The sequence below is a fragment of the Polypterus senegalus genome, chromosome 7, assembly GCF_016835505.1.
Source record: "Polypterus senegalus isolate Bchr_013 chromosome 7, ASM1683550v1, whole genome shotgun sequence".
NCBI classification, from domain to species: Eukaryota; Metazoa; Chordata; class Cladistia; order Polypteriformes; family Polypteridae; genus Polypterus; species Polypterus senegalus.
Window position 1 is genome coordinate 160,310,967 of NC_053160.1, and position 144,179 is coordinate 160,455,145.

The 144,179-nt window shown below is 40.0% G+C and overlaps 1 protein-coding gene across 4 annotated transcripts; it reads left to right on the forward strand.

The window, feature by feature from the left end:
• Positions 1-3,135: 3,135 nt before the first annotated feature.
• On the forward strand, positions 3,136-75,714 carry zmp:0000001301 (rab9 effector protein with kelch motifs). 4 transcript variants are annotated; one of them, XM_039759436.1, is made up of 19 exons: positions 3,136-3,279; positions 3,393-3,463; positions 6,801-6,873; positions 9,709-9,751; positions 14,342-14,420; positions 19,920-20,008; positions 23,839-23,985; positions 24,803-24,854; positions 31,339-31,439; positions 40,818-40,903; positions 44,088-44,169; positions 47,775-47,860; positions 49,491-49,578; positions 51,947-51,995; positions 57,564-57,651; positions 58,250-58,350; positions 61,697-61,781; positions 67,872-67,976; positions 75,263-75,714. In XM_039759436.1, exons 2-19 carry the CDS (start codon positions 3,402-3,404, stop codon positions 75,365-75,367), a joined length of 1,521 nt encoding a protein of 506 aa, XP_039615370.1. In that variant the 5' UTR covers positions 3,136-3,279; positions 3,393-3,401; the 3' UTR covers positions 75,368-75,714. The 4 variants fall into 4 exon arrangements, with proteins under 4 accessions (XP_039615370.1, XP_039615371.1, XP_039615372.1 ...); XM_039759437.1 differs by having other exon boundaries at positions 3,136-3,240; XM_039759438.1 differs by having other exon boundaries at positions 3,136-3,234.
• Positions 75,715-144,179: the final 68,465 nt, after the last annotated feature.

The window sequence follows — 144,179 nt, forward strand, 5'->3', positions numbered from 1 at the left end:
ATAATAATTGTCTTAATCTTTAAAAAAAATCAGAACATTGTTCAAAAATAAGACTCTACATAACCAAAAAAATAAACATAAGTTAAAAACTGAACTCAGTAGGCTTTTTTATAATGAAATAGAATTGTATCTACTAAATTAACTGTTGTATTGAATTATTCAACAGTTGGGTGGTTTTAACAAATAAATTAGTTTTGTTCTTATTTATAACACAAAATTTTAATGAAAATAAACATCATTTAGATGTCACTCCATCTGGCAGTTTTAATGCCATTTGAACTGAACAGCAGACCACTGTTCCATGCTTGCAGATCTACTACATGAATACTGTCCATGCTGAAGTTGGCAAATTCTTGCGATGATTTGCGACCAGTCAAAGAATAAACTGTTCCTTGCCCTTTGTCAGTATGTCATTGTACTTTTTGATGAGACTCATTCCTCTTTCAGCTGTGTCATTCACTACTGGAATGCGTGCTGCCAGTTCACAAAATTCGTTGAAGAATCTGTCCATTGTTCTGGTGGTTTCTTGAGAAATGACAGAGAACTTTCTTTGTCATTTTCCATATGGATATCAAGGAAGGATATTGATCTTTCTGTTACCAGATCCTTCAGCTTCAACTGTTCAGAGTCACTCATCAGCTTAAGATGCCAAGGAATAGTCTGATAACGGTGGCTGTAGAAGACTTTGCACCATCTTTCCCTTTGTTTCTGCTGAGACTCTGTCAGGGAAAAGGGCTGAAATAGAAACCCCTACTTTCTACTAGAAGGTTCTTGAAACTCCTACAAACTACTGGAAAAGTTCTGGAAAATTCCACTTTCTACTAGAGTGTTCTGAGAACTCCACCTTAGTACAAGAATACTACATGTACTTCAGAATAGGGGTCTCACGTATAAACGGTTCGTATGCAAAACAAACTGTTGCATACACCCGTGTCCACGCTCACATCAAGATGTATAAAAACTAAACTTGGCGTAAAGCCACTCACATCTCCACAGCAGCCTCAGACCATGCATAAGTACATTTTGCTCTGTTCTGCAAACAGTTGGCACCCAGCGTCAAAGCAGTGCTACAGATCCTGTGAAGTTTCCCTTTCTTTTTCATGCTTAACATCAATGACGCAGACTTAATCAAATACACCAAAATTAACTGCATATCATTTACAAATGTAAGGTACATAATTGTAATCAGTAAGAACAATATAATGGTGCATGGAATGGCCAGACTATTCCAACTACCATGGCTGCTTTAGTGTTGTTAGAAGACATCACAAATGGAACAATTAGAAGAGAGTGCACATTTAGATATCATACAGATTTCTTGTCCCAAGATGATGATTTTCAAGAGCTATCCTCATGGAGCCGTGTGCTGTTAGAATAACAGGATGCATAGCTGATATCATTTCTATGATGACATGCATTAAAGTACACTGAAAAAAGTATAACATTGATGTTGGTCATTCAATGTAAATTTTCTCTTTCAAGCAACTTAAGATTAGTCATTTAGTGTTGTAGCTTGAAATATATTGTTTCAGATCTCAATCAAAGTAAAAAAAATTGTTTGTACCAAATTAAGTTATGGTGGAGGGAATAAACGTAAAAATCCTATTTCATTTAACTTAATATGTTAGGTTGTTCACATGCTGTGTTTGGGGGCCGTTTATATATTCTTTCGGTCGAACTTTCAAGTTTGATGTCTTTCCAACTGCCAAAAAAGAAGAACAACTTAAAAAATAGATTTACTTCAGTAAAAAAAACAAGTGAATTGCACCCAATAATGCTAAATGATTTGCCTCAACTTAAAAATTGTGGGGTCAATAAGCTAAAAAGAATTATTTTGGTTCAGATTGAAAATATTAAGTGTGAATCATTACATTTTTTTTTCAGTGTATGTATATTGCATTTTACAGATAAATTGTTAACGTCATTTAAATAATATATACTGTTAATATTTAAACATGTGGGGGTGCGGTGGCATGGCGGAAGTGCTGCTGCCTTGCAGTAAGGGGATCACATCCTGGCTGTCCCCTGTTTAGACTTTGTATAATTTCCTGGTGGGATTTCTTTGCATGCTTTGGTTTCCTTCCAAAAGCATGCAAGTTAGGAGATTTGGTGATGCTAAATTGACGCTACTAGTGTATTTGTCCACTAGTGTATTTGGCTCCAGCAGACACCCGTGACCCTGTAATTTGGATATAGCGGGTTAGATAATGGATGGATGGACTATTCAAACAGAAACATAATTTATATTTTTATGTAGCTAATATTTTTGACATCATTTTTTTGGTTTAAATTTGAACAATTAATAAATAACTCACTTTACCTATCCCTACATGAATTTTGACTTAATTCGTGCTTTTGTTTCATTTAAGATGCATCTCTCATAAACTAAAAATGTCAAGAAGGATTTTTTTCTCTTTTTACACAAGCAAAACAAATTAAATACCTGCCATGAACAAACAGACACTCTGTTCATTTAGTAAAGATGTAACTCTAATGAATGTTAATTTGCAATTAGAGCTTAGTTGTTGTGACAACTGCGTTCAGAAATTTTTAACTTTAAAACCTCAAAGCCTGAACTTTGGGCTGAACTCAAACTTCACGAATGGTATGCATAACTGGGCTTAAACTGTTAAACTTTAAAAAGCTTGAAGTCCAAACCTGATCAGTTCTCGTGACAAAGGTGTGCAAGCTGTCTACAAAATTTCTTGAGAGTCTGTCCATTTGTTCTCGGTGGTTCTCTTAACGTAATAAACACAAAGAAACGCACATCTGTGCGTAGACAATACATCCTTCCAAAAACGTTCAAAGCATGTTTTATGGGTAACAGAACGTGATTGTCAGTTGAAAATCGAAGTCAATATAACGAAAAGGCTCTTTTTGTAATATGCATAACACCGCAACCTGACATCCAATGCGCGAGCTCCGTCTTCCTAAACTGTCCTATTTAGTTGAGGACAGTACGCAATGGAAATCCATCCTGCTTCCTCGCACCTGTTTACACCCGGAAATAAAAAAAAAAGCCATTCATTAATGCAAGGCACCAAAGTTGAGTCCGAGTTTCCTAGCAACCAGGGTCGCGATCAAAAGCTGAATGAGCAGGAAAGGCGAACGCGCAGGGCAGTAAGGTGCGTGAGAGCGGGCGGCTGCTCACCTGCGGGATCAACTTATTGCAGTCGTCACAGGAGTCCGCTTTAGGTGTTGAACAAGTGCGCTACAAACTTTGCAGAATTTAAAGTTGAGGTGATTTTTCTTTACAGCATTTACATTCTGAAATATAGGGTAGGTTACTCAGTGATAACATCATGAATGCTGTTTCTTTTTAACTGTAATTACAATATTTGTACATCGTTGCTGTATGACGGAGTTGTTAGCCAGTATGATTTTTCTTCCAGAAAAAAAGAATGGCTTTGGCAAGTGGACATTGGGTAGACAAAACCATCAAGGGTGAACCACCAAGTCCAAGGTAACATTTTATTGCAAGCATATTTAACTGATAAAATATTCGATTAATGTAAAATATGAGCGTGATATATTAAATACAAGTGTTTATTAAACTAAAAATCATTATTTTCATTTGATATATATATTCGGGGTGACAGGGTGTGGCAGTGGATAGCGTTCTGATCTAGCTGGTCCCTGTAGCTATCTAGTTTGCAGGAGCTCCCCCTGGCTACGCTGGGGTTTTCTCTCTGGTATCTTTTGAGAAAGTCACCTTAAATGTGGGCATGTTAGTTTAACTGGCAACTCCATATTCCACGTGTATGAGCGAGTATGGATCCATGAATTGGTGTGCCCTTCTAGGCACTGGTGCCCCACCCTATGTTGGTCTGTGTCTTGTTTAAAATGCTTTCTGGATGAGCAGCAGCTACTCATAACCCTGAATTGGATAAGCTACTGTAAATAAATATTTTCTAAAATTCATGATGCAGCAAGTTGTAGCAGTGTTAAGTTCTGCTGATCGCTTCCGAAATGTGGGTATGAACCCCCAGGCCAGTGATGTCAGATTGGACTTTGTATGTTCTCCTATATGTCTCCGCAGGTTTATCTCAGGGTTTACTGATTTTCCTTTATTATCCCCAAAAATGCTATTTGGTGACATTATTATATTGGTCTGGATTTTTTAAGGGTGGGTGTACATCACTGTGCTTCAGGATTGTGTTACATGTCCTACAGTTTATTATTGTTGGGGTTGTGTCATTGATCCATATTCTGATCACTTTACCTTTTGTTATCAATGCAGGCTGTAAACAATGCTTTGTTTCAAAATCATTTATAATTTATCAACATGCTTCTTTTTTGTGATGCTCCTCACATACACTCTTGAAAAAGGTTCCAAAATGATTGCTCAGAGTGATGCTATATGGAGGCCATATTTACTTCTCAAAATAACCCTCCAACAGGTTGTTTGAGAAAGTTCTAGAAAGAACCATTATGTGATTAGATATGTAACAGATTACAAAATTGAGTAGATAACAGATTTATGAAATCCTACAGGGTTACTGATTTTAAAATGACTCGGGCTAGATACAATAACACAGGATGGATTCCGGTCTTCTTTCTCTGTTAGTATCCTGTTAGTTATCTAATGTACATTAAACACATGTGTTTTGCTCACATATTAAGAACCTTTTCAAAGCCCAAAGAACAAACTTCACAGGACAAGAACCCGTTCAAGCAAAGATTCCACAAGATACCTCACAATGTAGTACAGTGGCGTTACAGGATCATTATTTTTAAAAGTGTAGGTCCCCCTCATTGAAATCCCAGGAGGTGAGTTGAGGTCCGCATTCCCAGTAGTCAAAGCCAGTCGAGCCAAATAAGAATTCGTTCAGGTCAAGTGGCTAACTGCGCTTCTGACTAAGGGGGCGTCTCCTCTTCACTTTTGACCATGTAAATCGTCTCTTCTTAACGGATGTATTCTATTTGGGGTTCACAATGAGCAAACTTCTCACTCTACAGGAAAATTGACAACGTGAGCTCCAAAGTGCAACATTCAAACAAATGTCGAATGTTATGTTAACTTCACCACGGTAAAATGTGCAGGATTTTTGAGGCAATATCTTGTGTGATGCATGCGTGTCTGAGGATCACCTTGCAAGCGCTCATCAGGTATGCAGTACCACCCCAGGGCGAGAGGGGGTGCTGTCACTGACTGCCTTGTCTATTCCCTCTGTGACACAAAGAAGGCAACCCAGAAAGATGACTGAAAACACCCCCATTGCTTCCTCAAGTCCCACCCCTTGCAGTCTGAAACATATAAAAAGAGCCCATCCCTGGAAGCCATGGTCTCGCTTCAACCCAAACTCGCAGCAGGACAGAGGTCCCAGTTAGACAAAGCAGATGAATATCTCAAGTTTATTTTACATCAGCTTTTGTGTTTGAGAAAAATGTTAAATGGGGAGACCAGGTTGGCACCCCAACTATTTTTGGGACTCTGCAATTTCACTTGTTCACCACAATTGATAATTGATATTTTGCAGCTCATCCAACTTAAAACACAGATGCCTTATCTTCCTACGTTACTGTACATTTATTTGGTGTGGTCAGATCCCCATTACATTATGATTTCCAAGTTCACTGATGTTTTTGTTTCAGTTTAGTCTCAGAATTAATTTTTTTGCCCAAGTTTCAGAGACATGCATTTAGGTTGATTTGCAAGTATATGTTAACCCAATTTTTTATGGACAGTCTGGCATATTGTGTAGAGCTGGTTACTGAATTGTACCTGTTACTGCCAGTGCAGTTGAAAATTCAGAGCCCCATGAAAATCAGATTTCCTTGTTCTCTGTGTGCATGTGTAGAACTTTCAACATTATCAGCGTGTGCAGCACACCGAAACACGTGCAGGTAATATGAACGAGAAGGAGGATTGAGCGGACACACAAGTATTATGCATCAAGAGTTTTGTGAGTGGACATGGATGGACACTAAGTTTAAAGGCAACTGTCATCCTTCTAATTCAATTCTAGTCTGTGGGTAGCAAAGCAGGAAGCAAACCTGTGCAGGGTGGCAGTCCATAACACAGTTGATTGCAGAAGTCAAATAGAGTAGAAGTTGCTTGAAGCCCAAAATATTTTGCGTACATAATGATATCATACTTTGTAATATATGTAATGCCCTGTATGAATGGTATGCCTTTTAGCATCTCCAACTCTCTGGCCTCACATTACCCCAATCAGCAAAAAGTAGGTTTTGAAAATGGACTGATGGATACAGATTTTTATATTTCACCCACCTTTGCATAGTTCATTTGTACCAAGGACTGTAGGGCCAGTAAGTGCGTATACTACATAATATGTTGCTGCTACTCGATAAATGGAATACTAAGTAAAAAAAAAATCAGAAATAGCATCAATCTAGATTTCGCACTAAATCAACTGAATGAATAGAAGCCCAGTCCTCTTCAAAGAAGCTTTCTGCTTGTCTATGGATAGCTGGCTTGACGTACTCTCCATTTAAAGACTCAATCTTTAAGTTCTGTACTGTTCGTGCTGCTGGGAGGGATCCAGTCAACATGACTGGCTTCTTGCAGGTGATTAATGTGACCGCCTCTCCTGAGCCTAGGTGTAGCACCTTTTAGGAAAGGTTACAAGTTTCCTCCACAAGTCTGTTGTAAATTTATTATAATGCAACTGAAGATACACAGCAAAAATTCAATTAAGAAAAACAATCTCCCTGCACAATTCACCTATTAATCAAGTTATTTATAATGATGACAAAAGGAGCAAAGATTATAGTATGTTGCTCGTAAGACACAGTACTATGTCCTGCCTTTAAAATTCTTGAATCTCTTTCCTCAGGTATGGGCAAGCAATAGCAGTGGCTGGAAATATAGTGTTCTTCTTTGGAGGCATTTCTAACAAAGATTCACTTGTGAGTATACCTGTAAACATTTGTAAACTTCTTAGTTACGTATGTGACCATAGCAAATCAGCAGATCTGAAGCACATGGAGTAAAGCTTTATGGATTCTGAGAGTCTTATGGTGCACATAATAAACCTAAGGCTGACATCAGTACCAACAGCCCCCTTCCCTTTTGGCAGTGAAAGGTTGAAAAGTTTTCTTGGATGGTGGGTGGTGCACAAGCTTTTTAATAACACTGGAAAGCAAATTACTTCTAAAGTTTTCTTCCTGAAAATGTTTGGTGATTATAATGACAGAGTCAAGTGGAATACAAATCTAATATTAGACTGAAATATCACATAGGAATTTGAAGGAACATTAAATTAACTTTTATTGAATACTAGCTGTGTAAGCCCATGCTGTAAAAACCCGGGCTCCTTGAAGTTATTGAAATCGTCAGAAAAAGAATTGAACAGCAGAGTCGGCTGTTTCGTTTCACAGACGTGTTTGCCCCCCTTGTCTCATTTGTCTTTCCTCAGTGGTTTCACTTTGGCGATGGAGTCGCTTTCTTTCAGCTTCATGCTGTAGCCTCGTATTTCTTTCTTCTTCTGACTCGTTAATTTGGGGCCGCCTTGCCGGCTCTTTGGGCTTCATGCTGTAGTCTCGCACTTCTCAGCTACCTCACACTTCCAGGCCAGACAGACACACACTTCCACATGTAGACGTTTATATATAAGATACTGTGTTTAACCATGTAATGATGCTGGTACATTGCAATAATTAAATTAAACTAAAAACGTTTAGCGGCTAATTTTTGTTTGTATTCTGCATCTGACACTTCTTGTTTCAGTGTCCAACAATAGTCAGCCAGCATTGATGGATTCCATTTGCCCTGATGCCTTTTTTTAAACTTTGCAATGTCCTGATGAAACTTTGCACCATATTCATCATTGACTGCGCTAAGGTTAGCTGGTGCAGCAAAGAACAAAAAAGTCTGGGAAAGGTTTGGGCACCATGGCTAACCCTGTATAATTGAATGAAAGCAAAAATGCAAAAGAAGAACATGAGAAAGTCATTTCAGGCAGGAGGTAACAAGTGGACTGCCTCAAAATGGTGGTGTATCCAGTCTTGTAAAGCCCAGGCAGGAAGGGGTGGGTGCAGGAGGGCAGTTAGCGGAAGTGACTTCAGAGATGGTGAGGTTGTCAGTCTTCAGTCCTGCAGAGAGAGGAAGAGAAAAGTAATTACATAACAGCGCCACCCCCTGGTTTGGCAGGTAATTGCTATTAAGCCCTTAAGCTGTCTCCTATGTGCATGTAGGTAAAACAGGAAAGAGTCCAAGTGTGAAATCAGGAAATGAATCCTTAATGGCATGTTGCACTTCATGGTTTTGCATGCTTGAAACATGTTGCAAACCAAATGAACATAATTTGATACTCTGTGGTTGCCAAGACAATTCTTAAAACCTCCTTGAATGCCTTCTATTTAGTTTTCTCTTGCCCCACTAACAGATCTGATCTGATTTGTGGACCCACTAAAATGCATCAGTTATTTGTGGAAACATCTGCCTCAAATATCGAAATCCATCACCTACCATGCTCATCCCTCTTACAAAATTTTTCATCAGTCCATATTTTATATGAAGAGAAGACAGAAATATCTTTTTTTGGGTTGACAAGTGGTTTATGTGCCACACTTCTATGCCCTGGAGCAGCCATTTCCTTTACTGTAATGAGACTCTTTGTAGTGGCTGACCTATTTAGTACTTGGTACGTTCACGTTGCATTTTTAGTAGCAGTACAACTACGTTTAGAATGCCACTAATATCCCAGTTGTACTTGTACTGTATATGTATACTTATAATATAGGTGGAAATCACAGAAATAAGCAGTTGCAATAAAATGGCAAGGTATAGGAAAATGTAAAGGTGATTTTTGTGATCAGCAGGCCAAAATCCATAAAATACACCTTAATGTGTTCAGGATGTAAAATATTTGTTGTCCAGTATAATCTCACATTGACTAAATGGCTAAAGAGCAGCTATTTCACATTCACGGTTTAAGCAATTAATTGTAAGACTCTAACTGATCATGTCACCTCCTACTTGACACACGCTGTGAGTTGAGTTAATTTCCTATCAACAAAGTGCCACGTGTCCAAGCAACTGGGATACTTTAATGAGAAACACAGCACATTCAGCTTTATGAGCTTCCAAAGGAATTTTAGCATGCTGCAACATGAAATGACCTGCAGTGATTATATCTTTGTGTGCACATCAGTAAAAAGAAAAGAAATCCATCTTAAGATATAATGATCAATTTGTTTTTATAGCACCTTGTTAATCAATATATTAGAAACATCTACTTTGAGGGTATCATCAATAAAGAAATGCAAGTAATTGTAAGAGACAGCAGTTAGTGAATTTTTATAGTACCCTTTAGCCAATAACTTCCCGAATGTTGTGTCATAACAGATATATTCAAATATGCACAGCCAGCTACTAAACTGATTTGAATTATTGATTTTGTAAATTTATATCCAACTCTTTAGCCACCCTTTCTGTGGCTGCAAAAAATTAAAGAGACAGGTGCAAATTGTAAGTTTTGGTAACCATTTCCAGAGTGAGATCCCCTACATATAATTCCCCTGACTGCCTACATTTATGACCATTTAAGCAGTTGCTATTGATTTAAATACTTTATGTGTTGGCAGCTTTCCTAGAATACACTGCCTGAGCAAACAACGATACCTTTTGTAAACTGACCCCATGCAGTCGTGGCAAACTGTTGTATGTGCCGTGACATGCAAATACCTACCCACTCCTTCTCTCCCAGCTTCTCTTAATTTTAATTTTGTTTGTTCTTCCAGGACGGACAGCCAAGGTACTTTAATGATTTTTACATACTAACAGGTAAATGTTCTGAAATATTTTAATACATTATGAAATCAGTAGTAGAATAAAGATCTTTAGCAACTTATTACAATATTTTACATATTCGGGCACTGTGCAAGCAGCAGCCTTTTTACAGATGCTCCGTATTTCAATTAAACTAAATATTACCTATTTTACAGTGCCTTTCAAGTCTATCTATCTATCTATCTATCTATCTATCTATCTATCTATCTATCTATCTATCTATCTATCTATCTATCTATCTATCTATCTATCTAGTGCCTTTCTATCTATCTATCTATCTATCTATCTATCTATCTATCTATCTATCTATCTATCAATTTATTATATAGTGTCTTTTCATATCTATCTATCTATCTATCTATCTATCTATCTATCTATCTATCTATCTATCTATCTATCTATCTATAAGTCTGTCTGTCTGTCTGTTTCTTACTAGGTGGCATAGTGTCACAACTGTCAGTGCTGTTGCATCACAGATGAAAGGCTCTGGGTCTGACTCCAGCCTACTTTCTGTCTTTGTTGAGTTTGTTCTTTGTCTCCATGTGGATGTACATTTTTCTCCTGGTATTCTCGCTTCTGCACACATCTCAGAAATGGCATATTAGGTTACCAAACTCTGGAGCTTTATAGTGTGGGTGATTGTTGCCCAGTGTTAGACTGACAGCAAATACTACTGTGATATGTTTTGGCTTTTATAACCCTTTAATGGAATGAGAAAGTTCAGAAAACAGATTAAAAAACAGATGATTGGTTTTAATGAAAATAAAATAAATTGTTAGAATATTAAATTATGATCATGTAAGATAATGTGAAGTGCCTTGAGCATGGGAAAGGTGCTATATAAATAAAATGTATTATTATTATTATTATTATTATTATTATAATATGATATTCTCAAACCTTCTTAATCTAGTTTAGCATAAGGGGAGATAATTTCTGTTGGAGGTGGGAGCAGAACCTTTCTTGTAACTTGTAACTGTAGACACTTTAATCCTTTTCTTTGCTAAAACTGCCCGCTCTGATGAAACAGCTTTTTACTTAGCAACTAAGAACTGTACCTTGTCCATTAATGTTTTGTGTTTGTTTAAGAATTTCCGGTTTATTTTGAAAACTAGTTTAAGCAGGAAGTGTAAAAAGCTCTTAGGTATTGTAAGTGTAAAGTATTGCTTAAATATATACACCCAATGAGCACATTATTGGGACCCCTATGCTATTACTGGGTAGGACCTCCTTTTGCTCTCAGAACTGCCTCATGTTGGAAACAATCCTTTATGATTCTGGTCCATGTTGCAAATTCTGCAGAACTGTCAGCTGCACATTCATGTTCCTCATTCTTCAACATCCCACAGGTGTTCTACTGTATTCAGATTTGGTGACTGAGTACGCTGAAATCAATGTTTATAAATCTACTTTGAGACAACTTCTGCTTTGTGACCTAGTGCGTTATCACACTAGAAATAGCCAATAGAAGATGAGTAAAGTGTGGCCATGAAGGGATGCACATGGTCAGCAACAATACTCAAATGGGCCGTCACGTATTCAAGCAATGGCTGATTGGTATTAACAGGCCCAATCGGCCTGGATTGTTGACACAAAGAATGTTGGCATTCATGTTGTTGGCACCAGATTCTGACTCTACCATCGGTGTGCCTCAGCAGAAACTGAGATTCATCAGACCAGCCTACATTTTTCCAGTCTTCATCTGTTTTGGTGAGCATGTGCCCACTGCATACACAGATTTCTGTTCTTGGTTGACAGGAATAGAACCCGACGTGTTCTTTTGCTGTTGTAGCCCATTTGCGTCAAGGTTCAGCATGTTGTTTATTCTGAGATGCATTTCTGTTCATGGCCGTTGTACAGAGTGCTTATCTGGGTTACTGTAGCCTTTCTGTCTGCTTGAACCAGTTTTGCCATTCTGCTCCAGCCTCTCTCATCAACAAGGTGTTTCCATCCACTTCACTGCTGCTCACTGGATGGATTTTGTTTCTGCAACATTCTGAGTATACTCCAGAGACAGCTGTGTGTGAAAATCCTAGGAGATTAACTATTACAGAAATACAGGGCATCCTCGGGTTACAACACAGTTCTGTTCCTACAACAGTGATGTAACCTGAATTTTGGTGTAAGTCGAAACACACCCTAGCCTAAGTCATTTACCTATGCTAACACATTTGCAAAATCATAATCTAGAACATAAACACACAACTAAGCCACAGAAAAAGGAAAATGATATAAATATACTGTACTGTGTACACTGTACTGTAGTAACAGAAAAAATGAGTGTAAAAAAAAGTCTCTATTTATTTAAAGTTTTTATGGGAGTGAGCGTTGTAAACTCGAAACGTCATATGTCGAGATGTTGTAACCCGAGGACCCCCTGTACTCAAACCAGCCCATCTGGCAACAACAATGAGGTCACGGTCGAAATCACTGAGATCATATGTTTCCCCACTCTGGTGTTTGATGTGAACATCAACTAAAGCTCCTGACCTGTATCTGCATGATTTTATGCATTATGCCACTGCCACATAATTGACTGATTAGGTAATTGCATGGATAAGCTGGTGTACATGTGTTCCTAATAATTTGCTTAGTGAGTGTGTATTTTTATTGATAGGAGATGAGAGTCAATTTAATTCAAATGTACAATTCAGAACTGCTACCATAACATATGTATAATCTCATAAGCTGTTTCTAATTTTTACAGTACAAGCCTGCTGCATTATTGCCTCCCATTTATTTAGACAACAAAAAAGGGAAATATTTATGAATGCTATTTATAAACATAAATAGCATTTTTAGTCTGCATTTAATAATAATAATACATTTTATTTATATAACAAAATAATCTCTTTTAAGATCATTGCCAAGCTCAGGAAACTGTGTCTGAGAACTTTGTTGTACAACTGGGTCTTTAACCTCCTTATAAGCAGACTCCAGGTGTTTGAGTGAATGGCTTCACCTCATCATCCCTCAGTGTCAGCACAGGGGCTCCACATGGCTGTGTTCTGAGTCCTCTGCTGTACTCTCTTTGTTAGATGTTAGGCGTAATATATCTAACAACAATGAGTAGACTTACTTGGATGAAGTGCAGCATCTGCCACACTGCTGTCAGAAAAACAGTCTACTACTGAATGTGAGCGAGACAGAGGAGCTGATTGTGGACTTCGGCAGAGGCACTACAACCTGTTCAGTATTAACAACACTCAGGTAGAGAGTGTGGACAGTTTCAGATGCCCCATACCAACATCACAGATGACCTAACTTGGTCCATACAGACCAACACTTAAAGGCACAATAACATCTTTACCACCTCAGATGCCTCTGGAATGTCAGGTTTACCTCCCAGTTAGTAAATAACTTCTGCACATCCACCATTGAAAGTATTCTAACAGTAAGTATTACTGCCTGTTTCGGGAACAGTAAGGCTCTTCAGAGAGTAATGCAATCAGCTGAACGCATCACATGGGTGTACGTAGCCGAACTTCAAGGACATTACACCAAACAATGTTGGATCAAGGCAATAAAAATCATCAATGATACCAGCCATCTCAACAATAGCCTCTTTTCTGTAATGTGTTCTTGTAAACGCCATCCCTGGTTCAGGTCAGAAGGACTAAGGAGGGTTTTTTTTTTGCCACAGTTCATCCACATCCCAAATAAAGAAAAATGTCTACTGTAGAACTATTTAATGCTCAATTGTTAACTCTCTTACAATAAGTTACTTAAGTTATGAAGTTATTTATTATTTATGATATATTCATATTTGTATTAATGATTTTTGATATTTGTAAAGTCATATATTATTGCTATCATCGTTTTATGTCCTTCTTAAAGGCACAGTCTTTGGAACTGAGCAACTACGCATTTCACTGCACATTGTACTGTATGTGTAATTTGTATGTGAGAAATCACATTTGATCTGATATGACACTGTCCAAGAGCAGCAGGTGCAAGACTGAAACTAACCCTAGATGGGATGCTAGTCCATTGCAAAGCCCACTTTGCACACACTGACACACTCACAAGGTAACAAATTTAGAGTCAACAATTAATGTAATTTGCGAAGCTGAGAGGCATGGGAGGAAAACCAGTGTACCCAGAAGACATTCCACAAACACCTGGCGAGAACAAGGCATGCATGAAAGGGATTCAGACCAGGACAGTAGGACCAGAAGACTGTGCCACTGTGCTGCCAGTGCCATCATCTACATCTTTCGGCTGCTCCTGTTAGGGGTTGCCACAGCGGATCATCTTTTTTCATATTCTCCTGTCCTCTGCATCTTGCTCTATCACACCCATCACCTGCATGTCCACATTAATATCAACCTTCTCTTCGGCCTTCCTCGTTTTCTGTTGCCTGGCAGCTCTGTCCTTAGCATCATCTTCCAATATATCCAGCTTCTCTCCTTTGCACATGTCGAAACCAACACAATCTTGTCATTTTGTGTTTTGTAATTTACTCATGAACAGTTACTAGTATATTTAAAAATTACATATGTCACTACTGTCAGTTGGTTAAGGTTTCTGACAAATATCTTTATTATTTTTTACATGTATATGCATGTAATTTTAATTTTTTAGTTACTCCCTCTGAGCTACACTGGGAATCAATGCCTCAGAATGGACAAATTCCATCTCCAAGGGAAGGACACTCCCTTTGGTAAGACATTTCATGACATGTGTGTATTATTTTATTGCTCGTTACTGATTGCAAAAACATTTATGGCTAAAATAAGTCACAGCAACACAGAGATTAGCGGTGCTGCCTCATGAGACAATTGCAGGCAACTCTGTCAATGGGCTGGCTCACTTTTGATCTGTGAATAGTTTTACAACAAATAATTAACTAGTATGCTTCTGTTTTATAAATTTAACCATCACAGCATGATACTGCCTTTCTAACAATAGTTTACCGAACAGATAAATGCGTTTGCATGTTGTCAGCATATGACTGGATGACTTGACATGTGGATCATGTGACAAGACTAAAATGCTTTTTCCATGAACATTTTTGATATTGTTTGCTGTTGTTCTGCATTGATCCCTGTACACTTTGATTCAAACATAAACATTGTTAACTTCATTCTGCATGAAAACATGAGATTAAAGATTTTTCTCTGCTGTCAATACAAACCACATATGACCAGTAGGGGGTGTTGTAGCACCCAAAAACAACCACACTACCCAATTCCCGGGTTCAAATAAAACAGGTTTATTAACCAAAGTACCTCACAACAAGGTTCTTATATGTTGGATCTCGACAAATATTCTCTTCTCCTCTCTCTTATTCTTGCATTCCTCCCAGACGAATGTTGTCCAGCTTCTCGCCTAACTCTGACTTGCCTGGATGAAATAGAGTGGCTTCATTTATCTTAGTCTCTGTAGTACTTCTGATGTTAGTGCATAGCCCGATTGAAGCACTTTACGGTCGAGTGGAAGTCCCTGATAGTAGTGATTACAAATTTTCACAGCACATCTGGCAGTACTCCTGGAACCCAATAAGGCTGCTCCAGTTCCCAGTATGCACAGTGGGTGTCCATACAGGTAGTGTCACCCAGAGATGCTGCCATCTAACATTTTGGGGGGGGCATGTAGCCCTAACCAGTTGTCTCCCCTGGTTCTTCTATCACACTGGCCTCACGGTATTGTTCCTCATCTAACCATGCTGGGATGCCAGCATATCCAGTTCAAAATTGACATCTTCTGCCATCTTCCTGGATAAGGTAGGAAACACTCTGTCATTCCTCTTGAGCTTCCAATGGGCTGGCCTCCTGTCCAGGTGAGAAACCTTGCCCCATTCTGCCTGGGACGCCCACCAAGGTTGTTCATCATTTATATAAAACTAGCCAACCCGCGGCGTAGCATACGCCGCATAATCAGGCCGCTTTTTAAATGATTTTTAAGCACAGAGGAAAAAATAAACATTTGAAAAATCCGTAATTTAATAAACCACCAAGAAAAGTAACATTGCAACAATGTACGCTACGAACCAACATACAATTGTCCGTGACTGAAAACCGGAGGAGCACCGTCGCGCTTTCTCCTTCCAAAGCAAAGGACGGGGTTGAACGGCGCTCGTTCAGTATGCACTGCCCGCTAATGTGCCCGCCCCCAACTCCCTACCTGAGTCGCTTTCGTCTGTGTACAGTCCACACGCACCTGTGAGTCACATTGACTGTTGATTTTCCAAACACCGCCTCAGTCGGTTTCCACGTTGATTTTTCATTGTTCTTTGCGGTTCCGGCTGCTTTTTTATATATAATCCACCAAGTCACCCGACCATGGGGGCTTTACAAAGGGCAGGGGCGTAATCAGTGCGGCGTATGACCCGCGCGTACTGGGAATTTCGTTCGTGGGGAACAATTGGAAGCCACGGTCTCCATCACGAATGGGGTTCAACGGCTTCCCCGCGCCGGGTAGACACACGTTGATCCATTCAGTGTAGCGCGCGTGCAGTACCGGACATACAAGTGCATCACAGACCTGTTAATGCTCAATCTCACGTGGCTGAAAGCCACTTGTCCCTCTAAGAATTTGGACGCCGACCACTGTTGGGTCGTGTAACTATTTAGCAGGCGGGAGTCTCGTTCGTTTTCGGAAATAACCAGCCAAATCGCTCCACCAACTAAGAACTGCCATGCACCACCACCCACAGAATTGAGAAAGAGCTATCAATCTGTCAAACCTGTCCGTGTCTGGGCCGGGTGAGGTTTCCTGTGTTGAGTCAAATGAAGCGAAAGGCTCCTCACCTGGTGGTGCCCTTCCGTCAATTCCTTTAAAGTTTCAGCTTTGTAACCATACTCCTCCCTGAACCCAAAGACTTTGGTTACCCGGTTGGCTGCCCGGCGGGTCATGGGAATGACGCTGCTGGATCGCCTGTTGCGGGGCCTGCATTGGTGAAGCAGGTGAGACGGTAATGAAACAGAGGCACAGGGCTTATTGTTTTTTAAAGACTGCTTCCTTCATTGGGTTTTAACCAATGCACGGAACGAACCAACACACAATCGTCCAGGCGGTGCTCAGGGTGGAACAGGAGGAGAGGAGGACATCCACTCCACTCCCTCCGTCATGCTAGTCTGCTGGTTTCTCGTTCAGTATACACTGCCTGCTCATGTGCCCACCTCCAACTCGTCACTCGAGTCGTTGTCGTCTTCGTACAGTCCAGATGCACCTGTGACTCACGTAGACTTTTCATTGCTCTGTGCGGTTTTGGCTGCCTTTCAATATATAATCCACCAAGACACCCGACCACGGTGGGAGGGGGGTGTGTACAAAGTGCAGGAGTATCTAAGAAGACGCATGTTTGTCGTGGATGCGAATTGCTGTACAGTATGTAGCGTGTAAAACAGTTTGCTATAGTGCACGCGGTCGTGCGTCGTAACCGAAAACTGCTCACTTCATTGTGTTTTAACCTCAGTTGTAAAGGAACGTTTTAAGAATCCAATGGGATACCCTTCGCAAACAGTTTTACATGCCGCATATGGCGATTCACCTCCGCGAGAAACATGCCTCTATTAACAGTCAACGTGGGTCGGAGCTGCATGTGACCTCTACGACAGACGAATATAAATGACGCCGGTTTTTCTGTGTCGTCGCATCCGAGTTGGTGGGCGTGGCTCTGTGAGTTGTCGTCGTATCCAATGGTCTTGGAGTTGGTGGGCGTGGCTCCTTCCTGCGTGCGCCATAGGTGTCTCACTTGTCAGCGGCTTAGTGAATCTACGCCCCTTCAGGCGTGCTTTCCATGGTCATCTTGCCTTAGTGAATTATATATATAGATTTGAAAAATATATCATTTTTGGGTGATATATTCCTTTACCTAAGCTTCTTTTAGTGGTTCAAGACTTTACCGTTTTTACTTCTGCATTGACAGGATAATATCATGGAAAATTCTCTAGCTGCTGATCATTTAACTTTTGTGTTTTTCGTCTATTTACTGCACATCAAAAGGGCCATGTAGAAACCCTGTCTTCATATGGAAAAAACAATCTCCTGGGAATTTTAACCTTTTTTAATATTCTCAGTTCAGAAAGAATAACAGGAGATTGATCCTCTTAAGGCAGAGGTCAATAGTGGGACAGCCATATTTACAAGGAGATTACAAATGAACAGCCAAATGTCAAGATCTAAATCCTAGATTTGCAATGCTGTAGAGAAGATAAATTCTTTGAAACAATAGACACACTGCTGAGACTTTGAATTATTATTTTATTTAGCATCTTGCTAATTAAGCATTGCATCCTGTGTGCCAAAGAATTTGTGTGGTCATTCATTGCAAGACAGAGTCAGATTTGCTTTCTTTTCACTTCTGAACAGAATTGTCAGGATGAGTGAATGTTCATTTTTCTGCCAGTGAGGTGAAATTTGACAAGCCGTTAAAGTGGGGATCATTGGACTGAGAGATGTGCATATGTTTACGATACCACAGCAAACATCAGTTTAAAAAAATAAGGAAACCTTTTGCCAAAAGGCTAAACCATGAATGTTCTCAAAAGGAGAATTGCCATTAGTTCAGTCAGTCAGTCATTTTCCAACCCACTATATCCTAACACAGGGTCACGGGGGTCTGCTGGAGCCAATCCCAGCCAGCACAGAGCGCTAGGCAGGAACAAACCCCGGGAAGGGCGCCAGCCCACTGCAGGACACATACACCCACATATCAAGCACACACTAGGGACAATTTAGGATCACCAATGCAACTAACCTGCATCTCTTTGGACTATGGGAGAAAACTGATGTAGACACGGGGAGAACATGCAAACTCCACACAGGGAGGACCCGGTAAGTGAACCCAGGCCTCCTTACTATTAACTTAGTACTGTTTATACGAGTAAGAACTTCGCTCTTTTTATGTGACCATGCTTCTACTACCACTTGTACTTCTACTATTTATTCCTTTATCACCCACTTCATAGTGTTGTGGTTGGACAGAGGGGCGTTTTCAGCAGTAGACTGAGTAGCATCAAGTGCTCCACTGAACATCACAGGAAATCCTTCCTCCCCACAGCCATCAGACTCTATAACTCCTCTTCCGGTCACTCACCCACACTTTTAAGTTATTACCCTTTTTCTTTATTGGATATCCAGGTACATTTTTTCAAGTACTTGAAATGTGCAACATACTATCTGTTCTTGTGCAATAAATTGTCTGCTCTTCACATGAGAATAACCTTATTTGTTCTCAAAATGTGCAATATTAACTTAAGATGCAACACTCTGTACTTTGGTTTGATACTTACATTTATTATATCTTATTTATATTTATATGATTACTTTATATTTGCTCTTAGTGTAACATGTCCCTTGTATGTTATTAAGTTGTAACATAAGTAATTTCCTTTGGGATTAATAAAGTCTTTCTGATTCTGATTTATAATATACAAAAAACAAAAAGTGCCATAGTGTTTATGTTTGATTTGAACAAGAGGGCCAAAGACGGTTCTAGGGCAGAAGTGGGTACATAAAGACAGAGGATTAGGAGCAGTGGCATCCTATTCTGTTCAGTGCCTGCATGGACTGGATGTTGGGCAGGGTTGTGTGCTCCAGCGGCTACGGGGCATCTGTTGGTGAATAGAGATTTTGCCGATGATGCTGTGATCTTTGCAGAATCAATGGAAGCTCTGTTTGGGGCTCTTGAAAGACTGAGTGAGGAGTCTGAGTGTCTGGGCCTGCGAGTGTCCTAATAAAAACCAAGATCCAGGCCTTTAATGACCTCTTGGGCACAGCATTCGGGAGTGTGTCTTTCTGCGGAGAGAATTTCAACCATGTTGAGAGGTTTACTTGCTATGGCAGTGACATTCATCTCTTTTGAGTCTTCCTATGAAGTCACTAGAAGGACTGGGAAAGCATGGCAGGTTAGGAGGTCGCTGAAAAGAGGTGTGAGGTGCTCCCACCATCTCTATAAAAGGACAAAGGTCCAAGTCTTTAGAGTTCTGATGCTTCCTGTTTTTATATATGGTTGTGAGACATGGACATGGACATGGCTCTAGTGGGTGTTTGGTGTGTGGGTGTGTGTGTGGTAATCCTGCAATGTATCGGTGCCCTGTCCAGGATTTGTTTGTGGATTGCACCCTGTGCTAGCTGAGATAGGCTCTGACCTGCAATCCTGGTCTGGATTAATGGGTTAGAACATAACATAACATGTTTTTGTGTTGATCTGCAGTCTAATTCGTGGGAAGCTGTTCCTGTTCGGTGGTTGTTCCAGCACACAAGCTGAAGAATGCATTCCTGGAGTTTACTGCTTTGACATTAGTAAGTTGTGCTATTTATTAAATGAAGAGATAGTCAATTAATATGAATGATTACTGCTTAAAATTCATTTGAAAAAGATGGTCCTGGAAGAGGAGAATAAAGCTGTTGGAGCATGTCCCACCATTTGTTGAACTGAGCAGATGAAGTATTTTAGTTTTAAAGTTACATATCTTTAAAAGAAAACAAATCAACTCTATCTGAAAGCATTATTATTTTTTGATTGATCAGGGCTTCAATTAAGTCTTGCATTCTGTACACCTTTGTTAATGCATTCCACATGTTGGCTGTTTTGTTGATGGTGGTTCCCCTGATAAACATTTTATTTATTTATTTATTTATTATTTGTTTTATTTATTTATTATTTATTTATTTAAGTATGACTTTTATACCATCACTAATAATTGAATCATTTGTTTAATTTTTGCACCTTTTTCCTTGTCTTTTTTATGGACCTACCACTGAAAAGGGGGAATTCCTTTGCCATACAATTCTATTTCAACATTAGGTTTTTTTATTTTGTTCTTACCTTTGCTTGTATTTGTGCCATTTGCGTTGTCATTCTGATTACTTATGATTTTGTCCTCTCATCGTTAAAACAACTCCAACATCATCAAGGGCCAGCCCTCAGAGTTTGCAACCTTTGGCTAACAATGGCAATTTAAAAAGTCATCCCTATCCAAGTCTGCAGAGTTAAAAACTATTTTTTGCTTTCAAAAATGTTTTATTGTGAAGTGTTTTTTAGTTTTTAACTCGAGTAAACTTTCTGACCTTAATTTTGATAGATAGATAGATAGATAGATAGATAGATAGATAGATAGATAGATAGATAGATAGATAGATAGATACTTTATTAATCCCAAGGGGAAATTCACACATTTAGTCTCTTGTTTTGGTAAAAATGTGGACGATTTTCTGGTTTTGACCTTTGTTTTTGATATCAGTTATACCTTTTCTCCCACTTACTCCAAATATCTCTTTTGCTAATACACCAGCATAACAGTCACTAGTATGACATCACAAGTGAGGCATGATTCCGGGAATGCTGGGAAAGATGGAGATGACTGACCCAGATGACTCGAAATGACAGTACCCTTAAAAAACAAAACTGGTGTCATGGTGAAGTGATAAATATTTTCAGTTTTGTAAAGAAGCTTCTTAGAGTCTGAAAAGTCCCAATTAGACCTTTAGAACATTGAAATCCATGCAGTAATTGAAAGAAAAATAATTGTTAAACCCTGCTGATCATTGCACCAGGATGTATGTGATGTGGACTGTTATACCAGCATGATAATAACGTCATGCGTCGCACATTCTTAGCTGTTTTGCCTAGCAACCTCCCAAGCAACCAAGAAAACACAAGGCACAAAAAAGTGGTGTACACAATGAAAATTAAATGGCACTGCAGGAGAATGTGATTTATTTTTAACATAGCTGAACATAGTTAAAAGTGTATTTAATATAAGCATGAATGTGGCCACTGGATTCCTTGACCTCAAACCCCACCTCACACCAAAACAGTTTTAATTATTTTATGAGGTGAAGTAAAACCTATAAAAAATTTGAAACAAAAGTAAGATCATACTTAATATGATGCTGTGCATACAGCATTTTAAGACATGTTTCTAGTGTTTTTTCCCCTCCTTAATCCCAAATTCCACAGTCATTTAGCTGAACTGGATCAAAGTGAAGTTGCATGGTGGAGTTGTGAACAGCATTGTCACCCTAAACACTGATTGATTTGTCCTTGGGATCCCCTACCTTAATCCTTTAGCCCCTCTGAAAGCCTAAAATTCAAAGGTGTGAGGATTCAAGAAATAAAATTTTGATATTGCCGTAAATCACTTATTGCCCAATACCAGGTTTGTGAGAAAGTTTTGTAGAAGCCGTCATTTGAACTTTTCAAAGGCTGAGAGGGAAGGCAGTTTCACCAACAAGATGGGGAAAAAGGAAGAAGAGCACAACATTTATCAAACCTCAGAAGGATTTAAAAAATAGTTTAAATAGGAGGCTCTTGCAGGTGTTCATTTCTGCCTTGGATTTCGATTATCCTTATACAGACAGTGTTCACATTGCAGGAAAAAGAACTGCTCTACCCTCATAATGGTAAGCTTCTGCCTTCTGTGCTGCTAATTGACTTAAGCTGCAGCACTGGTCAGTGGCATGGTGGTGAACTCGTTCATGGGCACATAATTACCTTGGGGCAGCACAGTGGTTCAGTACTAGCACAGCTGCCTTGCATCCCACGGAGTCTGCATGTTCTCCTCATGTCTGTATGGGTTTCCTCAGGTGCAATGGTTTCCTCCAGCTGTCTAAAGATGTGCAGATAATGTGGATTGGTAGCACTAAATTGGCCCTAGTGTGTGTTCACCCTGCGTTAGACTGGCGTCCTATCCAGGGTTGGTTCCTGTCTTGCACACCTTGCTAGCCAGGATGGACTCCAAAATGACCCTGGTCTGGATTAAGTGGGTTAGGAAATAACATGACATGACAGTAACCATAATCATTATGATGGAACACTGCAGCTTTTTTACATTGCACACACAATGTCTTAAGTGTGTATGTCACATTAAAAGTAATGCATGATAGGGGGCTCTGATTACAACAGGGTATTTCACACACTGCTCATGTGTATGCATCCAGGGTAAGCTTTAGCGTTATAATATATCTGGCCCCAATAAAAATTGCCCCTGAACTAGAATGTCTTGATTCATTAATAATGGGGGATTGGACAGAAAATATATTCATTTAAAAAAACTTTACAATTACAGTTACTGGTGTGACTTTTCTCAAAGGTCCTCCAGTTTTCCTTGCACATTCCAAAGATGTGGATATTAGGTTATTAGAGATTCTAAATGGGTCCTGTGTGATTTTGCTACCTGAACAGACACCGGCCCAATGCATCCATGAACTGGATTAAGGCTTGAGCATGGAATGTTATATAATGTTGACAGAAGGGTAACATCATTTTTTTGCATTTTGAATTGCTGGGATTTTGTGGGACATTGAAAATTGCCCATCAATGGACATGATCGAAGTGTTTAAAATTGTGAAACAAGTTATTACAGCAGATCCCAATTATTACTGTAGGATCAATTCTGCAAGGAGAACATGGGGATAGGGCATGAAGTTTATTTTCATGCAAAGAACCATAGACACATGGAATAAATTAACAATTTGTATGGTGGAGAGTAGAATTTTGGGGACCATCACACCTAAACTTGATGTTATTTTGGACTACCTAGGTTAATAGAATGGACAAGTTTGTTGGGCTGAATGGCCTGTTCTTATCACAATTCTTCTAATGTTCTAATCAGTGATACCTCATAAAACTGCACCCAGAATGAGCATTTCAAAATGTTGGTCTTATGATATGACATCTCTTGTAGTTTGCAATAACTTACCACTGCTCATTTCATGTCTTTCTTTTAGATAATAGCCATTTATGTTTAGCTGCTAAGAACATGATAAAACGATCCATGCCAATCCTTTAAGAATAATGATAATGACACACTTTCTCATGAAAAGCATGGTTCTTTGACATGAACCCCTGAAGGTCCTCATTTGTTTACCTGGGTTGTTATAGAAACCTTGTTCCAAATGCACATAATAAGAGAATATGTGCAAGGAATATTTCGAATTGATGAATATTGCACCATGATGTCAAATTGTGAATTTTCCCTTGGGATTAATACAGTATCTATCTATCTATCTATCTATCTATCTATCTATCTATCTATCTATCTATCTATCTATCTATCTATCTATCTATCTATCTATCTAATTACATTGTATTGGGGCAAATAACTGATTTCACTTTTTCATTTTTCCAGGTACATTAATGTGGGAGAAGTTAAAGACAAGTGGAATGGCCCCAAAGACCCTGAAGCACAGTTCAGCTGCAGTTGGGGAAAATATCTACATTTTTGGAGGAGTTGCCAATGGCACTGTGTGCGATAATCTCCTTGTATTTAACACAGGCCAGTAACTATAGATTTCCTATAAATTAGCTGAATGTCAAGGATACAGTGTGTCATGAGAGGAATTCCTTTTTTCTTTCTTAACCTGCTCATTTAAATGTTAAGGCAGCATAGTAAGGGAATGCTGTGGCTCTTGCCACTGGCTCACTGCACTCATAATTAGTGGATGGATTTGGATTTGCGTAGGGCGTGCATTTGTGTGCTTCTCTTTCAAAGATAGTACCCTGTATGGGTCTGATTCCTGCCCTGTATTTATTTAAGATGCTCAGACAGACTTAAAGTTAGGCCACGTTAATAAGAAACCAGCAAGTCCAGAAAAATGGAAGGATGTCAAGGTCTCTACTCTATAGCTCAACATCATCCTTTATCTTTTTCTTTTCATGATAATCACAATTTAAAATGAGCTGATGTGTTTTAAACTTGTGGTTACACTATGGCATATAATTTGTTGTACAAATACTGATCATGCTTTTTATTCACATATGACTCAGGCGCCGCCGCGAGTGGCAGCCTTTCCAGTAGCTCTGTGTATGACTTTATTTTTCTACCTTTTTCTCCATTTTACTGATCACCCCTATCACTTTCTTTTATGTGGACCCGTTCCCTGGACACTTTTTACTACTTGTGAATTTCCCCTTGGGATTAATAAAGTATCTATCTATCTATCTATCTATCTATCTATCTATCTATCTATCTATCTATCTATCTATCTATCTATCTATCTATTGATACACTGTGACTTGAAGTATTTTTTGATAATAAGTAAAGGTACATAACAGTTAAATTAAGGCTGAATGTGTTTTTATTTATTTTTTAGTGGCAATGATGTGGACACCAGTCCAAGTAACTGGCTGTAGGCCATCTGCAAGGTAAGCTTAGCAGAGATGCCAGCTGTTGATCTCTTATTTCATTTACAAGCTCTTTTACAAGGACACTTTATTGGGTTATGTCTAACTGGCATGTTGCCACTGTGTTCCCCCACGGACAAGTTTCCAAGCATTCTTCCAAAGCCATCGCATATAATTCAATATAAAAGTGCTGAAGGCTGTGAGTATCAAAGCGTAAAGTAAATATGTGTTTCTTGAAAGGAAATAGCCAATGTTATCGCATGTACATCCCTCTGTCTGCCTCTCTGTCTTTGCTCATTGTATCTCTGGGACCATCCCCATAGGAATCTTCTTCTTCTTTTGGCTGCTCCCGTTAGGGGTCGCCACAGTGGATCATCTTCTTCCATATCTTTCTGTCCTCTGCAACATGTTCTGTTACACCCATCACCTGCATGTCCTCTCTCACCACATCCATAAAATCAAAAATGAGATCTTCTTCAGATATTTTTGGTTTCTCCTAGACAACAATGAGATCAGAAAGAAATACAAGGGAGACATGTACTTTTGTCTCTTGCTTCTCAGATTTTTCTTCTGAGACAAAACTCCCCGGTAGTCACCCAGGTGTGTCCTCTTGAGTTTTAGCAGAGATGTCAGCAGAGAAACACAATGGGCTCAGATCTTCCAAGTAGCGTCTTGACATTTTTTTTTTTACAATTTGAAAATTATTTGCATTGTGTACTCAGTAATATGTGGTGAAATGCATGGACAGTTGTTTGTGGTAATGAAACACAAAACTGTAGTCCTTGTGTCTGAATAATACTACTAGTTGCTCTGATTTATAGTGGTTAAGACTTTGAGCTTTATACCCTTAGGCCATCGGTTCAGATCCCACTACTGATACCTCTGTGTGACCCTGAGCAAGTCACTTCACCTGCCTGTGCTCCAATTGGAAAAACAAAGGAAATGTAACCATATAGTAGTCATGTAGTCATATCTCAAATGTTGTAAGACACCTTAGATAAAGACATCAGTCTAATATTAAGTAAAAATAAGAAGCCTTGAAAGTGACTAAAAATAGATCCTACTCTAATATGCCACGCTTTTCAAACCAAATTCTCAATTTTGACTTCTTTTACCTAAGTTGTATCTCCTGTCTCCTAAGGAATTTTAGGAGAAACATCTGTGGCAAAGGTTATTTATTCTTAAATGAAGCATAACTGAAAATCTCTTATATGTCATCAATGACTGAGCTGTAAAAGCAGTAAAAGTTCCTATGGATTGGGCCTGTTGTTTTTTTGAAACAAGCTGCATTTGCTTATGTTGCAGTCATAGATCTGATTATTATTCTATGCCTCAATTTACACAAAATAATCCTTAATGAACTTAAATTTAAAAGAATGAAAGTGTTATAATGTGACACTGATGATACAAAAATTAGTACTGGTTTAACTGGTATTTGAAACACAACCCAGGAACTACCAACTGACATGGTGGGCTGATTGTTGCATTGGGAAGCGTGGGTTAATTAGATATAACAGGTTACACTGTTGTTGGGATCATTTCTGCGCTATGAGTGGCTTTACACCAAATCATATTTGACTAGCAGGCCTTAAAATATATAAAACTGTCTTCTTCTTTAAAAGCACTAACTGTAAATGCACTTTATGCATTAACACAAATTATGTTAAAAACACAGTGAAACATAATGGATGTCAATGATTACCATAATCAAATCATGATAATATGAAGTCATTAACATTAAATTTAATATATAGCTGGCTGACGAAGGAAAACAAAAACTCACTTTGGGGGCAGGCAGCCATTTATACAGATGAAATGTTTATTTCAGATTTTGGAACGTTAACAATCATGGCAGCACAGATTTCCATTTTAATGTACATTTTCTACAGCACATGCTTTATGATTTAATTAGCAGACATAAACTTGAAACCAATGAAACAGAAGCAGTAGCTCAAAGCCTGTGACAGAAGAGGTAGGGCCAAGCAAAGATGAAGCACACATCGTTGCCATTCCTCTCACTCTATTGCAATTTACACCAACCATTCTTTGATCTCATCCCTATATATATAAAATCCAACATCTGTCTGTCTGCCTGCCTGTACTTAACGGATTTAGATCGAGGGGGCGACCACCCTGGAGGCCTCAGGTAAAGAGCTGGGAAGCTCATCCCTGTAGGGACCCGGGGTTACCACCAGAGGGACCCCAATACCAGGAAGACCCTAGACCTCAGCACTTCCGCCACACCCGGAAGTGCTGGGGGGAAGAGAAAACGGGGACACCCAGAGTGCTTTCAAGGAGACAGCCAGCACTTCCGCCTTCCTCCCAACTCTGGCTCGTCTACTGGAAGGAGGCGGCCTCTTTTATTATTACCCGGATGGCCCCAGGTGCCCTCTGACGTCACTTCCTGGTGTGGCGGAAGTGTCAGGAAAGCACCTGGAAGTACTCCGGGTCTTCTTGGAATTACTTCCGGCAGCACTTCCTGGTGTGGCGGAAGTTCTGCCATCTAGGATTCCCCAACTGTCCGAGCGCCCCCTGGCGGTGGCCACGTCCTCTCACGGGCATCCCAGCTCCGTCCTTGTGGCCCCCAAATAGACCCGGGCGGCTGCCCTCTCGTGGCCGAGGAGAAGTATTGTCCAAGTTGGGGACTGTCCAGGCATCTCGGCCGGGCAGTGTCCCCGCTCATCTGTGGCACTATCTATCTATCTATCTATCTATCTATCTATCTATCTATCTATCTATCTATTGCATACTAGGGATATGAGGAAAAACTGTTTAAACATTTAGCTGATTTAAGGTTGGAAACCATCTGGGGAATTTTTGAAAACAGAACTTTACAGAACTTAAACTCCTACTGCCTGCCCCCAATCACAATGTGCTTTACAGTGAAAACAAGATTTCAAAATAGCCTCCGAAAAACTGCTGGTTTATTCTATAAAATCAAATTTGCACAACTGGATCAGATCAAGTTGTATAAAAAGGTGTCCGCTGACTGTCCGAGGTAAAACTGGTTTTGGGTTTCATCGCTGGTCCATTTAATTTTGCACACTTCAGTGGCGTGCATGATCAGGACTTATACAGTAAGTGTTCCTAGCAGTTGTATTTTTATAGAACAGGGATGGATGGAACAGTGTGGTTATGGTCAAGCTGCAAAGCAGAGAGGAAAGCGTACTTCAGTGAAGCTGTAATGTAGCATGGGCATACTAAGAAAAGAAGTTATCGAGCTTTCTCAGATTCAAGAAATAATATGGCTTTTACAATCATATTTTTTATCATATATAACAGTTGTCAATGTCAGCATGTTCTTAACCAGTATTAGCACTGATGACCTTTCTGCTTATAGACACACAGAACGATATATCATGTCATTGTTGTGGGGGGAGATGCAGCCATCCCTGCTAACACAGTGTGCAAGGCAAGAATGAACCCTGGACAGGGTGCCAGTCCATTGCAGAGCGAACAGACACACACACAGACACCAAACGCACACTTGGACCAATTTAGTGTCAGCAATCCACCTAACCTATATGTCTTTGGAGAGTGGGAGGAAACCAGATCACCCAGAGGAAATCCACATAGACATAGGAATAACATGTCAAACTCCTCACAGGGATGACCCGGGATGTGTACCTGGGACTCCTTACGGCATGTTCAATATTTCAATTTTTGTAAAAGAAAATCACAGTTTTAAAAAACACTGCATTTAAACCTGAAGGGTTGTGGTCTTAAAAATTCTTAAAAGTTAAAATGTTCCTATGGAGTGTGACTTTCTGAAATGTACACAACCAGGAGCTAATGAGTACTTTTTGTTTTGCTATAATACTTTCTTTTTTTTTACTAGTGAGTAATCTGAATCCACACTTTCATATTTTAGTGACTTAATGTGATTAGAGTCACTGCTGTTTTAGACGTGCTTCACTGGCATGGAGGAGTATCCCTCCATTTCAGAACATGGAGATTTCCTCAAGAAAAGAATAATCAGCATTTATAAGTACAGTCTTTTCCTGATGGATCAGTCACTTCTTGCCATTTGTTGTTTGGGGGGTGAGCACGCATATAAGTTAACTAATGCTGTATCAGTCATATTCTGCATTGTATTAGTAGGACATATCTACTGTAGTTGAACAAAATTCACTCTGTTTGCTGTTCAAATTCCTATTTAACTTTATTACCCTTTTCACATGTTGAAGTGAAATGGCTACAAACAAAAAAGTTGAAAATAGTATTATCAGCTGTTTAATAGCCTACCACATGTTTGCTGTTGCACTGAGCGAGTGAGAACTCATAAAAAGAGGGCAAACATGGGAAAAGAGAAGCACACAGGAGAATTCATGCTGCACATTTGAAACCCCTACCTTTGAACGTCTAAGCACCAATTTCCTACATAAGCATAAAACATAAAATAAACTGCTGAGCCTTTCTGTCATGTTAGCAAACCTTCTAGAGGCACAATGTAGGCCATGTGTCCTCTCAGTGCTCAACAGAATACACTAAAAAGATAAACATTAAATCTGTCAGTTTTCAGTTGCTGTAATTTGACACTTAGTTCAGGTTTCTGTTTAAACATTTGCACATTGCTGATTCTTTATACAAAACATTTATCAATTTCCTTGGGCTTTAACATCTCTGCTGCATATCCCCGTCTGACTGGGAGATATCGTTTGGATGTCTACCTGTAACCCTAGAGACCTTATTTTCTACATTGAATATTCTGCATGTAAGAATCAGTTAGGCATTCCTAATGTACTCATCCCTCAGGTCTCTATGTGAGGAGGCCATGTTGCCATGGAGCGGTAATAAGAGTCTAAGGATTGCTGAAGCCTGTGAAAGTAAATCTGCTGCCCATCTGTCACCTGCAGTGAGCCTCTTCACGCAACAAGCAACCAGCTCCTGACATACCTTTCTATATCTGTGTAAAAAAAAAGATTCTGTACTTAGCAATCACTTTTGGGTGATGAAACCCTGAACAATTTATTTAATAGGGAACAATAAAAATTCACAGTGTGCTTTAATAGTAGTCGTGTGGGTGATGACTGCACGCTTGGTGGTCCCTTGATCACAGACCACAAAATTATTCATCCATAAGTCCATCCATTTTGAACCTGTTCTAATGATGGTAGTAACAAAGATGGGCAGCAACACTGGGGGGAGAAGGCAGAAACCAGCCAATTTAGCTTCTCCAATTAACCCAACACATATATTTTTGGAATGAGACAAGAAAACAGGATTGCCCCTACGTATATCACTCATTTTATAACATTAATATGCAGTGCAAGAATAGTTGATGCCTACCCATGTTTACTACAACTGTAAGTGTTCAGTATTTACACAATATAGATATTTCATTTGTAAATATGAACCCTAACCCTAATTTAAAATATCTTTTTGCCAGTACATACTAATAATAAGAGAGAGTTTGATCATATTTCTTAATAAATGAAATGATTCACTTTACAGTTTACAATTAACATATTATATTATTTCTCAATGTGAGCAGATGGAGATATATTATAATATAAAATTAGATCATTTGTTATATTCATGTCAGGATTATTTCCATTCGTTTTCTTAACCCACTTACCCAGGGCTGGGTTGCAGAGAAGCTGGAGCCTATGTCAGCACACAGCAAAAAATGAAATCTAAGCAAGTGAAAAGGAAAAGTATTCATTTCATGACATTAAATCTTTTTTTCCTTATCGTAAGAATTACTGACTTATCAAAAAATTTGTATTGATGATGTTTTAACTTACTTTAAGAAATCTTGTCAAGTAAATTGTGCTTACCTCATTGGCAGATATTTTTGCTAAATAAAAGCCAAACAACTCCATTTAAAGTTTTTTTTGTCTAATTTTTGTCAATGCATTTTTTGCAGTGCAGACATGGAGCAGCCCAGAGCAGCTTCAACACCTGGATAGGGTGCCAGTCCACCATAGGGCATTGTGTACGCACGCACACACACACACACACACATTAGGGACAATTTTACAATGCCAGTTCACCTAACATGCATGTCTTTGGACTGTGGGAGGAAACTGAAGCAAGACCCAGACAAGGAAAACCTGAAGTGTGAATCCTGACATCTGCACTGCAAGGTAGCAGTGCTAACACTGTGCCACCATACTGCTCATGTCAGGATTATATCATTTATATATACAGTAAATCAAACAAAAAAAAAGTGTTTTTCAAATCTGCACTTATAATTTATTCAATTTAGAAAGACAGCTTAAAACGAAAGTGCTCAACCAAGGGGATTTCATTTTGTTAACCACTGACTAATAAAACAGAATGCTGATTTTTTTATGGGTGAAAATGTTAATAGCAATATACAGTACTTGGGTAGATTAAAATAATAATAATTTATTAGGAGAACTAAACATGGCCACATGCTTGTTTTCTGTATATAGCAAAAAAAGTAAAAGATTTAATATAGGGCTTACCAAGAAAGGTGCAATATATCATTATGCAATAAAACCTGACAAATGATTGTTTGATTACTTCTCTTTTTCAGGTTCAGTCACACCTGCGCTTTAGTTGGAGAGCAGATCTATGTGTTTGGTGGATGCTATTCTGAGGACATCTTTTACAATGATGTCCACATCCTGGAGACAGGTATTTGTAAATTTAGTATAGTACAGCATGTTAATGGGGTGCATTCATTAAAGCATTTTGGAAACAATGGAAATACAGTACTCATCAGGAACTGGGAATAGTCTTGTGAAGTTGTAAATTCACGTTCTGAAAAAGCCAAGTGGTGTTCTACATTTTTATGATGTATTTGTTTGAAACTGTTAATGTTTCTCCTCAAATGTTCATCACAGTTTCACATATTTTGGGATTTGCACCCATAATTCTGTTAAAATAACTTGCGGCCACTAGAGGGCATACCAGTGCCCCAAACCCAACACACAACTACAAATAAACAAATGCAAATGTTTTGTATTGTCAGAAACCCAGTCCTGGCTTTAAACAAAGTTCTTGTATTTAACCACCAAAATGTTCCTTGTAGATTTTTCTTTCTCAGACTGCTGCAAAGGGTTCCAACACCTGACAGTACAACACAGCATGGCATTTTTTTCAGTTCAATATTTACTTGGATCTCCTCCCATCCAGAGGAATGCTGTCTGTCTCCTTTCCTGACTCCAGCTCTCTGACCAAGTCTATGGCTTTCTTTTGACTCCTGTCCTGGGAGTACTTCTGATGCTTCATCTATTACCTCTTTAAAACACTTCTGGGTCAGGCTGGAAAAGGACAGTTTGTATCATCACTATCCAAGAGCTCCCCCAGCAGTCCCCCACAGAACCCAAAAGAAATTGCCCCTGGTTCCATAACTCTCATGCTGCCCCATAATGGGGTTTGCAAGATGGGATGCTGCTACCCAATGTACATGGGAACACTCTGCCCATAGCAGGCAGCCCCCCATTGTGCTGTATTTCCCATTTCCCAATTTCATCCTGGGTGTCGTTCAATGGCTGCTAGGGTGCCAGCCCTGATGTAGCCACTGTAATGTTCTTCAACATCTCTGTCCTGACACAGAAAGGAGATGCTGTCCCTCACTCGCTGACCGTTCGTTATCAAGGCCTCCTGGAAAAGTAAGGTAGAGGGCCCCATACTGGCTGGGACTCTGGTTCATTCCTCAAAAACTGTGTTAGTTCTAGAATTATGATGTTAATTGTCAACTCTTAATTGGGCCAGATATTAAGGACACAGATTGTGTATGTCCTGTAATAGGCTGCTGTGCTGTCAGGAAAGGATCTGTAGCTCAAGATCATGGATTGGACAGATCATGTTTAGATGATAGGTAGATGGACACTTTTTGTTAGTTTGGACAATCTATATACTTTTAATGTTATGATCGCTCATTCTTAATGGTTTGATAAGCACTATCTATATATATAATTCACTAAGGCAAGACACCCATGGAAAGAACGCCGGAAGGGGCGTGGATTCACTAAGCCACCAACAAGTAAGACGCCCATGGCGCATGCAGGAACTCCCACCAACTCTAAGACCATTGGATACGATGACAACTCACAGAACCCAGAACCACGCCCACCAACTCGGACGCGATGACACAGGAAAAATGTCGTTATTTATGTTCGTCTGTCACTTCTGAGCCACGTTGACTGTTCATAGAAGCATGTATTTTACGGAGGTGAATCGCCATATGCAGCGTGTAAAACAGTTTGCGAGGGGTATCCCATGGGATCCTTAAAACAATCCTTTAAAACTGAGGTTAAAACACAATGAAGGAAGCAGTCTTTAAAAACCAATAAGCCCTATGCCTCTGTTTCATTACTGTCTCACCTGCTTCACCAATGCAGGCCCTGCAACAGTTGAGACGCTCACTCAGCAGCTGACCTTCTCTGTGCCTGACCGGTTCACACAGAGGCACCACTCGACGCGGCAGGACTATCTAAGAAGAGGCATGTTTGGCACGGATGTAAATCGTTGTATGCGGCGTGTAAAACAGTTTGTTTGTCGCAGATGTGAATCGTTGTATGCAGCGTGTAAAACAGTTTCCGAGGGGTTTCCCATGGTCTTAGACTCGGTGGCCGGGTCTCTGTCAGTTGCTCTTGGAACCGGGCACATGATCAGGCAGTGTGTATGCTTCGAGTGCAAGGGTGGACGCGACAGGACCATCTAAGAAAAATTATGTCGCGACTGTGAATCGCTGTATGCAGTGTGTAAAACAGTTTGTTTGTCGCAGATGTGAATCGCTGTATGTGGTGTGTAGAGCAGTTTGCGAGGGGTATCCCGTAGTCTTACAGTTGGTGGGCGGGTCTCTGTTAGTTGCTCTTGCGAGCGGACACATGACCAGGCAGTGTGTGTGCTTCGAGAGCGTGGGTGGACGCGACAGCACCATCTAAGAAGATTCATATTTGTCGCGGATGTGAATTGCTGTATGCAGTCTGTAAAACAATTTGTCGCAAATATGAATCGCTGTATGCAGCGTGTAAAACGCTGTATTGTATGTTGCCCTCTCCAGAGTTACATCTTTTCATTCACCTACAGTATACACAATGAAGTAAGCGGTCTTTAAAAACCGAGTTTTCGGTTACGACGCACAACCGTGTGCACCATAGCAAACTGTTTTACACGCTACATACAGCAATTCGCATCCGCGACAAACATGCGTCTTCTTAGATGCTCCTGCACTTTGTACACACTGCCCTCCCACCTTGCTACTACCGTGGTCGGGTGTCTTGCTTGATTATATATAGAAACACAGCCAAAACCGCACAGAGCAATGAAAAGTCTACGTGAGTCACAGGTGCATCTGGACTGTGCAAAGACGACAAAGACTCGAGTGACGAGTTGGAGGTGGGCACATGAGCAGGCCGTGTATACTGGATGAGAAATCAGCAGACTAACATAACGGAGGGAGCGGAGTGGACGTCCTTCTCCTCTCCTCCCGTTCCACCCTCCGCACCTGAGCGCCGCACGGACGATTATGTGTTGGTTCGTTCTGTGCATTGTTACAATGTTGCTTTTCTTGCTGATTTATTATATTACTGGTTTTTCAAATCTTAATTTTCTCCCTGTGCTTAAAAATCATTAAAAAACCGGCCTGATTATGCGGCGTATGGTTCGCCACGGGTTGGCTGGTATTCTGAAATTTGCTTCAATATACTTCACTTTATCAAGGTAAGCAAGCCTTCCCTTTATTTAATTCTGCAATATTTGTTGGAATTTTTTGGTTTACTACTTTAGTGGTTCATGACTTTAAAAAGTCTATACAACCTTACATTTTTGGACAGAAGACACCAAAGCAAAGCATCACCAAGGCAGACAACACTTGTATGTTTAAGTAGTATAAACACTACAGTAGGTGCAGTATGTGCACACTTGCAGCAAAGCAGAGATAGACAGACATGCCAGCTCAGTACGTATGGAGCTCCCTAAATATGCGTTCTCTATGACTTGTTTATAATTGTCTGTCTCGACGTCATGCATAGTGAACAAACTTGGTTCTTGGGATTTAGTCTGAGTCTTCTTGGCACTTCGTTCTTGGCTAATGTTAGCACAAGTTGTGTTCCTAGCACTTGTTAGCTGCATTCTGTTGCCAATTGTCATTAATCTAGGGGTCTTTTGTTTAAATAGTGAATTGAAAGTCCTTTCCAATGTTCTTGGTAATAAAAGTTGCACACGTTATTTTATGCACTTTCTAATATCCATACTAGTCCTTGAAGTAGGCTGGCACCTGCAGTATTCTGTTCAGCCACGGAGTACCTGTGGTAAATTTTTGAATGCCGGCACTTCAGGCTTGGACCCTCCTTCATATCTTCAATGTAATTTATGTCTAAATTTAAAAGGTCTTTGAGATAATATACATATAACAGTGAGTTCAAAATTCCAAGGAGGGCTTAATTACAAACAGTGTCAAATTTACACAGTATTGTGAGAAGGAATAGGAAACCACCAGAAACTGAATGAACTAGCAATGGTTTGATTCCAACTCAAAGGACTGATCCATACTGTAATTTTTGAGAAACCATACTCTCTGATGTGTTATTATAACTGATCAGCATAAACAATTTTCACACACACATAAGCTCTCACCTAGCATAACACTGAGTTACAGCCAGCACTGAATAAGCAAGGAGAAAATAATGGTTGCCCCAATGGGTGCCTTTCAATTAAAAAATTAAAAAAATATCAGTTTAATTCTTTATCAATTCATATGTGTATGTGTGTGTATATATATATATATATATTGCCGCATGCGGCTGGGGGTGGAGCCCAGCCGGGATGCCCGAGGGGACCGGAGGAGGGCTGGTGCCTCCTCCCAACCACGAGGGGGCGACCGCCCTGGTTTTGTTGGTGGCCTGGAAGCCCAACCCTGTAGGGACCGTGGCCACCGCCAGGGGGCGGTGCCTGGAAGCCCAACCCTGCTGGGGAAGAAGAAGGGACCCGTGGCCACGGGCGCCAGTGCTGGGAAGCAGCTGGGGCCCATCCCGCCTCCGGTGCCTGAAGAACCTTGGAGCCCAGCACTTCCTCCACACAAATTGTAAATATTGTAAATAATATATATATATATATAGTGGCAGTAGGGGGCAGTAGTGCACCCTTGAACCCTCAGGTACAACTCCAGACACCCGGTAAAAGTCCAAGACCTTTTTATTTTTGTTTAACACTGTGCACAAAGCACCTTCCACACTACTCAAACTATTAACTATAATAAACACAATTCCCTCAACAATAAACTCTCCTCCTCGCCCAGACACTTGTTCCTCTCCCTCCCAGCTCAGTTCAGTGTCTGGACTGCGGCACCGTCCTTTTATAGCCCCTGACCCGGACGTGTTCCTGTCCCATCAATCCATAGTTCCTAATTCCTTCCGGGTCAGGGCAATCAGTTCAATCTTTTACTCACGCATGACATTTCTTCCCGTCACGTGACCGTGACGTACTCCCGGGTCATACGGCCTCACAGTGCCCATAAGCCCCCCCCCCACAGCGACTCCTGGTGGTCCCCAAGGTATCCAGCAGGGCTGTATATAGACACTACAAAGTCCATAAGGCCCTGCTGGACGTCGGGGCACGATCCTGCTGTCGGGAGAGCTCCTCCTGGCGGCCTGGGGGTGCTGACCGGCATGAGAAGCCGGCAGTCCTCCACAATATATATAGTCAGAAACTCCACACAGAGGCATAGCAAGTTTTGGGGCAGCCATACGTATATTTGGTATCCTGGCTGCAAAATCGCAAATAAAAAGTTGTACAGCACTGCTGTGCAAAACCAAACACAAAACCGAGTCCAAAACAGAACTGATGGAATAAGGAAAAGGTGGAGGCTTTTAAAGGGGAAGACAGGAAGTGAAGTCAGAGGGGTTGGGCTCATAAGGGTCTTTAGCCATAGGCTCGAGCCCGGACGTGACATCAAGGGAGTCAACAAGGTCTTCCTCCATAGGCTAGGAACTGGACGTGACGTCAACAGGGCCAGGTGGAATCTCCCGTGGATGGTCTGCACGGAACTAAAGAGTCAGTGAACTCTGCCACATCCCGGTCTGACTCGGAACTGCATTACTCAAGCCCTTTAGCTGCCTCCCATGCACATGTGTGTGGTAAAATATATATATATATATAACTAAAAGTATATTATATATATATAAAATATATTTTTAAAATACAAATTATCATTTTTTTTCTCAATCAAGTCTGATGTGTGGGTACGATATAATACCCACTCCTAATAGGGTCCTACTTTTTCTTGCTTGCTTTTTCGGTCCAGTTTTGTCTACTGTCATAAATATTGTCAGCTCTATAAGGACACCTCTACCTCTGGGTTTGATGAACAATTACATTGTAAACCTGTTACGACTACATTAGCTAATTTATTTTTTACGCTTTTTTCATCTTTTTTAGAGATCTACCACTCAAACTGTTTTTTTTGTGCATGCTCCAGAATTCAATTCCAATATTAGCTTTTTAATTGAGTGGTTATTTTTGTTTTTGCCATTTTTTGAATTGTACATGATTGCAGTTATTTTGTCTCCATGTCATCAGGGCAGCTCTTACATTGTCTGGGGTGTGTCTTCACAGGTCGTGAACTTTAGCTAAATGATGCAATGGTTTTAAAAGGTCATCCCTGAGACCATTTCCAATCTGGATTTGCAGGTTTCAAAATCCTTTATACAGTAAAAAATCATTTATTCTTGAGTTGTTTTTAGCTTTTGAGTCATTCCTGAAATTTTTGACAACAGCAGAGCATCCACAACAGCCAGCATGACAAAGGAGAGGAGAGTGATAAGATCTCAATGAAGGACATGCTGTTTTTGAATTTAATATTTACTGTCATACTTTCATTAGAAAACATTGTAACTGTTTTATATAATTTCTGGAATTACTACAGTTATTATTGTTTCGTTGCTTTGTCCAGACCTAATTAGAGAATTTTCTGAGTTCTTGAGTGGCACTTATTGGTAGCCTTGAAAGCTGAGAGCAGTGGGAAGTGTGACATCACTGCATCGCCACTATAAAAGATTGTGGCATGCATATTTGTTTGAACCTTACATTAAAAAAGAAAAACTAACAACGTTAACCTAGGATTAAGACAGCTCAAATAAAAAACAAAATGAAAAGGTTAGTTTAGTAATGACAGGAAGGATCTTGTAAAAATGATGTATGAGGGAAGACGCAAAAATTCCTGGAATCGTTCAATATCATAGGAGTAGGTTGTGGTTATCGAATATGCCACTAGATATCGTTTGCGAACAGTCTGGTTAATCAGTCATTGAGTTGATCAAATGCATATTTTATATATTTTTTTCATAATATTCTACATTCACACATGTAACCTGGGTGATTTTCTTTCTCTATCGCACTTGACAGATTTTCAAGAGATAATGTCGATAGCATTTATCAACTTTGACAGAGTTTGTTCTCTGTGGACAGGCTGTTAATCAATGACATTACATTGATCTGCTGAGGTGTCTACAAAAAAGCATCAGGGAAAACATCCAAAGAGGCAGTGCATTCAGAGCTAAATCTTGCATGATGACTAAAAACAATGTGGTTTCTTATTCACTCCTTCTAAATTTGCCAAATCTTGCTGTATGTTCCAAAATTAAAATTGAGACTTAAGGGAAGATTTGCTTCCATAGAATAAAGCAAGTTAAAAAGGAAGAGGCTCTAGATGTGGTAACAAAAGATGAGTGCAGGAAACTTTCCAGAAATCTGTGAATTGCTGGGACAAGTGCAATGCTTCTTAAGAAGATTATTTTAAGCAAGACTGAAAGAGAAATGCTTTCAGTATTATAATAAAGCTTTATTTTTAACAACTCTGTCAATTTTCGGGTCCCCTTGTAGAACAATCTTTGCAGTACTGGCAAAAAGAATATTAGGAATAAATACAATTTAAAGGGATTTGTTTAGTTATGACTTTGTCACACTTTTTACCTACAATTTCTGATTAAAATTTTGATTTTGAGAAAATATTTACTAGACTTGAATGTATCAGACCTCTGCTGTTTCATCTCTCCCTAAAAATATAAACACCACTGCCTCTCAAACCATGTCAAAATTTAGTCTATCAAAATACTAAATACAATAGACATCACTTATTGCAACAAAAAAGGCTGTAAAATGAAAAGAAACAGTAAAGCAAAATTATTGGCTATTAAAACAAAGCTGAGAAACAATTCAGGAAAAAACACTCAAATAGCCTTAAGGATTACCAAATTTGACCACCCTAAATTGTTCTGATGCATTTTTCTTTTTTCCTCTTTTTGTTAAAAGTAAAATTTTAAAATATTTTTTAATTCAAGGCATGTCTGTGCAGTATCTTTCTTTGTGCTTCTATCTACAGCAGACAAATCTTTAAAACTGCCCCATCTTTATAAGAGTATTGGCACTGTTAATGGTGGTTTCTATAACCCTTTAGCAGCCCCCTGCTTCACCAAGCACAGCATGATATCTGCTTCTGTCCTTTGTGGATTAAACTTGACCATCACAAGGACTCTGCCTAACTAAATTCTCTCTGCATGACTCTTTCTATGGAAGCTTAAAAGGTCACACTCCTCATGCCTGTGTTTTCATCTTTTAGCACCTTGTTATATGTTTTACGCTCACCTAGGCTTCAGCTTTGTCTAAGGTGTAGAAAGATCCATCCATCCATTATCCAACCCACTATATCCTAACTACAGGGTCACGGGGGTCTGCTGGAGCCAATCCCAGCCAACACAGGGCGCAAGACAGGAACAAACCCTGGGCAGGGCGCCAGCCCACTGCAGCTATAGAAAGATACTCATGCACATTTACCACCAACTAAAAACAAGCTTTTAATCCAGCTATTTTAACAAATAACAATAACTTTACAAACAAACAGAAGATGCAACTTTATTTCATCACCATGCACTGTATGCTCCTTATATCCACACATCATCAAGCCAAATGTCTTCCTAGAACAGATATGGAATAGACAGATTTGCACCTGTCCTATTAAAAAGCTTAAAAATAAACTTTTGTTAAAGAAAGCACAGATAAATTTTACAATAAAATTGATAGACATGAAAGAAATTTTATAATCGAGAGATATAGAGGATTCAGAAAGTGAATTTTACGACCACATATATAGAGGCGTGTGTCTTTCTAAATGATGTCCAGTCATTTCAGTTTGCCACAAGTGGACTCCAATCAACTTCTAGAAATATCACAAGGAGAATTACAGCAAACAGGATGCACTTGAGCACGACTGCCACAGCAGAGTGTCTAAATACTTGGATAAATGAGAGGTTTCAGTTTTGGATTTCTAATAAGTTTGCAAACCTTTTTCTGAGTTCGAGTGTAGACTGATGACATATTTATCAATTTAAAATTAAATCTACAACATACTACTGTGTGAAGAAGGTAGAGGAGTGTGAACACTTTCTGGATCCACTATACATAGAAACATATAGATAGATAGATAGATAGATAGATAGATAGATAGATAGATAGATAGATAGATAGATAGATAGATAGATAGATAGACTTGAAGGACACTGTAAAATATTTAATTGATCCCCAAAGGAAAAGTTACTACATAAATTTCTGAGGTTCTTTTTAGCAAGTTTTCTCAGAGGCTTCACTTGCAGTTCCACCTTTGAATGACCAGAAGCATTTTATTCTATTTAGAGTCGAGAGCTTTGATTGCATCATCATTTTATCAGCTGCCATGCAGTACTGGCACCTGTGTTGTTGCATGCTGGCACTGCTTGTGTCCTGTTCTAAGGCAATATGAAAATCAAACATTTGCTAGGGCCTTCCCATTTTTGTGTGCTTTGAGCTGACTCCAGAAATGCACCTTATTCTATTTTTAAAATGAGATGACATTTCCTTCCATTTGTGTCACTCTGTGCCTGATATCTGTTGGAATGAATGAATTTTATAAATGATGTAAAGCTAGGCAATAATGAGTCTGTGAGTGCCAACTGGAGAAGATGGGAGGGCAGAGAGTATGTATGCAATATCTCAATGTATATATATTCTAAAATATATTTCTATTTAAATTAGGAACTCTCACATGGACCAAGTGTGAAGTGAAGGGTGAGATACCTCGTGGATGTGCAGGTCAGAGTTTCACAGCTCATCACGACAAGGTCAGTTCAATATTTATATAAACAGACTGTTACAGAGAGATAATATAAGAACGTGAGCTGCCATATTCACATGGGTAAAATATGGACACTTAAAGGTGGATTTAGGAGTGGAACTGAGAGAAGTTCCCTCATCAAATCGGATTTTTTACAGTTTTTCAGTTGGATTACCCTGTAAGCATAGTCAGTCAAATAGACAGCTGAAGGGTCTGTGACAGATAACCTCCACTCTCTGAGTTTTTCTTCATTTTCTTCTAGCCAGTGTTACAGTGCGCTCTTTACTAGCATACTGAAGAGTACATACACATCCCAGGACATGTGGCAACAGCTTGCATCTTGTGACAATAGCAAAATGCCCAAAGGGACAGTGGCAAAAAGATTACTTATATATGGAGTGTATGTCACTTGAGTGTGAAACCAGAGAACCAGAAGGGCTCCTAATAGGTTAGATGCTAAATATGAAATCATTATCTTTGTAACCCTGGGCAAATTCACCTGAATATCCCTGGGTGCCTAAGGTACAAAAACACAAGCACATAAGTACTTAGTGCAGAAAGTTTATATTTGACTGTAATCGACTTTCTTTTAAAATTTATATTCTTAACTAGGGGGTTCGCCCCCTGCCCGCTTCGCTTGCAAATTCCTTCAGCCTGCGCGACGCGCCAGTCACTTCACGTCTCTGCTGCTCGTGTTGTGATGAGGGGGGCTGAAAGCACCCCAAGGAGACGCGGTCGCTCCCCCTCTTAAACGGTGATACAATGGGAAACAATTACAGTTTTTTTTACCTTCTCTTTGCTTGATCAGCTGCTGGGTTGCTGCATCTGCTGTGCCGTGTCATCTACATCCCATGTGGCGCTTTGAACATTTAAAAGCCTGTACAGCAGCTGTTCTACTCTTTGTCTTATATTTCTGGCCTTGGGCATGGTTAAATCTCTTAGCACAGTCTTGTCTCGCAGGATGTGAGTTCTTGATATTTTAGTTTGTAATTAAAAAAATGGAATAAGAACCTGAAAATCTAACAACATCACATTAAAGTTCAATAAATTCGGAAAAGAATGATACCAAACATAAATATGTAGGTTTTAAAATAAGCCCCATTTAAAGTGTGACAAAAATGTGACATAAAAAGTCACATAAAATTGTTGCACTTTTAGGCTTAGGATTTTATAGAGAGTAGATATTTTCGTATAATGTCATTTACCAGAGTTTCTATTTCACATTGTTTCACTTACAAATGGTTGTAACTTAGCATTGTTTGCTTACATTTTTGGATTTTTCTCAATTTATGTAATTGATGTTTCATAAATTCATCCTTTTGGAGGAATCAATATAAAGATTATCATTTTTTTACAAGTCTATTACTGTTTGTTTTATAAATACTTTGTACATTATGTATATATATATATATATATATATATATATATATATATATATATATATATATATATATATATATATATATATATATATATATATATATATATATATATATCTGCAGTGGGTTGGCACCCTGCCCAGGATTGGTTCCTGCCTTGTGCACTCTGTTGGCTGGGATTGGCTCCAGCAGACCCCGTGACCCTGTATTCGATTCAGCGGGTTGGAAAATGGATGGTTGGATATATATATATATATATGGATATATATATATATATATATATATATATATATATGTATACAATGCACCGATCAGCCAGAAACTTAAAATCACTGGCAATTGAAGTGAAAAACATTGATTATCATATTACAATGACACCAAGTGACAGTCAGTTTTTGAAGGTGAGCAGGAAGAATCGGCAAGCGTTAGGGTCTGAGCCACTCTGACAAGGCCCAGATTGTGATGGCTAGACAGCTGGGTCAGAGCATCTCCAATGTGACAGGACTTATGGGGTGTTTCTGATATGCAGTGTTCAGTATCTACCAAAAGTGGCCTAAAAAAGGACAGCTGTTGAATCTGATATGCGTGGGGAGCAAAGGCCAGCTGGTTTGGTCTAATACCTCCAAAGAGCTACTGTAGCACAAATTGCCGATAAACTTAAAGCTGGCCATGAGAGAAGGGTGTCAGCTTGCTGCATATGCAGCTGTGTAACCACAGATTGGCCAACGTGCCCGTGCTGACCCCTGTCCACCACCAAAAGCCCCAACAATGGGCATGTAAGCATCAGAACTGAACCATGGAGCAATATAAGGTGGAGACCTGGTCTGATGAATCACATTTATCTTTTAGAAAATGTGGATGGCCAGGTGAGCATGTGTCTTTTACCTGAGGAAGAGATAGCAGAAAGATGCATTATGGGAAGATGGCATTCAAAGACAGTGTGATGCTCTGAACAATGTTCTCCTGGCTCCTGGCATTCATGTGGATGTTACCACCTGCCTAAAGATATTTGCAGACCATGTACACCTCTTCATTGAAGCAGTATTCTCTGATGGCAGTAGCTTCTTTCAGCAGGATAAGGTGCATCGCTGCACTGCAAGAAATGCTCGGGAATGGTTTGAGGAACATGACAAAGAATTCAAGGTGTTGACTTGGCCTCCAAATTCCCCAGATCTCAGTCCAAGGGAGCATCTGTGTGATGTGCTGGAAAAACAATTTAATGGAGGACCCACCTCGCAACATTTAGGACTTAAAGGATCTGCTGGTAATGTGTTGGTGCAGATACCACAGGACACCTTCAGAGGTCTTCTGGGGTCCATACCTCTATGGGTCAGACCTACACAATATTAGGGAAGTGGTTTTAATGTTGTGGCTGATCGGTGTGTATAAAAGTAAGTACATTTTATATAGGTGGACATGTCAAACTTTGATCTTCATTTAAACAGTTTCTTTAAATAAGGATGATGCAATTTAAAAAAGTGCTCATTTGCTGAATCATTTTGTTTTATTCATTTAATTACATTACATTTACATATTTGGCTGATGCCTTTATCCAAGGCAACTTTGAACATTTATGATACAAGTGGTTACATTTCATTTGGTTTTCCCATTGGAGCACAGACAGGTCACGTGACTTGCTCAGGGTCACACTGCGTCGTTAGCAAGATTTGAACCCACAACCTCAGGGTTGGACGTCCAATTTACAACTCAGTGCAAGTGCTCTAAGCCTACTTAAAAGAGTGTTATATAAAACTAAAATTGAGCTAAATTGAAATATTCATCTTATTTTTCTTTTCTTTTATTTTATTTAAGGATATCTACCTTTTTGGAGGAAACCCCAGTGCTCAAAGTAGTGCCCTTTCAGCAACAAATGACATTTTCAAGCTAAGCATTGGTATGTATGGCAAAGCTCTACATTCCCTCCACCTAGTGGTGTAGTTTAGAATTGCAGAGGAATTGTTGAAATTCATAAATCAGAATCCTAAACTTTTAAATAAACATTAAAAGGTATAAAAAAATATTTTAAATTATAACCTGTCTGTTTATCCTTGTTCATTTAATTTAATAATTAATCATGAGTCACATATTCAGTATAGTTTAAAATGTACCTTATGTTTCTTATACATTCCCTACTAAACATTTTGTTTCCTTCCAAGAATACAGAGGTGTGGTATGGTTACCATTTCACAGAATGTGCCCTGTAATGAACATCATGTTCTCTTCTTACAGGGCAGAATAATTAGAATTAAATGTTGTGATGTCTCCAGTTTTATTTAGATGTTCAAGACAGCTTCTGGTTTAGCTTCTGGTTTAGAAGTCAAAGTGTGCTTAAACATCTAGTTAATTTTAAATATTTGATGTTTCTGTACATCATACAGTGAGTTTAGATGGTGTGATGCCACCAGAGGGCGTACCGCCACCCTAACCCGGACAAAGACAGGCAGGACACAATTTCAACTCACCACCCATGTTTATTTATAATAAAAGTGCACAACCACCAGCACTACGACACGACACACCACCACAGTCCTGTCTCGCCGTCAGTCCTTCTGTCTCGACTCCTCCTCAGGTTTTGTCCTCTTCCTCCTGACTCCGGCCATTGAATGGTGGGACTGTCCCCTTTTTATAAGGCACCTGGAAGGACTCCAGGTGCCTAACGAGTTTCTTCCAGCCACATTTCCAGGTGTGGCGGAAGTGTGGCCAAATAAGGCCCTGGAAAGGTCCATGCGCCCCCTGGCGGTAACCACGGGTTCCAACAGGGTTGAGCTCCCATGCTCATGACCCGTGGCCCTGCTGGAAACCAGGGGGGCTGCCCTCTGTCAGCCCGGGGGAGAAACTGTCCCAAAAATACTCTTCCCCCAGTCCTTCCACACTCTGGGCATACCAGTCGGGCAATGTTTTTTTGATATAAAAGTTTAGGGGATAAATATTACTACCCACAGTAAACTGAATGTGACATTTTATTTAATTTTAAACTTGTATTTTTCATGGCAAATCTTCAAGTGACCACACAGAAATTAAGATTTTATTTTAAATTACAACCATCCAAAACAAGTTCCATTCCAAGGCATGACAGTACAGTTTCCATATTTCTCAGATATGAACACTTGCAGGTTAGGTGGCTTGCTTAGGGCCACACTGTGAGTCAGTAGTGGTGGGGTCAGCCCTGACTTCTTTATGCTTTGCAGTCTAATGCCTTGTGTCCGTGGTCATGTCTGGTCCAGCGGGATTCACTGAAAAGAATTAAAGAGGGTTGCTGGGACTTAGTAATCTATTTATATGATTTTTATACTAAACCCTGACTAACTTTGTACATAAGGTAGGTTTCTGAAAAGCACTTTACCAGTCCAGACAGACAGACAGACAGACAGACAGACAGACAGACAGACAGACAGACAGACAGACAGACAGACAGATAGATAGATAGATAGATAGATAGATAGATAGATAGATAGATAGATAGATAGATAGATAGATAGATCTTCAGGATAGTTATTCACATATTTTTTTAATAAAAATGGTACTACATAGAGGTGAAGTAACTTTCTCAGGGTCACAGTAGCTCAGAGTCAAAGACTGAACTATATATCTTGTTCTTTAGATGGCAGTTCATTATTCCACCAGGCCTCAGTGATGTCTCTGGGTCATCTGTTCTGGGTTTGGTTCATTTTTTTAACTAGGACTTTTTGTACAAAGATATCAAAATGATAACGGCTATGACATCATATGCAGCAAACATTTTCATCTTATAGTGGGATACTATGGGAGGACACTAAAGGGATTTTACAGCACCAAGGCTTAAAGGCTCACCTGGTCAGTAAATACTGTATGTGGTGCTTGCCTATTTTCCCCATTAGTGTTAATTTTTTTCACAGATACTCACCTTTTGCTCCTGCATGCCAAAAATTTGCAGGTTAGGTTGCATGACATCTCTTAACCAGCCCCATATGAAGAAATGTGTCCTGCACTGAACTTGTGCCTCTGCCCATCTTTGATTCCCACCTTCCAACCACTCACTGTTTTTCACATTGCTGTGTGCACTGCATTTTATAAATTGTGACCACAAAGAGGACCACTGAGCCCCAGACCTCGGACACAATATTAACCAATATAATCTAGGGTTGAAATAAAGGATTTTATTACAAATAAATCACCAAACATGCACAAACAACCAAACCACAATTATAAACCCAGTGAATCATCGTTTTCTCCTTCCACTCCTCCTGTTGAGTGGTGTCTTTTAAGCTGGAACCGGGAAAGCTTCTGGTGCCACAGTTCCTCTTGAAAGCACTTCTGAGTCATATGGAAACCAAAGAAGTCCTCCCCCAAATGTGCCCTCTAATGGCACCCAGGGACCCCGATGGGGCTGCAATTCTGGACTCCAATTCCCACGTAACCCTGCGAAATTCCAAACTGGGATGCCTCAGGAGGACTACTGCTGGGGGATGGATCTGCTCCTGGCCTCCAGCTTCGTTGGTCCATCCATTATATGCCTCTGGCCGGACAAGAAGCTGTTTCCTCAATGATTATTTACAAAATAAGTTTGAATCACAGCAGTAAATGAATTATTGTGATATTATTATTTTTATTAGCTATGCTACGCATCTAAGACAAAATCTAAATAATCATTGTATACTTCATTATTTCATTTAATACATTTCATTTAATACATTTGGTCTGGTAAAATAATTACCTTGCCAGCGATGTTTTCCTCTTCGGACAGAGCCACCTGTTTTCGCTGCTACCTCTTGGCATTGCTCACTGACCTGAGCATTCTTATAGTTGAAGTGTTTTGAGAAAATATGGTGGTGGTCACTACTGTATTGGCCTGGTTTAGTAACTCTGGCCTAGTCACGTCTGTGCTTTAGTTTCTCGACATGCATGCCTTTTATTGGTGTTTTTACTTATCCAATGTACTGCATCACAGCTATAAACTCCATTCACGTGGTCTGAGTGGGTGCAAGAAAGTCACTAGCATGCTGCTTTTGTCAGTGTATAACGGTGGACAACAGAATAATAGGCTGATAAAACACGTTTTCTAACTATAGACTCTTATTTGATATTTTTGCCATTTTTCATTTTTCTGACCCTTCTTCTACATGTTTTGCCTATCTTTAAATTTTTCTTCCTAATCCTAGCAATTAGACAGACACAGAGACACACAGGCAAACACACAGATGCCTGTTCTTTTATTAATGTGGATGCCGTCTGCAATTACTTTACAGTTCCTTCAGAATTACAGATTTTTTGTGACATTTCTGCATATGCTTCTTATTAGGCAATGTGATTTAGTTATTCATATGTTTTGGAGCTGTCTATAAAGCACTTGTTGGCTGATACAGTTCCAGATTTGATTCAATGTGTAAACCATCCATAGTCCATTACTGTAACCTGCCTTTGTAACATGTAAGCTGTGCTGCTTTAAAACGTAGCAAAATACAACAAAATTGTCTGTACACCATAGCTGCATACATTGTGTATATTGTTGATTTATTACAGCAAAGATGAAATGGAAAGTGCCCCTCTATGTGGGGATTCCTCCTTCACGCAGGCATGGCCACTCCTGTTTTATTCTTCACAGTCATGTAAGTAAAAGTAAAAATGTATCTGTTCCTTATTTTCATTAGCAAAATTGACGAAGAGCTGAGCTAACAGAAGTTCAACATTAAAATCACCTTCTGAGAAGCATTACAGGGCCATTAGTACTCACACCATTAGGTTTAGGGGCAGTTCCGATCCATAAGTCATAAGGTTGCTGAATGGTCAAATATAAGAATTCAAATATTGTAACATGAGAACAACAACAACATTTTATTTATATAGCACAGAGAAATGGTGCATATGCACCAATCAGCTACAACTTTAAAACTACCTGCCTAATATTGTGTAGGTCCGCCTCGTGACACTCAAATAGCTCTGACCTGCTGGAGCATGGACTCCACAAAATCCCTGGAAGTGTCCTGTGGTATCTGCATGAAGACGTTAGCAGCAGATCCGTTAAGTCCTATAAGTTGCAAGGTGGGCCCTCCATGAATCAGACTTAGTTTTCCAGTACATGACATAGATGCTCAATTAGACTGAGATCTGAGGCAAATGGAGGCTAAGTCAACACCTTAAATACTTCTTCATGTTCCTCAAACCATTCCTGAGCAATTTTTGTAGTGTAGCAGGGCGCATTATCCTGCTGAAAGAGGCCATAGTCCTCAGGTAATAATGTTGCAATGAAGGGATGAATGAGGTCTGCAACAATCTTTAGGTAGGTGGTAAATGTCAAACTCACCTCCATATGAATGCTAGGACCCAAGGTTTCTAAGCAGAACATTGCTCAGAGAATCACACTGCCTCCGTCAGCTTGCCATCTTCCCACAATGCATCCCGCTGTCATCTCCTCCCAACGGAAACAATGCACATGCACCTGGTCATCCACATGATCAGTAGTTCATCCTACCAAGTCAACCCTACCATTGCTCCATGATCCAGTTCTGATGCACACATCCAATAAGAAAATGTGATTCATCAGTGTGATGCAATGTGGTTCTGACACGTTTCTCTCATGGCCAACATTGTTTTTCAACAATTTTTTTCTACAGTAGCTCTTCAGTGGGACTGGAGCAGATGGACTAGTCTTCAACCCCATGCACATAAATAAGCCTTGGGCACCCCTGACCCTGTTGCCGGTAGACCTGTTATCTTTCATTGGACCACTTTTGGAAGGTGCTGTCCACTTCATACTGGGAACACCCCACAAAATCCGCTGTTTTTGGAGATGCTCAGACCCACTCATCTAGCCATCACAATTTGGCCATATCATAGTCGCTCAGATCTTTATACGTGGCCATTTTTCTTGCTTCCAACGCATCATCTTGAAGAACTGACTGCCCTGTTGCTGCCTGATATAAGCCACCCCACCCCCCTTGACAGGTGCCATTGTAAAGAGATAACCAACGTCATTCATTTCACCTGTCAGTGGGTTTAATGTTGTCCATAGTGTATGTAAAATACTACATGATAACTTCTATATTTTATTTATTTTTGTGTTGTATTTTTGTCAACTCTTCTGAGGAGACAAGAAAGGATGACTATTATTATTCCATTTTCACATTACGAAAAACTTGACAGAACTCAAACATTAGAATTTTTAATTTTACTTGGTTCTTATATACCTTTGCTATCATTGCTGTTGGTTATATACCTCTCTTGTTTTTTGTCGTTTAGATGTACATCTTTGGAGGAGTTAATGAAGAGCAGGAGTTTAATGATTTGAAAGTGATGAAGCTAATAAATCCTTCTGAAAGGCAGCCAAGTAAGTTTCCTTTTTTGTTAAATAAGTTCCGAGTGGTCTGCACAGTGATACGGGGCATGTTTTCCCAGTTTTGTTTCAATTTCCTGCTGACATTCAGTTTCCCTTCCAAATTCCTAATCTGTACATGTTAGGTTAATTTAGAGGCTTTACACTTGTCCAGGATGCGTCCTACGATGGCTGATCTCTTATCCAAGGTTAGCTTCTGTTGTGGTTGAGAAGAAGGTCAGGGGTTCCTCAGGATTCTGCTATGGAAATAGCAAGTCCAGGAAATGAATGTGAATGGATTGGCCATCACACCAGCTTCAGGTTTTTTTTTTTTTTGCATTTTTGGAGCAAGTTTTATTTAATGTAAAATACAAGATTACTGTATTCGGACACAAATATATTCAAACTTGAATGATAGCATTTGTAATTTTCATTAAAATAATTTAAGAAATCAATTTTCATTGTTGCCTTTGTTAGCAATCTGACCCATCCTGACCTTAAAATTTTGCAGTTGCTCCTTTGATCAACATCTAGTATTTTTTGCTATTTTTAACAGTGCCAATTTCTGAAACCTCAAGAGAAAGATCTACACCAAACTTACAATGTGAAAATTGGATGTTTTGTGTTTTGTTTAGACAGAGGCAAAAAATAAAATTGAGGGTAGAATAAAATGAAAGTTGTGAATGTTAAGTAAGGTCACAGGCAAAAGATTCAGTAAAATGTTTGGCAAAACTTTTAAGAACAAAACCATATCAGCAGTAAACCATCTTTAAATTACTCATGGATTGCTCTAACTAGTTTCTCTTGAGATCATTTCTTTAACATGATGAAATTCACACGTCTCTTATGAGTTTTTTTTTCTTTAAAAGTTAAAGTTCAGACACAGCCTACTGTTTGCTGCATCTTTTGTAATAGGTCCATATGACAAAAACTTCTGAGCAAAGTGCCTTTATTTGTATGGCCAATACCTTTCTCCTGACCGCTAACTTTTCATTTGTGTGGTATTCATTGAGTCAGGATTTTAAGATGTGAGAATTTAAGGTAAGTGATCTGAAGTCATTTAAGGCTTCTGGGTGAACATTGTGATAGGAAGTTGACTTTTCCTTTATTTTAATTCATCCGAAAAAGCCATGGAAGTTGTTAAAATGTCTGAGATTGTTCTTGAATCACATTGTTTAAATTAAGCTTGCTTCATATTTTTAGAAGAATTCCACAAAACGTTTGGTGTCATGCAGGGTTGCCAGATTTCCAAAATCACAGATCGGGATAGCCACTATGTTGTTACAGATCGGGACAGCCACTATGTCGAGTTTCCAAAAAAAAAGATGTTAAGGAAATAAAGAAGACAAAAAAATAGATAATTTTAATTAAATTCTAATTATAGACATATAAACATGTATAATGTTAACATATAACTATATGTAAAAAGTACATATATGGAAGCGAACATATATAAAATAGTCATGGAATAATCACAATAATACTCTTTAAATGATCATTCACAACAAACATACAACGACACGAGCACACGACGTGCACAAACACACACAATTCAAACACTTGGATTCAGCTGACAGTTACAACTTATATTAATAAAAGGTGGTACACCAGGCTGTCTACAAAAATTTTGCAACCCTCTTTAACTATATATTCAATATAAGAATTGAAGTAAGATTTTCTTTCTACCTGCGGGCAATGCAAGACTTGGGATTTGTCTCTTGAACACTCAAATTAGGATGTCTAGCAACCCTGGTGTCATGGAATGCAGTGGTTAAATTTTCCAACCTGGACCTTTTCGTTTTTCTTGATGCTGAGCTATGGTGTCAGCTGTAGAAGTGATGTCAAGTCATCAAGTGCCCTCTAGGAATGCGGAGGTCTGTCTGTACTCAATCTACATGGGCACCATAATCCTTATTAAACCAGTAAAGGCACGTGCTAGCAACAAGCCATAGATTATTAAAGATTTAAAGACACAGGCAACAGAAAGAGTAGCCCTTAAGGAGCGGTCTATAACTGAACAGAGCGAATTATGGGAAAGGTGAAAAAGGAAAATAAGGCATTCAAAGCAGAAATGTAACAACTAGACTGAGAGTTTCTCCTTCCTCGTTTAAATCTACGGCTAGCACAATATTATCCTGAAAAAAAACCTACGGCCTACATACTGAACAGGATATTAAAATTAAAGACCTTAAATTAGCAGGGTCCAATTATACTTATCATTTCATATATTTATTCTCCATGCCATTCCCAAGAATTCCAAAGAAACCAACTGTGTGTTCAGAAGATGGATGAAAGGATGAATACCACATGCACCATAATCAAAAGCCTTTTGCATCCCTGTAATGTCAATTATATCTTCTTTGTCCTTTTTTATACACTCAAGTAATGAAAGAAATTCTGTCTGGGTTTGGAATCCATGGAGTCAGCAATAGGTATGTCTTTTTTTTTCTTTTTATTTACTGGATAGTTGATAAAGTTTTGTAATGTCTTATATTACTGATGAAACAAATGGTAAGAAACTGATTTCTGATTCACAACTGGGTCCTTGCCCTGAGTCTAATGCTGTAACTCAGAATAGACTTTGACATCCCGCAACCCTAAATTGGATTAAATGGGTGCAGTGAATTACTAGATAAATTGAAGGGTAAGCTGCAAATGTATACAACATAATGGGAGACATCACCAGAAAATGACATTTACTAAAGGAAACAAAGGGTTTGGAATGAAGAAAAAATATTCCCATCCTAGATGTCCTTCTGAAACTTCTTTTGTCATTCTGGTTAAAAGTCTATCAATGTAATGCAGTCTGGTATGAGAACAATATTTAATTTATACTTCATAATCAACGGTAATTGAGTATGGGGAGTTGAGAAGGTTTAATCTTAAACTTTACTTTAGCTCAGCATTCAAGGCCAAAAGAATCTCCAAAGTTGTGTTAGTATAAAAATGGAAAAGAGTTAAAAAATTAGAATTGTTTCTCCATTTATTACTGATATTTCTGTTTATACACTTTCATTTTCATATCTGTCATTTTCATAGCTATACTCTGAAAGCCACAGCCAGGCAATAAAGTTCTAACACTAAATCATGTTTTCCTTTAACTTACTGCAAACATCAAAGACATTTATAGGCATATGGATTGAACTGAACAGTTTTAAGAACTGTACATAAAAGAAGAGGTGAAAAGAAATAACATTATGAATTATGTACAGTGTCCACCCTATGTTTTTTTTCTGGCCATGGGGGGCTCCTTAACTGAGCTGTGGTGAAGGCACACCTATGATTAGTGTCAGCCACAGCAATTGGCATGCAGCTGAGAGTTATAGCACAGATGCTAACCACATCTTACTTGAGTGTCAGTTAACTTTGCTTCTTTCACTGCTCAGCTCATTTTCCATGTAGTATATCACCCAGTCTCTTTTCCATGTACAGGACACCTCGTCTACTTCACTTGCCATCACCATCCCATTTTTCATGATTAGTTCTCAGTGCTGAGCCAAAAAAAAAAAGATGCAGTGTATTAGTATAGCCTACTTGTTACGGCAATGTTATCAAAAATAAAAAAAACACAGGTCAGCTAATTTAGTGTAGTTTTTTTTATGACATCACAAAATTTCAACCAAATCATTTAAAGCATTTTTTGAGATTTTTTGGTATTTATTTTTTTTTTTAACCCCCTGAATATTGATACATCGAGATATTAGTGGATACCTACTGTCCTATATGTTTAATCACATCAAATTTCAAATATATCAATTACATATATATATAGTAAGTGCAATACGGGAAGGATGGACATCCTGACCAGGAGAAAGGAAGGTTCCTTGCCCAGACGGGAAGCCCCAGGCGGATGGACACGCATCCTGATGGGATGTATTTACAATACATTTCCTAGCCAGGATTAAAGGGAAGGACAGGAAAGGACTGTCTATAAGGGCTGTTTATACCCCAAGGATGCTAGATGGCATCAGCTCTGGATATCGATGCCCATTCAGACACCAGCAGGGAATACCAGGAATTGTAGTCTAGTAGCACAGCCCATCTGGGGTCTGTGTGTGCCACAAGAGGGCACGGCAGACTACTTGGGACTTCTACATGACCTGGAAGAGCTTACAACAGGCAAAGCCCAAACGTCGGAAGTACTCCGGGTTCTCAATAAAAGGGACTACACTGCCTTGTCCAAGTGATTTGGAGCTGGGAGGAAGGAAGGCAACATTCACCTGGAGGATTAGCAATTTGGAGATAACGAGAGAGCGAGACACCAAGTTATTTTGTGTAATAAACACCCTTTTATTTTTGAACTTGGGACTGTTTATGTATTCGTGTTTAGAGTTTGGGGCTCTGTGGCACCTCCTAGCTATATATATATATACAGTGGTGTGAAAAACTATTTGCCCCCTTCCTGATTTCTTATTCTTTTGCATGTTTGTCACACAAAATGTTTCTGATCATCAAACACATTTAACCATTAGTCAAATATAACAAAAGTAAACACAAAGTGCAGTTTTTAAATGATGGTTTTTATTATTTAGGGAGAAAAAAAATCCAAACCTACATGGCCCTGTGTGAAAAAGTAATTGCCCCCTTGTTAAAAAATAACCTAACTGAGGTGTATCACACCTGAGTTCAATTTCCGTAGCCACTCCCAGGCCTGATTACTGCCACACCTGTTTCAATCAAGAAATCACTTAAATAGGAGCTGCCTGACACAGAGAAGTAGACCAAAAGCTCCTCAAAAGCTAGACATCATGCCAAGATCCAAAGAAATTCAGGAACAAATGAGAACAGAAGTAATTGAGATCTATCAGTCTGGTAAAGGTTATAAAGCCGTTTCTAAAGCTTTGGGACTCCAGCGAACCACAGTGAGAGCCATTATCCACAAATGGCAAAGACATGGAACAGTGGTGAACCTTCTTAGGAGTGGCCGGCCGACCAAAATTACCCCAAGAGCGCAGAGACGACTCATCCGAGAGGTCACAAAAGACCCCAGGACAACGTCTAAAGAACTGCAGGCCTCACTTGCCTCAATTAAGGTCAGTGTTCACGACTCCACCATAAGAAAGACACTGGGCAAAAACGGCCTACATGGCAGATTTCCAAGACACAAACCTCTGTTAAGCAAAAAGAACATTAGGGCTCGTCTCAATTTTGCTAAGAAACATCTCAATGATTGCCAAGACTTTTGGGAAAATACCTTGTGGACTGATGAGACAAAAGTTGAACTTTTTGGAAAGCAAATGTCCCGTTACATCTGGCGTAAAAGGAACACAGCATTTCAGAAAAAGAACATCATACCAACAGTAAAATATGGTGGTGGTAGTGTGATGGTTTGGGGTTGTTTTGCTGCTTCAGGACCTGGAAGGCTTGCTGTGATAGATGGAACCATGAATTCTACTGTCTACCAAAAATCCTGAAGGAGAATGTCCGGCCATCTGTTCGTCAACTCAAGCTGAAGCGATCTTGGGTGCTGCAACAGGACAATGACCCAAAACACACCAGCAAATCCACCTGAATGGCTGAAGAAAAACAAAATGAAGACTTTGGAGTGGCCTAGTCAAAGTCCTGACCTGAATCCAATTGAGATGCTATGGCATGACCTTAAAAAGGCGGTTCATGCTAGAAAACCCTCAAATAAAGCTGAATTACAACAATTCTGCAAAGATGAGTGGGCCAAAATTCCTCCAGAGTGCTGTAAAAGACTCATTGAAAGTTATCGCAAACGCTTGATTGCAGTTATTGCTGCTAAGGGTGGCCCAACCAGTTATTAGGTTCAGGGGGCAATTACTTTAATAAAAACCATCATTTAAAAACTGCATTTTGTGTTTACTTGTGTTATATTTGACTAATGGTTAAATGTGTTTGATGATCAGAAACATTTTGTGTGACAAACATGCAAAAGAATAAGAAATCAGGAAGGGGGCAAATAGTTTTTCACACCACTGTATATATATATATATATATATATATATATATATATATATATATATATATATATATATAAATATATATATATATGGTGATGCAGTTGCCAGCAAGGCCCTTGGAAAGAGACAAACCACCCACCAGAAGTGGCAGCACTGCTGCTTTTCTTTGAGGTTTCTTTGCATTATGTGTCTTTTTTATTTATTTTCTGTTATTTCAAGTTCCTATGAAAATCCCATAGCTACCAGAATGCATCCCATGTGAATAAAAGCAAGATTGATTAGTTGCTTATTCATTTTTGAATGATTCCCTTATGCTACTATGTGCTGGGCTCATAATTAGTTGCTAAAAATACTGCAGTGTAATGTATAAATGTACGGTGTAAAACTAGGATGGATTATGCAGCAGCCTTTCATTAGTGTGAAGATAAGCACATGGCTTAGAGCTTTACTTGTCAGAGAACAATTTACCGATTTTTCTAAGTGTCCTCTCCAGAGAGTGAAGTGAATCAGACAATGCAGGTGGACAGCATGGCACATCCCCAGACACATGATGCGATTCGAAGTGGTTGCTTTGCAAGAAATCTGAAGTTTCTTGGAGTTGATTTAGTAGATGGTGGGCCAGATTGCTGTTACTGGCATGCAATTTCTATGTAGCAATCACTCAATCATTAACTTTTATTTAAATACTTTTCTTGAGCATTATTTGTCTCATCATTGAGCTAATGTGCACAATGGAAACATTACTGGCAAGCCAGATGTTGATATCGCAGGATCAAATTGGTTTATTACATTTTAATTTTTTTAATTGTTAATTTTACAGGATAGAGGAGTGTTACAGAGTTTAGCATGACCTCACAGCTTCTGAGGCCCAGATTTACATCCTGACTCAGACCCTCTGTGTGAAACCTGCACGTTCTTCTCAAGACCATATAGACTTCTTACAGTACTCCACTTTTCCTCCCATGCCTGGAGACTGTTGACTCTAAACTATCCCCTCATATATAGGTGTGTCCTGTGATGGACTGGGTACACTCTACAGTAAAGCTGATTCTTGCCTTGCATCCAATTATGCTGACATAGACTATGACCCTGAACTAGATTAAACTAGTTTGAAAATATTTGGATGGAAAGATATTCTAATAAATTATAAATACTTTTTCCCCATATACCTGTACATTGAAGGTGTATAACAGAGGCACAATGACTAGCATTGTTCCCTCACAACCCCAGAGACCCATCTTTAAATCCAAGCCTGGGCTCTGGGTATAGAGTTTGCATGTTCGTCTCGTGTCCACTTAGGATTTCCTCCTCCCAGTACACCAGTTTTTCTCCCACAAGATATTCATGTGAGTTCATGGATGCTTCATTCAGGTTTGGTTCCTGCCTTCTGCTTCATACTTGTGAGTCTGGCTCTAGCCTCTGTAATCTCAAACTGGATTGAATAGCTTTGATAATGGACAGATACTGATGCATAAATATGCTAAAAAATTAAGGATAAGCTAAGGGACTTGACCATTAGGACACTGAAGGAATTGCTGCTGAAAATGGGGCTTTGTGGCCATATGGAAATATTGAATTAAAAATCAGTTATTTCAAGCAGTAAAAGCCATTGTAAACACTAGTAGTTTATAGGCTGTATTTCTGAATCAATTTAATGGCATCTCAATGAAAAAAGTGTGAATTTCAATCAAAACCATAACATTTCTGTGTGATCCCAAAGTTTTGACCAGTACTGTATATACATGATGGTGCAGTGAGTAGCACTCACAGCTCCAGAGTGCCGGATACTAATCCTATGGGCATTCTGTGTGAAATCTGCATGTTCTTGCTTTGTCTTGCTTTTCCCATCTCCCAGTATCACCTAGTGATATTATGTTAATTAGCAACTGGTTCCCTTTTAAGTGTGTGCATTTGAGTGCCAGGCCATGGATTTTTTTCTTTTCCATTGTTCCTGAGATGGGCTCTTGAAGAGGGTTTGTGAATGGATGGGTAAGCATCATCTGTTCACAGTATATTGAATCATTTTTGACATTTCTATTTCTCGTGTATTTATGTTGTTTCATTTTTATTTGGAAGATTTACTCCAACAAAAGTTCCAAAAGTCAAATATGAACTAACAGAGGCTCCTTTTCCCATCAGAATTGAATCACCTCCTCCAATCCAGGTAGGTGTTTGTGTTGCTTTAACTCTCCGTGCAGACATTGTCCTAATATTTCTATAGTGTGTGTGTGTTGTTTTTTTTCCGATTTGTTGTGGTTTTATTTTTTTAGAGCTATGATAAACCAGCCCTTAACACAATATTGAATGCCAGCCTATCAGAAGACACACTTTCATGTGCACCCTCAGTCACTCACATTCATCTTCAACTCTGCATTTGTCTAAACTAATGTATGTATTTCTGGGAACAAAGAGATACAGTAATGCAAAAGCCACAATCAAGACAGGGGTTCAACTCTGGAGTTGTAAAGCATCAAATCTAACAATGGACCACCATGCAGTCTTCAGGAAAAGAAAGCATTTAACTTGATTTAACATCTTCATTCTCTTTAAAAATACATCCAACTTTATAAACTTGCTTTGTAAAATTCTGAGTAGCAGGTAACTGAAACTATGACACTGCAGTTAGGATGGACTCCAGCCCCATGAACCTTTAGTGGACTTTGCAGATTTGTTAATGGATGGATTGCTTAATGGACTGTCAATTTGTTGGTTTCATTTATAATTCTGATTATAATTTTGATTGTTGATTTACTTTTTTACAGCCAGCAAATCACAGAGACTTTACAACGATAAGGAATCAAACCACAGACCTGATAACAAAAGCCTTCACTGTGCTGGATAATGAATTTCAAAAATTAGACAAGTATGATCTGTTTTTCATTATGTTACCTTTTTTTTAACTTTTTAATGTCTACGAATAGTTTTGATTGGTGAAATTTACCAAAGCGTTTTTGCAGTGGATGTGCTGTGTTTGTCAAATATTTTCCTGGAAATTCACTGGGCCGCTACCTTTTTTTTTCCAAGTGGCCCATGATGCTTCACACGGCCAGCATGACATCACAGAAGCTTACTGTAAAATCGTTGCAGAAGAGGCAGTTGCTGGACCACAAGCACATCAGGAAAAAATATATAAATAAATGTCCAGTCATGCTTGAAAGTCCAGCGTGATATTTTCCCCATCTCTAACTGCACACAGTTTTTCAAGGAGAAACTCCGCTCTTCCATTCGTAGTTGTTTCAACTATTTTCATACCAAATGCATAAAAAAATAAATTCATATATTTATAGTATTTTCAATTCAGGGGTAAACTAGCTGACCATAATAAGAATATTACGAATACTGTCACCAAATATATAACACTGATCCATATGTGCTAGTAGTGCAGCACCGCATGGCTAATTATGCATGGAGATTAACCGTGTGCCCAGCTACGATAACAACATAAGCCTTAAAGAATCCCTCCCCTCATCAGAAAACACAAGACATGCTATGAAATAATAACAAAGAAAAGATTTATTACTGTTTACAAGGCATTTCTTTTTTCTTGATGAAAGTATCTAAATCAGAAACAAAACAGACGTCCAATCTGCGCCCAGATCCATGTCAAACAATGGAATGAGCCAGTCTCATGCTGCCGCTTACAGACAAAGACAATGTGTGCCAAGGATGGAACTCTGTGTCCGCAATGATCGATATTTTAGTTACCTATTGCTAGATTCTGACCATTGTTTGTATTATGTTATTGGCATTCATTTCCTCTACATCTTTTGTTGTTTGAGGCACTGCTGCCTCACAGCTCAGATCACATATTTGGCCACTATAATCAGTCCAACATAGTTGGCACACTTTTCCCTGGCCCTCTGGTCAATTGAAAGACCATTGCATCAAACTTGTTTAGTTCCTCCTTCTCTATTGACTTCAGTGCATTTCGCAGAGATTGGCGAAATTACCAAACATTTCTGTGATTTCGCTGAACTCTGCTGGATTTGAAATGCACCTTAGATGCCATTAGTTATTTATTTTTTAAAACTTAACACACCATTCTCAAAACTAGCTTAATTAAATTGATTAATTCATTCATTTATATAATTAAAACTGAGCCACTTAGCGCAATCAGGAAAATCAGGAAGGAGTAACAATAAAGTCTGATTCATTAATAATAATATAAACAAAGAAGTTAATAATTATATAAACAAATATTTGGTACAGTGTGTGTTTTTAATATGGAAGCTTTCCAATAATCAAAACACATACCGAAGTTACGTCATAAGGTAAAACTTTAAAGAATGCAGCAGACACATTTAGGTATTATTTATACCTGCTGGCTGGCCACATTTGTTTCCTAATATCCCCATACCTGCTTAATCCATTTCAAGTTCTTTGGGGTACAAAGCCTGTCCTGGCAGCAAAGCAAGAAATGACCCTGGTTAGGCACCAGTCCATCAGAGTGTTCACACCTATTCACCAATGTGCACAGCCATATGGGGCCAATTTAGCAACTACATTAAGGAAAACCAGCATACCTTGAGAAAAGAAAATTATGGGGAGAACATGAAAACTCCACACAGACAACAAATGATGAGGGATCCAAACCCAGGTGTGTGAATCCATGAGGTGGCCGCTCCATGCACTGCACTAACGTGCCACTGTAAATGTAGTCAGAGTGATGTAGAGCCAGAGGTCTAAACCTGGAGGGCTGCATTGACTGGAAGTTTTTGTTCCAACCCAGTTGCTTAATTAGAAGCCAAAGCTTTCTGATAAAAGAACTTATTGAATGTTATGGCTTGTTAGTGTTTGTATTCTGCCATTTCAAGGTATTCTTATACTGTATATTTCCAAGGATAGTATACAAATGATTTGTAGCCAGGAGGAGATTAGGAATACTCTGTATTTTCCTCTTTTTCTTTTCAATTCCTTCCTAAATATGTTATCAAAATGGTGTAAATAAAAAAAAAGCTGTCAACAGGAAAAGGTCTGGTACATCAACCAGGAGATCCCTGTTTAATGTATATTGTAAATACTGTATATGGAAATAAAGGGAAAAAAAAGTATTTTGACACCCACTAGTGGTGCTAGGAGAGGAACTGCAGGAGTATCTGTCTAGCTCATCCTTCTCTGGTCGAATGACACATCCTGCTGGCCAATTGTCCCCTTTATTAGCGGAAGGGCCAGAAAATCAGTGAAAAGTGACATTGGGTGTCTTCTGGCCACTGTTACCTCCATTCTAAAGAGGAAAACATAAACTACCTTCCTCTCCTTGCTGTACTCCTGGTGTACCCTAAAAAATTGTCCATATAAGAGAATTGGCATTCCTGCGTGCTTGACAGTAGATACTTCCTGATGAACGCACCAACCACCTGTAGGTGTAAATGGGACCAATGCATCCAATAAGTTAGCAAAAACGAGAGTACCACAGTTCACCCTCAAAGGTCACGCATAAAGACAATTTCCCCTTTGGGGTTAATAAAGTATATGAAAGCAAAAGAAATCTAAATTATTTGTTTCCATTTGAAGAGCTAATTGTAATACACTCATGAACAAAAAAGGAAAGTAAAGTTGACTTGATTTAGAGTTTTTTTTTTGTTACTTTATTCCCTGTACCTGATAATATTGACATTTGTGATTTTCATATAGTAATACACTAATTAACAATAAAAGGAGAGTAAAGTTGACTTAATGTAAAGGTTTTTTTTTACTGCTTTTGAAAAATTTTTTACTGTTTTGTTTTTTACTTTTTTATTCCCTGTACCTGATAATATTGACATTTGTGATTTTCATATAATGTGAGCATACAGTGTATGCATGTGCCTAGTGGGGTAATGAAGTGAAATGAACTGAAGGGTACCTTTTGAGTTTTGACACCCTAGAGCCTATAGGGGTCTTAATCTGGCCTTGGCTAGTATCTTTATTTTTTCAATCTGATTGATAATTGCCAGCTTTTTAAAAAAAGAAAAACAAATTAAAAACAATGACTTGAGCTAATCACATAGCAGACACCATTTACTGCGATTCTTCAGCATCTGCCCATTCACAGTGCCACACTGTACTATGGGTCGCAGGAAATCACACAACAGACAAACCGGTATGAAGAGTGGTGCAGCAAGATGCTGATCTCTTTCTCCTAGTGCTTGATTACTCACCCCTAAATAGAAGATATATGGCTTCTCTACAGATAAATAATATTACATTTTTCTTTTATGTTTATGTAGTGAAAAGGTGCTGCTCGGCCAGGAGAAATTCGCTCTTCAACTTGAAAAAGAAGCATATAAGAACCAACATGAGAAACAGCAACAGGTCTGTGTAGAGAACTGTATTGAATTTAATATAGAAAAATAAATACAGTGTCTGACAGTGGAAGGATTCAATATTAAAAAACAAAACTCTGTGCTATAAGAATATTATCAGCTATATTGCAGTTATAGATATATAGGGGGGCAAGCCCCCCTGGAGCCTTTGGCACCCAACCCCAGTTGCAGCCAGAATATTAGTAAAATCTGTAAATGTACAAAAGAAAAATTATTATTTAATGGAGTAAAAATCATGAAATGAGAATAAAATATTTACTCTCTTACCGATTGGAGTATTCCCATTAAACTGAGGTCCACTATGCTCAATGAGTATTTATAAGAGACTAAATAAACGATCCATTCATTTTAACTGACATTCCTATAGATAAAAAAACTTTTTTAAAAAAATGACTCATTTAAATAATAGGAAAAATGACGTGAAAACTAAAGTGGTATGCAATGGGTCATCGTAACTCGGCCTTCAGCTAACTAAATCACCTAAATACAAACATTGGTGTTATGAATAGATCATTTTTTTAATAATTTGTTTCTGTGAAAGAAAGTTTACTCGATCAAAAATAAAAACCACGACTTTCTTTATATTAAAAACCACAACTTTTTTGATATTTTAGTTTATAATTTAAAAACGGAATAAGAATCTGAAAATCTAACAACATCACATTAAAGTTCGATAAATTCTGAATAGAAATATACCAAACATATATACAGTGATCCCTCGCTATATCACGCTTCGACTTTTGCGGCTTCACTCCATCGCGGATTTTAAATGTAAGCATATCTAAATATATATCACGGATTTTTCGCTGGTTCGGATTTCTCGGACAATGGGTCTTTAATTTATGGTACATGCTTCCTCAGTTTGTTTGCCCAGTTGATTTCATACAAGGGACGCTATTGGCAGATGGCTGAGAAGCTACCCAATCAGAGCATGTATTACGTATTAAATAAAACTCCTCAATGATATACGATATGCTTCCCGCGCGCTGCTTAGCACACTTCAAAGCTCTAACAGCCCGTATTGATTTTTGATTGTTTGCTTTTCTCTGTCTCTCTCACTCTCTCTGACATTCTCTGCGCCTGACAGAGGGGTGTGAGCAGAGGGCTGTTGCACAGAGGCTGTTTGCTTAGAAGATACGGACGCTCCTTTAAAAAATGCTGAAAGGCTACCTTCACATTGATCCCATCATTGCGGCAGCTTTATCGTGGGTGCTTCGTATACTTAAAAGCCCAACAGCCCTATTGACTTTTGATTGTTTACTTTTCTCTCTCTCTCTCTGACATTCTCTGCCCCTGACGTTTACTCCTTTGAAGAGGAAGATATATTTGCATTCTTTTAATTGTGAGAAAGAACTGTCATCTCTGTCTTGTCATGGAGCAGTTTAAATTTTTGACTAAAGGGTGTTATTTCATGTCTAGAGGGCTCTAATAATGTTAAAAACGTATTTAGAAGGTTGTAAACAGGTTTTCTATGCTCTAACTGCGAAAATATTAGATTTATAAATAAAGAATACTACTTCGTGGAAATTCATTTATCTGTCTGGAGCGGATTAACCGCTATAAACGAGGGTTTACTGTATAACTGTGCGGAGAATATTTATAAACAGTGTGGGAGAGTTTCTAAGGGTTTAAAATATATAAAAATAACCATACAAACATATGGTTTCTACTTTGCGTATTTTCACCTATCGCCGGGGGTTCTGAAACGCAACCCCGCGATTGAGGAGGGATTACTGTATGTAGGTTTTAAAATAAGCCCGATTTAAAGCGTGACAAAAAATGTGACATAAAAACATCACATAAAATCGTTGCACAAAATCCTTACACTTTTAGGCTTATGATTTTATATAGAGAGAGATTTTGTTGAGGAAGGTATTTGGGAGAACAAGGATGGCTAATTTTAGTTGGATTGAATAATTTATATGAAACACTGAAGCAAAATACCAACATCCCAATGGGTTTCTAGTAGCAGCGACTGTATGGATGTCCATGTCACACAGCGAACAATATAATCAGCCTGCTGTTTTTCAAGTATTGCAGATTTACAACTCCAAAAGACTGAGACAGACTGGAATAGATACAGAGACAAGGTGAGATAGATAGATAGATAGATAGATAGATAGATAGATAGATAGATAGATAGATAGATAGATAGATAGATAGATAGATAGATAGATAGATAGATAGATAGATAGATAGATAGATAGAGTGACTGGGTGGATAGAATTGCACAGGCCACTTCAAATAGATAGATAGATAGATAGATAGATAGATAGATAGATAGATAGATAGATAGATAGATAGATAGATAGATAGTGACTGGGTGGATAGAATTGCACAGGCCACTTCAAAATATTTGGGCACCAATGGGTGTCACCATTTAATTGACACAAAATAAAAAACGAAAACTGTGGTCAATGGCATTGATAACAAATAAAATAACAGCATGTTGGCTAGCTCAACAAAAAATGGTTCCTCTTATGGAGGGTCAGGTTTTGTGAAGGAGCTTGCTCAAGGCCAAAGAGCAAAATACCTCCTCTGGTTTATATAGAACCCTTACCAGAAGTGTCCTTTCTTGGTCGCTTCTCAGGGCCGCAGGTGGAAAAAGAGAAACCATTAGCGTGAGTGCCCACTCTCATCCCATAGTGGTACTACTTACCTCAGGAGATCCAGGAAGGTGACTCCCAGTTGCACATCCATGACAATAGATAAATAACATTTATTTTGCACATTTAGCCACTCATGTGTTCCAGAGGTGCTACATTAGGCAACATAGAGCAGACACACACGCAAACATAGCTAATGAATTATTAATAAATTGAACATTTTGGGAAAAATTATACTGTGCTACATACAAATATAAATAGTTTTCCAGGCCTCGAAAATGTCTTCTATTATTTTTCTATTATATTTGATTTTAAAAGTATGTTTACCAGTTTGGATTTACAAGGCCAGTGTGACAGCATTGATAAATGTTTTAGTTTTTAATTCGCCTTGTAAAATGGTTTTAGATTCAATTGCCCTCCTCAAAATCCGCTGCCAAAAGGGAAGTCCAGCTCTTTCGTTTAAAGACACTACTCTGTAGCTGTGGCACACTTGTAGGATTACTGAACGATGGTGGAAGAAAAAGAGGCTGACTATATCTGTGCCGGTTTTTAGCATTTCTCTGTTTAACTTCCAGCAGGCAGTTAAGAAATATAAATATGAATACTTCTCCGATTTGGTATCCTGTAATTCTAAGAAACCCAGAGTCCTATTTAAAGCAATTAATGCGGCTATTCCCCCTGTTCAGAGACGGGTTTAAATAGTACTGTCCATTCATGTGAGCAGTTTCTTTCTTTTTTTTTCAGTAAAATCGATACTATCTGCTCTGGAATTATACCAATTGGCTGGATACTTCATGTTGTCAATTGTGATGTTGTTTTGGACTCCTTTGATGTTGTTTCACTTTCACAGCTGATAAGTATAGTATTATTGACTAACTTTTTCCCATTAGATATTATTCCACCATGAGTTTTACAGCTGACAATTATAAATGGTTCTATTAGTAACACTGTTTACCCTCATGTTTTTAAGCATCTGGTGGTGCGACCGTGTCTTAAAAATGTCTCATCCTATATGAGCTATTTTTAGGAAATATAATGTTTCTTTTCATTGTTATACTGATGACATGCAGGTTCATATTCCTGTATGCAACTCTGCAATGTATTGGTTGCATAATTGTCTTGAAGAACTAAGATCCTGGACAGTTTTCTTGATCTCAATCATAATAAAAAGTAACAGCTGGAAGTTAGTTCTGCAGCCAAAGATCAAATTGGTTTTGAACGTCTTGGCACTTTTGTGGACTTTTGTAACCACTAAGTTCAGAATCTTGGGGTTATTTTTGACAACAACCTCTCTTTTGAGAAACAGGTTCATTCTGTGGTCAAGTGTTGCTTTTTCCAGCTTCATCTTTTAGCTAAGCTTAAGCAGGTTGCAGTGGTTCAGAATGCTGCTGCTTGATTCTGTATCTCCAATTCTAGCCTCTTTACATTGGCTCTCTGTTAGTTTCAGAAATTATTTTAATTAGTGCTGGGCAGCAATTAAAATTTTTAATCGTGATGAATCACAGACAGGACAATCACAACAATCACATTGTTATGTACAAAATTCAACAATGAACTCAAAAGTAGTGTATTGCGTGTATTTGGTTTGCAAACACTTTAAACAAATAAGGTGCTTTTAAAAAGCAGTATTCCTTTTACATAGTAGCAGTTGTGGAGGACTGCCGGCTTCGTGCTCCAAGCCGCCAGGAGGAGCTCTCCCGACAGCAGGATCGTGCCCCGAGTTCCAGCAGGGCCTTATGGACTATGTAGTCTTTTTACACAGCCCTGCTGGATACCTTGGGGGCCACCAGGAGTCGCTGTGGGGGGGCTTATGGGCTCTTTTGTGCCTTATGACCCGGGAGTACTTCACTGTCATGTTATGGGAAGGAACGACATGCTCCCGGGGTGAAGAACAGGACTGTTTGCCCTGACCCGGAAGGGAAAAGGAACTGTGGTCTGATTGGACAGGAACGCCTCCGGGTCAGTGGCTATAAAAAGACGATGCCTAGGTCCAGACACTGAGCTGTGCTGGGTGGGAGAGGAGCAAAGTGTCTGGGCGAGGAGAGAGAATATTGTGGTAGTGTTTTTGCGGTTTAATATATGAGTAGTGTGGAAGGTGCTTGGTGCACTGTGCTTAAAAATAATAAAAAGTCTTGGACTTTTACCTGGTGTCTGGAGTTGTACCTGAGGGTTCAAGGGAGCACTAGCGCCCCCTACTGCCACACAGTTAAAATATTTCTTGTAAATCTCAACTTAAACATTAATGTAATCAAGTCAAATATAAAACCAAAGCTATTTGCCACTGCCAGGGCTTTAACGTTTTATCTAGTTTGTTATAGAAAAACAAGTTAACCTCAAAGTCAAGAGCTACGATCACAACATTATAACAGGCACCGTCCGAGCAACTGCAAGTTAACTTGTCAAAATCTGTTTTCTTTTTTATTTGAACAGATACCAGAAGAAACATTTTCTTTTATCAGGGAGCAGCATAAACAGTCTATGTTCAGTAGCATCTCTTTGAGGGTTAAGATATTTTCCAAAAAACTGTTTTATGAAAAGCGCACAAAGCAATGGTTTCACGCATAAATCAACATAAAACGTCTGTTTGCACGGTGGGCTGGCTGCCTGGCTGTCTTTGCAGTTGCAGTGAGACGCGATGTGATGTGTGCCTCCCGTCATCGTAAGTGTTTGTCCTCCTAGGCCAGCGTTGTCATAGGTGCTTCAGCTACACAAATGTGTTCAGCACCACGATCAGCTGGGAACCGATCAGCCGATGCCGGTACCTCACTTCCGTTTTTGATCTACATGTCCAGATCACTTGCATCAAAATCGGAGTCCGACTGATTCCAAATGTGTTGGCCTGTCATTTAGTATTTAAATAAAAATCACTGGACTCATTTCCTGTCATGTGTAGTCATTTGGCTGAGCCACCAGATGTGTTCTCACTTTGCCAATTACAATGATAATCTTAGCTATCACAATCCTAAAGATGAATCAGAGACAGAAAAGAAACTTGAAGCTCAGTGTTGCTTGGGGAGTGCATATCCTAAACCTGTTCTTCTGGAATAAAGAATTGGGAAAGGATGCACAGTAATGTTTGTTTTGTCTTTGTGAGGTAGATATGCAGCATGAAACATTTTTAAAAAACGTATTGCACTCTTCAGTGGTGATGTGAACGAGAGGCATACATACACTAGAAATGATTTTACTGCTGTATGACAGATTACATGCAGCTGCTACATACCAATGAGGATTTGGAGACCAATATTCTCTATGGTTTTTTTTTTACTTTAAAACCTCCATAAAAACTTGTTTTATTGATTTGACAATTGCAAAATAATCTGCAGGACAAATTGTAGTGTCAGTTTTACAAAACTGTATGCAAAATGAAACCTACCTGTTTTGCTCACTACAACTGTCAATCTTTCTAGCACCAAATTAAAAAAAAAAAAGTTATAATCCATACACCTTCTGCTACCTTTTTGCTCTTTTAGGAATTACAGGAAATGATAGAAAAACACAAGACCCAGAATGAAGCATGGCTGAAAGCAAGAGCCGAGGAAAATGACAGAGAGAGGAAAGACCTCAGCAAGCTACGGGTAAGGCCAATTATAGGAGGATCAAACTGCAAGACCTGGAAATTGTATTTGGATTTGATAAGTAAAGCAGAATGATGTTTAGACTTTTGCAGAGGAAAACAAGATAGTGAAAGAGTTCATATAACTGACAGGTGTAAATAAAGTAATCCTTCCTGTTTCGCTGCACAGGTTCCAAAAAAACCCACGTTCATCAATTTTGACTGCTTCTACTGCCAATTTTTTTCTTTTGAGGAGGTGATTTGTTCCACATCCAATCCAAAGGTTTCACTGAGGGAATGAACTTGGGTGCCTTACAAGAGCACCTCCAATTACACATGATAATTACTGCTTCTACTACAAATGATGAAATAGTAGTTAGACACAGGACAGACAACTGGAATACCATATCTGTCCATGTAAATCTTTACTGGTTTGAACTGCTTTGTCAAACAGAGCCTTGGAGACCTTCAACCTGTTTCAGTCACGTCTAAATGTGCCCTACAGGCTGAAAGGGCAGCAGCATAAACTTGGGCACACTTTGGTATTCTTTAAAAACATTTATTAGGACAGTGGTTCTTAAATTCAGTTCTAGGGACCCCATGTGGCTACAAGTTTTTGTTTTATCCAAGTTCTGCCTTTAATTTGATTCTTGACTTAAGTACATAAACTGTCATTTCCCAGTTTCTGTGTTTTGAGGTCAATGTAGAAATTACAAAATGAAGTTTGCTAAATTTGTAATAGAATGTACCAAACATATATATTGTAATAAGATACAAGAACACTTCACAAAGAGTTGGGGCACCATGATGAACCCCACACATTGTGATGGCCAAAAAACAAAAGAGAATAAATAGTCATCGTGTTCAGTCGGGTGCCTTCTTCAGACAGGCTCCAGGATGGCGTTGATTTCAGTTATCGTGTCTGTAAGCTAGAAGGTTCAGGTTCAGGAGGGCATAAACTGGATGTGATGTCAGAGAAGGAAGAATTAGACATTGGACAACAGCACTACCCTCTGGGTAAAAAATGATTCCTGAGATTGTCTCCCAGATGCACATGTGTAACTAATAATGACATATGTACTGTCATTCTGATAAATCTGATTGGCCAGTTTGGTTTTGCTGATGTAACAAAAGAGGAAGCACAAGTGTGAGATAAACAAGGAAGAGAAATGACATGGCAGGCATGTAGACAGTCACTTTCAAAGACAGCAAGTATAAAAGCAGGCAGGATGCGAGAAAACCGCCTCAGAAATAATGATGGAGTCTGAGAAGCAGGATTTGCTCAACAGATGGAGACTGAGTTAAGTAGGTGAAAGTCCACGTATGGCAAGACATAGCAAATATTTTTAAATTATTCTATTCCCAACCCCCTCCTTCTTTCAACATGGGTTACAAGGGAGGCCTTTTTAACAGAAAGATGTGGGTGGACAAGCATCCTGACTGGGTTGTTTAGTGGTTTCCTTTCCTGGTTGGGCTGTCCATTAGAATGATTGGAGACAGAGAGACTGCTTCCGAGGGTATGTGCTCCGCTAATGCATTAAGCGGTGACATTCAGACACTTGCAGGGCTTCATGGGTGTTGTAGTTTTGGTGGGCAGCCATGTTAGGGTTCCTTAGGTGGCTACTAAGGGGAGCTGCTGGAGGCTGGAGGTTCTGCCTGACCCAGAAGTGCTTTCTGTATGCAATGTGATAAGTAATCACAAGTAATTCCAGTTCTAGTTTAAAATAAGCTGTTGCACTTCACCCAGTGAGTCAGAGTCAGGGTAGTAGTTGGACAAAGCTCATTTGGGAGGAATGGAGAAAGGAAGAATGGTATTGTCGGAGTGGAGGGTGTGAAGGAAGAAACCTATATAAGGTATTTGTGAAAATAATTTGTTTGCACCTGAAACTGTGTCTGTAAAGTTTTGTCAAGGGCTTGAAGCTGTGAGATGCCTCCTAGTGGCTACTATACATGTACGGCCAGGGACCTTCCATGCTGGAAGGACTGGGGGAGGGAGTGTATCCAGAGCAGTACCTCCACTGGAGTGCTAGGTGGCAGCCCCTCTGGGTTGCAGTGGTGCCTCCATGGGAATTGGAGTTGGATACAGCCCTGTTGGGATCCTTGCACACTACCAGGGGGTGCTTCAGCAGCTTTTGAGCTCTTATGGGCAGTTCTTTCACCACATCTGGAAGTGATGCCGGAATTGGAACAACGAGCATCTGGAGCACATCTGGGTGCCATATGAAGGAGCCAGCAGCCACTACTCTGGGAGCCAGAGTTGGGAGGAGGGAGACAAAGCTTGACTGAAGGAGTGGTGGAGGAAAAAGAGAAAGAGAAAAGGAAGAAATTGTGTTGTTCTTGCTTGGACTGTGTGTTGTGCTTGTGAGAAATGGGGAAAATAAAAACGTGTATACTCTGAACTTGTGTCCCACACCTGTCTGTGTTGGGTTGAGGTGGCGGTGCCCGCCTGGTATTTCAATATATATATATATATATATATATATATATATATATATATATATATATATATATATATATATATATATATATATATATATATATATATATATATATATATATATATATACTGTATATATGGGGTGTTTATTCTGATTGTTATTACTATTAAGATACAATGAAATGAGCAAACAACACACATTTTATTATGAAAACATTTACGCATTTAAACCTTCAGCAAAAATTCAAATATTTCCAAATGTCCTATAAATGTAAAAAATCATATCTGCTATGCTTTTCTGAATTCAGAACAAGTGAAGAGAACAAAGACCAGATAATTAAATGAGATCAGTGAGAGGTAAAATGACTCACTGATTATAAAACTGGTTGTAACAAAAAACCTGTAGCCACAGGGGGTCTTCAGGACTGAGTTTGAGAACCACTGCAGTAGGAAACTAAAAAAGTCAGTAATGAAATACACGCCACTTGCTTCTTGCCTTCCAGCTGTTCTTAAAGAAATATGTTTACTATGTTATGTCAAAACAAGATACAATGCCCTAGTGGCATCCAAACTAAAATGAAACTACTATACTGAAACCAGAAAAAACTTTAGTAGCCCACAACTCCAATAAAATAATAAGTTAATGTTCAGTCCTTCAAACAGTATTTTTTCCAAATAGATGTGCCCGCTGCAAAATATGAAATCTAAGCCAGTGAAAGGTTTTTATACCAAGTCAATAAATCTTGTTTTCCATACTGTAAGATTTATTGACTTATCAAGAATTTTATATTTAAGCATATTTTAAGTATTTCAAGTACATTTGCTTACCCCACTGGCAGATTTTTTTAATAAATAAAAGCAAAACAACTCCCTTTTCCATTTTCTTTTTTGACTTTTCATATATATTTTTAACTAGGATTGTTTTATTTTTGGCATTTGCAGCTGTACTTTCTTCGAAATAATAATAATCTAGAACAACAATTTTGCATGAAATAGTCTCTCCATATTTCAAAATGTTAAAGAAAGTGTTTTGAATGCAAGGATGCTGTATTTATTGTATTATTACAAATCAACAGCTTTCCAACTTCCAAATTCCTGCTTGAACATTCTCACTTTTATGACTATGAGATACACTTCTAGAATCTTCTTCTTCTTCTTTTGGCTGCTCCTGTTAGGGGTTTCCACAGTGGATCATCTTCTTCCATATCTTTCTGTCCTCTCCATCTTGCTCTGTTACACTCATCACCTGCATGTTCTCTTTCACCACATCCACAAACTTTCACGTAGTCCTTCCTCTTTTCCTCTTCCCTGGCAGCTCTATCCTTAGCATCCTTTTCCCAATATACCCAACATCTCTCCTCTGCACATGTCCAAACCAACGCAATGTCGCCTCTCTGACTTTGTCTCCCAACCATCCAACTTGAGCTGACCTTCTAATATTCTCATTACTAAACCTATCCATCCTCGTCACACCCAAAGCATATCTTAGCATCTTTAACTCTGCCACCTCTAGCTCTGTTTCCTGCTTTCTGGTCAGTGCCACCGTCTCCAACCCATATAACATAGCTGGTCTCACTACCATCCTGTAGACCTTCCCTTTCACTCTTGCTGATTTCCATCTGTCACAAATCACTCCTGACACTCTATTTCACCCTGCCTGCACTCTCTTCTTCACCTCTCTTCCGCAATCCTTGTTACTCTACTGTTGATCCCAAGAATTTAAACTCATCCACCTTCACCAACTCTATTCCCAGCATCCTCACCACTCCACTGACCTCCCTCTCATTTACACACATGTATTCTTTCTTGTTCCTACTGACCTTCATTCCTCTCCTCTCTAGAGCATATCTCTACCTCTCCAGGGTCTCCTCAACCTGCTCCCTACTATCGCTACAGATCACAATGCCATCAGCAAACATCATAGTCCACGAGGACTCCTGTCTAATCTCGTCTGTCAACCTGTCCATCACCATTGCAAATAAGAAAGGGCTCAGAGCTGATCCCAGATGCAATCCCACCTCCAACTTCAATGCATTGTTCGCTCCTACCGCAGACCTCACCACTGTCACACTTCCCACGTACATATCCTGAACAACTCTTACGTACTTCTCTACCACTCCCGACTTCCTCATACAATACCACAGCTCCTCTCGAGGCACGCTGTCATATGCTTTCTCCAGATCCACAAAGACGCAATGCAACTACTTCTCATCTTCTCTATATTTCTCCATCAACATCCTCAGAGCAAACATTGCATTTGTGGTGCTCTTTCTTGGGATGAAACCATACTGCTGTTCACTAATCATCACCTCACTTCTTAACCTAGCTTCCACTACTCTTTCCCATAACTTCATGCTGTGGCTCATCAATTTTATTCCCCTGTAGTTATTGCAGTCCTGCACATCCTCCTTATTGTTAAATATCAGCACCAGTACACTTCTTCTCTACTCCTCAGGCATCCTCTTACTTTCCAAGATTCCATTAAACAATCTGGTTAAAAACACCACTGCCATCTCTCCTAAACACCTCCATGCTTCCACAGGTATGTCATCTGGACCAACGGCTTTTCCATATAAAACTCTCTTTTAAGTTTATAAGTGAAGCTCATTGTTACTTCTCCCACCCCACATTACTCCTGTTCATGAGTGCAATGCAAACAATGAAACTGAAGAAAGTGAAATGTTTTTATATCAAAGCATTACATCTTGTTTTATTATTGTAAGATTTATTGACTTATCAAGAAATCTGTATTTAGGGTTTTTTAGTCTATTTTAAGAAATCTTGTCAATTACATTTTGCTTACCCTAGAGGCAGATTTTTGTTTTGCCAAATAAAAGCAAAACAAGTCCAGTTTAAATTTTTTTTGTTTGTTTTTGTATGGTTCAGTTTAAGCAGGTCTGATCTCATCTTACTGACACCTACAAGCCTGTCATTTTGGAGGGAGCGTCTGCAAAATTTTAATTTCCCCATAGGGACAAATAAAGTATAATCTAATCTAATCTGCCATTTAGTGTTTAGTCAACATCCAGTGTGACAGATAGGGGGTGCTATCGCTCTCTTCAAACCTTGTCCAATATGCCAGACACCAGATAGAAGTCCAAATGTTGACTTTATTCATACACAACAGTGCACAAAGCACCGTCTCCTCCGCCATACTCATTAAATTATACAATACACTACAATAAACCAATCCTCCACTCCCAGACGCATTGCCACCCTTCCACCCAGCTCAGCTCGCTGTCTGGGAGCTGCCACAGTCCTTTTATAGTCCGTGACCCAGGAGTGCTTCTGAACCCTCAGTCCATGTGATTCGGATGTACTTCCGGGGCGTAGGGCAAATAATATTCTTTGCTCCTCCCTGCAGCTCCCTCTAGTAGCCCCTGTGGTATCCAGCAGGGCTGTGGATGAAAACTCCATTGTCCATGATTCCCTGCTGGTCTTTGGGGCACCTCCATGCTGAAGGGAGGGCTCCATCTGGCAGCCTGGGGGTATTGGCCAGGATGACAAGCCGGTCATAGACCACACCAGACAGAGTTCAGGTAGCCATTTAGTTATATAGCGCCCTCATGTGTGGAGTCCAAGTCCAAGGATGTTATTCTAAAGCTTTATAATGCACTGGTGAGGCCTGATCTGGAATACTGTGTGCAGTTTTGATGTCCAGGCTACAAAAAGGACATAACAGCGTGAGAAAAAGTCAAGAGAAGAGGGTTATGAGGAAAGATTTACAGAGAGTTTAAGCAAAAGAAGATTAAGAGGTGACATGATCTTTACTATCATTTTTTTGAGACTTTCGAATTTTAGTACTGCTCTGCATGTGTATCACACCAACATTTTTGAATTCTTTATGACATTCTACTTTGTCATCTACTCTTTGGCTTTTATTTCCGGCCACGGGCGTGGTTAAATCTCTTGGCACAAAGTCTCATCTTGCAGGACGTGAAAGTATCTCTCTGAAAAAGTCATGTCCCATCCCAGGATTTTTTTTATTATAATCGAGATATGTGTAAGGGTGACAATAAGCAAAGCTGTAAACAAAAAGTATATGTTTTTTGAAAGTACGTAATGTTACGAATTTCCCATACATTCCAGATATTTTCATATTCCTTAAGATTACTAATAGCTGGTTTAAAATTTCTGGGATATCAATGTCCAGTTTTAATTTGTAGCTAGCTTGCAAGTATAACTGAAATGCTGGCTTGCTATCTTGTAGTTGAAAGCTTCTCACTTGCATATTAGAATTAAATATATGCAGTATACGAGTTCAGTTTTTGGAAACGTAATGAGGTAAATGAGTAACGAACACCCCTCCAGAAATTGTAGATAAACTAATGGGAAAGCCCATTCCTCCTCCAATGAATCGGTGCTAAGATCAATCTGCAAAACACCCCTCTTAACAAAGCAGTGATCAGAATAATGGGAGAATCAACATGAGTTAGAAATTACTGGTGGTGTTAGTTGACTGGAGGAGGTAATAAAGTTCTACATATTAAGAGTTACATGACGCAAGGTGTTACATGAAGTAATCGATATTAGAAAAAGTATAAAAGCACATGAATTGTTTTATTGGTGGCTCACTCCATGGACTGAAACATTTATGCATAACTCTGTGCAAATAAAGAAATGTTCTGCATTCTCATCTGGGCTCCCACAACAGATGAGACATTACTTCACATATCATTTAAGCATTTCATATTCTTTTATCAATTTAACTATTTATTGATGCAGAACAAGTAAGGTTTTAAAGTACTTCTTTCACTTTACTTGGGCTTACACACAGTAAGAAAACAACTGTTATATATGTTTGTTGCCTCTTATTTCTTATTTTGGTAATTCAACTTTCTAAAACAGAAAATGTCCTTGTTTCTTCACAGGAAGATGTGCTACGTGAACAGGAGAAATTGAAAGAAGAGCAAATTGTAATGGAGAAGCGCAGTGAGCAGTTATGTGCAATCATGAAGCAGTTTAAAGGCCTGTGAAATCAACTGTGACACACAGCCTTTCAAATAACCATTTTTTGAAAAGTAGCTATTGTGCATAAAATGAATTCTACAAATCCAAATATAGTAATATGGAAAGAGCAATTGGATGGCATATAATCAAAGATTGTTGCAGTAAACAACTCTTTTAACTTAACATTCCACCAACTTTATAAAAGTAGAATCAGCAATGCAGAGTCAACCTACAATGACATCATTCATAAATACAGCTGCATTTGTGTTATATTCCAATACAATCCCAATCCCTAAAAACTGAACACTCTTTCTGTATGTTTATGACACAATCATCTATCTATATTAAAGCAATTTACGTTTTCGCATTCTTACTATGAATGTGTATCGTATGTATGATCGATTCCGATGTCACTGCCTGACTTTTGCAACTTTTCATCAGGGACATTATTAGATCAGTGCAGCTGCTGCTGGCAACAACATGCAGTCCTCAGAATTACCTCAGACTTGGTTTAATTCTGCACTAACACATCTTTCCCCACCAATAATACACAGACATCCTACAAATTTCAAAGAGCACAAGTATTTAATTATGAAATCTATTGCAAAGCCTTCAAAGCTAATTTGTATTTAGTGGCAATACACCACAAGATCAAATATATAGTTTATTCTGATTATGCCAAACTGTATATTAGCGGTATATAATTTGTGGCATATCTAAGAAAAGCATCCAGCTTGCAAACACAAAGAAAACTGTACACCTTATAAAAATCCTATGATACAAGAGGAATCACAAACACGTCAAAGAGTTGGGGCACCACCTTCATGACCCCGTATAACAGAAAAAGCTGAAAAACAACAAAGCACACAACAAGCTGCAGATTACGTCTTTTCAGGTAGGAGCTCAGAAGAGAACTGGAGCAAGATGGGCGGTTCAAAGTTATGAGGTAACTCAGCAGGAAAGGGCAGTTCCAGCAGGGCGGAAAATGGAAGCGATGTCAGTGGTGAAGTGGCCGTCAGTTCTGCATAGTGGGGAAGAGAGAAGTTATTAGAACACAGTGCCAGCCCCTGGTTTGGTGGGTAATTACAATCACCAGAGCCCTTATGTTGCCTCCCATTTACAGGCACATGAAAAATCTATAAATAAATAGAGCACATAAAGATGAAATGCTTTAAGAGCCCCTTGTTACAGCAAGTCATGACAGTACAGATTTAGTGCTGTATCATTTATCAGGGAATCTACAACTTCCAGCCTTCACTGAGTTAGGTCAGGTCAGGTCAGGTTGGGGAGCATGACTTGTTACAGCGTGTTGCTGCACCCACCAAATGACGAAACAGCTCGGGATCCTGGTTGGCAACCCCCCAGGCAGACATACGGAAATGAGCATCTATCTGCCGCAGCCAGGTGTTACGTGGGCACGCCCTTGGCCTGGTCCAGCCACTCGGGTCCTAAACAATGCTGATCCTGTGAGCTGGATCTCCCTTAGAAGATCACAAGGCTGTAGTGCCGTAACTGATGCTCCTTTACAATGCAAGTAAACTGCCTCATTTGGTACTCTGTGAACAACCGCTCATTCAACACAAAGTCAAACCAGCAGTACCCAAGGATTCTCAGAAGAGACACCGTCCAGTGTTTGTTTCAGGTCACTGGATAGTGTCCATGTCTCACAAACATATAGCAAAACAGGAAGCACCAGGATGCTAAAGACTTGGACATTCATCCTTTAGCATAGATATTAGGAGAGCCGCATACCCCTTTCCTGTGACCTCATGATCCCCCCATGCTCTCCCTATCCATCTACTGACTTCATAGGAAGAGTTACCAGAGACATGAATGGCATTGCTGAGGTAAGTAAACCTCTCAACAAGGTCGACACTCTCTCCACAGACAGACACACTGCTGATGGCTGTGCCCAAGAGGTCATTAAAGGCCTGATGTTGGTTTTTATCCAGGACACTCGTAAGCCCAGGCACTCAGACTCCTCACTCAGTCCCTCGAGAGCCCCGATCAGAGCCTCCATTGATCACAACATCATCAGCAAAGTCAAAATCAGTGAATTTCTTTACACCAACAGATGTCCCACAGCCACTGGACCCCATGACCCAGTCCATGCAAGCATTGAGGGATAGCAACATTTAAACTTGGATATGACCAGAATGCTTTCTGACTTTTTTCAGCAGGATTTCATATCCCGATATTAATATAACATCTTTTGAATGTGATTTTCATGCCAAAAGGAAAGGTTGATCCAAATAAAATTGTCTTAAACACAAAATGAGCCACCTAAATACATTTTTAATGTTCTTCATAGATTTTTTGAGGGTGCTCATTCCAAATCTGGCAACAGAATTACTCTGACATTCAGTTTTTGAGAGATGATGGTTTAAAATGAAATAAAATATACTATTTTAGGGAACAACATGGTATGTTTAGACTTTAAAAAATTATAAATTAGAATGTAAAACTGTTTTAATTTTTAGGTATTTGGTACACTATATTAATTCCTGAGGGGAAACTTAATTTTTGCATGACATTTGGGGGTCAGAGTGCAGTATCAGCCATTATTTAGTGCCTCTCGTCCTCACAGGTGGCGCAGTGGTAGTGCTGCTGCTTTGCCGTAAGGAGACTGTGGGTTTGCTTCCCAGTTCCTCCCTGTGTGGATAGCACTTTGAGTACTGAGAAAAGCGCTATATAAATGTAATGAATTATTATTCTGGAGCAGTTTTCAGGTAAGAGCCTTGTTCAAGGTCCCAGAAGAGTAGGATCACTTCAAGTACTTTCAGAATTTGAACTGTCAACCATCCAGATACCAGAGTAAATCCTTAGCTTTAGAGCCACCACCAAATATAATTATTACTTTCAAAAAGTAATCACTTTATGGTTTTTATTGCTTATGATTCATTGTGTTTCATGGTGGAATAATCAACAGATGTCTGATAAAATAGACTCACCTTACTTTCCATTATAGCATCTCTGCAATTGAGTGATGACCTGGTGGAACCTCTCACGATGTTCATCAAGAATGCTGATGTACTTGGGGAATCCAAATCAGAGTGTAGGAAATAGGTTTTTAAAGATGTATAGTGCCCAAGTACTAGGTAGGAAGAAAGGAGCTTCTTGACTAGTTCCTTGTAATTTCCAACTTTCTACCCCCCAACAAAATGGTGGCACACACTTTTTTTCAGTAAAGAAATTATGTTACCATTTGCTTACTTGTTACCTCAGTTATCTTAGTATCTTGCTCCTGATCTTCAAGAGCCCAGCCTCCTATTCCAGGCATGGATGACTAGAACGAAACTCTACAGAGATCTGTGTAATGTACGTGTAGTGCTATTTTCCAAGGGGATTTGGAGGAGGCAAGCTCCTAATGAGTGCTAAACCTAGCAAGGCCCCTGCCTCTTACCTGCTCAAGACAATTGTTGGATCAACCCAATTTTGCATATTTCTGCAAAAAAATTTCAGTAATAAGTTTTTCTCTTCTGGTCAATAAAAATGCATCTTCATAACCTGTTAAATAAAAAATTGTACACATTTTTAAGGAATAAGAACAGAGAAAAACAATTACTCATTAGAAGCAAAAATGTGTAGCAAAATAGTTGATCTTGTGTTGTTTCCAACTCGACGAACATTAAGAATATGGAAGAGCCATTTTTCACCTCAGAATATACAGTACTTCAAATAATATTCAGAGCATAAAAATACTTATGCCATAAAACAAACATAACTTATGTAACTCTTGTAATAGTTTCCACACCACACAGAAAGAGGTTTGGGGGTGGCCGCCTGTATATTTGAATTTGGCTGCCAAAATAGCAAAGGTTGTGGTTTAGTGTTACAGGTTTTCAGTCCAGAGCAAGAACAAAGCAAACAGGCAAACATGGAGTTTATATAGAGGGAGCCGGGAAATGATGTCATCAGACAGGAGCCGGAAGTGACATAATCGGGCCGCCGGAAACTGGAAGCATCCTGCCCTAAAGTGGAAGTGGCATCTTGGGACCAGAACCGGAAGTGGTATCATCGGGCCCAAGCAGAATTTCCCATTATCGGTCTGTTAATGGAAAAAAAAGGATTAGTGCACTCTGCCGTCCCCTGGAATTACCGTCTTTTGAGCCTTTTAGTTGCCTCCCATGTGCACGTCTGTGACACTCTTTATACTGATTTTTTGTCTGTTTTCTGCTACTATGATTTAACTGGCTATAACTTCATCATCCTTCACTCAGTATTCATGTTATACCCTTCAATATAAAGATCAAACATTTCTCTTTCAGAATTTTTACATTTGAAGAATTAAGTATGTTGCACAAATATGTTGGTTGCAGGTGTTGGAATAAGCATCCAGGCACTAAAGAAATGTAAGTGAATGTGTCAAGAACCCCCCAAAAAATAACTTGTTATGAAATATTTACAAGTGATATTTCTAGTTTTACTGTTTTGAAGCAGTAAAAAAGCTTTACCTGTTTTCAAATAAGCATCCATAACATACAGTATATATCCATTATTGAAAAGCAATGATATTAGATCATTTTGAAGTGCAGATCTCACTACATCAGAACATATATAGTTGGTAAAAAAATTATACTGCGTATCCATTTTTATAACACCAATAGTTACAAGATTCAAAAACATCTTTACAAGAAAAAAAATTCTGAAATATAGAAAATGGAATCATTTGAAACAGCCCTCTCATTTAGTAGATAATAAACTGTCCATCAAATTGTACACAATTGAATCAGGAGGTTCAAGAAAGCGGACAGGTGTGGTTATGAAACAGCAATTCAGCCATCTTTGAGAGTTGAGAAGAAAACATTTCAACATGGTATTCGAGTATGCAGTACAACATTTTAATTGCAAAACACTAGTTTTAATTATAACAATTAGGAAATGCATTAGCATGCCTAGAATTATTGTTTGATCCCGCCAGCAAGTCCAAAACTATGGGGCTGAGTTAAAAAAAATTCAAAGATTTCTTCAAGATGCCATATTCACTGAATCTGATATCTTGTGGAAATTGTTTGCGTAGAGAAATTCCATTTTCTAAAAAGGATTCAGCAGATTTTGGAAGGATTTTAGTGCAGACCAGTGTTACATATTAAATTTTATTAAATACACTAACAATACAAAGACTTAAAAAAGTTAAAAAGACAACCATAACAAAACAAATACATTAAATATAAAAAGAAGAAAAATTGTTAATTTATGAAATAAATCAGAAGAACATCAACAGAATATTAATAAACTAGCAATAACCAGAACCAAAGGAGAAATCCATAAAGCCAGATAAGTCAGAAAGGCAAAAGCAAACCAATAATCCTAAACTGGGAGTCTTTAAAGAGACATATTAAACTCTGAGCCAAAAGCAGAGCAGACTAAGAACATTTTTATGTAATGACTTCAGACAGAATAGAATTGGACCACATAATATTTTAAAGTTTTACCCTAAGAAAATATGTTTTAAAAGATGTAGAAAAATGAACAAACAAACAAAAATAGAGCTTCCGAAAGCAAACTAGCGGCTTAGCGACTTGTCATGACACATGTGGGTCTTAAATATTCCTCTCAAGGCCAGTTTTAACATTTGCCACTGCAGAACACAAATTAGAGTTGGAAAAGAATGAAAAAGCCAAAATAAAAATATAAACTAAATCTTTTGACCTAAAGAGTCCCCAAGCACATAAAGTCCTGAAAATGCCTACTAGAGGGGGAAATAACTATCAATCCCTGGCTAGTAATGAAAAGGACCATGTATAGTGTTTATGATTAAAAAATATACAATTTAAATAAGACTCTGTTTAACAAAAACCTGCAAAGAACACAAAAATCACAGAAGGCAATGCCTTCAAAATAGGCAACCTGAAGCAATCAAAACCTTAATATGAATTTCCAGAGCAAAAGTAAAAAAAAAAAAAAAATAGAGCAAAAGGGTCACAATAAGTCAGAAAATCAGAATCATTCTAAAAAGCAATAGATATGGGAAAAGACACCATGACTAAGAGTGTATTGAATGAACCGCAAGGGACTGTGGATTTTTCTCAGTCTTCATAAAGCTGAGGGCAGTCCCTTGTGGTTATTGGCTGGTGGTCCCACCCCTTGGGGGTCCATCCATTAAACAAAAGGAGTACAGCAGATGATACTTTGAAGCTAAGAAAATAATTGAACAACATTAACAAAAAACTAGCAAAACAGAAAAAAATATGTTTTTTTTATACCAGCTAGACATGGGAACCCTGGCTGAAACAAAGCAACATAAAGGAAAGGGAATGGGAAAAAGGAAAAATAAAAGCGTTGGGTATTCTGCCACAGATGGAACTGAGGCACATTTTTAATGATAAAGAATCTGAAGTTGAAAAGGATCTGTTGTCAAGCCTAATCAAACTATCAGAAATTAAAGTTGAATGAAAATGAAGCCCTATGTCAAAACCAGAAGATCGAGAACAAAATGCTCACACTATTAAAGAGTTTAATTCAGAACCCAGATAACCTGGAAGTCTTTGAGCTGATCTTTACACTCTCTAGCAAATGACATCACAGGTTACTCTACTTATCCTGCATAGCAATGTGGCTAGTAACAGACTACACCCAAAATGGCAGTTTCCATAGTAAAACAAAATGAAGTTGTTGAAAGATTTGAAAATATTTTAACATCTTTAAATACATCCATTCATTATCCAACCTGCTACATCCTAACTACACGGGGGTCTGCTGGAGCCAATCCCAACCAACACAAGGCACATGGCAGGAAACAAACCCCGGTCAGGGCGCCAGCCCACCGCAGGGCAGACACACCCACACACCAAGCACACACTAGGGACAATTTAGAATCGCCAATCCACCTAATCTGCATGTCTTTGGACTGTGGGAGGAAACTCTTTAAATACATTTTTTACAAAAACCTACAACCAAAATAAGACTTTGGCAACTTTTGATATCTTTAAATGTACCTAAATGTCCAAGAAAAAATAAAACACTAAGAAATTTATAACAGAATCAGATCATAACAGAGATGAGACATTGTTGTAACCCTAAAACTTTAGTCCTAAACATAAAAAATCTAAATAAGGAAACGTTTAAATGTATAAAAACTTGAGTAAGATACTCATTCTAAATACATTGATTCTCTCAGCTAATTACATGGAAACTTTGGACCAGCTTTGAAGATCTGTTAAAATATACTCCTAGAGAATGTTCAAATTGAATTGGAATAAGTGCTTAAGTACTGGCTATAATTAAACCTGACTGGGTTTTAATCAGCCGGCAATTTGTCAATTTAACTCGGGTGTAATTACTTTTTCACAAAGTGCCAGTTCATGATAGATAATTTTGGATAACATTGTTCTCCCAAAAACTGACAAGTTTTAAAAAGGGGTTATGCCTTCACTCAGGTGTCTTGATCTACATAATATTAAATTGTTCTTTGAAGACCTGAAGACGTTTAGTGTCAGATATTTACAATAGCAGAAAATTAAGAAGGGTGACAATAGTGCTCTTAATACAGAGCAGTGTATTATCAGCAGGGAACCGCAATTCTCAAAGTGAAGTCCACAGGACATAGGCATCCAATATGATCAAAGTGAAATGTAGGTTTTCCAGACATGTAAGTCCATTATGTGTGTATTTATTTATTTGTTTGTTTATTCATTTATTTATTTTTCATAATCAGGCTTCTGTCTAATCTCTGCACAACTTTCCTCTTAAACAACTTCTACTGTGAAGAGGGTACTATAATAAAATATGTGTTTTATTGTAACTTATGTATTTTATAAGTGATCAACATAGACCTCAACGTTAATGTTTGCAGGGCACCATGCAGTGGCTATTTCGCTGTTATAATCCACTTGGAGTTAATGTTTGTGATGTGTGTGGTGGGCTGCCGCCCTGCCCGGGGTTTGTTTCCTGCCTTGACCCTGTGTTGGCTGGGATTGACTCCAGCAGAACCCCGTGAGCCTGTAGTTAGGATATAGCGGGTTGGATAATGGATGGATGGATGGATGGATGTTTGTGATGTGCCATCTATTGAAATGACAAATGCAATTCATTATATTACTAAACGTTTGAAATGTGCCTTTTTTTTTGGAATGGCAGAAAGATAGCAATCAGATGGACACACAGGCAGGCACACAGACACTTGTCCTTTTATTAGGGTGGAGAACAAGGCCTGACTGTCTGTCACGTGACAACCTGGATTTTGGTCTTGATTGAAAGCTTATGATCTGTTACACTCAGGCAATTCAAAAAACGTGAGGTAGTAGCAAACTTCAACACGTTGACCAAGGCTTGTGGGTTTCTTATGGTAAGCTGACAGGAAAACAAAGTGGCAAGGTGTTGTGGTGTTTATTCTTCCCCAAAGAAGACAGCTCAAACAAAAACAAAGTTTTGGGGACCGTCCCCATATATTGTCGTCCAGACAATAAAGAATGTAAATGATTCAGAGTTTCAAAAGTAAAACAGTGAACAACTTTCTTTGACAAAAATGGTGGCTTTATACAGAACAGGATTATGGTACAGGAAATGGTTGGCAGGAAGTGACGTTGGAAAGAGGAACCGGAAACAACGTCATCATGATTGGACGGAAGTGAGGTGGATTAATGGAGCCGGAGGTGACGTCATCATGGTTGGCCGGAAGTGACGTCGTCGCGGCCATTTTGGAACCTGGAAGTGGAGGAACTATGTTTCTTCAGGTGTTCTGTTGACCAAAAGAGATTTGGGTAAGTACCATGTGACAACCCCCTATCTCGCGATGTTTCACTCACCTTTAGGCTCTTTGACTGCCTCCTAATCGCACATGTGTGACAGTGTAAAGAAATAGAAGACTAGTGACATTTCCTGAGCATCAGGTGAATCGCAGGGGCTGATGACATGACAACAAACATTATAATAGGACAAAGAAGAACAAGCGCATCACTGACTGTCAAGTGTGGGAATGCAAGAATGACAAAAACAGAGAAATGCATGCACCTGAGGGTACACATGTAACTACTTGGGCTACGATGAGGAGTGTGAAGTGTGGGATGCAGAATGCAAGAACAATAAAGCCAGAAAAATGCTGGGGTTAGACTCTTAATCTTTGTCTTGATCAAAAGCTTATGACCTGATACGTTCTGATAATTTAAAAAATTTGAGGTAGCGGCAAATTCAACAAATTGACCTGTGATTGTGAGCTTATGGAATAATCATAAACAAACTAGGTGACAAGGTGGAAAGAATAGAAGACCAGCAACATCTGCTCATCATGAAGCAAATCACAGAAGCGGATGATGTGATGAAGAACACCACAAGAAGAAGAAGAAGTAGAACAACAACAAGAGCAGCAGATTTGCTGAGCATTAACTGTGGGATACAGAATGTACGAATGGCAAAGACAGAGAAATCAATGTGACCAGGGATCCTTCTGTAATTACTGGGGCTGGACTGGTGAGCATCAAGTGTGGGATAAAAATGCAAGAACGACATAGATGGAGAAATGCATGAGGCTGGAGGTCTGTTTGCTTCACTAGTGTAAATAAAATCTCTACTCGGCTGGCCTGAAGGAATACAGATGGCCAATATGAAAGGACATGAAAGAGCCAGCAGCTATACTGCAATGGGTGCTGAGTCTTCCTGAGCTGACTGGTGAAAGAGGCATGTCAAGAACTATTAGAAACGGATAGAACTGAAAACTGCAAATGCAAAACATCTCTCTTTCTCTCTCTCTGTCTCTCACTTGCTCTGTCTTGCCAGCATCCATCTAGAGGCCATGTTGGGGAAGAGATGACGTTGGACCAAAGACCAAACATCATACTAAAACAGAGAGTCACCTGGCAATCTAAGAGTATTTGATGCTGAATATGAGCCAGATTGTACTGCTATTTTGTCACACTCATTGTTCTCTGGGTCACCCTTGGACCCTACCACAACAACAAAACACTGCAATCCACCTTACTTGCAGACAAAAACAAAGTTTACTTCTGTTCTGCTCCAACTCACTCCACTCTTGCTGGGTAATTGTAATCACTGAAGAAATTCAGATCCCCATAAAAAATCAGAGTCCCTTTAACTTGATGTGCTTGTGTGGAATATTCAGCTACAGCTCCTACCTTCTCTTTCTCTATCTCCATTTTCTTTTGATCTATAAGTGCACTCTGACCTCATCTTCAAACTCACAGTCAAACTCTCCATCCAACTAATCCTTGTCACTGAGTGGAGCTCTTTTAAATTTGTCTTCATGTCAGCCTGAAAAGCTCACCACTGGCAAATGTAATCGTTACATCCATGAATCTGTAGACGCACGCTGCTTCTGCTGCATTGATTTTGTCAGTCTGACAGCCATTAATCTGTCTTCAAGAATGAAAGGTTATTGGAAATCATTGGCTTAAATCAGGGACTTTAAAACACAAATCTTACAAGACTGGATTTGAATATTAGTGATTTTTTTTGGTATAAACCCATGTAGTGAAAATGCAGGTGATGACTGCAATACAGTATTTTTGTTAGGAAGTGACTGTTCGCCATAGTTGGCCCAATATATCTTTAAATTGAAATAAGTGATTCTCACTCCAAACCACTTTGAAAACTGTTGACGTTTCATTCAGAATTCCACGGATCTCAAATTTGTTGTGCAGATAAAGAGCAATGGGACCCATGGTTATATCAAAAAGAGTAAATGAAAAAAGGGGAGCTTTATCAGTTTCAATGCTAAAATATGTGTGGTATGTCACAGCAGGCAGTGGTGATGATGTAGTGGCTAAAGCATTGGAACTTCAGCCACATGTTTGTCACTTTAATTCCCACTTCAAACTTACCAACTGCTAGGGAGGCTACCATTACCTAACAAAATCAGCACTCACTGCAATTTGAAACTATGTGCAAACTGCTACTGTGACCGGTGGACAGACTGTAAGAGAGCCGGTAAGAATAGTTGGGACACCAGCTAATTTAATTTAATTGTCACTGTTGAGCCAGTCAAGTGTAACTATGGCCGCAGGCCAACTTAACTGAATGGGCGCTCCATCTCGATCTCCTCTACCGTCTTCCAGGGACTGCCCGTCCAGACAGGAAGGGGTGTGGCCAACCCAGGGCGGAAGGCAATTGCTAGGTGTCCTCCTGGGTTTGCCTGTTAGAACTGTGGGTGAGAAAGAAGACAGTTTTAGCGACAGTGCCCCCTCTCATCATAAGGTAGTATTTCTTACCTCGACAGAGCCACGAAGATGACCCCCAAGCACACATTGTGACACTACTTAATTATCGATCTTGCATTTTCTCCAATCCTGAACTTAAAATTGATTCAATTGATTTAATTATTAAGGATCAAGAAACTGTTTTGTTAGAAAATGTGTGTCCTACATATGCTATAAAAGTGTTGCTTCTAGTTCTAATTTTAAATTTAATTATGCAAATATGTATAAAAAACATCTGATCTATACGTCACTATTAAAAAAATGAAAGTAGAATTTTATGAACATGTGGCAACTAATCATTTTATGAAATATACTGCTTTAAACAGACAATGGAGAGACATATGTAAGAGCATGTGGGTGATTAGTCCAGTACAGAATACATTAGGCTCAGATAAACAAAGTGATGTAAAAAGATTTAAGGTCAAAGTTAAAAAGAAACTATATGAAATAAAAAATAGTATTGTTAACCAACAAAATGTTGTGCTTTTTTTTAATTTGGGTTCATGTAAACTCTAATGAAGGTTTTCACCGGTCCATTAAAAATTAAAAAATTGCCATATAGAAAATAATAAATGCTCACTATTGAGTCATCCCGTAAGTCAAAATGAATCTCAACGACACCAAAGTAGCACAATGGCATGTTTTATTAAGAAACTAGACATTAAACCCGTTACAATAACGGGTGCTACAGTATTGCATAAACATTAGTAGGAACACTAATAGGAACATTAAATGGCCAGGGACCTTGACCTCATTCTGTTTCTTGTCTTCATTTTTTTTTGTCAAAAATATTTTTGCAAGAAGCCTAAAGTAAAATAATAATAAAAATAAAATAGAAACGTACATGACAATACAGTAAGTATAATTAACTAGCCAACCCGCGGCGTAGCATACGCCACATAATCAGGCCACTTTTTAAATGATTTTTAAGCACAGAGGAAAAAATAAACATTTGAAAAATCCGTAATTTAATAAACCACCAAGAAAAGTAACATTGCAACAATGTACGCTACGAACCAACATACAATTGTCCGTGACTGAAAACCGGAGGAGTGCCGTCACGCTTTCTCCTTCCAAAGCGAAGGACGGGGTTGAGCGGCGCTCGTTCAGTATGCACTGCCCGCAAATGTGCCCGCCCCCAACTCCCTACCTGAGTCGCTTTCGTCTGTGTACAGTCCACACGCACCTGTGAGTCACGTTGACTGTTGATTTTCCAAACACCGCCTCAGTCGGTTTCCACGTTGATTTTTCATTGTTCTTTGCGGTTCCGGCTGCTGTTTTTTTATATATAATCCACCAAGTCACCCGACCATGGGGGGCTTTACAAAGGGCAGGGACGTAATGAGTGCGAGCGCATGACCCGCACGTACTGGGAATTTCTCGTTCGTGGAGAACAATTGGAAGCCACGGTCTCCATCACGAATGGGGTTCAATGGCTTACCCACGCCGGGTAGACACAAGTTGATCCATTTAGTGTAGCGCCTTGCAGTACCGGACATACAAGTGCATCACAGACCTGTTAATGCTCAATCTCACGTGGCTGAAAGCCACTTGTTCCTCTAAGAATTTGGACGCCGACCGCTGTTGGGTCGTGTAACTATTTAGCAGGCGGGAGTCTCGTTCATTTTCGGAAATAACCAGCCAAATCGCTCCACCAACTAAGAACTGCCATGCACCACCACCCACAGAATCGAGAAAGAGCTATCAATCTGTCAATCCTGTCCGTGTCTGGGCCGGGTGAGGTTTCCTGTGTTGAGTCAAATGAAGCGAAAGGCTCCACACCTGGTGGTGCCCTTCCGTCAATTCCTTTAAGTTTCAGCCTTGTAACCATACTCCTCCCTGAACCCAAAGACTTTGGTTACCCGGTTGGCTGCCCGGCAGGTCATGGGAATGACCCTGCCGGATCGCCTGTTGCGGGGCCTGCATTGGTGAAGCAGGTGAGATGGTAATGAAACAGAGGCACAGGGCTTATTGGTTTTTAAAGACTGCTTCCTTCATTGGGTTTTAACCAATGCACAGAACGAACCAACACACAATCGTCCGTGTGGCGCTCAGGATGGAACGGGAGGAGAGGAGAAGGACATCCACTCCGCTCCCTCCGTCATGCTAATCTGCTGATTTCTCGTCCAGTATGCACTTCCTGCTCATGTGCCCACCTCTAACTCGTCACTCGAGTCGTTGTCGTCTTTGTACAGTCCAGATGCACCTGTGACTCACATAGACTTTTCATTGCTCTGTGCAGTTTTGGCTGCCTTTCTATATATAATCCACCAAGACACCCGACCACGGTGGGAGGGGGGTGTGTACAAAGTGCAGGAGTATCTAAGAAGACGCATGTTTGTCGCGGATGCGAATTGCTGTATGTAGCGTGTAAAACAGTTTGCTATAGTGCACACGGTCGTGCGTCGTAAGCGAAAACTCATTTTTTAAAGACTGCTCACTTCATTGTGTTTTAACCTCAGTTGTAAAGGAACGTTTTAAGGATCCCGTGGGATACCCCTCGCAAACAGTTTTACACACCGCATATGGCGATTCACCTCCGTGAGAAACATGCCTCTATGAACAGTCAACGGGTCGGAGCTGCATGTGACCTCTACGACAGACGAATATAAATGACGCCGGTTTTTCTGTGTCGTCGCGTCTGAGTTGGTGGGCGTGGCTCTGTAAGTTGTCATCGTATCCAATGGTCTTGGAGTCGGTGGGCGTGGCTCGTTCCTGTGTGCGCCATAGGTGTCTCACTTGTCGGCAGCTTAGTGAATCCACGCCCCTTCCGGCGTGCCCCTTCCGGCGTGCTTTCCATGGTTGTCTTGCCTTAGTGAATCTATACTAATAAAAGGCAAAGCCCTCACTGACTGACTGACTGACTGACTCACTCACTGACTCATCACTAATTCTCCAACTTCCCGTGTAGGTAGAAGGCTGAAATTTGGCAGGCTCATTCCTTACAGCTTCCTTACAAAAGTTGGGCAGGTTTCATTTCGAAATTCTACGCGTAATGTTCATAACTGGAAGGTATTTTTCTCCATTTACTGTAATAGAGTTGAGCTTGAAAGCCGTGGGGGCAGAGTTTCGTGTGACATCATCATGCCGCCCACGTAATCACGTGAACTGACTGTAATCGCACTATGTAGAAAACCAGGAAGAGCTCCAAAAAGCGCTGAAGAAAGCATGCATTATATAATTGAGAAGGCAGTGAAACAATAAGAAGCGAGCGAGTGACATATACTACCATATTCATCAGTGCAGATACTTCGGAAACAAAGCAAGTTATAAACCTAAACTTTAAATTAAGTTAATAGACAGGCTGCCGCTGGCGTTTTTCATGCCCACGGGTAATGTGGGATACAAGTTTCATGAGAGGACGCAGGATATAAACGAGAGTTTTGATCACTTTGTAACTAAGTTAAAATTGCAGGTGAAGGGGTGTGCTTATGCAAATTCCGAGAGACTGTGTTTGTGGGGGATTGACAGTTAAGGTGGGTGGGAGAGTCACGTCATCATCTCCCCTCCCATTTACCTCATTTCGCTCTGAGCTGAGCTCCGCGGCTAACGCCGTCTTCCGAAGCAACTTCGTCACACTGCCACCTAAAGTCAAAACTTAAATATATAAAGTCAGCGTCGGAATATATAAACTCAGCGCTGGAATATATAAAGTCAAATCTTGAATATATAAAGTCAGCGTTGGAATATATTGTCACGCTTGGGTCACAGATTTGCACAGAGACACAGAAGGTCGTAGAAACAAGAAGGATTTTTATTCAAACACTGCAAACACATGAGCTTAAACGTGCTCCATGACAAGTCAGAGATGACAGTTCCGCTAGGAGCAGAGAGAGAGCGATAAAAGCAAGCAAACAATCAATTTTCAACTGACAGGCGCTGCACAAGGCTTTTAAGTTAGCGGAGTATCGCGCGAAGTTTGCATTACGCGTTATAGCGCAGATGAGGAAGTAAGGAGCAATGTGAGGGTAGTCTGTGTTTCAGGGGTTGTGGTTTTCCCAGGGGCGTCTGTATCTTCTTGGGGTGCGATCAGCCCTCCAGCTCACACCCTCCCCCTCAGCTTTATTCACATTTCCGTGAATCAAGCGACTCTCTGTACCAGGTTCATTTAGTCTTGATAATACGTCTGCGTTGACGTGTTCAGAACCTGGTCGATGTTTTACTGTGAAACGGTAAAAGTTGTAAGCCCAGAAACCATCTAATGAGGCGAGAGTTTGTATCTTTCTGTCGTTATGACCATTGAAGTGGAGCATGATCAGTTACCAAAGTGAAGTTTCGTCCCCACACGTAATAGCGAAGCCCTCCAGCTCACAATATAAAGTAAGCGCTGGTATATATAAAGTCAAAACTTCAATATATAAAGTCATCGTCGGAATATACAAAGTCAGTGCTGCAATATCCATCCATTTCCCAACCCGTTGAATCTGACCACAGGGTCATGGGGGTCAGCTGGAGCCAATCCCAGCCAACACTGGGTGCAAGGCAGGAACCAATCCTGGGCAGGGCAAATGCATCATTTTCAAAACATTAACCGAACAGTGTTTTTTTAATTTATTTTTCTGAATACGTTTTTGTTAACTTCGTCGTTTCAATCAATATATTTTGACTTTGAGTTTATATATTCAGGAATGAGTTTATATACTCCGATGTTGACTTTATATAATCAGGAATGACTTTATAAATTCTGACGCTGACTTTAATTTTCTGTCACAACAGTGGGCAATCAGCAGAGTGTCCCAAGCAACTGATGTAATGTGTGGTGTGCAGTTGATAATTGTGACTGTGTCGTCTCCCCAGCAAGTATTTTAATCTGTGCTGGCGTGTAGCTGATTATTGTATGTATGGCGTCTCCCCAGCAACGGATTTTATGTGCGCGGCGGCAAATACCTAATCAGCACTCTCCCCATCAATGATGTCTTTTATTTGCTTATCATCTCTGCTGCGGCAAGGCCATTCACTGTGTGCCCAGCTTCCAGTGTGTGTGTGTGTCCAAGGTGCCGTGCGCATGGGCGGGGCACAGTGTGATGTGCATCGTGGCCCCGCGCATGCGCACTTCACCAGAAGACACACACACACGGACACCTGGATGCACACAGGGCTTTTATTAAAGAGGATAGTAACTTTAAGGAGGGATAAATGCAGGGAGAAGTTAAAGTACCAAATAAACAGAAAAAAGTAATCCTGATGCCCTTAACACACCACCATATCTGCCCACTCTCCTTTCTCATCTACCATAACATTTTTCAACAAATCAAGTCTTTCTCCTCCAGCTAGCTTAGCTCTTGCTTACACCAACAGTCTCAACTCCAAGATCAATGACTCTGTGACCAGAAGGGGTTGTAATCCACAAACCAAGACCATTTCCAGTGTCACTTACATTCCATGGAGCTACAACCAGGTCGAGACTCTGTTTCCATTTTGACTAAGGATATCAAGCTAGAGCTGTACCTAGTGGTTCATAGTGTCCTTGCAACTCCAAACCTAATACTGGCATTAAAGGGCCAAGAGACCATAGTGACTCCAACGTTGTCTATCTTTAAGGGACAACATCATCCTGTATCACTAAATTTAAGGCTAGCACTTTGGGGGAACACAGTAAGTGTCCTTCTAGATTGTCCCACAGCCTTGGTCAGTCACCCAGGTGATTTTTTGCCAATCACTATTCCAACTCATCATAGCAGCTCTTTAGTATTCTTACTAAATGAAACCTTCATAACCTTGGGCAAAGTCTGACATTTTAGCTTAGATGGGCAAGATTAACCATAAAAGACAATTACATTTAGAGTCACAACTGTAATGCTACATATTTACATAATATAACAATGCCAGATATCGTAAACTGTTTTTGCAGTTTAGAAAACACCATTCTCACAAACTGTTCACCGGATCTTCACAGCAACAATACATGTGGTCACAGCACATAAACTTTAAATACTGAGGCACATATCAGCCAACTCTAACTCCAGAGTAGGTCCAGAAATAAGAGCCACAATTATTGAACGTGTAATTAGCCATTCTCTAAGCATGACTGAGAAAAGGAGACAGGTGCAACAAAAGCTGAGGTGTGCTACAGTGGCATCCATACTGCGGATATTTCAGAATGAGAACAGGTACTGAAAATACTGTACATCCAAGTTTCATGCTACACCGATATTGTACCTATACACTACTACAGATGCACATAACCACTACAGAGTACTATAAATGATGTCATTATATTGAGTATGGTGATCTATTGTCTGACATCTCAGATAGGACTGAATAATCCATGATTTCTGTCCTTTATGTGTAAATGATTAGGTACATTCTTTACTGCCAGGGTTTGACCACTAACCCATGCTGGTAGAAGAGCCCCAGTATTTACTGCTGACCAAGAACTGGAAGTAGTAAACATGGTGAATGCAACTAATGCCACTCAACTCCTTGAGATCCAACATACTGTTGAGGAGGTCAATACAAATTTCAAGAACACAGAGTCTGTTAGCTTGTCAGCTGTGGACTGTGTATTGAAGATGCATGCAGTGACAGCTAAACAACTATACAAAGTTCAATTTGAACAAAATAGTGGTAGAGTAAAGGAGCAAAGATGTACAGGTAAGGCCATACACTATTGTTGTGTAGGCTGAAATGAAAAGAGAACACAAAGATAAAGGTTTGGGGATCCACCCCGTATATTGTAAGAAGTTGTCGAGGAAAAAAGAGCTGCATGATACTCCGCCGAGTAATCAATTGGGACTGAGTCACCAAAGAGGACTGAGTGCAGAGCAAAGATGGTGGGTTTTTATAGATGAGGAAGAGGCAGGTCGTCTGGAGGGGAAAGTGGAAGTGAGGTCATTGGAGGGCGTGGTCTTGAGCCAGAAGAGGAAGAGGACTAGATCTTACTGCTCCTTTAAAAATGGGAGAAGAGGCAGTAGTACACCTGATTAGTGTCCTATACCGGAGTTTCAGCATTAGCCAGACCCCTCTGCAGCCTCCCATGCGCGTGTGTGTGACAAGGCATATACCTTGACACTGTGACATATACTGTATATTGTGCTCCCATTTTACAGCAAGTGCTACAATACATTGAATGAGCTTGATATTTTACATGTAACTGTTATTTTATTCAAAACATGTTGGAGCTGGAGGGCAGTGAGACCCCCGCACACATCTGTACATGTTGATGAGGCAGACTTTAACCTCAATAAGGTCCGATTAACGTGGCAGGAATCTCATTGGGCACAGGGCCACAGTGGATGTGCCTGGGCAACATGGTAGCAACATCACCATATGTGCTGCAGTGTCTAAACAAGGTGAGCTCCACAAAGTTCCAACTATTGGGTCCTTCACTACAGATCAACATCTACTATTTTTGGATGGGTTATTCAGTGCTCTCATTCTTCCAATTGAGAGAAGAGTGGTTGCACTAGGCCTGCCAAAAGTTGTGGTGGTCTGGGACACTGTACGATTTTATCAATCTACTCAAATATATGCAAAAAATATATAGCCAGTTAGGCTCCTCATAGTTTTTGAGCCCTTTGCACAGCCGGGGTGCTGCTTTCAAATATGCATGAACTATTTTGGGAAACGCTTCCACAGTTGTGGTATGAGAAATGTCTCAAAGTGATTGTGAAAAACTGTAATATAAAGTTACAATACGAAGTCTAACATTAACACATATATATTTAAATGATAGAATTTGTTTCTTATTTAAATTTGTCTGATTATTATAATTGTGGCAAAATAAATACTTTCCTTTTTAAACATAGAATATGTATGCATGGAGTAACATTTTGATGCGTTCAAGGACTTAACTGATAAAAAATGTAAATCTTTTTCAATTATTTATTGCTTCAGCCAAGTGACTAATATTATTCTTTTGTTGTTTTTTTATATATACTCAGCAAAAAAAGAAACGCCCTCTGACTTTCAACTGTTTTTACTTTCAGTAAACTTAATGTGTAAATATTTGTATGAACAGTAAAAGAGTCAACACCATAAGACATAAACTAAAAATGTTTCACAATGTGTCCCTGAATGAAGGGAGGCTCAAAATCAAAAGTACCAGTCAGTATCTGGTGTGGCCACCAGCTGCTTGAAGTACTGTAGTGCATCTCCTCCTCATGGACTGGACCAGATTTGTCAGTTCTTGCTGTGAGATGTTACCCCACTCTTCCACCAAGGCACCTGCAAGTTCCTGGACATTTCTGGGGGGAATGACCCTAGCCCTCACCCTGCGATCCAACAGGTCCCAGACGTGCTCAATTCCTTCGACGATAAACACGAATCCGTCCATCACCCCTGGTGAGACAAAACCGTGACTCATCAGTGAAGAGCACTTTTTGCCACTCCTGTCTGTTCCAGCGAAGGTGGGTTTGTGCCCATAGGCGGCGTTGTTGCTGGTGATGTCTGGTAAGGTCCTGCCTTACAACAGGCCTACAAGCCCACAGTCCAGCCTCTCTCAGCCTATTGCGGACAGTCTGAGCACTGATGGAGGGATTGTGTGTTCCTGGTGTGACTCGGGCAGTTGTTGTGGCCATCCTGTACCTGTCACGCAGGTGTGATATTCGGATGTAGCGATCCTGTGCAGGTGTTGTTACACGTAGTCTTCCACTGCGAGGATGATCAGCTGTCCTTCCTGTCTCCCTGTAGCGCTGTCTTAGGCGTCTCACAGTGCGGACATGGCAATTTATTGCCCTAGCCACATCAGCAGTCCAGTCCTCATGCCTCCCTGCAGCATGCCTAATGCACGTTCACGCAGATGAGCAGGGACCCTGGGCATCTTTCTTTGGGTGTTTTCCACAGTCGGTAGACAAGTCTCTTTAGTGTCCTGCGTTTTTAGAACTGTGACCTTAAATGCCTACTTTCTGTAAGCTGTTAAGGTCTTAACGACCATTCCACAGGTGCATGTTAATTAATTGATTATGGTTAATTGAACATGCATGGAAAACATTGTTTAAACCCTTTACAATGAAGATCTGTAAAGTTATTTGGATTTTTAAAACATTATTGTTGAAATACACAGTCCTGAAAAGGGGGCGTTTCTTTTTTTGCTGAGTATACTTTGTCATGGGGTGAGTATGACGTGTGATACGCCATTAATTGTACAGGCAGGCATAGGAGTCTGGCACGTACACACTGCCATTTCAATCGCTCATGCTGAATACTGCTCACAAAAGTGGCTATTGGACATGTAAAAAAAGAAAAATTACCTTGTACATCTTCCTATATACTGTCTAAAATCCAACGTCTGTCTGCTTTTCATGAGAGAACTACTTAACAGATTTAGATCGGGTTCTTCAACATTCTGGTTGATTTTGCTACTTCTCTCATCACACTAAGTGTTATAGTTTGCCTGCAGGAGCAATTTATTTGCGTTAATCCGAGACAGAAGCTGTGGGCCGAGGGGAGGGGGAACTGTGACATCAGGAGTGGGGAGATGGGCAGGGCCCTCCTCACGCACGCACCAGCCTCCATTCGAGTCACTCTACCTCTAGCCATGATTTGGAGTGTACCTTGCCTCCGCTTAGCTAGCGATAACTGTTTGTTTATTGATTTTTAAAGTCTGTCCTGTTTCATTACTATGCGGACGGGGCCGTGGAAGACAGCTAGTTATATATAAAATGAAATAAACTCTCCCTAGATAAATCTGAAACAGTAAAATAATCTGTCATTGAAAATGCATGGAATGTTTCTCTGTCTGTTGTAAGGATTGTTGACGTGAAAGTGAGATGTTCTTAGGGCAGGATGGATCACAGGATTCATTGATCCATCTATTTTCTAAACCCACTTACAAGGGCAAGGCCATAAGGCAGCTGGATTCTGGTGTAGGCAGATCCATCATTGGGTAAACACACACACACACACACACACACACATTGTAGTAGAAATAAACATCCTTAATTAAAAAAAGAAACTAATCCTCTAGCAGGACAAGTTTGATAAAAACCTGTTCGAGTCAGAAAACAGGCAGGAGGAAAACCGATCACTGCGTCATTTATTACTATTCAGCAAATGATTCAACAGGGAGTATTCTTAACACCAGTCTGTTACAGCATGATGAGAATCGTTGAAATATTAAGGGTATAGGTCTATTTTATAAGCAACTGAATTTAGATAACAGTGTCAATCAGTTCATACATTTAATCTGGTTGGTTCATCGATTTACACCCAAATAACATTAAAATACACACACACACACACACGGACCAATTTAGAATTGTCAGTTCACCTAACCTACATGTCTGTGAACTGTGTAAGAAAGACGAAGCAAACTCCACTCAGGGAGCACCTGGGGTACAAATGCACTAACACTGCATAATTTATTGATTATTAACATATTTATATTACTTGTCTTAAAAATTTGATGAAAAATACCCTTTATTTGAGCCTTGTTTTAATAACATAGTATCTGTTGGGGTGGCAGCAATAAAATAGGATGGACCTGAGGCAGATTTCAAGTGTCATAGCAAGTAATCTGAATACTTGTGCCATTGTGATATGTCAGTTTTTATTTTAAGAAATTTGTAAAAGTATCTACAATCTTGTTGTTGCTTTCTCATTCTGGGATATATATGCGCTTGATGTGGGAAAAATGGAATTTAAAAGATTTTAGCACAAGGCTGCAAGCTAACAAAATATGAAAAAAGTGGAGCAGTTAAAGTAATTTCTGAAGGCATTGTATGCTACAACTCATATCTCATAAAATAATGAAAAAATTTCACACTTGTTCTTTCTCCAGTGCATTTTGTTTCTGTTTCATTTACATTATTTTTTGGTAAATTGCAGTTTATCAGAAAGGTACTGCAACAACTCTAGGGGGAGTGCCAACCACCCAACCTGACACGGACAGATGCTAGAGGTGCATTATAAAGTAAATACAAAAGATGCTTTTATGTTTCTTCACCATGTGGGAAACGCCTTTCCCGTTTCCCACAGGCACAACTCAGTCCCACAAACACAAAGGCACACAAAATACAACAATACTTTCTCTTCTCTTTACTGCTCCACTCCTCCTCGGCAAGCTTCGTCCACCTTCCACCCGACTCTGGCTCCCCGAGTATTGTCCACCAGTCCCTTATATAAGGCACCCAGAAGTGCTTCAGGTGCTTGTTGCCCTACTTCCAGCAGCACTTCTGGATGTGGAAGAAGAAACATCCCCACAGGCTCAAGAACAGCGGCAGCGCCCCCTGGCGTCTTCACCGGATCTCAAAAGGGCTTTATCAGACTCCATCTCCCATGAAGCCCTGCGGGAATCCGACGTACAGCTGCCACCTAGGGGCCTATCATCTAGTGTTTCGGGAGAGGAAGTCCACACTGGCTCCCCCGGTCCTTCCACAGCAGAGGTGTCCTGGCTGGGCAAGGGCCCCGGCCATCCACGACAGTACAAATATTTGGAATCTCACCCAACCAGTTTATCAGGTATTCTTTCAAGCTTATTTAGTAAGGCAGAGTCCGGTTTGACAATAATCTCCTTCAAAACCTCAGACATCCAGCTGAGTTTTTAACTTCTGCAACTACCATGTAGTATAAACTCTGGAGGAATCCTTCATGGTCCGAAGTAGAAGGTTGTTATAAGGCACACAGCAATATTATTACCCAGTGCACATTGATTAATTTGAATGAGGTTGCACCATTTTAGAGTAGCCCTGCATTTAGTGCCTAGGACCTCAGAATAGGCTGTCCAGCACCCCTTATACCCCGAGTGGCCATTAGATCTTATAGGGGATGCATTACCTTACTGTATTACTATAGCCTTCTGTTTTATATGAAGAGCAGTCCACTACCCACATATGGGTAAAATGTATTTTTTAGCATAAGCTTTGGAGGAGGCGGTCAGGAGCATGCACTGATAGCACGTTGCAGCATGATAAATAAATAATTACAGTATTATAACAAGAACAACCCCTTCAAATACACACCAGACTGCCAGTTTTCACCATAATATGTGGCGTCTTTCATGTTAACTGACTTTAGAACATTAGAACACTCTAGACGAGAACAGGCCATTCAGCCCAACAAAGCTCGCCAGTCCTATCCACTTGTTTCCTCCAAGAAAACATCAAGTTGAGTTTTGAAAGTCCCTAATGTCTTACTGTCTACCACACTACTTGGTAGCTTATTCCAAGTGTCTATCGTTCTTTGTGTAAAGAAAAACTTCCTAATGTTTGTGTGAAATTTACCCTTAACAAGTTTCCAACTGTGTCTCCGTGTTCTTGATGAGCTCATTTTAAAATACAAGTCTCGATCCACTGTACTAATTCCCTTCATAATTTTAAACACTTCAGTCATGTCACCTCTTAATCTTCTTTTGCTTAAACTGTAAAGGCTCAGCTCTTTTAATCTTTCCTCATAATTCAACCCCTGTAGTCCTGGAATCAGCCTAGTCGCTCTTCTCTGGACCTTTTCTACTGCTGCTATGTCCTTTTAGATAGATAGATAGATAGATAGATAGATAGATAGATAGATAGATAGATAGATAGATAGATAGATAGATAGATAGATAGATAAGGGACTATATATTAGATAGATAGATAGATAGATAGATAGATAGATAGATAGATAGATAGATAGATAGATAGATAGATAGGGACTATATATAGATAGATAGATAGATAGATAGATAGATAGATAGATAGATAGATAGATAGATAGATAGATAGATAGATAGATAGATACTTTATTAATCCCAAGGGGAAATTCACAGAATTTTTGTAGTTGGTGTTGGTGTTGGACAAAAAGTGAAGTCACAGAACTAAGCATTTAGCCATCAAAACACACTGTACTTTCCAAGTTATAGTAATACCAGCTTCACGAGTAAACAGAGACACTCAGGAAGAATACGAGCCTACAAGAAACAGAAATGGGCAGAGATGGCAAAGTGAATTACCAATTTCTTTTAAATCCAGTGTGTCATCTCTTTGAATTAATGTTGAAGTTTTACGTTTTTATGCCTAAACTGTAGATAATAAAAAGGTGTGGTTGAATGGAAACAAAATCAGGCCATTCCTAGCACTTACCTGCATTACTCCTATCAAGCAATTCTACGTGATTTGAATTTTAACGAATATCTTATTGTAGAAGGTATACAGTATAATGGACTGTAAGATTTTGATTGTGCGCCTTTATTTTTCTGACATGCTTCCATATTTTATTTATTTGGAAAACATTCAATTTTGGTAGATGATTTTATCTAATGAACATTTACAAGCTGTCAATTAGACAATGTTTCAATTTAGCTCGTTCATAACAATTAGCATCAGAACAAAGAAAAGCATAATGTCTCGTCATTGCTCTGGTAAAAACAACACATTACCATTTGAATTGGGCAAGTCTAGACTTTGAAAAACAGAACAAAAGACACAACAAAAGGTCTCAGCTGCCAGCCCCCCCAATTAACCAACCAAGTAGGAGTGAGGCATGCCAAGAATGGTGAAGCCAGGTAAGTAGTTTAGTTTTGCCCTACTATCCATGTTTTTCCTTTCATCCACTTTAGAGTCACTTTTTGAAATCTATACCTGTAGCATCCCCCATAATGAAGCTTCAGATGGGGAGGCAACCAATTAATTGCATGTCACACACATACCTGCAGTCACACCAAGATAATGGAGAATTGTCAGTCCTCCTTTCCTAAATGCCTTTGATATGTGCAGGAAAAATGTGATTAATTGTAGAAAAATACAAGTAGATTTGGGGAGAACAAGCAAAGTCGACTCAGACTGGGGACTATGTCAGGATTTAAACCTAGCTATCTGGACTTGAGTGGCAGCAATGTGCCATTTTAGGAAACTACTAATTTAAAACTGGAATACTAATTAATGGTTATATACTTGTCCTTCCAGTGTTTTGTTTTATTTTTGAGCTTACTGCCACATTTAAGCTATGAAATGGAATAGTTATGTGTTGAATTTATAGTTTTTCATATTTGCCTTTTTAGTTGTATAAATTATAAAAGAATTCTTGCCTTTGGAGCATAATACTCCTGGGCCTGGGCCTGGCCCTGACATATCATGAGTCTTTTATGCATGGATCATGTATGTAGATAGATGATAGAGGATATTCATAAAATTAATAGGTAAACAGATATTTGGACCCTGTGATGGTACAGAGCTAGGCTCCAGCCCCCTGCAGTCCTGATTAATGAATAGATAATTTGTTTTAGTAGTTTGTATGGGCCCCCACGTGCTCGTATGCATGCCTGACAATGTCAGGGCATGCTCCTAATGAGACCACAGATGGTGTCCTGGGGGATCTCCTCCCAGATCTGGACCAGGGCATCACTGAGCTCCTGGACAGTCTGTGCTGCAACCAGGCAGCATCGGATGACCAGAAACGTAATGTCCCAGAGGTGTTCTATTGGATTTAGGTCAAGCAAGCATGGGAGATCAGTCAATGGTATCAGTTCCTTCATTCTCCAGGAACTGCCTGCATACTCTCGCCACATGAGGCCAGGCATTGTCATGCACCTGGAGGATCACAGGACCCACTGCACAAGCATATGGTCTAATAATGGGTCCAAGGATTTCATCTAGATACATAATGGCAGTCAAGGTGCTGTTGTCTAGCCTAGAGGTCTGTGCATCCCTCCTTGGATATGCCTCCCCAGCCCACCACAGACCCACCACCAAATCGGTCATGCCAAACAATGTAACAGCCAGCATAACGTTCTCCAGGGCTTCTCCAGACCCTTTCACGTCTGTCACATGTGCTCAGGGTGGACCTGCTCTCATTTATGAAAAGCACAAGGCTTCAGTGGTGGACCTGCCAATTCTGGTATTCTGTAGAAAATGCAAATCGAGCTCCACGGTGCCGGATGTCAAGCCCTTACGCCACCCTCATGAAGTCTGTTTCTGATTGTTTGGTCAGAGACATTCACACCAGTGGCCTGCCTGCTGGAGATCATTTTGTAGGCTCTGGCAGTGCTCATCCTGTTCCTCCTTGCCCAAAGGAGCAGATACCGGTCCTGCTGATGGGTTAAGGGCCTTCTACGGACCTGTCCAGCTCTCCTAGAGTAACTGCCTGTCTCCTTGGATCTCCTCCATGCCCTTGAGACTGTGCTGGGAGACACAGCAAACCTTCTGGAAATGGCACGTATTGATGTGCCATCCTGGAGAAGTTGAACTACCTGTGCCACCTCTGTAGGGTCCAGGTATCGCCTCATGTTACCAGTAGTGAAACTGACCATAGCCAAATGCAAAACTAGTGAAAAAACAGTCCAAAAACATGAGGAGGGAAAAATGTCAGTGGCCTCCACCTGTTCAACTATTCCTGTTTTGGGGGTCATCTCATTGTTGCCCCTCTAGTGCATCTGTTGTTAATTTCAATAACACCAAAGCAGGTGAAACAACCCCCTCTGCTACTTAACTGACCAGATCAATTGCCCAGAAGTTTAATTGACTTGATGCTATACTCGGATTAAAAAGTGCTCCTTTAATTTTTTTGAGCAGTATATTTTCAATAAAATAGAATCAAAAAGGTATTTTAATATTTAACTTATTGTTTTATGATGAAAAATTGTGGTTTTTACAGTTTGTCAAACGAGACCCGTGATGTTTAATTTTTTTAGATCAATTTTTAAATTTGATTTCAAACATGCAAAGAGGACAAAAATGGAAATATTTTTATATATAAATTTGAACAATGTCTCCACCCCAAGCCAGAAGAAAACAGGATATAAAATAAATTAATAGAAGACACAGGTCACTGACAAACCACATAGAGGCCCACACGTCCAACTGACCAACAGAAAACTAAGATTTTCAAATTAAGTCAGATCATGGCCAAACTGTCATTCTTGACTCGATCACAGACATTGTGCCTTCCCACTTGCTGACAGTTTGAGTAGAGGTTGGAAAGTGGGAAAAGTTCCTTTGAGGGAATTGGAAATATTGGCTAGACTGAAAAAGAAAACAAATGAAAGTGATTGAAAAACAGTTTTGCATTATGCACTTGTGTCTGAGTTACTTATAATAAGTAATTAATTCATTCTTGAGGTTGACCATACTAACAGAGCAAGATTATAAAAAGAGGACCTCTGGACAGAGAAAGTAACATGGTCCGGGGTCCTTCCATCAGGAAGATTTAAAAACTTTGGCTGCTATTGTAATGTGTTGTAGTAATGTATAGCTGATGAAATGTGCTGTTGATGAAAAGACTGAAAGAGGTTAGAAAAACAATATCTAATTTGTGTGTATATTAGGATTATTTTAGGATTATTTAGATAGGATGTAGCTTTAAAATGAATACACTGGGAATGCTAACATTATTTTTGATACTGCATATTTAAGAAAAGAGTTTGACATTCAAGTAACTTTTGGATAGAAGGTAACAAATGATTCATAGGAATGCAAATGTGGTTTTCAAGAGACAGAGAAGTCTGGGGTGCAATGCAAAAATTTTAAAGTATACTGGGAGATATGCAAATGTAAAAGCAAATACTAAAAGTGGCATGATCAGGGCTAAATTATGGAGTCTTATAGCCTTTTTCTATACTTTTAGCCAATTTGTATACCATTGTTAGGGTTGTATCCTGTGTTTCTAGGGGTTGGTTCCCTAGGGTCATGACCTCAAGTTCATTAGCAGATGGGATAAAAGATCAGCATTGAATTTAATTTTTATCTGACCTGCATGAAACCCAACAAAACTTGATTGTATTCTCTTTGTGATTAATTTTTGTGTCTTGCCTGGTTTTCAACATCTTGCCTGAACCTTGACTGTGATTTCTGCCTCTCGTTTGAATTTCGGTCACTTTGTTTCATTTTATTTTTGTTTGTTTGTTTTACCTTTTGTGTGCATCTCCCAGCCAAACTAAATAAATCAGTTATCTGTTTTCCTGCTGGGTCAGGACAAAGCATTGGTATTGATCTTATTATGTATATGTTTAAATGCAGATAAACTAACCAGTGTGTATATGCTTGAAAAAAGATGTGAAATAGGTGCTTGGAACTTTGACACTGACATGTTCACATATTTAGCCAAAAGTAAGTTCACGGAGAAGTAACAAGACCCTAGGAAATTATAAGTTGTCTGATTTTAGCTAATGTAATTTTTGTTATCAGTCACCAAGACACAATATAAAGGTAAATTATTCAAAAACAACTGCTGCAGACATCAAAACTGAGGAAAAACATCAAAAAGGAAAAAGAGAAAAAGCATCACATCTGGCTGAAGAAGGCAAAGGCTGTAGCAACCAAAACCAGTTAGCCACCTGGCATGAAGCTTGCTGTGTGACATGGATTGACTTGCTGATGGTGTATGTTTTCTTCTTATGACTTCTAGTATTGGATATGCCTGGCCTGTAATAAACAAAAGTTTAGAGTGAAAAATGTTTAGGTTTAATCTCACTGACACCGGCTTGTTGTTTACTGACACTAGTGATCCAACCAAGTGATGAGTGTTCAATTGGGTTAAACCCTTTCAGCAGTAGTGAACTGGGAGCAATAGGGTATATGTGATCCCAGCAGGAACAGACTACTGACCTCTGTTAGAGCATTTGGTGCAAGCCTTTCAAGGGTAATCAGTTCCTGGTAGGCATATTTGTTCAAAATTATTTCAAAGGTAGCCAACTGGGAGCAGAAAATATACACTATATGATCCCAGCAGGAACAGGCTCCTGGTCTTTGTAAGAGTATTCAGTGGTACAACCTGTATGGGCGGGCGAGTTAAAAAATAAAGTGCCATCAGCCATTGTGAAGGTGTTTTAGCACAGAATCCTTTACAAAGATAGCCAGCCCTTATTAACAATTTCCAGATGTAAGTAATGTGGGGTGTACATGTAAAGCAAGGCTAATATTTTAGCCATTTCCAGGATTAACCTTTCCAATGAAAGTGGACCTTTGGAGGCTGAAGTGCCTTTGTAGATACTTTCACCATAAAACTTATTTTCAAGTACGCTCTTAAAAATAATAGTGTTTTAATGGCTATATGGTTCTTTACTGAATTGTATGGTTCCTTGTTGAAGCTCTGCTTGACAAAGCATCGTTTTATTCTGGGACGAGTTCTTTGCATCTGAGGTTGGTTCTTTGTGCTTTGAAGAACTTCCTAATATAATGAAGAAAAAATCTGTAATGTATGGTAGGCGTTACTGGATGTAGGCAGGAAAAGCCCTTTTAAAATCATGAATCATTGGTATTTCACAAATCTGTTCATGGCTATTTACTATCTGGAGCCTATTACATATATAAATAATTAAAGATTCTTTCTGAAACCTTTATGTGGATAGGTCTTTTGGGAACCTAACATGGTTCCCCTATAGCATGCTGTGAAGAACCACTCTTGGCACCTTTATTTTTAAGAGTGTACATTTTCTGTATTACTAACTCAAATATTAATGAATGTTAGATCTAACAAAACATGTGTGAAAGTTTCCAGTTTCTCCTTTGGTTTTCTCTTTCTCTTTGCTTGTTTTCCTTTCATATTTTTGTTATTTAGTCAGTGTCTCATGTATGCCAACTACTTTATCTGGCAATAGACAAATGGCAGATACATGGCAGGACATGCTGTAATAAGACCTGGTGCCACCCAACATGCTGCGAGTATGTTCCTCTAATATAGTATCAGTGTGATGTACATAATGGTAGTGTTATGATGTACTGCACATGTTTAGAGAATCTAGTCTATATTTATATATATATATATATACTGTATATATGCCCCATGGTGGTCCACTATATATATATATATATAGAGGGGCATACCAGCCACTCTACCTGACACAGACAGACGTGAGACACAAGTTTTGTCCAGTACACACCTTTATTTCAAGTGGTGCAATTCTTTTCCTTTGCCCCACACTACAGAGCACAGTACACAAGCATAAACACAGCCATAGTCCCTTCTTTTTTCTCTCCAGAAAGTGGATAGTAGACGTCACGTAGTATATGTGTACCAAATTTCAGGTCAATGGGTGAAACGGTTTGCATTTCAGGTCAATAGGTAAAATGGTTTGCAAGCTAAAGGTGATTTAAAATCCTTGACAGACATATAAACAGCCATGGTAGCGTATTGTATGTGTGTATATATATATATATATATATATATATATATATATATATATATATATATATATATATATATATATATATTGTGACGGCTGGCCCCGGCACAGACAGACGGACATCATATTGTCACCACACACCATTTATTTACAGTATTATTTACAAAGTTTGTGCTCACGTGCACCCCCAGTGCCTTCTCGCACCGATCTCCCCAAGTCCAGGCCCACAGTCTTTGTGCCTTCCTGGCGCCTCCGTCCTCTCTCTCCAGTTCCGTCTCCTTCCTCCCGACTTCCACCAATGACTGGAGGGAGGCGGCCCCTTAAATAAGGCTCCCGGATGAGCCCCAGGAGTTCCTTCTTTGGCACGCCCAAGCGTGGCGGAAGTGTCGGCTGTCTTCCTGGCAGCTCTCCGGTGCCACATAAAGTCTTCCCCGGCACTTCCTGGTGTGGCGGAAGTGTCGGGCTCCCGGGATATTAGGCACTGGGCGCCGCCTGGCGGTGGCCACGGTCCCTGCAGGGCTGGGCTTCCATGCCCTGTACCCGAGGCCCCCTGACTAACCAGGACGGACGCCCCCACTCTGTCTGGAGGAGGCACTCGCCCTCCTCCGGTCCTCCAAGGCGTCCCGGCCGGGCTCCTGCCTCGACCGGCAACCGCACGGGATAAACCGGCATCGGGGCGCCGCCTGGCGGTGACCACGGCCCCTACAGGGAAGGGCTTCCATGCCCTCAACCCGTGGCCCCAACAGAACCAGGACGGACGCCCCCTCGCGGTGTGGAGGAGGCACAAGCTCTCCTCTCGTCCTCCAAGGCGTCCCGGCCGGGCTTCAGCTCCGGCCGGCGACTGCATGGGATCAACGGCATCGGGCGCCGCCTGGCGGCAACCACGGGCCCCTACAGGGTAGGGCTTCCATGCCCTCGACCCGTGGCTCCCAATAGAACCAGGACGGACGCCCCCTCGCGGTCTGGAGGAGGCACAAGCCCTCCTCATGTCCTCCTGGGCGTCCCGGCAGGGCTCCAGCCCCGGCCGGGGGCCACAGTGCCCCACCGCTAGCGAGGACACGTGGGTCCGAGCGGCACAACCGAAGGGCAGCACGTCCCGGTGAGGGTCCTACTATGCCCCAGGGTCCAACACGCACCCTGGGACATCCGTCTTCGGCACCCCGCCCGGCAAAGCGCGCCCTGTGGTCTGCGCCGCTCTCGCCCCCGCTGTTCCCCGCAGTTGGGACACTATTGGCCTCCCGGCGTGGAGCCCTCCCGCGGAGCGGCCCGTTTCAGGAGGGCAGGTCCCTGACGACGTTGTCCCCAGCGCTCGTCGGGGCTTCGGGCCTGTGGAAAAAAGGAAAAGAGGGCCAGAAGCACTGCCAGGACACTCACCCGAGTGTCCTGCCGGTCTCCGTACCGCAGTGCTCGCCCCCCTCCGACAGCCCCTGACTTGCCTGCTGAAGTCCTCCGTCGCAGGTTCCATGCCCGTCCGTCTGTTGTCCGCGGCACCGCTTTCGCAGGCGGCTCACCCAGCCGCCCAGGGGATCTCCTCTGCCCGCACAGAGGACGGCCCTTCTCCGGACGCGCGCACCCAGCGCCGCGCCCTCTCTATCGGAGGAACCGGCATTCACCCGCCGGTTCCTCCTTCTTTTCTTGACGCGCTGGCGGTCTGGGTCTGAGCACAGCAAAGCTCAAATCCAGCCCCGTCTGCGTCCAGGCAGAGCGACAGGAGACAGCTGCAGGCTTGGAGCGCAGGGCGCTAGGACCCAGGGCACTCAGCAGCCCCGATCCTACCAGCCCCTGCATATTTAAGCTCCTCGCCGCGCTAGCTGTCTGCACCGCCGCATCTGCTGTCGGGAGGTTGCTTACTTGGAGCTGATCGTCCGTAGCGGTCACAGCCATGTTCGGCAAACCTCCCCGCTTGCTTTACGGGGACGGTAATACTCACCACCCCCGCCGTGTTCTGCCGGCCTCTGGTTCCAGCGCCCGCGCCCGATCCTCCGTCTCACGCGGCGTCTCTCCGACGCGACCGCCTTTCCGTCAGCTGCTCACACTGGCGGCGAGAACACGTAGCAGCTCCTCTAAAGACGGCCTGGCGGGCGAAGGGACTCCTCCGACACCGCCGAGCGCTGGTGGAGAGAGAGACAGACGTCGGTGAGCTTACCTGTCGATCGGCTCCGCGGCGCCTGCCTCCTCTGGGCCACTCCCTCTGGCCCAATCGGGTCTCGTTTGGCACGAGATTGGCGTTCCTAGGTCCCGCCTCCATCCAATCCTCGGCGGGCACACTAGACACACCAGCCAACCCCGTGCCTGTCAGCGGGCGGGACATCCGGCCCGCGGCCATTTTGGCTCTTTCCTCCCTAGTGCGGCGACATGCTGGCTCTTCAGGTTGCAGCGTCTCCCTTTCAGCAGCTCTCCCGTCTGCTGCGGCGCTAACGAGGCACAGCGGTTCGACAGGCCCCTGCCACTGACAAGGATCCGGCGGCCCCTGCCTGTTAAAGAAAAACAGACGGGCCCTTCCCCTGCGAGCAGGAAACTTACCTCCGGGTCCTGTCTGTCGGAAGCGTCCCGGCATGGCCTCGATAGGGCCTGCCGCCCCGGCGCCTTCTGCCACGGCGTGCTTGCGGGAGCCGCTGCACTCCAGCAATGCCCATGGTCCGTCCTCCGCACCTGGGAAGCTCGGCCATAATGCGGTCTGGCGGCGGTCTCCGGGTAAACGCTCCGCGGGCTGTGCGCGGGCGCTCCTGCGGCCAGTGTGTAGGGTCGCTGCTGCGCGGCCGTTCACAGACATTTTGATACAGGTCCCGCCTTGCACCAGGCGGAGCATCCTGCCGACTACGCCACTGTGGCGGCTGGCCCGGCACAGACAGGCGGACATCATATTGTCACCACACACCATTTATTTACAGTATTATTTACAAAGTTTGTGCTCACGTGCACCCCCAGTGCCTTCTCGCACCGATCTCCCCAAGTCCAGGCCCACAGTCTTTTGTGCCTTCCTGGCCGCCTCCCGTCCTCTCTCTCCAGTTCCGTCTCCTTCCTCCCGACTTCCACCAATGACTGGAGGGAGGCGGCCCCTTAAATAAGGCTCCCGGATGAGCCCCAGGTGTTCCGTCTTTGGCCACGCCCAAGCGTGGCGGAAGTGTCGGCTGTCTTCCTGGCAGCTCTCCGGGTGCCACATAAAGTCTTCCCCCCGGCACTTCCTGGTGTGGCGGAAGTGTCGGGCTCCCGGGATAATTAGGCACTGGGGCGCCGCCTGGCGGTGGCCACGGGTCCCTGCAGGGCTGGGCTTCCATGCCCTGTACCCGAGGCCCCCTGACTAACCAGGACGGACGCCCCCACTCTGTCTGGAGGAGGCACTCGCCCTCCTCCGGTCCTCCAAGGCGTCCCGGCGGGCTCCTGCCTCGACCGGCAACCGCACGGGATAAACCGGCATCGGGGCGCCGCCTGGCGGTGACCACGGGCCCCTACAGGAAGGGCTTCCATGCCCTCAACCCGTGGCCCCAACAGAACCAGGGACGGACGCCTCGCGGTGTGGAGGAGGCACAAGCCCTCCTCTCGTCCTCCAAAGCGCCCGGCGGGCTTCAGCTCCGGCGGCGACTGCATGGGATCAACCGGCATCGAGCGCCGCCTGGCGGCAACCACGGCCCCTACAGGGTAGGGCTTCCATGCCCTCGACCCGTGGCTCCCAATAGAACCAGGGCGGGCGCCTCTGCGGTCTGGAGGAGGCACAAGCCCTCCTCATGTCCTCCTGGGCGTCCCGGCAGGGCTCCAGCCCGGCCGGGGGCCACAATATATATATATATATATATTGTGAACGCTGGCCCGGACACAGACAGACGGACATCTTTGTTTTCACCCAACACACCGTTTATTTACACAAATATGTACAAAAGTCTACCGTGCAGTCACACCCCAGTGCCTCCAGCACCGATCCCCCAAAGTCCAGGCCACACAGTCCTTTTCTGCCCGCCTCCTGTCCTCGCCAGCTTTGTCTTCCTTCCTCCCGACTCTCGCCCCGACTGCTGGGAGGCGGCCCCTTTTATGGGAACCCAGATGGGCTCCAGCTGCTTCCCGGCACTCCTCTGCAGACACGCCCTTTTGTGGTGGAAGTGCCGGCTGCGCACCCGGAAGCCGTCCGGGTGTCCCCAGTCGTCTTCCCCCCAGCACTTCCTGGTGTGGCGGAAGTGCTGGGCTCCAGGGCTGTTCAGGCAGCGGGCGCCGCCTGGCGGTGGCCACAGGCCCCTACAGGGCTGGGCTTCCATGCCCCCTACCCGAGGCCACTAACGTAACCAGGGCGGACACCCCCTCATGGTCTGGTGGAGGTACAGGCTCTCCTCCGGTCCTCCTGGGCGTCCCGGCCGGGCTCCTGCCTGCTCCTGGTCTGGAAGTGGGGCACTGCCTGGCGGTGGCCACGGGCCCCTACAGGGCTGGGCTTCCATGCCCCCTACCCAAGGCCACCAGCGTAACCAGGACGCCCCCTCGCGGTCTGGAGGAGGTACAAGCCCTCCTCTGGTCCTCCTGGGCGTCCCGGTCGTAATATTGTAATATACAATTTCTATACTGTATGTGTAAATAAAGCATATTTTAAAACAGAAAGAAAAAACAATCCGAAGCTGGTTCCTGCTGTTTCCTTAGATCTTGACTCCCCATACCCCTATAATGAAAAAAACAGATTTAGAAAATGGAGGGTTTGAATTTCTCATACCAGATGCAAAGGAGCTGAGCACAAGGAATTCTTTTGACTGCTTTGCTGCGGTTCAGTGCAAAATCAGGATCTGGAGTCTTTCCTGAGTGCAGATTCTCTTTCCGTCTTGCTCACACTCACGCGTGTGTCTTTGTTATTTGGTGGATACGTAATTAGCTTTTCTTACTCGTTTTTAATTAGGTTAATTGGATTCTTCTAGATTGCCTGTAGCTTCTTTTCTTACAGTGGACCAATAGATCTTACAAGTGACCATGCCCAATATTTTCTTTGTGATATGCAGCTGAATATATTTTTAATTTAGTAAAAGTGGTTTATTAATAATGCCAGTTAATTACCTCTGAATGAATTAATTGTGATTTTGACCCCATTTGCCAATTCAACAAACTTTAAATAATAAAAAGATAGAGCTCTTTCTCATTGTCATTGCACAGAAATGAGCCATACGAAGAATAAATATTCAAAACTCACAATACTGAGCTATGAATTAAATAAGATATAAAATAGGAACTTAGACTTCAAGCAAGCCAAACTGGCGCTGTGTGAGCTAATACTGATTCAATAACCGAGCACTCAGGACCACCTGAAATTTAACCTTTTGGGACTACAACCCTCTTAAACAAATCATAAAAGTCAAGACTGTTAGGCATTTATTTAAACTCTTAAATGACAAAACATTTGCAAATACTTAAACAAGCCATAATTTTACCTGTTGAAATCTTTCAACTAATATTAGTGTAAACTGTTAGATATTAACCTAAATACTGTTGATTCGAATCTTTCTCTTTTACTTAATTTAACTGGAATGTGCAAAACTATTTATATTATTTATTACCTTGTGGTAATTAGGATCAGAATGGACAAACAGCCCGAGAAAAATGAACACTGATTGATTATTCTTGTAATCATTATTAATTCATGGTGAAGTGTGGCCTTTAAGTTTGTGATGCATGATATGCAGAAAAGGAGTGTAAATCCAGGAGAGCATTAAAGGAAACAACAAAAGAAACAAGATCCTAAAGACATTGACAAGATGGAGAAAATCCGAAGCAGATTATAATAGTAAGACTATTTTTTCAAATATATTTCATAACCTTTTAAGTCTCTTTTCAAATAAATGTTCTACTTTTGCTGTCATCACTTTTACTACACTTTAATTGGTTTTTCTTTTTAATAATATTGCTTTTACACTGTTTGATTGGGTCAAGGTCTATTATTAAGAGCACCGGCTGTGGATGACTGCCATATTCCCAAAGGGATCAGCAGCTGAAAAGAGACGCCTTCAATAGTAATTGGCTCAGGTGTAACTCAGGTCTGAAGACAACCGTTTGGTCTGCTTGTGCAGAGCTAGCAAGTCTCATGGCATGAGGTAGCTGTCCACGTGCAGGTAAGAATGTACATGTGTGGTGCTATAAAGTAAATACTTAACACTAATATAAAACTTAGACTTTAGGATTTCCACAATAATATATTCAAGGTATGATGATAAGACCACCTAGTGTTCCTGATTGTCATTATAAGCAGCTGAGGGGGGACACCTCCAATAATAAAAGCGGCTCAGTGGGCGGCCCCCTACTTTGGTGATTGGCACAGGTATAGCTTAACCATTTGGTCTGCTTATGCTGAGCTAGTAAGTCTCTTTGCTTAAAGGAGCTGTCAATGTACAGGTAGGACTGGCACTATATAGGAGCTACATTAAAGTACATTTCCACAACAATACACCCATGATAGGCTCCTCTGTCTGGTATATATGACCCATCCAGCCTGTTATCTGAGACTAAATGACATGCCTCAGCCTGGAATGCGTATTGGGCCCTGTCAGGTCTTTTATACCATTCTTTTGATGCCCTCAAACAATTTACGACCTGGTCAGGCACTCCTCATCACACCGTTATAAAACACTCACCCAGCCCAACAGGTTAATAGATACCACATGGGAACATGTCGGCTGAACACAGCTATAAATGCAGCTAACAAAAATAATCAAACCATTTAAGGGGAAAGCTTTTCCTGCCTTATTCTGCAGAACAGTTAACCACATTACTGTTTTTCCCATTAGCTAACTATGTGATTTCCTTTTACTACACAGTAGTGCAGTGCTTAGTGCTGCTGCTTTGCAGATCTAATGACCTGGGTTTGAATGTATAGCCTACTTGTTTAAACTTGCCAATATACATTCCTGTGGAGTGCAACTATTGGCGTAACATCAGACTGTTAAGCGATATGTTCTGTTCACAGAAAATGAGGTGCCGTCACATGCGAAGGTATTTGGTGCTCATCTGAATGTATGCAGCTGGTGCAACCTTAAAGTACCTGGTGCGTAGGCTATAATAAGTGGTGGGCATGATCTAGTAAGTGGTGCATGCACAAGATAGTGTGGGAAAAATGTAGTTATTGTGTATGAAGAGCTATGATATGCTTTCCATATTAAACTTAGCATTTATCTTAGAAGTAATATCTTAAGAGGATAAAGGATTAATCAAAACAACAGAAGGAAAACATGAATGTGTGAGCAACAAGGAGCTAAAATGCCCTAGACAGTTTAGGAATTGGCTGAATTTCACGTACACAGTAAGACTGGACAGTTGTCATGTACACAGAAAATTTCATAAAAGAAGATAAAGCGCTGAATTTAAGAAATGTTTGAGAAGTAGGAAAAGAATGTAATGGAAGGGGATTTTTATTTTGAGTATGTAAGTTGGCAAAGCTGTCTGCTGAAAACATGTCTTTTAACCAATCAAAATTAATAACAGATGAGTATGTAACCTAATGAACCAATCAGAATAAATGTCAGGTATTACACAAGCATTAATCCAACACTATCAATGTAAACTCAAATGTCTATAAATATGAGGCTGTATCTTTGCTCAGTGACTATTCCATCACACCTGTGATGGAGTGTATCCCTCTTCATGAAGAGAAATTAAAAGATGCAATGAACAAGCTTCCTTCTGCCTGGTCCTTTGGGTTGATTATTCATATTCATGATTATACTAGGGCGGCACGGTGGCGCAGTGGTAGCGCTGCTGCCTCGCAGTTAGGAGACCCGGGTTCGCTTCCTGGGTCCTCCCTGCGTGGAGTTTGCATGTTCTCCCGTGTCTGCGTGGGTTTCCTCCGGGCGCTCCGGTTTCCTCCCACAATCCAAAGACATGCAGGTTAGGTGGATTGGCGATTCTAAATTGGCCCTAGTGTGTGCTTGGTGTGTGGGTGTGTTTGTGTGTGTCCTGCGGTGGGTTGGCACCCTGCCCAGGATTGGTTCCTGTGTTGGCTGGGATTGGCTCCAGCAGACCCCCGTGACCCTGTATTCGGATTCAGCGGGTTAGAAAATGGATGGATGGATGATTATACTAGTCATATACATATAATATATATGATTATATATATTGTGGTAAATGATCAAGCCATGACACAACAAAGAGGTTTGGGGCAGGCTCCCGTATACTTGAGAATTGGCTGCAAAAAGGTTGAAAAAAATGGTCTTTACAGACAAGAGTCCAAAACAAAACTGAACAGGTTAGGAATCATGGTGGATATAAAGTTGAAAATCAGGAAGAGGAGGGATCTTGGAACTGGAACTGGAAATTAGGTCATTAGGAGGCGGGCTCTTCTGTGAGTATGGAAGTGATGTCTTCTGGGTCGGAACCAAGAGTGACATCATTGGAGCCAGGAGGAATTTCCTGCATTTTGTCTGCGGGGAGATAAGAGAAAAGATTATATACAGTATAGTGACTTGTGAGTCCCTGTCTGCACCCCAAAACACTAGGCTGAGTCTCAGTACTTTAGCAAAACCAAATTTATTCAGCTTGAAACAGGACCAGCAGGGTTATTTATTGTAGCGGGATCTACCACTCTCCTATACACAGACACAGCAATCAGGCAGAGTCGTGGCCAGGTTAATGGCCAAGTAATGCAGTTATAATGTTCCTTGCATCATCCATTGATGGCAGGAGTTCATAGCATGACCGCAATCTTTTCTGATTTGTTTTCACAGTGAGCTGCTACAGTGGTGGGAGCCTATGTTGCCCCAGCAACCAAGATGCTATCTTCCACAGACTCGACGATCGGGCTTCGTGACGCTCTTCGGCGTGTCGTCCCATTGGGGGGAGTCCTAAAAGAGTTTAGAAACCTTACAATATATATACAAGATTGGGCAAAAGTAGGTTAACAGTTGTGAGTATGTGAGGATGGCAATTTGAGAACTTCCAAGAATGTACCTAAATGGACCGTTACCATTGCGACATTCTTTTGAGTTAATAAAGTTAATAAAGCTATTGTAAAAATCATAATTTGTATGTCTTTTTCCATACAAACAACTGTAAACCTACTTTTGCCCACCCCTGTATATATTGCAGAAGGAGAACGGGCATCCTGGCTGGGATGGACGATTTGTTATTGCCCAGACGGTAACCCAAAATGGAAGGACGAATGCATTTGCTGGCCAAACAATGAACTATCTTTATGCCTGGCTGGACTAATATGTTAGATGTACCAGCAGAAGCTGAGTGTTGGGAGTGGTTCCATCCCCCATACGCCACGTGGAAGTGGTCCTCATATGGGAACCCATTTGGGACACCCACATGGGTGCTTGGTAGATGAAATCTGGAAGGTCATCCCTGTCTGAGTCCCTGGGGATCAAGAGAGGGCACTGTCAGGGGAGAACCTCCCTACTTTCCTTATGTTCTGGAAATGCTACCTGGAAAACATCGCATGGCACCAGAAGCATTCCTGGATCTGGCATAAAAGGAAGCCTGCTGCAACACATGTCAGAGTTGTGAGGCAGCAGGAGACACTCAGTGGAGGAGAGGAGGAGGAAGAATAATTGTGATTTACTGTTTATTTGTGGCTAATTACTGGAGAGGAGATTGTGGAACATGCCTTGGTGCAATAAAAATCCTTTACTTTATTCATTCAACGTCTGGTGAGTTACTGTGTCTGTGGTTTGGGATCTCTGGTACACCTGCGTGGTCACAATATTTAAGGTAACAATTTCTTCCACATTTCTAAGTTGTGGACACCAGATAATGGGTGGTGAGCACGAGATAATACAGTAAGTGGTGGGCACAAGACAGTATGTCATGCCCACCAGATTGTTTCCCTTAAATAAAATTACACCGTGTAAGAGATTAAAATTTTTTGTCTGCCATCTCTACAAAGTACATGGGGTTAGTAACATAAAAAAATGTCATTTTTAGGTTAAGTATTCCTAGGTTTTGTAAAATCAATCCTAAGAGACGCAAACAGCAAATGTAATGATTCCAATGCATTTGAAATATTCAGATTTTCTCTGTTAGTTCTGGATTGTTTTTGCTGCATTTTGAACGTGCTGCATCTGATTTATAGCTTTTCTTGTTATATAGTACCTGATAGAAGTGCATTGCAGTAATATATTTGGCTAAAAACAAAATTATGTGTTAGCTCTTATATTTTAACTTTACTTCTGGTTTAAAGTGCAAAGGTAGATAATCATGTTTTTTTTAAGATCCTAAATTTGTTTTTTTTACTGTGGACAATAATGAGAGTTTCTGTTTTTCCTTATTTAGTTTCAGTAAACTACCTCTGATCCATTTCGTAATGCCAGTAAGATACTAAATCAGTACGCTGAGAATAATAAAGAAACTAGAACTGATCCCTGAGGCACACCACACATAAAATCTTGCATTTTTGACATATAATCACTAAGTCTTAATATGACTGAATCCAGTTTAAAGCTCTACCAGAAGAGCCAACCAACTGGCTAGGGTGGTTAATTAGAATGCTATGATCTATAACAGTGTTTCCCAATCTTTTTTTCACTGGTGGTTCACTTTCTGTAACCAAAAACATCCCAAGGCAAACCATTATTTTATTAACCACAAACACGTGATCTCTCACACACTTGCTCAGCTGTCCGAAGGGTCAGGACTACCGGAATTAAGCTGGTGCCACTTTCATGGCATCCCAGGTGCTTCGTCCCTTTGCCCACCACACTCTGCTTCAGGGTCAACTTGTACAGTATGCCTGCTATCTACCAGTGCAGTAAGACTTGCTGGCGATCACATGCCCAGACAGATGGATTCTAGCAGCCAGGAGACACATCTGAAGTGCTCTATGTGATGTGTCTGCAACATAGCGATAACAGAGCTGCTTTTATGCCAGCTTCTCCAGGTAGTTCTGTCCTCCTCAGACAGGTCTCCACCTCCTACAGAGCTTGTTGCTCTCAGGTTCAGACTCAGGTGCGTTACACTGTTATTCCCACAGCACACCTGGGTAGCTGTTACGGCCCACCACTGGACAGTGGCACACTGGTTGAAAAACACTGGTCTATAGTACCAAAGGTAGCCTTCAAGTCCAAGAGAACAAGGACTGACTGGTAATTCACATCATCATTTAGTCTTAAGTCATTAACTACTATTGCTAGGGCAGTTTCTGTGCTACAGTATGATTAGATCGAAACCTCAACTGGTACTTAGTAAAAATAAAATTGTTAAAAAATATTTTTTTAGAACTTTGCTTAAAAATATTAGTTTAGAGATCAGTCAAAAATAACTCAAAACATAACAGTCAAGGTTTTTTTCCTACAGCAGAGGTCTGATAGCCCTAGCTTCTAGGGAGTCAGGTAAAAAACAAGACTATTGAACTATGTTGAGTACCCCGTTGATTAAGCAGTCTGAGACTTGTTCAAGAAAACGTGTATGAATGGACTCAAAGGTGCATGTGGATGGTGTGAGTTGAGTAATTCTTCTGTGAAGTTCAAGTACGTTTATTTTTGCAAAAGGAATTCATTTTGATGTATTAAATAGTAGTTGGTTCAACTCTGTTTTTGAGGTTGTATTAGAACTTATTTTATATATTATTCCTCTAAAAAACACTTAAGCTTCACACATAATCACTGATGCTTTGTTCGATTTCCACAGGTGGAGCAGGGTTTATTAGCTGGTCAATGATTAATAATAGTGTTCTTGCATACTCTATACTGTCATTTATAATTCTGAAGAAATAAACCTCTCTATTTGCTGCACTGTACTTAGATATGAGCCCTCAGAATTTCATAGTGTACTGTTAATTTAATTTTCCCCATTTATGCTGCGATTTGCGAACTCTTTTAAATTTGTACAGTGTGTTTCCCCCATGGAGCTGTAGTGATTTTTTTTTCCAAGTTCTTCTGGGACTACTATGTCAGCCATTGCCTTCAGCCTAGTCTGAAATTTGTCTGCCGTGATGCTGGCTATTAATGATGCTACTAAAATGGAGGGCAGCTACTATGTTAAAGTAGCATCTGTCAACATGGTTGAGTTTTAGCTAGAGATACTGTGTCAAATCAAAAATGGTACTAGATCTGCTTTACAATAATGTTGAGTCCCTTCAAAATAACCAACTCTAATGCATGTGTTGGCTGGGTAACATGCTGGCTGAGAACAAATGATTATAAAAAGTTTATAAACTCTCTCCTTTTCATTGATTATCTGTAGTAACATAAATTTGTCCTAATTATTAAGACACTGTACCCAATAAATCTGAAAATACATTGATAAATAAGCTATTTTCTAAGTGGCTAATACAAGGACCAGCAATTATTTAATTTAAATAACTAAGATATTTAAAAGAAGTGAACGTACCAAGTCTGGTTACTTTACAATTCAGCTGACTCAAAAATATTCTCCAAACAATCACCTTTCATTCCATAATTAACAGAATGAATAAAACTTAAAATTCTTGTACCCACCAAATAAAGTGCATTTGTGTAAAAATCAATATGTTTGACTCTATAGCAATACAAAAAAACATTGTACCAACTCAGTGGGGGACCTACAGTTTTGGGGCCCTGATGCTTGAACTGTTATTGGGCCCCCTTTGCAACCACCAATGAGGTCTGGGTAACCACTGTCATCTTCTTCAATTGGATTGCTCCACAACAGATCATTTTTTTTATTTAAATGTAACCACTACATCTCCAATTTTGATTCAAATATTGCCATACCGGATTACCTCACATGTGTCAGTCACCAAGAATCAAAATTATGATGCCATGAAAATTGGAAATGTTATATACATTCATGATGCATCATAGAATAATGAAATAAAACATAGACAAGGCCATAGTCAATACAGTCTTTTGTTTTTGACACCTATGAGAAATAAATACAAAGCTACTAAAATGTTGTGTTTTACAATGACCACAAGCAATGAAGTATGCATTCATTTTTTTGATTATGGCCAGACTAAGAAAAAAAAAAATTAACAAAAATTTTAATTTCTGTTATACTGCAAGTGTTAAGTGTTTTAAATAATTTTTAATTATTTTATATCTCTTTATATATAAAATTCAACGTGTCTGTCTGTCTTTATGCCTGTCCGCTTTTCACAAGAGAACTACTTTAATGGATTTAGATTGGGTTTTTGTTCTATAATTTGCTTGAACATTCTGGTTGAGTATGGTCTCATCACGCTAGGTATTATAGTTTGCTTGCTGTACCGATTTATTTACACAAATCTGAGAGACACGCAGCAGGCCGAGGGGAGCGGGGTGGGTACATCCTCACTCATGCACCAGCCTCAGGGCGTATCTTACATCTGCCTAGCTAGCAAACGAGAGAACTACTTAACAGATGGGGTTTTTTTGTATAATTTGCTTGAACATTCCAGTTGATTTTGTGACTTCTCTCATCGTGCTAAGAATCATAGTTCGCTTGCAGGAGTGATATATTCGTGCTAATCCCAGACAGAAGCTGCAGGACCAGGAGAGGAGAAAGCATGACGTCAGGAGGAGGGAGCCGGGTGGGGCCCTCCTCACTGTCCTGTTTCACTACTACGGCTAGTTAAATATATATACAATAAAAACATCCTTAATTTGAAAGCTTTTTCATTTATGTGGAAGATGAATGTTCTCTTCGTTCCCTTGTACTAATTCATGTCTGAGAAGTAAGCTTTACGAAACCATATATTATGTAAAAGCATGCTTTGCTGAGCAAACAGAAAAATATTTGTCCAAAGGACTCAAGGCCTAAGCATTCCACACATGAGTCTGCCTTATCACATTTTCCCTTAGTTTACATCTTAACACCATAACAAAGGGGCTCAAGGATTGTGTATAATAAAAGTGTTGACTATTACATTTCATAATGATATTAAATCACGCATTCTAGGTGTGTACAAACTTTGCCCCACCCAAAAGAAGGGGTTCAGAAGAACTATTGATTGTCTGCTTTTCTGAAACTCTTCTCACTGTGATGCTGCAAAATAAAGCTGCTATATAACCACACCTGCTGTCTTGTCTGAGGTCTTCGTCCACATTTACGACTGGCCTACAAGATACTTTAATAAATTTACATTTTTATTAAAATTATTTTGTATTGAATTAGACTATATTATTAAAAATGTTATAAAAACACACTTATGCCGTAGATACAATTTTAAAGAAATGTGGACTAAAGTTGCTTCTGGGGCCCTTCTGGGATTAAGATCCCTGAAGTTTAAGCTTCATTAGTTTCATAGTAGATCTGCATCTGCTCCAACTGCCACAAAATATCAGTGTTTACAGAAAATATCGATGCACTAAACTTGGATTTTTATATCACCTCAATGTCAAGCTTGCAGTGTTTTATTTTAGGAAAAAGTTGTGTAACATCAGGATGACGGTAACTCCATCCACAACCAGTGGCAAGATGAGGACATCAATGAAATCAGTTATCATTGTCGCTAAGGGGCAGCGTGGTGGTGGTATTGCTGCCTCACAGTAAAGAGACCAGTGTTTGCATCCTCCCTGCATTGAGTTTGCATGTCCTCCTAGTGACCCCGTGCGTTTCCTCTCACTGTCCAAACACATGCAGGTTAAATGAATTGGCAACACTGTGTCCTAGTGTGTGTTTGTTGTGTTTGTTTGCCCTGCCATGGACTGGTGCCCTCTGCTAGTTTGGACTGGCTCCAGCAACCATACCATACCACAACCATAGTCTAGATTAATCAGGTTAGACAATAACATTGTCATTTTGCATTTTTCTTCACATGTAAAGATGATTATCTTCCATGTATTGACCTTTGGGAGTTAGGGTTAATAAAAAACATCTTGGCTAAGGTTGTGTAGTCTAACTAAAACAGAAGAACAACGTCAATAATTTGGGGAGAAGTAAATAGCGAAATGTGGTCTTTATAGACTTGAGTCCAAACAGAACTGAAAACAATAAAATGCCTGTCATATATATATATATATATATATAGTCGATGGAAGGGAAATGATTTAATGGAAAGTGGCATTCTGGAACCAGAAGTGACATCAGCAGGAAGTGGGATCTTGAGGCCCGGAACTGGAAGTGATGTTGTGGGTGTCTTGTCTTCTGAGAACCGGAGGTGATTATTAATTTGAAAGGTTTGTCGGTTGTTAGAGTTAGAGGGCAGCGCCAACCCCTGGTCCAGTGGGAACATGCACTTTTTTGAGCCCAAAAACTGTCTCCTAATCACATGTGTGTGACGGTAGATATTACTTGGTAGAAAAAGTGGTATCAAAATGTTGTTGTAGGTCATGGATCACTCAGTTACTTTTACTTTTCATATGGAAGTATGCACTTAAGTTCATTGCCTCAGCATGCAGATATCCTGGCTATAGACTTGCTGTCTGCCAAAACCCCAAATTATGGTTCCCAATAACTGATTTTATGATTGCCTTTAAAAACATCTTATATTGTATATTCATTCTCTATCTTTTTTTTATTGTGTTTGTCTAAAGTGACAAGCAAAAGAGATGAATGCTTTGTGAGTATGTGATGTGATTGAGGCCTATTAAAGTTTATGTCCATAAAAGATATATTAGTTTGAGGATTTGTAGTATTTGAGTGTAAAAGGATGCTAATGCAGTTCAAGATTAGTCTTCTGTTTGTAACAAAGACAAATGATGATCTAGCATGTCATGACACTCATCACCTCATTAGTGACCAATAAGCAAGATGGTTGCTTCCATGAAAATGGAAACTTGCATAAAGTGTGACATGCTGACATCACTGGAATTTAAAAGTAACAATAAAACAACTAAGGGTAGTCTGTCAGTTCTGCGATCCAAATTCAAAGAGTTAGGTACCAAGCTGAGGAGCAGAACTGACAAGGTAGTCTTCTCCGAAGTTCTGCCTGTGCCACGCGCCAGTCCAGGTAAGATTGAGGAGATTAGAAGGCTTAACGCGTGGCTCAAATCTTGGTGCAGGGTAGAAGGGTATAGGTTTATGGGGCATTGGGACTCCTTTTGGAACAGATGGGACCTGTTCCGCCGTGACGGGTTACATCTGAACTGGAGGGGCACCAATGTATTGGGGAGGCGTATGTGTAGGCTAGTCGAGGATTGTTTAAACTAGGGAATGAGGGGGCAGGGAGTTTAGGACAGGCCAGATTTAGATCTATACATGGAAGAACAAACAATGGTGTAGAAATAAAAATGCATAGTAATGTAAATTTTAAGCAAACACGTAAAGATAGAAGGATTAACACATTAAAAATAGCTTGCCTTAATGCTAGAAGTATCAAAAATAAGGTAAGTGAGTTGGAGTTGTATGTAGCAGAGCACAATTATGATATTATAGCAATAACGGAAACCTGGCTAAATAACAAAGATGGGGATGAGTGTAACATAGAGGGATACACATTTTTTAGGAAGGATAGACAGAACAGAAAAGGAGGTGGGGTTGCTGTTTATGCCAAACAGGAATTAAATGTAAGTCATCTTCAGTTGGATGATGAGCCCCATCTTAGTGAGGACATGTGGCTTCGCCTGGAAAATATTAGGGAAAAGGTCTCATTTTAGGAGTGTGTTATAGACCACCCAATTCAGACAGTAATTTCAACACACATCTTTTAGTAATATCAAAAGGCAAGTTTACAGGGGATATTATAGTCATGGGGACTTTAATTATCCAAATATTAACTGGGATAACCTTACAGATGGAGGAGCACAAGAGCAGGAGTTTTAGAAGTAATCGCGACTGTTTTTAACACAGCATGTTAAAGCACCAACAAGGGGTGAAGCCTATCTGGATTTAGTATTCTGTAATAATCAGGATAGAATTGAGGGTGTAGAGGTGATTGAACCACTAGGGTCAAGTGACCATAATGTAATACAATTCTCAGTATTTTGTAAGAGTACAGATGCAAAGACTAAAATTGTTAAGTTGAACTTTAGTAGGGCTAATTTTGAGCAGATGCGACAAAGTCTAAGTAGGATAGACTGGGATAAGCTTTTAAATGTGGAGACAGTCGAGGAGCAGTGGAACAGGTTTAAAATGTTTTACATGTAATGCAGGACAGATACATACCTAAATTTGGAAGTAATAGGAAACTAAAAAATCTCCACGATGGATTAATAAAGATTTAAAAAAGAAGTTGCAAAGGAAAAAACTGCTGTATAAGGCATATAAGACTAATGACTGCAAAGAGAACCGTAGCGTATGAGAAAATGAGGGCAACCATTAAGAAGGATATCAGAGAGGCTAAAAGACAGTTGGAGAGGAATATAGCAGATAAGGCAAAGAAGACCCCAAGAGATTCTTTCAGTATTTTAGTAGTAAAAGAACAGTTAAGGAGGAGGTCAAGTGCATCAGGAATAGTAAAGGGGAATTAAAAGATACAGACAATGAAATAGCAGATGCCCTAAACTTACATTTTTCTGAGGTGTTTACAAGTGAGCAAGTGGATAACCTGCCAGAGGTAAACACAACTACTAAGGAGGTACTGAGGGATTTGGAAATTGTAGAGGGAGAAGTGCTGCTCAGATTAAATAAGATGAAATCAAACAAATCACCAGGCCCAGATAATATTTATCCTCGTGTTCTTAAGGAGGCTAGTGAGTACATATATAAACCCTTGACACATATTTTTAGGAAGTCACTGTGCACTGGAGAGATTCCAAAGGACTGGAAAATGGCAAATATCATCCCATTATATAAAAAGGGTGACAGGGCAGATCCAAGCAACTATAGGCCAGTAAGCTTAACAAGCATCACAGGAAAATTAATGGAAGGAATTATTAAGGATAAGATTGAGCAACACATGACAAGGACAGGAGTTATTCTGAACAGTCAGCATGGGTTCAGAAGGGGGAGGTCGTGTTTTACTAACATGTTGGAATTCTATGAGGAGGCAACAAAAGGATACGATCAAAGTGGAGCTTATGATATTATTTATCTGGACTTTCAGAAAGCATTTGATAAGGTGCCACATGAGAGGTTGGGCATCAAGTTAAAAGAAGTGGGAATTCAGGGTGATGTTTTTAGATGGGTGCAGAATTGGCTCAGACACAGGAAGCAGAGGGTGATGGTGCGAGGAACCTCATCAGAACTGGCGATGTTAAGAGTGGTGTTCCACAGGGGTCAGTGCTAGGGCGCTGCTATTTTTAATATATATAAATGATTTAGATAGGAATATAAGTAACAAGCTGGTTAAGTTTGCAGATGATACCAAGATAGGTGGATTAGCAGATAATTTGGAATCCGTTATATCATTACAGAAGGACTTGGATAGCATACAGGCTTGGGCAGATTTGTGGCAGATGAAATTTAATGTCAGTAAATGTAAAGTATTACACATAGGAAGTAAAAATATTAGGTTTGAATACACAATGGGCGGTCGAAAAATCGAGAGTACACCTTATGAGAAGGATTTAGGAGTCATAGTGGACTCCAAGCTATCAACTTCCAAACAGTGTTCAGAAGCCATTAAGAAGGCTAACAGAATGTTAGGTTATATAGCACGATCTGTGGAGTACAAGTCCAAGGAGGTTATGCTCAACCTTTATAATGCACTGGTGAGGCCTCATCTTGAGTACTGTGTGCAGTTTTGGTCTCCAGGCTACAAAAAGGACATAGCAGCACTAGAAAAGGTCCAGAGAAGAGCGACTAGGCTGATTCCAGGTCTACAGGGGTTGAATTATGAGGAAAGATTAAAAGAGCTGAGCCTTTACAGTTTAAGCAAAAGAAGATTAAGAGGTGACATGATTGAAGTGTTTAAAATTATGAAGGGAATTAGTACAGTGGATCGAGACTTGTATTTTAAAATGAGCTCATCAAGAACACGGGGACACAGTTGGAAACTTGTTAAGGGTAAATTTCGCACAAACATTAGGAAGTTTTTCTTTACACAAAGAACGATAGACACTTGGAATAAGTTACCAAGTAGTGTGGTAGACAGTAAGACGTTAGGGACTTTCAAAACTCGACTTGATGTTTTCTTGGAGGAAGCAAGTGGATAGGACTGGCGAGCTTTGTTGGGCTGAATGGCCTGTTCTCGTCTAGATTGTTCTAATTCTAATTCTAACTAAATAACATTGCCAGAGAAAATTTCCAGTAAATAAAGAACACATCACTTTCAAAAACTGACTGTCCACTTGCTGCCTAATCTATATACAGTATATAAAGGCCAATGTGTATATGTATGTATGTAGTCAATGTGTGTATATATGTATGTATGTACAGTATGTATGTTCCAGCATCACTTCCGAACGGCTGGAGCGATTTTCATGAAACTTGGTACACATATTTCTCATTGGTCAACTAAAAATACACCCTTCTGGGTAGTGTGGGGGGTGACCTTGTGGTCTTGTATGCATGTTATCATCCAGTTGACACTCTGAACGACCACCAGAGGGGGAACTGGAGGTGACTGCCAGAATTCTTTATGTTTGAGTGCCACCGTGCCCCTGTTGCTTTTGAAATTAAATAGAGTTGGCTGGTTCCGAGCGTCAACTGGATGTTAAAATACATACATACAAGGCCGCATGAAAAGCACATTAGTGAGTCGTTGTTTGTTAATTTGTTAATTTATTTGTATTTTTAAAGTTGTGCTTTTCTTTATTATATTTTTCTCAAAAATTAAAAAAAAAACACTTTATTTTCCTCCCAGTCAATGCTGGGTACTTCATCTAGTAATAGTAATAATAATGCGGTAATCAATGTCATTCACTTCACCCGTCAGTTGTTCTAATGTTGTGACTGACCAGTGTAAACCTTGCTGTGAGCTTTCAAGAGTCCCACAATGCAAGCTACACCTTCTAACCCACTTTGACTTCTGGAGTGACTCTGTGACCCCGATTAGCATAGGTTTTAGCAAAGGTTTCTGCTGTCAAGTGGTTTTCTCAAACCCACTTCTGATTATCATGAACACTGGACAAATATCTTGACAAACTTAAAAGACACAAAATTGGAGATTCAATCTGCAACAAAGGAGGTTTCAATCCATATTAGTGTTTAAACTGGGGCATCTTGAGGGTAGAATTATATATTTCTAGAACATTCTGCTAATAGTAACACACCACTCCAATTAGTCTGAAAGTACTGATTGTTGTATTATTGTACTATTACCCTCAATCGACCCTTACTTGGTTTCTTTTAGGGCCTTGATGTATTCTGCAGGGTTAAGTGATCTCACCTGGTTTGTTACTGGATTGTTCTGCTCTCGCACCTTAAGATTAACACAAACACTCTATGCAATACCAGTTACTGTCAAAAAGGGAGATGAGAATGATTGACTGACAGCTTTAAGCCCTGCCCTAAATTATGATTTATGCCCCCCACCCAAATTATGACTTATGAAACTTATGTAAACACCTACCTACAATTTAAAATTGAAGATATGCCACTCCAGGACACTACAATTGTACATTTCAAGTATCATTCCAGATCTTCATTGGTTCTTTTAGTTTAGGCATTGGCCTGAAACTGATGTCCAGATGATTTATTTCCTTATAGGTTTTGGAAAAGTTAAGCCAAATCTAGATATACATCGTGTCTGTCTATATGAAATAATGGTTTCTGGAAACCCATGTAACCTAAATTATGATTTTATGAATATGCCATGTTGAATAAGTCAGTGCATATTTGTCTTAAGAGATTTCACTTCCATTTGCAAATGTTTTAAGTCTGAGAATACTTGCTTCATTTCAGAGACACTCTTGATCCTAATCATCCTGAAACAATATACTGTACAGTGTGCTTGAAAAACTACATTTAAGCAACCAGGAAATGAATAATGAAGAGACAAAATAAAACTCAGAGTCACAAATTATGCCATGGTCAAAACCAAAAAGACAAAAATTTAAATGTAAAAACAAGATGGTTCAGTGAATGATTGGAGGCAAGAAGAGATCCAGAAAATCAGGTTGGGAACACCAGACAAAAATTCCTCAGCAAGACTTTTTGAAGAACAAGTTTGTTTGTTTTTGAATAATTAGGCTATGGAGCACCCTGTTCAGCTGCCATTTATATTTGAGGTCGGAAGATGGGGAATCGGCAATGTCATTGCTAGTCATGTGACAACAACCATCATGGCCCCACCTGTAGAAAAAGACACAAAACAGTATGATAAGAATAAAAAATACAAATGTCATTGATATAAATGAAATGAAACAAAATAAACCCAAAAAGATGTATTTTCCACAACACTAACAAACTATTAAAATCATATTTGCTTAGAGATATCATTTATTCATTGACAGGTCAAAAATGCAGTTTTGGACTGTACACGTTTAATTCTCTCTATCTCTTGACATCTTTCTCAAATGCTGATTCAAAAATAAACCCAAAAATATGTTTTTTTGCACAACATTAACAAACTATTAAAATCATATTTGCATAGAGATATCATTTATTCACTGTACAGACCAAAAAATGCAGTTTTGGACTGTACATGTTTAATTCTCTCTATCTCTTGACATCTTTATCAAATGCTGATTCATTCAGAATAAAATAATTTATCATTTCTTGGACCTACTTAATTGTAACAATTTTAATAGGAAATCAGCTCACCAAATGTAATTACAGATACTGTCAGTCATGTCTAGATGTGTAACTATGGGTGCCCCTCATATCACTTCCAGTCTTTTTACTGCTCGTACACAAGGGGTGGAAAGTTATGAAAAATACAATGACATTCTATTGTCCTTGGGAAAAGAGAAACGGTGACACTTTAATTTAGCCCTTTAAACTCATCCCCATTTTTGTCCATTTTCTGCTACATTGATTTAACTGGCTATAGCTTTATCATCTCTCACTCAACATTCAGGTTATACCCCTCAAAATAAAGGTCAGACATTTCTATTTCAGAAGTTTTATACCTTTAGAATATAGTTAGTTGTACACATATGTTGCAGCAGAATACTGTGCAAAATTAAATTCATGTTTTTACCAAAAATGCATTTTGAATGTTATTATTTCCATACATGATGTAATTAGCTTCTAAACACTATAAAGGTGTCAGGGCATGTTCACGGAACTCCCAGAAAAAATTGTTATGAAATATCTACAAGTAATATGTTGTCACACATGTGCAGTCAACAAGGCCTGAGGTGAGTGAAACATCACAAGATGAAGGGTTGATTTATAGTACTAACGCCTCTATCTCTTTTTCATCAGACCAAAAGAAGACAAATAATTCAATATACTCACCACACCAACTTCCAGATTCCCAAAATGGCCACCCAAAGTCAATGATGACATCACTTACTTCACACCAATAACAACATCACTTCCAGTCTCCTGATGAAGACATCACCTCTGTCTATCTGCTACGACGTCATCTCCTGCCACATCATTTCCTTCAGCCATCTTTTTTTTCTGTATAAAAACAACATTTCCCTGTTTCCATTTGTCAATTGCTTTTTTGAAGTATTTTGATCGTTTTTTTCATCTATTTTCTTTGCTTTGTTCACTGGACAATATACAGGGTCATTCTCCAACTCTTTGTTTGTGGTGGAAAGTCTCTTATTTCACGACAATGTCTAGTTACATTGTTTTGAAGCAGTACTGTTTGCAAAGAAGTATTCATAGAATACATATCCATTAATGAAGACCAATGGTTTTGTATAATTTTGAAAGGCATTTCTTACTGTCAGAGTATATGTACTACAGTTGGTAAAGAAATTATAATATGTACACTAATTACAACCCTAATAGTTGCAAGATTTAAAAGCATCTTTAAAAAAAGAAAATCTGAAATATAGAAAATGGTTTGTGAAACACCCCTCTTATTTAGTAGATAATAGTCTGTCCATCAAATTGTACACATTTGATTCAGGACGTTCAAGAAAGCCATTAGTGGGGTACGGGGTCAGGTGTAGCTGTGATACAACAATTCTGCCTTATTTGAAGGAAAAAAGAAAAACATTGCAATGTGGTATCGAGTGTGCAATATCTATATATATAATTCACTAAGGCAAGACAACCATGGAAAGCACACCGGAAGGGGCGTGGATTCACTAAGCCGCCGACAAGTGAGACACCTATGACGCACGCAGGAAGGAGCCACGCCCACCAACTCCAAGACTATTGGATACGATGACAACTCACAGAGCCACGCCCACCAACTCGGACGCGACGACACAGAAAAACCGGCGTCATTTATATTCGTCTGTCATAGAGGTCACATGCAGCTCCGACCCATGTTGACTGTTAATAGAGGCATGTTTCTCGTGGAGGTGAATCGCCATATGCGGCGTGTAAAACTGTTTTCGGGGGGTATCCCATGGGATCCTTAAAACGTTCCTTTACAACTGAGGTTAAAACACAATGAAGTGAGCAGTCTTTAAAAACGAAGTTTTGGTTACGACCTTGCGACCGCGTGCACTATAGCAAACTGTTTTACACGCTACATACAGCAATTCGCATCCGCGACAAACATGCGTCTTCTTAGATACTCCTGCACTTTGTACACACCCCCCTCCCACCGTGGTCGGGTGCCTTGGTGGATTATATATAGAAAGGCTGCCAAAACCGCACAGAGCAATGAAAAGTCTACGTGAGTCACAGCTGCATCTGGACTGTACAAAGACGACAACGACTCGAGTGACGAGTTGGAGGTGGGCACATGAGCAGGCAGTGTATACTGAACGAGAAATCAGCAGACTAGCATGACGGAGGGAGCGGAGTGGATGTCCTTCTCCTCTCCTCCCGTTCCATCCTGAGCGCCACACGGACGATTGTGTGTTGGTTCGTTCTGTGCATTGGTTAAAACCCAATGAAGGAAGCAGTCTTTAAAAACCAATAAGCCCTGTGCCTCTGTTTCATTACCGTCTCACCTGCTTCACCAATGCAGGCCCCGCAGAACAGGCGATCCGGCGTCATTCCCATGACCCTCCGGGCAGCCAACCGGGTAACCAAAGTCTTTGGGTTCAGGGGGGAGTATGGTTACAAAGCTGAAACTTAAAGGAATTGATGGAAGGGCACCACCAGGTGTGGAGCCTTTCGCTTCATTTGACTCAACACAGGAAACCTCACCCGGCCCAGACACGGACAGGATTGACAGATTGATAGCTCTTTCTCGATTCTGTGGGTGGTGGTGCATGGCAGTTCTTTTTTAGTAATTGGCAATAATGGATTCAATGAGGTTATCAGAAATAAACTTGATGCACTAGGGTTAAAAGTTAAGACGGAAGTTAAAAATTTAGGGGTAACCGTTGACTGTAATCTGAATTTTAAATCGCATATTCATCAGACCACTAGGAAAGCATTTTTTCACTTAAGAAACATAGCTAAAGTTAGACCTCTTATATCATTGAAAGATGCGGAGAAATTAATTCACGCTTTTGTTTTCAGTAGACTAGATTACTGTAACGCACTCCTCTCAGGACTACCCAAAAAAGACAAATCACTTGCAACGAGTGCAGAATGCAGCTGCTAGAATCCTAACTGGGAAAAGAAAATCCGAACACATTTCTCCAGTTTTGATGTCACTACACTGGTTGCCTGTGTCATTCAGGATTGACTTTAAAATTCTGCTTATGGTTTATAAAGCCTTAAATAATCTCGCTCCATTTTATATATCGGAATGCCTGACACGTTATATTCCAAATCGTAACCTTAGATCTTCAAATGAGTGTCTCCTTATAATTCCAAAAGCTAAACTTAAAAGAAGTGGTGCGGCGACCTTCTGCTGTTATGCACCTAAAATCTGGAATAGCCTGCCAATAGGAATTCGCCAGGCTAATACAGTAGAGCACTTTAAAACACTGCTGAAAACACATTACTTTAACATGGCCTTTTTATAACTTCACTTTAACTTAATACTGATACTCTGTATGTTCAATTCTTCATAATAACTATTCACAGTGGCTCCAAAATCCATACTGACCCCTACTCTCTCTTCTGTTTCTTTTTCCGGTTTCTTTGTGGTGGCGGCCTGCGCCACCACCACCTACTCAAAGCATCCTGATGCACCAACATTGATGGACTGAAAGCTAGAAGTCTACGTGACCATCATTATCAGGTCCTTCCATGAAAACCCTAAATACAAAGAGGACTGTTTGACTAATGTTAGGTAGATTGCCCAGAGGGGACTGGGCGGTCTCTTGGTCTGGAACCCCTACAGATTTTATTTTTTCTCCAGCCTTTGGTGTTTTTTGTTTTTTCTGTCCACCCTGGCCATCGGACATTACTCTTATTCTATGTTAATTAATGTTGACTTATGTTTATTTTTTATTGTGTCTTCTATTTTTCTATTCATTTTGTAAAGCACTTTGAGCTACATTTTTTTGTATGAATATGTGCTATATAAATAAATGTTGATTGATTGATTGAGTTCTTAGTTGGTGGAGCGATTTGGCTGGTTATTTCCGAAAACGAACGAGACTCCCGCCTGCTAAATAGTTACACGACCCAACAGCGGTCGGCGTCCAACTTCTTAGAGGGACAAGTGGATTTCAGCCACGTGAGATTGAGCATTACCAGGTCTGTGATGCACTTGTATGTCCGGTACTGCACGCGCGCTACACTGAATGGATCAACGTGTGTCTACCCGGCGCAGGGAAGCCTTTGAACCCCATTCGTGATGGAGGCCGTGGCTTCCAATTGTTCCCCACGAATGAGAAATTCCCAGTACGTGCGGGTCAGACGTTCGCACTGATTACGTCCCTGCCCTTTGTAAAGCCCCCCCATGGTCGGGTGACTTGGTGGATTATATATAAAAAAAGCAGCCGGAACCGCAAAGAACAATGAAAAATCAACGTGGAAACCGACTGAGGCGGTGTTTGGAAAATTAACAGTCAACATGACTCACAGGTGCGTGTGGACTATACACAGACGAAAGCGACTCAGGTAGGGAGTTGGGGGCGGGCACAGCGTACTGAATGAGCGCCGTTCAACCCCGTCCTTCGCTTTGGAAGGAGAAAGCGCAACGGCGCTCCTCCAGATTTCAGTCACGGACAATTGTATGTTGGTTCGTAGCGTGCATTGTTGCAATGTTACTTATCTGGGTGGTTTATTAAATTACGGATTTTTCCTCTGTGCTTAAAAATCATTTAAAAAGCGGCCTGATTGTGCGGAGTATGCTACGCTGCGGGTTGGCTAGTAACATTTTAACGGCAAAGCACTGTACTTTAATTGTAGCAATGAGGAAATTAATGATTTTATGCAGTTTTAAAAGAAAATTGCATCAATGTTCGGTCCCGCCAGCGGGCTTCTTTTGGTGTTTATTACACTTACAAAACATCAGTAAAATGCATATTCTTGTGGCAATGTGGCCTACTAAAATAACTTTAATTTTAAAAGTCAGAAATGGTTTAACTGAGATGTATTTCTTTTAATATTGCATATTGAAGTATAAGATTTGTAAATCCTCCATGTCTGTAAATAGTTTTACCAGATTATCAAAGCTGTAAATATGCTATACTCCACAGAAAAGATTAACACATTTACCGATGCTTTTTAAGTGTAATTAAAGACGAAAAGAAGCCTAAGTTAAGGTCTTGTTATAGAACAGTAATAGATTAGTTTTTTGCTACTAAAGTGTGAGTAGGGATCTGTGAATTTAGTGTTAAGACATATTTCTATTTAGTATCAGTATTTCTTACCTTTTCCTACCTTCTTGTTGCCTTTTCAAATCTGAATATTTCTTTTAGCCAGTGTGTTATTGAACCTTGTCAGAGTTTTCTTTATCTTTTCATTATGCCTGTCAGCTTTGATGTCTGTAAATCTACTTTTACTGAAATGTGAAATTAAACATTTAATTTGCTACTTTTTTGGTGCTTGAATAAAGTGGTTCCCAAGGCTGCATTAGACTCCACTAAACACCTCTGTCTCCATACTTGTTTCCTCTTTCTTCATTCTTTTAAATTTGGAGTTGTTTTATACAATGTCAGCCTAGATGATTCTCTATTCCTTCCATAAACCCAATCATCCTACAGCCTCCCTAGCAACCAACACTGATCAATCAAACACCCTGAGGCTTTAGTTAACTATTAACAGCTACTAATTTGTAGTAAATATTCCTAACTGCTTATCCCCACATTACAACAGTAACTGCAGGAGAAAAAGAGATTTAACCCTTTAAAAATACAATCTTAAGCATTTTTGCCAACTAGTTTCACTTCTGTACATGCACTGAGCCAGATTTGTCTCACTTGGAATATCTCTTTTGAATTTCATTTCAAGTGTAAAGGGAAGAGCCAAGCAAAATGACACCTTTTATTGGCTAACTAAAAAGATTACAATATGCAAGCTTTCGAGGCAACTCAGGCCCCTTCTTCAGGCAAGATGTAATCTTGCTGCTGTGGCATTGATTACATGTTGCCTGAAGAAGGGGCCTGAGTTGCCTCGAAAGCTTGCATATTGTAATCTTTTTAGTTAGCCAATAAAAGGTGTCATTTTGCTTGGCTTTTCTCTACATTCATAATGGCTAACACGGTACAACAACCTAGTACTACAAGTGTAAAGGGAAAATTCATTCTATTTTTTTTCATACAATGATTTTTTTTTCTGTGGTCATCCTTATGCTGTGTGAGTAGGTAGCTGCAAATATTGAATTACACAACTTCAGGCTCATTCAGCAGCATGTGTCCGGTATCATCATAGATCAATAAGAAAGTTTTTATAATGAAGGAGCTGAAAAGCAAATAAATTAATAAACTACATTTGTTAACAATCACAACATATAGCATAACTATAATTTCTAAGCCGGTTTCTAAATACTTTTATCATTAGCTTTCAGAATGGCAATTTTAAAAAATAGGCAATAAAAACTCATAACATAAAAATAAGCCAGGAGTAACCATCAAATAGATATGCTATATGCCCAGAAGTATGTGGACATTCCTCCGTATTATTGAGTTCAGGTGTTTTAGCTGTACCCATTGTTAACAGGTGCACAACATCAAGCACATAGCCATGCAATCTTCATTAACAAACATTGGCAGTAGAATTGGTCATACTTGAGGTTCTCAGTGACATTAAACATGGCACTGTCATAAGATGCCACCTTTACCACACGTCAATAAGTGGCTGTTAGATCTGCTCAAGTCAACTATAAAAGTCATTCTTGTGAAGTGAGGAAGGCCTAAGAGGAGGTTTATCGATGTACTGAGAGAAGACATGCAGCTGGTGGCTGTAATAGAGCAAGACACAGAGGACAGGAAGATATGGAAAAAGATGATCTGCTGTGGCAATCCCTAACAGGAGCAGCTGAAAGAAGAAGATTGTGAAATGAAAGCCTTGGACCAACATCAGCTCAGGCACAAGGTGATAGACTACATAAACTCATGGATTGGGGGATGTTGAGTCCTGAAGCACATAGTATGTAAAAGTCAGCTATCTTCTGTTGTATTGATCAAAACAGAGTTCCAAACTGCCTCCATGTTCTCTGGAGTGTTGAATTACGCTTTACTATTTGTCAGTCAAGAAGGACCTATCTGGGTTTGGCGGATGCCAGGAGAATGTTGTTTTATGGAATTCATAGAAGCTACTGTGAAGTTTGGTAGAGGAGGGCAAGGGTTTACAGAAGATGCTTTTCGGTTTAAGCATGACCATAATCCTGTGCACAAAGCCAGGTCCATAAAGACATGCTTTAACAAGTCTGGTGTGGAGGGACTCAAACGGCCTCTACAATGCCCTGATCTCAATCGTATAGAACAACTTTGGGATGAATTGGAAAGCCACTTGCAAGCCCAGTCATTTTATCTAACATCAGTACCTGACCTCACAATGGCTTGTTTTGGTCTTCTTTTGAGTGCAAATTCTCACAAACACTCTCCAAGATAATATGGAAGGCCTTTCCAGAAGAGTGGACATTGTTATAGCCACAAATTGGGGGGTTTGGTCAACTCCATATTAATTGACGGTCAGATGTCCACAAAACATTGGCCATATGGTGTATTTTTCATGTTAAGATTAAAATATTTTTCTTTTTCTTAATGAGCAAACAATTAACAACGAGGTGTAAAGAGCAAGGTCCTCACAGGTGTTGCAGTGGTAGTCCTGCTGCTTTGCAGTAAGGAGACTGTGGAAGATTGTGGGTTCGCTTCCCGGTTCCTCCCTGTGTGGATAGCGCTTTGAGTACTGAGAAAAGTGCTATATAAATGTAATGAATTATTATTAAGGTAGCACCTAATGCTCCTTTATTGCACGACTGGCAAGCAATTGTAAGAGGACTCCTCCAAGTGAATTATAATATATGACTGTCATGGAGGTGCACTTTTGCATTTGAGTTCACAACATATATACACCAGCTACAATCATAAGAAACTCAGCATGTTGTTTCTCTCCATTTTGCCTGGAAGATTAAGTGTTGCCCAAGGGTGTTTTTTATGATGGTGAAATGTCTCAGGATAGGAAAGGCTAACACAATGAAGCAGAAATATTATTAAGTGTACCTGGCATTTGGACCATAGGTGCACAGAGGGTCTTTGAAGTGTAATCAGAGGCACAATGTATCTAGTGTGACATGTCGGGCAGGAGAGTTTTATGTGACTCTAGAGCTGTAGGGGAGCGTGGCAAAATAAACTACTGAATGCTGCAAGGGATATTCAAGCTTTGTATTCATTGGGGAATTGTATTCAGGTGGAATACTTTCTTTAAAGAAACAATAATTAGAAAAGAAGACAGACTGAACCTGAAGTAGTTGGGGTGCGTGGAGAAGAAGGTAGGTTAGCCCAACTGTCTTTTAAGAAATGTCTTTACAGTACAACTGAAGCGTTAGGGCCGGTGCCAATGTGTTGTGCTGCAATCTGATTCTGTCTGTGATTATTTAATAAATTTCTGTTACATATCCATGAGTAACACAGTAAATTGTACAGTGTTCCCATCCTCACTGCACAGATGCTCCCCCTTCTGGACAAGAAAACAAACTCTCATCCCTGGTCAGCGTGAAAAGTAAACCCTATTAGCCAGTTAATTATAAGGGGAAACTATTTATTTTGTTTAAATATTCTGTCCAAAGGCTGACAACAGAAAGAATGAATAAATAATGGATCAGGAGTTATGAATCACAGACAAAAGTCAGAAACGGGTGAATTACCAAAATGACAGGAATAATTACAGTGACAATAATGACAATGAAAAATTCTTTTTAGTCAAAGGGAAAAGACAAATATTTCAAAAACCAGAATTCAAAATTTTTTATTTTTCACACACAAGTTCAAATGAGAAAAAATGAATAAAGTCCTGAAGGCAAAACCTGACGAGAAGAGATTCCAATTTGCAAATCCAAAATTCATAATCAAGAGCAGAATCAGCAAAACCAGAGGATTCAAAGGAAAAGGAAATACTCATACCAGCCATGAAATAAAAATCATCCACTAACAAAGGCAGAGGGAGGACCCAGCAGAGGTGATGTCATGGTGACCCAGCCTCTCGAGGCTCCACCCACAAAAAGGTGAAATAGCAGGACATTTAAATAAACAGTACACATTTAACAAAATAACAGAAATAACATAAAAATACAACAAATAATCATTTAACATTAACAAAAAACTCAATAAAACACCTAAATACACATTGATATACAACCTATGGATCCCATAAAGGAGGAGAAGATGCCGGCTGTTGTACTGTTCCACCTATTAATATCTCATGATGCTAATTTTAACACTAGTGTTAAGAGAGATAGTAATTTTAATCCGGTTTGTGCTTGTTTCTTAGATTATTTGTTTATTTATGGTTAGATTGAATTTTCTCTTGTTGGTAAGCACAATATACAAGTTTCCATTAATTTTGTCTTCTATTTATAACCTTCAATATAGATTCTTCAGTAAAAAACGTGTATTTTCTTTTGTGCTGTTGTGGCCTCCACTCAATTTAAAATAGAATTTAAAGTTATCTGAATATATACTAAGGGAAGAGGAATCTGTTGGTCTCACAATATTCAAACTATTTGGCTCATAACCTTTGCTGCTATGAAAGTAATTTGGTAACCTGAAGTTCACTAACTATAACACAATGTTAACCATTTCACCCTTTTTGCTATATGTTTCACTAAAGGAAATAAGAAGCCACAGGGCATCAATCAGAAAAAACCCTGAACCAGTCCCGTTAATACTGTATAACAAACTAAAAAAAGTCAAATGTTATAACTTCTATAGATAACAAATATGTCCAAGGGTGGAAAGCAAAAATCAAAAGAAAAGAGAAGGCAGAGTAATGTGAAGGTTTTTAGTTAAAGAGTCATGTTTTATGGAGGTTCCTGTAGAAATTAAGAAAATCCCAATTTGTAGGTCAAACTACTGTATGCCAATCCAGAAGCTTCAGTTTGTATTAACAACATTTATTTAGACAACTTTAAACTAAAACGTGGTACCAGACAAGGATGCCCCTTGTCACCACTGCTTTTTGCAATTGCTATTGAACCACTGGCAGTTCACTATAGAAATGCTAATGAGATAAAGAGGATTATCAGCGAAGGACTTGAACAGAAAATTTCTCTATATGTAGATGATATGGTGCTGCATATATCAGACCCACAAAATACTGTGCCTGTAGTCCTAACAGCACTAACAGAGTTTTAAAAGATTTCTGGTCTCAGAATTAATTTGACTAATTGTGTGCTGTTTCCAGTGAATTCTCAAGCACATAATGTAAGATTGGACACCTTCTCTTTTATCATTACAGATCAATTTAAATACCTAGGGGTAAACATTACAAGTAAATACAAAGCTCTCTATCAACAAAATTTCACTGTCTGTATGGAAAAAATTAAGCAAGACTTCCATAGATGGTCAATTCTACATCTAATTTTAGGTGGAAGAATTAACATTGTTAAGATAAATACCCTTCCTAAGCTTCTCTTATTATTTCAAAACATTCCAATATACATCAATAAATCATTTTTAAGAAATTAAATTCAACCATAACCCTCATTTATTTGGAATTCAAAACATCCACGCATCCAAAGAACGACCCAACAAAGACCTAAGGCAGAAGTTGGCATGGCTCTACCTAAACTTCAGTTTTATTACTGGGCAGCGAACATACAAGCTATAAAAACATGGACATGGACACAAATAGATGAACATACACAGACTTGGTCAGCAATAGAAATAAAATTCTGCAGTACATCTTTACATTCTTTGCTTTGTACCCCAATAAATGCAAGTTATCGCCAATATCCTAACAACCTAATTGTGCTTCACTCACTCAGAATATGGAACCAATGTAGGAAGCATTTTAAGATAGAGAAGCTTTTAACTGTGGCACCTCTGCATGAGAACCACCTTTTTCCACCCTCTCAAACATATGCAGTTTTTAATGTCTGGAAAACATTTGGGATTAAATCACTTAGAAGATCTGTAGATAGATAACGTCTTTGCATCCTACGAACAATTACATTCCAAATTTAACTTCCCACCAACACATTTCTTTCACTACCTTCAAATCAGAAACTGTTAAACAGAACCGGCCCAGTTTTCTTCACCACCCACCAATCTCTATGCCGGAAAAAATATTGATCAGTCTTGAGGACTCAGACAGCATTTCTGTAATATATAAAACCATTTTACAGCCCCTCCCTTTCAAAGATCCAAGAGGACAGTGGGAAAAGGATCTCTCACTCAATATTTCAGAAAAGGAGTGAAAAGTAGCAATGCAGAGAATTCACTCGAGCTCCATATGCGCAAAGCATACAATTATTCAACTCAAAATTATATATCGAGCACACCTGTCTCGCTTAAAATTGTCCAAAATGTTTCCAGGGCAAGATCCAACCTACAAACGTTGCAATCAAGTTCCAGCCTCACTGGGCCACATGTTTTGGACCGGCACCAAATTATCATCATTCTGGACCAAAATCTTTAAATGCCTTTCAGACAGCCTTGGTCTCACAATCCCTCCTAAACCATTAAAAGCTGTGTTTGGTGTTTTTCCAGATGGGCTTAAAGTGGAGAAGGACAAACAAACTGTAATTGCCTTTAGTACACTATTGGCACATAGACTTATCTTGCTCAACTGGAAGAATCCTAACTCACCCATTCTAAGTCAGTGGGTAACTGAAGTTATATACTATTTGAAATTGAAAAAAAAAATCAAATTCTCACTTAAGAGGATCTGTGCAGAACTTTTTCAGGATCTAGTCAATAACATTTTAGAATAAGCTTGTAAAGCACTAAAGATTTCTCCATTTATCATTATTCACTTATTAATTCATCTATTTACTTATTTTTAATAGCTTTAAGTTTTAGTCTATTGGCTTAGCTCTCTTTCTCAGGGGTGGGGGTTGATTTGTTTTCGATCTTATGTTTGTAAAAATTGATTTATTTGTATGGAATGATGTGTGATTTTAATAAAATCTAAAAAAAAAAGAAAAAGAAAAAAAGAAAATCCCAATCTATTATTCTAAAGTGCAAATTTGTTTGTCTCGGTGTTCACTGTACCCTTTGATGATAAGGAATGGTCAGTGCATACAGACAAGGAAGCTATGAGTTATGAATGTCTTCCAGAGAACATCTCTCAGGAAGCACATTAAGCAAAGGTCAAGAAAGAAATCTAGTCTGGTTTGATCTTAAAAGAGATCCAAATAAGATAAAATATTTAGACTTCATAATCCCTTTTACATTTTTCAAATTACAAAATACTGTTCAGGTACATGAACATTTTTCTGTATCTTTCTGGGTCAGGTTTTAAAAAATCATTTACAAGAGTGACAGATATTTCACTATGTCTAAGGCTAACTCACAATATCTAAGGCTAACAAATAACTCATACAAAATATATTTTATCTTTTCCTACATAAAATCCTTCAAATTCCTATTTAGATCAGCAGAAATTATCTTGAAATACATCTATTAGCATGTTATTGTAAAGCTAAAATTGTTTCATTATATATATCCAAGTTACTGTATGTTTCTTTAGGCTATTTGTTTTACTACTATTTAAATTTAAATATTCATTTCAACCTTAAGCTTTAGAGTTTAAAAAAATGTCTGGAATGTTTCATTAGAACATTAAATTAAAGGAAATAAACAAATCATTTTATTAGCCATGTAGTCCTGCAAACATTAACATTCACTCTCACCTTGGAGTACTGCATCCTCCAACCATCCTTCTGCTGATACCAGCATAGGAGAGACATCCCCACCCACAATTACAGCAGCACAGGTGAGCAGAGAGCTGAGGAGACTTTGTGCCAGCAAAGCAGCAGGTCCAGATGGAGTATCGCCACGACTGCTGAAGGCCTGTGCCCTGGAGCTGGGGAGTCCTCTACAGCGCATCTTCAACCTGAGCCTGGAACAGGGGAAAGTCCCGAGGCTTTGGAAAACATCTTGTATCATCCCAGTCCCAAAGGTATCACGTCCTAGAGAGCTCAATGACTTCCGGCCTGTCACTGTGACGTCACATGTGATGAAGACCATGGAGCAGCTGCTGCTTCACCACCTGAGGCCACAGGTCCTCCTCGACCCTCTGCAGATTGCATCCCAGGAGAAAGTGGGAGCGGAGGATGCCATCATCTACATGTTACACCGATCCCTCTCCCACTTCGACAGAGGCAGTGGTGCTGTAAGAATTATGTTTTTGGACGTCTCTAGTGCCTTCAACACCATCCAACCTCTGCTCCTTAGGGACAAGCTGACAGAGATGTGAGTAGATTCACACCAGGTGGCATGGATCGTGGACTATCTTACAGACAGACATCAGTATGTGCGTCTTGGGAACTGTAGGTCTGACATTGTGGTCAGCAACACAGGAGCGCCGCAGGGACTGTACTTTCTCCGATCCTGTTCAGCCTATATACATCAGACTTCCAATACAACTCAAGAGTCCTGCCAAGTGCAAAAGTTCACTGATGACACTGCTATTGTGGGCTGCATCAGGAATGGGCAGGAGGAGGAGTATAAGAAGCCAATCAAGGACTTTGTCAAATGGTGTGACTCAAACCACCTAAACCTGAACACCAGCAAAACCAAGGAGCTGGTGGTGGATTTTAGTAGGCCCAGGCCCCTCATGGACCCCGTGATCATCAGAGGAGACTGTGTGCAGAGGGTACAGACCTATAAATACCTGGGAGTGCAGCTGGATGACAAATTGGACTGGTCTGCCAATACTGATGCTCTGTGTAAGAAAGGTCAGAGCTGACTATACTTCCTTAGAAGGCTGGCGTCCTTCAACATCTGCAATAAGATGCTGCAAATGTTCTACCAGACGGTTGTGGCGAGTGCCCTCTTCTACGCGGTGGTGTGCTGGGAAAGCAGCATAAAGAAGGACGCCTCAAACCTGAACAAACTTGTGAGGAAGGCGGGCTCTATTGTAGGAATAAAGCTGGACGGTTTAACATCCGTAGCAGAGCAATGGGCACTGAGCAGGCTCCTGTCAATCATGGAGAGTCCAGTGCATCCACTGAACAGTGTCATCTTCAGGCAGGGGAGCAGCTTCAGCGATAGACTGCTGTCACCGTCCTGCTCCACTGACAGACTGAGGAGATCGTTCCTCCCCCATACTATGCAACTCAATTCCACCTGGGGGGTAAACGTTAACATTATTCCAAGTTATTGTCTGTTTTTACCTACATTTTTATTACCCTTTAATTTAATATTGTTTTTTGTATCAGTATGCTGCTGCTGGATTATGTGTATTTCCCCTTGGGATTAATAAAGTATCTATCTATCATTCTATCCAATTGCACATTTAAAATATACTTTATATGCTATATGAACATGGTAGTGCTGATGTACATCCGGTGAAATCTCAGCCGGCTCAATCACTTCCATTGTCCATACTGCAGTTGCGAATTTTGATCGGTGGTGACAATGTCAGAGAAAATGAAGTTTCATCTTACAGATAGCTCTATAACTGATCACTGTTGTGTACCTTTATGTTGAGCTTCCAATAAGTACAACAAGGTACAGTGGTATTTCAGTATATGTCCGCTTTAGAATAAGTCCAACTTGGTGTACATCCTGTTTGGATGCTACCCTAGTATACCTCTCTCGAGACAAAGCCACGACTGTCCATGAGCGTCAGTACGTGAGCATCAGTACGCCAGTTGCTAGCATTCAGTGAACAACCTGTGCTATAACTCTGAATTTCCATGTGATTTTGCGTTGTTTCGTGTAAATTTGAATTGATTGTTGAAAAGTATGAAGATGGCATGCGTATCCGGGACTTGGCTGCTGCATACTGTATGCCGAGAACGATGGTATCTACAATTGTGAAACACAAAGGCATTATTAAAAAGTAAAGTGAGGATAAATTTTCATTTATTTCATCTAATTGTTTTTGTATTTATGTATTTTAGTATTAAGCAGTGTATAAATTATTTTATACAACCCCATCAATGTAAAATTGGCTGCCAATAACAATAGGATTTTTTTTCATGGGAACGGATTAATCATTTTCCCTTTATTTCTTATAGGAAAAATTTGTTTGGTATACGTCTTGTTTGGTTTAAGTCCAAGGATCTGGAACAGATTAAGGACGTATACAGAGGTACCACAGTACTTTTCATTCATTTCCTTCCAATGTGAATACCCGATCTAAATGGTTATTCACAATATGGAAAGAGAGCTCCCCATACCCAGGTTTGTATCCAGTATTTTAAAAAACAGGATTTTCATGAGCTAGGGTCTGAGACAGGGCAGTGACTGTTGAAGGAAGTGATTCTGCGTTGTTTGAGTGGAACAATTTCTTGGTTCTACTTTCAGGACTGTTGGCTTGGGAAAGGAGAAAGCAACTGACGGAGGATAACACATCAAGTGAGGAGGAGGATAATAAACTCCTTGAAGACCAAGACTGTGCTTCTTCTCCGGATCCAGCAGTTGTCGACCTACCACTTGATGAAAACATGTCTCTAAGAGAGGAGATCCTCCAGCTGAGGAAACAAATACAGACCCTTATAATGAAGCACTGGGTTCAATATCAGTTGTTATACTTACAAGTGTACTTTTACAGGTCTCTTCCCAACACTGCCATAAAGGATTCCAGCACCTGACAGTACAGCACAGCAAACTCTTTAGTCCTTGATTTATTTGCTTCATTCTCTTCCACTCCATCCAGGCACATGTTGTCTGTCTCTTCTCCTGACTCCAACTCCCTTGGCCAAATGGAGGGCTCACTTAACTCCAGACCCAGTGCTTAATGTACTCCCTCTGGGAAGCACGGCCCTTGTTCTGTCAATATCCGACAAATCCCCTGGTGGCCCCCATAGAACCCAACAAAGAGGCCCATGGGACAACAACTTCCATGCTGCACACTGGGCATTAATACTGGTGCTCTCCATGTGACATGCTGCCATAGCAGGCAGTCACCCACTGTGCTGTCCTTCTCGGTGCCAAAGCCCAACTAGTGTGTCCTTCCATGTTTGCTGGGAAGTCCTGGTGTAGTTGTTACCACAGAAACGTTCTCTATGTCCTGGCACAGAAGTGGAATATTGCTGCTCCCCCTCTGACTTTCCTTTTCCATGGCCTCCTGGCCAGGTAAGGAAGCAGGATCCATCTATCAGGGATGCTACTTGGTACCCCACACCTTGCTTTTTTTCAGAGTGCAGGTTCTGTAGAAAAAACAGTTTGCCCATGGGTCTGGAATCCTTGGAAGGGAATCATAAGAGTTTTGTTTTATAATTTGGAATTTGATCTCAAGCCAATTGGAACCTTTGGAAATAACAATATTTTTATGTAAAGGTTTATGTTGACAGTTGATTTCTCTGTTGTATTTGTTAATTCATGTTGAGATTTGAATGCACTGTTTTCAATGATTTACTGTAGAATAGTGGCTTTCAAGCTCAGAACTGTTGCTGCAGTTCCCAATAACATTTTCTGTTTTAACTTCTCCCATAATGAAGAGTGCTACTTTATCTTTCTACATTTTCTGTGTGAATTCAGAAAGTATAGAGTTTGTTATTTTTTATGAGAATATAGCAATTGTTTAAGACATGACATCCATACTTGCTCTCTTCTTTGTTAATCATCTGCATATGTATAATATTTTCACTCTCTCTTTCTTTCTCTCTCTTATGTATTTCCAGACATTTGCTCCATGAGATAGGCCTTTTGGCTTTGAGTAGGTGACACAGATGGTGAAGGGTGATGGTGAAACACAGTCACTGACCACTTATTTCCCCTAGAGTCGTGGAAGACTTTGCAGGTGAACAATGACGTCACTTCCACCCCTCAGACTGAAGCTCCCCCACCAACCACACAGTCCATATATAAAGCAAGGTGCCAACGAAAGTTGGTATTTATTTTGAACCCTGATCCCATAGAGGACAGACCTACCTACAGGAACAAGAAAGCAAAGCTTTTTGAAGGATTGGCTGTATATTTTTTTTGCTGCATTTTCTTGCAAAGGTACTTTTTTCCTCCAATTATTAAATTGGGCTTCTGCCTTGCTGCCCCAACACCTTTCTAATCTCTTTATTACAGTGCATATTTTGGGGTCATTAGGTCCAATTGTGACAAATGTATTTTGGGTATTATACTTTATTAAATTTTTGTTAGGGATCATTGACATATTAGAATTACTATGTTTTATCTGTTTTTCCATAACATTTTACCTATATCCCATTGACAGTTTTAGAGTTAAAGACTTTAAACCTTTCATTACATCTTGCCTGAAGAAGGGGACTGAGTTGCATCGAAAGCTTACATATAGCTATCGTGTTAGTGTGCTAATAAAAGGTGTAATTTTGCTTGACTTCTAACTACATTCATAATGGCTAACACCCTAGTAATAATGAAATCAAGAAAATGAAAGGTTAAAAAAGTAGAGTTTTACATACGTGTATTGCTTTATTTGTATTTCTTTCTGAGTATCATTTTGCATCTTTTTGTTTTGGTCTCTTAGTCCCTATTAAATGCAACCTCTCTAAACATGCAGGTAGGCTAAATTGCTGGGTTGCAT

Coding starts and splice junctions, on each gene's coding strand:
- zmp:0000001301 (XM_039759436.1), top strand. CDS start 3,402: ATGGCTTTGGCAAGTGGACATTGGGTAGACAAAACCATCAAGGGTGAA. Junction 20,009..23,838: donor AGTTTACTGCTTTGACATTA/GTAAGTTGTGCT, acceptor TCATTTTTCCAG/GTACATTAATGTGGGAGAAG. Junction 44,170..47,774: donor CATTTTCAAGCTAAGCATTG/GTATGTATGGCA, acceptor GATTTATTACAG/CAAAGATGAAATGGAAAGTG.